This window comes from Scyliorhinus canicula, chromosome 17, assembly GCF_902713615.1.
Source record: "Scyliorhinus canicula chromosome 17, sScyCan1.1, whole genome shotgun sequence".
Taxonomy (NCBI): domain Eukaryota; kingdom Metazoa; phylum Chordata; class Chondrichthyes; order Carcharhiniformes; family Scyliorhinidae; genus Scyliorhinus; species Scyliorhinus canicula.
In genome coordinates, this window is record NC_052162.1 from 42,099,064 (window position 1) to 42,220,959 (window position 121,896).

The 121,896-nt window shown below is 50.1% G+C and overlaps 1 protein-coding gene and 1 pseudogene across 2 annotated transcripts; one reads left to right on the forward strand and one right to left on the reverse strand.

Moving 5' to 3' along the window:
• Positions 1-9,162: 9,162 nt before the first annotated feature.
• LOC119952078 lies at positions 9,163-9,633 on the reverse strand (annotated as a pseudogene).
• A 28,722-nt stretch (positions 9,634-38,355) lies between these two features.
• Positions 38,356-121,442, forward strand: fdx1b (ferredoxin 1b). Of its 2 annotated transcripts, none has more exons than XM_038776169.1 (4): positions 38,356-38,639; positions 66,050-66,174; positions 71,319-71,448; positions 121,096-121,442. In XM_038776169.1, the coding sequence occupies exons 1-4, from the start codon at positions 38,473-38,475 to the stop codon at positions 121,226-121,228; spliced, it is 555 nt and encodes a 184-aa protein (XP_038632097.1). In that variant the 5' UTR covers positions 38,356-38,472; the 3' UTR covers positions 121,229-121,442. The 2 variants fall into 2 exon arrangements, with proteins under 2 accessions (XP_038632097.1, XP_038632098.1); XM_038776170.1 differs by having other exon boundaries at positions 38,362-38,639; positions 121,117-121,442.
• The last annotated feature ends 454 nt before the right edge of the window (positions 121,443-121,896 follow it).

The window sequence follows — 121,896 nt, forward strand, 5'->3', positions numbered from 1 at the left end:
TGAGTGCCTTGAGGCTACGGGGGAGGGGGAGTTCCTTAAGGGGACGCATGCGGTCGGGGTCTGGGCCTAGGACCCCATTGTCCACGACGTAGCCGAGGCTGGCTAGCCGGGTTGTGTGGAACACGCATTTCTCTTTGTTGTACGTGAGGTTGAGGGCCCGGGCAGTCTGGAGGAACTTCCTCAGGTTTGCGTCGTGGTCCTGCTGGTCATGGCCGCAGATGGTGACGTTGCCCAAGTACGGGTATGTAGCCCGTAAGCCGTACTGGTCCACCATTTGATCCATCGCCCTCTGGAAAACGGAGACTCCGTTTGTAACACCAAAGGGGACCCTGAGGAAGTGAAACAGCCGACCGGCTGCTTCAAAAGCCGTGTAGGGGCGGTCCTCTGAGCGGATAGGGAGTTGATGATAGGCCGATTTTAGGTCAACCATGGAGAATACCCGATACTGGGCGATGTGAGTCACCATTTCAGCTATGTGGGGAAGTGGGTAAGCATTGAGTTGCGTAAAGCGGTTTATGGTCTGGCTATAATCCACTACCATTCGTTGCTTTTCCCTGGAGCGAACTACCAATACTTGAGCCCTCCAAGGGCTGCTGCTGGCCTCTATGACCCCCTCTTCTAGTAGCCACTGAACCTCTGACTTGATAAAAGTCATGTCTTGGGTACTGTACCGGCGACTCTTGGTGGCGACGGGCTTACATTCGGGAGTGAGGTTTGCGAAGAGGCGGGGTGGCGCAACTTTAAGTGTCGCCAGGCTGCATACCATGAGTGGGGGCAGGGGTCCGCCGAACTTCAGTGTCAGGCTCCGGTGGCTGCACTGAAAGTCCAGACCGAGCAGCAGGGGGGCGCAGAATTGAGGAAAGATGTCAAGTTTAAAATGGGAGTATTTAGCGCCTTGAATTGCGAGGTCAGCGACACAATACCCCGTGATTTGAACCAAGTGGGACCCTGAGGCGAGGGCGATAGTTTGGGAGGCGGGGTGGGTGTGCAGGGAGCAGCGCCTTACCGTGTCTGGATGGATAATGCTCTCGTGCTCCCGGAGTCGAATAGGCAGGGAGTGTCATGGCCGTTGATTCGCACCCGCATCATTGAGTTTCGCAGGTGTTTCGGCCGCGATTGATCGAGTGTGATCGCTCCTAGTTGAGGGCCGTCAGAGTCGAACTCACAAAATGTCCGCCCGGAGTCACAAGATAGCCGCCATGAGAGAAGAGGCGAGCGTTACCGTGAGCTGGAGATCCTTTGCCCCATCTTCTAGGAGCCGCTGCCGGATGTACGAGGACCTGATACCAGACACAAGGGCGTCAGGAATATGTAAGTTCCTGTGGTCTTCTGCCGTCACTGCTTTGTGGTCGCAGTTCCTTGCGAGCGCATTGAGTCTTTCCACGAACTCGTCCAGCGTTTCCCCGGAACGCTGGCTGCAGGTTGAGATTAAATGTCTGGCGTGTACCTCGTTAGTAGGTTTTATGAAGCGTTTCTTCAATATTTCGACCGCCGTATCATAGGTCGGAGCGTTTACGATCACGGCGGAGAGTCGGTGGCCCACCCGGCCATGTAGTAAGCGCAGCTTGCGAGTGCTGTCGACATCAGTCGCTGAGGAGTACAGATAGTCCTCGAAACACCGGAGCCAATATAAAAAAATTTCTGGGGCTTCCTGCAACCTGGCGTCCAGGTTGAGCTTCTCCGGTTTTAGAGCGCTGTCCATCCTGATGTGTCTGTAGATTAAATTGAGGCACCCTCAATTACGACGCGAGAACGAAGTCGGTAATCAAAAGGCTTTAATATACAGAGAACAGGACAGCATTCGAGAGAAGTGTGCTCGCCACATGGAGCCTTATCCTATATACCGTTTCCTGAGGGCGTAGCCAGAGGCGGAGACCCCCAAGGTTCCAAGCCTCTTAAAGGGGCATGGTATTAAAGGTCAGGTACCGTTTACGGCAGTTATTAATACCGTTCATCACAACAGGGCATTGCAATGAGCGAGCCGGCTGCCTCAATCTCAGCTGCAGATGCCAGGGCTGCACAAAGATATAGTGGTAGAGGAGGAAAATAGTATTGAATACACACGGATGACACGGGTGTACACTCATTGTATATGGTGTTCATATTTGTAAATAAATATTGAATTTAGATGTCTCATGGATTCCATTTTTCTAAGAGTTCCTTCAAGGTTTTGCGATTTGTTAAGACTCCAGAATGTTGGCCCCCAGTTGAGTCCCATGAGAGAGTTCTATTGATTCAGTGCTGCCACATTATCGCCAGAGTGAGTCGTCTATAATGGCTCATGCGCAAGATTAGGAAATGGCCTCCATTTGTCAATGAGCTGCCTGGCCAGTACACCTGTTAGCCACACTGTTGCCTTCGGGGGATGTGCTTCTCAAACTCATTGCATCTCCTGCAGCTGTGGTATTGATGGCAATTGTTTTTGGATGGCACGCTTACTCGTGGGCACTTAAATTAACTACGAGCGTCCCAAGGTTCAGTTTTGGGGTGAAACACTACGGGCGAAATTCTCCGCACCCGCGGAAAGTCGGCAAACGGTCGTAAAAATCGGGACCGTTTTACGACGGTCGCGAAGGCTTCATTTCCCGACCGATTCACTTCCTGGAAATGGGCTAGCAGCGCGGCCGCGTCAATTACGTGCGTGATGACGACGGAACGCGACGACGACACGAACCCGCCCATGTGACGCCGCCCGACGCCGTAAAAAGGCGCGGGCGACCACAGAATCTGTCGGGCAGGATGTCGGAGCCTAGGCGAGCTGCACCTCGCTTTATTGATGCAGACGTCGAGGCGCTGCTCGATGCCGTGGAGCAGAGGAGGGGCATCATCCGCCCGCGGAGAGGGCATCGCCAACCTGCCAGCACGGTACGCCAGGCCTGGCGTGACGTGGCTGCTGCCGTCAGTGCTGTGGGGCAGACCCCTCGCTCAGCAGAGCAGTGCCGAAAGAAGCTACATGACCTCACCAGGTCTGCCAGGGTAAGTGCCATGAGGGTGCCCCCTAGTCACAACCATCCCTCCCCCTTAACTGCCTGGGGGGGGGGGAGAGGGATTGGGGCAGAGTTATTTGAGGGTGGTTCACAAAGTTGTCACAGACCCAGCGCTCTGGCCCCGAGGAGAGATGCAATCATCTGATGACAACTTGCCCCCCCCCCCAAACTGTGCCAGTATCAGAACGGACTTCTGAGACCTACCGTTTTGTAATGATCTACCTATGTTTCCTCCCCCAACAGGCCAAGGCCGGTCATAACCACCGTGAGCGGCACAAGACTGGAGGGGGTTCGCCCAACATGCACCCCCTCAGCACCTTTGAACAGAGGGCACTGGACCTTGTTGGGGGGTCTGCCACCCGCGATATCGCGCAATGCGAGGTTGGCGGAACTGCAGCAAGTGAGACAACCCTCCCTGACAAACACCCTCCCCCCCCCCCCCATCCTCTGTCCCTTCACACACCCTGCCCACTGGGACACCTCCCCATCCTCTGTCCCTTCACACACCCTGCCCACTCGGACACCTCCCCCATCCTCTGTCCCTTCACACACCCTGCCCACTGGGACCGTCCAGCGGCCTGCCGAGCAAATCGAAATAACCCGTCTCATTCTCTTCCCTAGGACGTGATGCCGAACGACCAGGGCCGTCTGGCTGCAGACGGAGACACGAATCTGCCGCCACCTCACCCGGGGCCTCACAACAGAGGGTGCCCGATCAGCGGGCAGCCCTATCTGCCCCAACCCAATCTGCGGACCAGGACGCACAGAGGGTTCGAGGTCCACCACCACCACCAGAAATGGCCAGGGACAACCCTCCTGTCGCTGAGCGGCCCCACACCCTGGACGAGGACCTAACCATTGAGAGCGTCGGGCTTGCGGCACTGCTTTCTCCCACCACTTCCATCATCCCAGAGATACACACCCCGGCGGGCCTATTTAGTGATGAGTCTCCTGGGGCACAGTCTGGTTGTCACATCACAGATGAGCAGGTACAGCAGGTGGAGGTCGGAGCAACAGAGGGCCCGGACTCGCGGAGGCCAGACCAGGCCCAGGATGCAGCTGGCTCCCAGACGTTTTCGGAGTTCCTGGAGTTTCTCAACCCACCCGCACAGCCGATGCCTCAGGAAACCCAGGGAAACAATGACGGGATGAGGGCTTCCTTCCAGACTCTGCAGACGCTGTTAGAGGAGTCGATCCGCGTCCAAGAGCAGGGAGTGGTTCCGCTCATGGCAGAGACCCAGTCCGACACCGCACGGGTGGCATCCGCGGTGGAGGCAATGGGTCAGGTTATGCAAGACGTTGGGATTAATGTGCACGCGTCATCCTCGGCCCTGGACAGGGTTGCCCTCTCACAGGCAGCAATGTGCCAGAGCCAAACCGACATTGCCGGCGCCCTGCGGGCCATGGCCGAGTCTCAGCAGGTCATTGGCCAGTCGCAGCAGTCAGTCGCCGAGAGCATCAACCGCCTGACACATGTGCTGGATGGCGTCGTGCACAATCAGGTTGAGATCGCACAGTCCCTGGCGGGAATGTCTAACTCCCTGGACTCCGTCTCTGCAAACCTTCGGATCCTGGTGGATACCGTTGCAGGCCTCCAGGACTGGCAGCGCCAGGTGTCGGTGGTGCGACGGGGAACCTCCCCGCTCGCACCTCTGTCCCAAAGTGAGGCCCGGGGGCCACCGGGCTCCCCGAGGGAGGAGGAGGTTTCGGGGCCCGTCCCATTAACTCCATCACGGGACGTCCTGGAATTCTCGGCCTCCCCCCGTCCCATCCCTGGTGCATCGGGTGGGCAGCAGGCAGAGCAGGGTGGCACAATGTCACCCGAGACGCCCGCAGAGCAGCCTGGCCCATCAAGGCCGGGTCGCCCCAGGAAACGCTTGGCCAAGGAGAAACGAGTCGAGGGGGGCGATTCGCAGCAATCCTCCTCCACTCCTGCTGTATCATCTGGGGATTCACTTAGACGTAGTGGTAGGGCCCGTAAGGCAACTAAGATAGACACTGAGTAAGTTGGCACGGGTGAAGGGCACAGTTTAGTTGTAGGGGTAGGGCACCTGTAAATAATTGTTAATATTAAACACACTGTTCCACCTTACTTGTAATACCGTGTGATTGTTCCACAGCCACAGGAATCGTGATGGTGACCGAGTGTCGCTGGGGGTGGCGGGTGGTGAAACCTCGGTGCCGGGTGTGCAGTCCCTGCCCCTACCCCCCTCCCACAGCTAGCCCACGCGGGCACGTGATGGAGTGTCAGTGACGAACTCTGCGGCCACCAAGGTGGATGGTTCAGCTATTGCCATGGGTCAGACTCTCTCTAACGATTCTGAGCTCACAGCTCTTCGCAGAGCGGGCTGTCATCATTCCACATGGCACTGATCACACCCGCTGACACAGCCATCAATGTTGTGCCATTCCGTCTGGACCCAGTGATAAGCGTCATGTCGAAGTGGAGCAGTGTACACTGAGGGGGGGGGGGGGGGGGGGTTTGGTGGTGGCAGTTGTGTGGTGACCCTCTGCATGACTAGCGATGCAGGTGGTGGTTTGGTGTTCATCGGGGACGTCACATGCGATGCGTGAACCGTGCTGCCACCATGGCGTCGCGTGCCCGCCGTCCTTGCCGGGTCCGTCGTGCCGCCTCCTGGACATCACCAGCACCTGGGTCGTGTCTGCGTGCTGCGCCCGCCACTCCGCCAGCGTCCTCCTCCTCCTCCTCCTCCTCCTCCTCCTCCTCCTCCTCCTCCTCCTCTGTGCTGGGACCACTGCCACTAGCTTCTCCCTCCGCCTCCTGCAACAGGTCATCTCCCCTCTGCATCGCGATGTTGTGCAGCGCACAGCAGACCACTACAATGCGAGCGACCCTGTCGGCCTGGTACTGCAGGGCCCCTCCGGAGCGGTCCAGGCACCTGAATCTCATCTTCAGGAGGCCAAGGCAGCGCTCCACCACACCCCTGGTTGCTGCATGGGCCTCGTTGTATCGTGTTTCCGCATTGGTCTGAGGCCTCCGTATCGGCGTCATCAGCCAAGACCTCAGCGGATAACCCCTGTCACCTAGCAACCAGCCCCTCAGCCGGGGGGGACGTCCCTCAAACATCGCAGGTATGAACGACTGCGCCAGTATGTAGGAGTCATGCACACTCCCTGGGAACCTTGCACAGACGTTCATGAACCTCATGTGGGGGTCGCATACCACCTGGACATTAATGGAGTATGTCCCCCTCCTGTTTGTGAACACGTCCCTGTCCACAGCAGGCGGGCGCATGGGGACGTGAACACAGTCGATTGACCCCTGAACCCTCGGTATCCCGGCCACACTGGCAAATCCACGGGCTCGTGAGTCTTGACTTGCTCGGTCCTCGGGAAAGGTGATGTAGCGATCGGCGATGGCATAGAGGGCGTCGGTCACATCCCGGATGCACCTGTGCACCGATGACTGGGAGATCCCAGAGACGTCCCCGCTCGGAGACTGGAAGGAGCCGGTAGCATAGAAGTTCAGAGCGACCGTCACCTTGATGGCTACCGGGATCGCGTGTCCTCCCCCTGTTCCACGTGGGGCGAGGTGCGACAGGAGTTCGCAGATATGTATCACCGTCTGCCTACTCAGCCGGAGTCTTCTCCTGCAGGTGATGTCCGGCATTGTTAGGAAAGAGACCCGGACACGGTACACCCTCGGCTTTGGTCGTCGCCTCTGACGCCGTGGCTGCACCCTCACTCTCTCCTCTTCCTCTTCCTCCTCCTCCTCCTCCTCCCCCCCCCCATGCTGCTCGACGACTGGCAACTCCTCGGCCCTTCCCTCTGCTGCTGCAGCTGGCCCTGCAGCCACTGCGGGTTGTGGGTGTGGATGCTGCTGCATCTCCAAATCCAGTAGAGCTGCCCCAACCACTGCGCAGAACATAGCCGTTCTGTTCCCATGCATCGTGCTAACCTACAGAAGGGTGGTGGGGGGCGGAGAAACGGGACATGTTAGACGGACGTTAGTCGACACCTCGGCAGCCGCCAGCCATGGGATACCAGTGTGTCCCGGTGGCCTGGTCGCGCTGCTGACACGCGGTCAGCCTAACCCCTGGTCACTTCCTGCATCCAACGGCCAGTAAACTATGTCCTCCTCACGGGTGCGTCAGTGGCCTGTGGCCGGAAGCCACAGGGGAACCAGCGGCCGTGTCCTCGTCACCTGCACACCATGGCATGGTGGCAGACATTTTGTTACGGGGTTGGACGGCTCACTCTCTACCTAAACCCCCCCCCCCTCCGTCGCCCCCCACTGCCTCCCCCGTCTCCCCCACTGCCCCCTCCATCTCCCCCACTGCCTCCTCCGTCTCCCCCACTGCCCCCTCCGTCTCCCCCACTGCATCCCCCGTCTCCCCCACTGCCCCCTCCGTCTCCCCCACTGCCCCCTCCGTCCCCCCACCGCCCCCGTTCTGGACCCCCTCCCGTTCCCAGGGATGCCTTCCCCGTTGTGGCCAGACTCGAGCGGTGCGCTGAGCGGTGCGCTGAGCGGTGCGCAGAGTGGTGCCCTGACCTCCTCCAAGCAGTCGTCAGCCAGGCCGACTGGTTGACGAATTTAAAAAGCAGGTGTGTTTCACGACGTCCAAACAGGGCGCCATGACGTCGGGACTTCGGCCCATCCGGGCCGGTGAATAGCGGGGGGGCTCTCAGTGGCGATTCTGGTCGTGTCAGGGGCGGGAAGGAGGCGTTTGTCGGGAAACGCGACTCCGACAATTTGCGGGGTTCGGAGAATAGCGGGAGGGCGTCGGAACAGCGTCGCCGTAAAAATTTCCGACGCCCGCTATTCTCCGACCCGTCGTGAGTCCGGAGAATCTCGCCCTACATTTGGACACTGTAATTGTAAAAATTGAAACCCAGAGGGTGATGTGCTGGGCACTGTCAATGCTGAACGTCCTTCCTTAGTGATTTGTTAATTTCAGTGACCTTGCAGCTGAATGACGCAAGTAGAGACAAAACAGGCTTATTAGCCTTGACTGCAAGAGGGATTTGAGCACAGGATTTAAGAGGTGTGTGTACATCTGTTTGAAGCTGTTGCCAGACCTCACATGGAGATTTGTTGCGCCTGCCCGCCTTCATATCAATGGAGTCAGTAGTCCTTGGATAAAGGGACAGCACTCAAATCAAGTTGGAAATCATTGCACGACAGGTCTTTTAGTAACTTAGCAGAGAGAGAGAGATGTGAATGCATTGCCAGCTCTCTCAGGCCCTTTTGACAGTGCTAGAACTTTTTTTCAATTAAGTGGCAATTTAGTGTGGCCAACCAACCTACCTTGCACATCTTTGGGTTGTGGGAGTGAGACCCACGCAGACACGGGGAGAATGTGCAAACTCCACACGGATGTGTGCTGTATATCTTGAGGATTGTAATGCTCTCAGTGTGATGCACAGCCAGCTCTCTCAGGCCCTTTTGACAGTCCATGCAGAAAACATTTCCACTTTGGCTGATGTGTCCAAATTGACGGCTCACAGTCTCGCAATGCTAAGGCCATCTAGGAAAGAGATTTTTAAGGTTTTTGACAATTGCATCTCAGCAACTCATAGTCCAGTTGAGGCACGCTCAGTGAGGATACTACAAAGAAACCTGAAAACTTGACTGCATGATTAAGATGTCAATGGTTCCGTGCCGATGCTACTGTGAAAAGCCCCTAGTCGCCACATTCCGGCGCCTGTCCAGGGAGGCTGGCACGGGAATCGAACCGTGCTGCTGGCCTGCTTTGTCTGCTTTAAAAGCCAGTGATTTAGCCAAGTGAGCTAAACCTGATGATGTGCGTGAGGCGATCAGGGGGCAGTAGCAAGATCATATTTCATCGATCTGCATTGAGGATGATTAGGGAAAATGGGATGCTTCACGTTGCTGCTCCCTGTTGAGACATTCACCTGGTTATTCCTGAAGCAGTGATCTGTCCGGTCAGCAACCCTTTGGGAGCAGGTGTCAGGGTGACGGGAGCACATTCCTGGTTAAATATGCATTCCAGCTACTGATAAGCTGTCATGCGCACAGACTTTGTGAGGGCACGGGTGAAAGTACTCTTTTTTTTCAGTTCATTTATTGCATGGTTATTTGCTTCAACATTCACAACAAAAATGCAAGATGAACACATAATGTGAAATCAGTAAAACAAAATAAAACTGATGACAATTTGGAATGATTCAGCCAGACCCGAGCCATGTGGATTGATTTATTCATAGATCCAGTCCTGGGCACAGTTCTGGTATTCCACCACCTCACCAGGTTTGAACCAAAGGTTAATCTCCTTCTGTGCACTTGCTACAGAGGCACTTCAATGGATGATATTCCTGCCAGACTGAATACAGAAATCACCATGAATCATGCCAGGCTTGGAGTCAGCTGGATTGGTCTTACTAAGCAACACTCTACCAGTCTTTACAATGTTCAGACCGTCCCACACCATTGCGACAATGGGGCCAGAAGTCATACTCTTGATCAACTTGGGATAGAAAGGCTTCTCCGAAAGTTCACAGTAATGCTTTTCAAGCAGATCCACAGGAGCCTGAAGGAGCCTCACGGCAACCAGTTTGAAGTCTTTCTGTTCAAAGCGTTTGATGATTTCACCGACAATCCCTCTCTAGACACCATCTGCTTCACCACGATGAAGGCTTGTTCCTTGTTCCCAGACATTGTTTCTGTTTCTCTGGGTCTCTTGAAGCCGTGAAAAAAGCGAGTGAAAGTACTCTTGCACCCCTCCAGAGAGAGGGGTAGTCCCAGGTTATAGAGTTGTGAATTGTCTTAAACCAGGATAGTTGGTAGGATTTTGCAAACCCAGGCCAGATAGTGGGGGGTGAATGTAATGCCATTGGAATTGAGAGAATTCACACCTCTTTAGCCTGGGATTACCCCTCTCTCCGGATCTGTAAAGACTTAATTACCTGCAAATGCTCGCATTCAAAGCATTGTCTTGCATCTTTGACTTTGTCTATATATATGTTTCTGGAACATACCTCTTCATTCACCTAAGGAAGGAGCAGTGCTCCGAAAGCTAGTGATTTGAAGCAAACCTGTTGGACTTTAACCTGGTGTTGTAAGACTTCTTACTATGCCCACCCCAGTCCAACGCCGGCATCTCCACATCAGGTTCTTCAGTGACAATGTATTGCTAGGGCTATTAATTTAACTGTGATTAGTTCAATCAAATTATCAACCCAACATCAGGATAGATGGTGCCAACTGTTATTTCATTTATCTCAAAAAGAAAATGGGGCATTTTTGAGAGAAATTCTCTTTGAACAAAGAGGAGCTAGGGCCTCCCAGGCCACAAAGGGGAGAAAAACAAATAGTTGTGAAAATATATCGGCATATCACTCCTCCTGGAATTTGGTAGCGATCAGATTGTCGCAGGTAAGTCTGCCATATTGTACCCCTGCTATGGCCTCTTCATTTGACTTACCAACATCCTGGCCAGATCCATCGTCTCATCAGAAGGGAGACATTGCCCTCCATGTCTTCCTCAACTAAGGCATCCCCACTTTGCAGTGCTAGGCTGTACAGGCTGCAGCAGACAATGATGATTGTGGACACTGTTCGTGGTCAGTATTGGAGAGCCATGCCTGAGCAGTCCAAATATTGGAAACACATCTACGGAAGGCCTATAATCTGCTCAATAAGAGCCTGGTGAAGGCGTGTAAATTACTGTATCTTTCTTCCGGAGCATTCGATGGATGGTGAACTGGTGTCACCAGTCATGTCTTCTAGGTGTATCCTTTTTCCTGAGGAGCAAACCAATTGATCGCCTATGCTGCTCAAATATCTTTAGCACCTTTCATGAATAGTATCTGTGATATACCAATGGTTGGGCCATAATTGCACTTTGTCCTCTTTGGGAGCATCTGGACTTCTTTTTAATATATATTAATGAAGGAATTAAATCTGATATCTCCAAATTTGCAAATGACACAAAGCTGAGTGTGAGGGTGAGCTGTGAGGAGGATGCAGGGATGCTTCAGTGTGTTTTGAATAAGTTGAATGATCAGGCAAATGCATGCCAGGTGCAGTATGTTGTGGATAAATGTGACGTTATCCGCTTTGGAAGCAAAAACAGAAAGGCAGATTATTATCTGAATGGCTATAAATTGTGGGAGGGGAATGTGCAATGAGACCTAACTGCCCTCGTACACCAGCCACTGAAGGTAAGCATGCAGTAGGTGGTGTAGAAGGCAAATGGTATGTTGGCCTTGTTACGACATCCCTGGGCCAGTGTACAGTCATGACTGAAATTAACCTTTAATTCAAAATACTCAAGGTCTTTGGCTGCCCAATAACTACAGTCATCAGGTTTGTAAATGTAAACATAATTAACTTATTATTAACAGTAACTATAATTAAACAGGCAACAAATACAACTGGTTAACTACCATCTAATCTCTAAACTTCCGACCTTTAACTCTCCCCACCCTCTACGCACAGACAGACAAACACAGAGGGGAGAGAGGGGGCTCAAATAATTATCATAGAATTTACAGTGCAGAAGGAGGCCATTCGGCCCATCGAATCTGCACCGGCTCTTGGAAAGATCACCCTACCCAAGGTCAACACCTCCACCCTATCCCCATAACCCAGTAACCCCACCCAACACTAAGGGCAATTTTGGACACTAAGGGCAATTTATCATGGCCAATCCACCTAACCTTCACATTTTTGTGACTGTGGGAGGAAACCGGAGCACCCGGAGGAAACCCACGCACACACGGGGAGGATGTGCAGACTCCGCACAGACAGTGACCCAAGCCGGAATCGAACCTGGGCCCTGGAGCTGTGAAGCGATTGTGCTATCCACAATGCTACCGTGCTGCCCCTCAATGATTAAATGATTAAAGAAAAAGGATAAGAGTCTTTGTTTCAGATGGATGTCTTCCAGTTAGTTCCTTCTTCAGTCATGTTGCAACTCCGAATCAAGTGGGGCTGGAATTGACTGCACGCTGGTCCAAGGTGTCGTAACAAAGCCGACATACCATTTACCTTCTATGCCGCATGCTGCACCTGCATGCTCACCTTCATTAGATGGATGTTATGTTTTCTTACAGATTGCGAATGGTTTCTCATTGTAGACTCACAGTAATAGCAGGAATTCAGTATTCGAGAGAGAGATAGAGAGAGAGAGAGACAGCTTCTTTCAGGTCTAGAAACTTCTGCCTTCAGACAGTAGGCAGCAGAGCAGAAAGAGAGAAAACTGCTCCCACTTTGAGGGTCCAGCGTTTTCTCTCGGGTTCTCTCCAAAAAACCCAACTTGACAGCAACCAATTGCTGTTAGTTGCCAGGCAGAATGGATTGTCCCAGGTCAATCCATTAGCCACCAGCCAACCAATCTAAACAAACACCTGTACTCTCTTGGGTGCCATAAAGTCTTCTTCCGCCCATCATACAAAACTTTATAACGCAATGTACTATTTTGACATATTGAGTCCCTTACTTCCTCTCGACTTAATGGTATGTCGACTTAATGGGCTGGTTTAGCTCACTGGGCTAAATCGCTGGCTTTTAAAGCAGACCAAGCAGGCCAGCAGCACGGCTCGATTCCCGTACCAGCCTCCCCGGACAGGCGCCGGAATGTGGCGACTAGGGGCTTTTCACAGTAACTTCATTGAAGCCTACTCGTGACAATAAGCAATTTTCATTTTTTTTCATTTCATGTCGGCATTAACGATCCATGGATCAAAAACAATAAAGACAAAATAAAAGAAATAGGAACTAAGGGAATCAACAGGAAGAGCCCTTACAGCCTTCATAGCGAGAAGATTCAAGTAAGGTAGCAAGGATGTCTTGATGCAATTAGACAGGGCCTTGGTGAGACCACACCTGGAATATTGTGTGCAGTTTTGGTCTCCTTATCTGAGGAAGGATGATCTTACCATAGAAGGAATGTAGCAAGGTTTACCAGACTGATTCCAGGGATGGCAGGACTGTCGTCTGAGGAGAGATTGAGTCATTAGGATTTTATTAGCTGGAGTTCAAAAGAATGAGGGGGCATCTCATAGAAACCTAGAAAAGTCTAACAGGACTAGACAGGGCAAATGCAGGAAGTTGTTCCTGATGGTGGGGAAGTCCAGAACCAGGGGTGACAGTCTGATGATACAGGGTTGACCATTTAGGACAGATATGAGGAGAAATTTCTTCACCCAGACAGTGGTCGGCCTGGAGAATTTTTTACAATTGTTTGCCCTCAACTACTTTCAGTGGTATGTTTTCAAGGCGTCAGATGTGACTCTGGGGGCAAAAGGGATCAAAGGACATTGGGGCGAAGATGGGAACTGGTTATTGTATTGAATAGTCAGCCATAATGAATGGCAGAGTAGGCTCGAAGGGCCGAATGGCCTACTCTTTCTCCTACCTTTTATGTTTCTATGTTTGCTGCTCAGGCTCCTGCTCCTCCTGGACCCAAACCAATTGATGTCAGGCCCTCCTTCTCCTAATTCGTATTAGAACAATAACCAAGGCAGGTTTACCTGCAGCCTGCATTCTCCACCCCTATTTGTATCTGTGAATGAATAGCTTAATAGGGAAGTGGAAACAGCGTCTACTAACCTCAAAGTTATGGATGAAGTGACGCTCGCCAGGTGTGCACTAGTTATATACAATCGGGAAACTGAACATTCTAATTTCCCACTGGTGGGGAACTTAATTTGGAGGGGGTTCCAGTGAGGTGGCCTTCCTGACATGCTATTAAATGCAAATGAAGTTCCTGACATTGTTTGTCAGGAAGATCGACCTGCCTTTAACATCAGACCAAGGCATCCAGAAAAACATCCCTGATCTTCTGAGAGTAAACCTGGCAATCTTCAGTTGCCATTATGATGTGACCATCAATTCACAAGACACGTGGTTGTAAGTGAACAGTAGTTTTAATAGTCTTACAACTGAGCCTGCCTGCGACGAGATGAACTGGCAGCAAGCTCACAACTGCAGATCTTTATTCTTCCAGTTAGTGGGAGGAGCCATGGGTGGAACCATGGGCGGAGCCAAGGGTGGAGCCCAGTACAAACTCCTCATCTCCCCTTATGGGCAGAGCCGTGCAACTGCTCGTATACCAAGCTTACAAAGACACAACACATCCAATATAACACAGTGTGAATTACTAGGATTGTGATTCACCACACATTACGTGTAGTTTTCAGTATGGAAAAGAGTCTTCACTCCCTCCCAGAACCTGCTCTGCCTATCATGTCTGCCTATTAAAACCAAGTTTTGAAAATATTGTAACTGTGGGAAAGTCAAATAAATAATTAGTTGGGTTGTTGATGAAAAACAAGCTTGTATTGTTGTGAGTCAAGGTCAGATTATACAGTTCCAGCCTTTCAGGATCCAGACTGCAAATGTGCAGAGCCAGTAAGTTAGATACCAGTGTGAGTGCTGGTATGGAACACCATTCAGAAGTCACAATTCAAAACTAGTAAGCCAATAGGGGGCAGAGAGGAGGGCGGTACCAGAATGTGCAGGTAAAAAAAGCCCTTTGTGCACGTGGAGCTCTCTCTCTTCTTTATTCTCTTTCCATTGTTCTCTTTCTTATGCCCTGCTGAGCTTTTGTTTATTTTGTTTGTATTTTGAAAGTGTACTGACCAAATTTTGCAATAAACTCAATCTCAAACTACAACCGGACACCGTCACTTATTAGAAAATAAGAGATCCTACATTTTGGTGCTGCGAGCAAGGTCGCTAGAGTGAAAAGGAACTGGAGATCTGGACATCGGACCTAGATCGGACCCTGGAGGTAAGGACATCTCATTATTATAAAATATCCTCGGCCGTTGTTTAGTCTCGGTAACCTTCCTACGCGACTTCAAACTTCTCCGGTATGGTAGTCGGCTCAAGTCGCTAACAGACGTCTGGATTTTGGAGGTATACAGGATAGATATACCGGCCTGGCTGAAAAGCATCACAGCTTGAGTCTAAATAAAAATAATTGGTATTATGGCAGAGGAAAATGACAAATGGCTGCCTACCACAGCTAAAGGCGGGCAAGCCCCGCCGGAGGTTTCCATAGATGAGATCCTTCAGCAATTAAGAGTATATAGAGAAACAGTTTAACTTATCCAAAACCTGTACTGAGACAGAGGAAAAGCATGGTGCCTCCAAAGGACATTGGGCCTTGGAAGATATGAAAAGGATCTGAGGAAAAAAGACCCCTATGAAAGAAGAGGAATGAACCAAATATCCCTAGTCGTCATGGGCCAGGTTCGACAGCGGAACAAAATTGAGTCAATCACAACATGATTGCGCACTGACCACTGTGAAAGAACAGCTGAAGGCATTAAACCAATAGTTAAAAATGGAAAAACTTAAATTGGAAAAGTTGGAAGCTGAAGTAACAGAACTTAATCCAAGTAAAGGAACTTAAGTCCGAAATCAAAGAATTTAAGAAGCAATTGCACGAAGAAACAGAAACCAGAACCAGAAACACCACTGAAACATTCGGTGAAAAATACACCCCTCGGAAACCCCACGAGGAAATCGTGCCATTTATTCCCTTGCCGAGAAGAAATAGAGGCAAAACAGCGAAAAACGCAGTTATGCAAATGCGATCGAGAAACCAATTCTGAGCCCTCTAGCAACTCTAGTGGAGAAAGTAGTTCAGAGGAGGAACTCTCCTCGGCGGATCTCAATACTCTGAAGTAACAAACGGCTTAAGATTAAATCAAAAGAAACTACTAACGATGGTAGCAAGAAAACAATTTAAGCTAAATATGCCCAGTATTTTCACCATGTCCCAGCCGACCCAGAAAAAATTGATAAATGGCCTAAAGAATTGCCACATCCCAAGAAAGGGGGAATGAAAACATGGGAACAGTTAGAATCCTTAAAGGCCATAAAGGGCATTTATGATCTCCACCTGTGGGACAGGGTACAATACAGATCCTGACAGTAATGGTACCTGGGCGAGACGGGAAGAAATTAAATAAAGAGGTCCTAGTCATCCTTGGGGATGAGGAGCAGCAATTAGGGGCAGGATGGGCGGCAATCAAGCACTGGCTACAGGTTTTCAGTCCAGCAATAACAGACTGGGTAAAGATCACAGCTTGCCAGTAAGAAGGAGCAAGTGTCAGAGTATGACGAGTGATTCCGACCTGCCTGGTTGGAACACTTGGGAATGAAAAATGTGGGATCTGAAGATGTGGACGACAAAAAGCCAGGATTGGCAAAGATACTGAAGGTCACTCTGCCTGGATGGGAGGCCCAAGAAACAACTTTTGCCGTATTAATGGATCGGTGTAACCAATTAGACCGGGATATGGGAGCTAAACTCCAAACCTTGCAGACAGCATGAAAACCAAAGGATCCTAGCAATAACACCAAAGAAAAATGACCTGGAAAGTGCTATCACTGCAGAAAAGAAGGCCACTGGGCAAGGAGGCGCAAAGAAAAGAATGACACACAGACCAAGCACACCCTCTGGTGGCGACGACCTGGTGTAAAGATTCAAGCAGCTTACACTACAGCAACAGAAGGAGTTGCCAGAAGGAGTTGCTGGAGATTGCAACTCCCAGCACCTATCCTGGCACTGATTGAACAGCAAGGAGATGGATTGTATATCACTATGAGGGTGGAGGATCAAGATATAGACTGTCTCCTGGACACCGGGGCTGAATTAACATCCTTGCCTTATGATACAAAAACTCTTTACCTCTAGGTGACAAGATTCAAATTGCCCACTGAGCTGTAGGCCAGGTTTTGGTAATCAGAAGAACTTAACCTATATATACTCATTGGACTTGGCCCACACAAATTGACCAAACCAATCTGAGTAGGCTCAGTGGGACAAGCCCTTCTGGGCATGGACGTCCTGCCTCAGTTGAATTCCTCGTTTTTGAAGATGGCCAGGTAACATGGTCTGGAAGAAGCCTGAAGAAGGGGGAGTTGGAAGAACACCCAATATAGGCCAAAGATGTGAATGATTGTGGAACCGGCATCATTTACTGGGATTGCCCCACCGTACACCAAGTTGTACCCAATCAGCCCAACCTCCATTGCTGTCATCTTGCCAGTCATCCAACAACTAGAGGAGCAAAGTATGCTGGTAAAATCACATAGTTCCTCTAACAGCCCCATATGGCCAGAACGGAAACCAATGGGACTTGGTGTCTGACCGTCGATTACAAGAAGGCCAACCAGTGTATTGATCAAAGGGTCAATGGATTTGTTCCAACTGTGGTTCGTCTTTAATGTCCAACAGCAACAGTACACCTGGACAAGACTACCACAGGGTTTCACATCAGCCCTCCGGTATTTCACATGGCCTTACAAAACCACTGGAGAGAGTTACCGACCATGCATTCCACGGTTATCCAGTACGTAAATGACATTCCGTTGGAATTCAACACGGATGCACAGCACAAACAAGGCCTACGTACCATGCTGGACTACCTCCACCTGAGAGGACACAAAGCCAGCATTGCTAAAGCACAAATTGTCAAAGCAGAGATTGTGTACCTGGGACAAAAGATTTCGGAAGGAAAGAGAGAACTTACCCAGGATCGGACCGCAGCCATTCGGGCTGCCAAACAGCCCACTACAATCCAAGAACTCAGATCATTTTGGGTTTGTATAACTTTAACCGAAATTGGATCGACTCTTACACACAGCTGGCTCAGCCATTGAATGACCTTTTAAGGGGAAGCGAAAATCCAAAGAAGCCATTTCCCTCAAGGAAGAACTGAAGACCTTCTCAAATCTAAAAAGGACCTTGACTTCAGCACTGGCTCTAGGAATGCCTGACAATGGGAAGCCATTTACCTTGTTTGGCCATGAGAAAGAAGGATCCATGGCAGCAATATTGGCACAAGACATGGGGATCAGCAGAGACCCATTGGGTACTATTCGGGAAAACTGGGCTGTGAGGGCCACTACAGGTCTAGTCCTGGGCCAAAAGCTAACTGTGATGTGCCCCATGCCGTACACATTCTGCTGTCTATGAACAGAGTATTCCAGTGATCCCCAATTTCCACATTGTCCAGGCAAGCCAGGCGAACCCATCATCTTTGCTCCCTCTTGCTGAAAAGCAAGGGGGGGGAGAGAAGAGGGGCATGACTGTGTGGAAATCTTGAACGTAATGGAGGAATCAAACTTGGCGGCAGAGGAACCACTGCACAACCCAGACCTGATCCTATTTACAGACCTTTGTTGACAATGGCATGCGAAAAGCAGGATGGGCGGTCACAAGCCTACACAAGATTGTAGCAAAGGGTTGTTTGCCCTCTGGGACGTCAGCCCACCAGGCTGAGTTATGGGCCTTTGCAGAGGCATGCCGGATAGCAAAAGGACAGAGGGCTAACATCTATAGACACTCGAGGTACAGCTTTGGGGGTGCTCACGACTTTGGCTAGTTATGGCGGAGAAGAGGATTTCTCACCGCCGCCGGTACACCTGTCCAAAATGGGAAGGAGGTACGAGACTTACTAGAAGCCATACAACTGCCCCATGAAGTGTCCATTTTGAAGTGTAAGGCCCATATGAAGGGAAGCATAAGGAGCCGCCCTAGCCGACAAGGCTGCTAAAGAGGCCGCCTCACAATGCCCTTCTCCAGAGGAACCAACACAAACATACAGACTGGGAGCTATCAGTCCACAGACAATGCAAGGCAACGGCACTCAACAGGAAAAGTGGACATGGATTGAGGCAGGAAGGAAGCCATGTGATGAAGGCATCTGGGACAAGGATGTACCGACAAGCCAGTTGCGCCACAAGCATTGATGTCCTATTTAGCCCAACAGATTTATTCATGGGGGCACTTGGCCCCGCAACAAATGGCGGCACAAATCCAGGAAAGCTGGTGGGGTTTGGGATTCAAACAACACCACGCCCAGTTGGCAGCAGGCCGCTGTGTGGTTTGCCGCAAGAATAACCCCAAACCTATCACGGTAATGCTCCAACTGAGGTCCCCTACACCTGCCGGACCATTCCAGCATTTGTTGGTCGACTATATCTCCCTTCCTCCTTCTCATAGATACACTGACATTCCCGTGGTGGTCGACAAGTTCTCAAGGTGGTTGGAAGCCGTTCCAACTAGAAGGGCCACAGCCAAGGTCCTATGCAAGGATTACATTCCCCGATTGGGAGTCGTGACCTGCATTGACTCTGACCAGGCATCCCACTTTACAGGTGCTGTCTGCCAAGAAGTCTGTGGATTGCTAAATATTACCTGGGATTTACATTGTCCTCATCACCCACAATCGTCAGGGCAAGTGGAACGAATTAACTGAACTCTGAAACAATGACTTGCCAAACATCATAAGGAAATAATGCCTTGGCTCCAGGCACTACCAATTGTCCTGTGCAATATTAGGGGAAAATCCGAATAGAAGTACGGGTCTGAGTCCATTTGGAATCATAACAGGGAGACCCATGTCTCTGCCAGAAACCATTGATCTGTGAAAAGCCGATTGTCACTTGATGAGTGATGCCTAATTAGAATATTGTCAGAATCTAACAAATGCTCTTAGTTCTGCTTCTCAACAGGTATCGGCGGCCTGGGGTGACCCATCTCAAGGTGGAGACATCATCGTCCATGGAGTTTGGGTTTACGTGAAGAAAGCACATAAAGAAACTCTGGATGCGAAGTGGGAAGGAATCAAGTGCTACCGACTATGGTGTTCTTTGTGATTCTTATTATAGTGTTCACAAAGACCATAGAAGCTAAGTTCATAAACAAAGCTAACATTTATTTACACTACTTAAATTAAGCTCAACCACTTACTCCTAAAGTAAACAATAATCTAATCTACAATCTATGCTCAACTGCACTAGTCTCAACACTCTATCTAATACTGGACTGAAGTCTCTATCACTGCTCTCTCTAGCTCTCCTCTCCAGCTCTCTCCCAGAGATCTGTGAGGCACTGCTTTATATAGTCCTGCATCTTGCTCTATCTAGTGGTTAACTATGATATGACATTAACCTTTTGTCATCTGTACATTGCCTATAATGTCACACTGACTACCCGATCAGCTGTTAAAGTCCAGGGGAGGAAAGCTTGGATTCACGCATCTCACGTTAAACGAGCACACCGTGATTAAAACTCCTATCTTTTAAAAGAACAATTCTTATTTGCCAACAAGTTTAACCATATTGTTGTATCCCTTGTTTGCTTTTTCAATTTTTGAATTATTTGCTTTCCCTTGATCAGCCATACCAGCTATTCCGGGCCCAGATGTGTTCCCAAGGAACTAAACATTAACACCTTCTTATATGTATGCCAAAGGTGCCAACCTTTCCAGCTGTTGGGTATGTACTTACATTCCCTTAAGACCCATCCCCTTTAACGAGTCTGAAACAGCTAAATAGTATATCTTCCAGAACATCTCACGCTCATTATCCTCCCATGAGTGGGCGGCCTCACGTGTTGGCGGTAACTACCTGACCGACATAGCAGATAACATTGAAAATGGCACTCAGCGGGTTATTGTTTGACCGCTTTCTCAGGATGGTACCAGCCCACTTACAATCAAGGCCATGGCATCGAGTCAGAGAGGATCCAAAATGCCAAACTAGCAAATGGTTAAGGGGCCAAGAGGTAGGACACATCAATTGCATTCACATTTTAATTTGAGCAAAGTAGTGATATGTATTACATTACATGGGCAAACTATTATTCAGGGACAGTCAAAAGATGCCTCCCTATTGAATGAAATTAATGAAAATCGCTTATTATCACAAGTAGGCTTCAAATGAAGTTACTGTGAAAAGTCCCTAGTCACCACAATCCGGCGCCTGTTCAGGGAGGCTGGTACTATTGACAGGGCTTTACAATCTCACCAGCGGAGGCAACTTCCCAGAATGCTGGTATAATAATAATCTTTATTGTCACAAGTAGGCTTACATTAACAGTGCAATGATGTTACTGTGAAAATTCCCCAGTCACCACATTCCGGAGCCTGTTCGGGTACACAGAGGGAGAATTCAGAATGTCTAATTTACCTAACAAGCACGTCTTTCGGGACAAGTGGGTGGAAACCAGAGCACCCGGAGGAACCCCATGCAGACACGGGGAGAACGCACAGACTCTGCACAGACAGTGACACAAGCCACGAATTGGAGCTAGGACCCTGTTGCTGTGAAGCAACAGTGCTAACCACTGTGCTACCGTGCTGCCCACATATCCCGTATACCGTGGCAGTGGCCCGCTTCGCCTCTTATAATGGTACGTACTTAATTTGTGGCCACAGGGCCTATCCCTGGCTTCCACGCTCTTGGACAGGATCTTGTTATTTGGGATATATTATCCCCTTTATTCACCATTCTACCTCTCTCAATGGATCTCGGACAAGGTACGCTAAGATTCTTCCCCATCCTGATCCCTTTTTTATGGGACCGCTAAGCTGGCAAGGGAGTCCATTAATATGGCAGCTGTCCTGGAAAAGGTAGGCAATGATATCTCTGACGCCCTAGTTATAATAAATGCAGAAATGGTGGCTATTCGGACCATGGCCCTGCAGAACCGAATGGTTCTGGACCATGTTCTTGCTGAAAAGGGTGGAACTTGTCCTCTGATAGGAGTGGAGTGCTATACCCGCACAGCTCCAAGGAAATTACTAATTTGGCAGAGCACATCCAAAAGGAGATAAAATAAACTTCAAACAACCGCCACCTTGTGGAGTTGGGCAACTGGATGGTTGGGCTCTATGGGAACCTCTTTAGTTCAGGGCTTGATCTTATACCTCATTAGATGCATCCTCAGGGATGCCAACAAAAAATATCAGACTAAGCTAGAGTCACAAACTAATGTCATGGAATCTCGTCAGTTGTGGCAAGGCTTAAACAATATAATGGGCTACAAAACGAAGCCGAGTAGAATCTCCGGCAGCAGAGCACCCCTCCCAATGAACTCAATGCATAGTATGCTCGGTTCAAGCAGGAAACCATCAAACCGTTGTCAACTGCCCCAGCAGCCTCGGACACACCCATACCCACCATCACAGCTTCCAAAGTCAGATAGACCTTCTTGGAAATGAACCACCAGAAAGCGACGGGTCCTGTCTGGGTCCCTGGTCGTGCACTCAGATCCTGTGCGTATCAGCTTGCGGATGCATTCGTGGACATCTTCAACCTCTCCCTATTCCATTCCGAAGTCCCCACCTGCTTCAAGAAGACCACTATCATGCCAGTGCCAATGATCAACCAGGAAACATGCCTTGACGACTACCATCCGGTGGCCTTGACATCGATCATTGTGAAGTGCTTTGAGAGGTTGGTCATGACACACATCAACTCTATACTCCCAGAATGCCTTGATCCATTGCAATTTGCATACCACTGCAACTGTTCCACAGCAGGCACCATCTCCCTGACCCTATACTCATCCCTGGAGCATCTAGACAACAAAGACTTCTATGTCAGTATCCTATTCAGTGACTACAGCTCCGCCTTCAACACCATAATCCCAGCTAAGCTCATATCAAAACTCTAAAACCGAGGACTTGGCTCCTCTGCAACTGGATCCTTGACTTCCTGACCCATAGACTACAATCAGTAAGGACGAACAACAACTCCTTCATGATAGTCCTCAATACTGGGGCCCTGCTAGGCTGTGTACTTAGCCTTCTACTATATTCCCTATACACACATGACTGTATGGCAAAATTTGGCTCCAACTCCATCTACAAGTTTGCTGTGACACAACCATGAATCAGAGTACAGGAGGGAGATAGAGAACATAGTTGGGTGGTGTAATGATAATAATCTCTCCCTCAATGTCAGCAAAACCAAAATACTGATCCTTGACTTCAGGAACCAAAGTATATTACACACCCCTGCCTGCATCAGTGGTGCTGAGGTGGAGGTGAAAATGAAAATCATTTATTGTCACGAGTAGGCTTCAATCAAGTTACTGTGAAAAGCCCCTAGTTGCCACATTCCGGCGCCTGTCCGGGGAGGCTGGTACGGGAATCGAACTGTGCTGCTGGCCTGCTTGGTCTGCTTTAAAAGCCAGCGATTTAGCCCCTGGTTGACAGGTGGTTGACAGCTTCAAATTTCTTGGTGTACACATCACCAACAATCAATCCTGGTCCACCTATGTCGACGCTATGACCAAGGAAGCACAACAGCGCCAATACTTTCTCAGGAAACTAAGGAAATTCGACATGTCCACATTGACTCTTACCAATTTTTATAGATGCACCATAGAAAGCATCCTATCTGGTTTGGCAGCTGCTCGCCCCAAGACCTTAAGGAACTACAGAGAGTGGTGAACACAGCCCAGTCCATCACGTGAAACCACCTCCCATCCATTGACTCTGTCTACAGCTCCTGCTGCCTTGGGAAAGCAGGCAGCATAATCAAAGATCCCTCCCACCTGGCTTATTCACTCTTCCAACTTCTTCCATCGTGCAGCCGATACAAAAGTCTGAGAACACACACTAACAGATTCAGAAACAGCTTCATCTTCACCATTACCAGACTCCTAAATGGGCCTCTTAGAGATTGATCTCTTCACACATCTTCTCTACTGAGTAGTACTGCACTCTGTATGCTTCACCTGATGCCTTAGTCAATGTATTTACATTGTGTATGTATGCCCTATGTTTTTTTCATGTATGGAATGAACTGTCTTGGACTGTACACAGAACAATAATTTTCACCATACCTTGGTATATGTGACAATAAACAAATCCAATTATCATTCTTGTTGTGTATTGTGTTTTTATGCTTATTAAGTGTTGCTGTAAACAATTAACTGAAGCCCCTGCTAAGGTTATGCCTCTCAAGACTCCACGTCATCCCCTCTTGCTTCATAAATGTGCTTCCTATATTTGAAGCATTGTGACAGCTAATTGGCTTGCCTGTTCCAGTGTTGAAGGCTGTTCCTAAACAAAAGGACCATCCAAGGCAGCTGTGAATTTGTTCCTCTGCGATATTTTCCGCTTGCTTGCTTTTATGGATTCTTTTTTTAAAAATCTTTTAGAAGAATCAAAGGGGGATTTTGGGGAAATATTAAAACCAAGTTTTGAAAATATTGTAACTGTAGAAAAGTCAAATAAAGAATTAGTTGGGTTTTAGATGAAATACAAGTTTGTACTGTTGTGAGTCTGGCTGAGTGTGGCACTGATAAAAGTGAAATGTTATACCAGCCTTTCAGGTTCCAGACTGCAAATGTGCAGAGCCAGTAAGTTAGATACCAGCGTGCGTGATGGTGGGGAGCACCATTCCGAAGTCACAATTCAAAACTTGTAAGCTAATAGGCAGCAGAGGGAGGAGTGGTACCAGAATGTACAGATAAAAAGCTCTTGGGGCATGTGGTGCACTTCTTTGTTCTCTTTCCATTGTTCTCTTCCTTATGCCCTGCTGGGCTTTTATTTCTTTTGTCTGCATTTTGAAAGTGTACTAACCAAGTTTTGCAATAATCTCAATCTAAAGCTACCACTGGACCATGCCACTTATTAGAAAATAAGAGATACTACACATTATTTTTGGGGTAGCCGCCAACTTTGTCCTTTTTGAATTGTATAAATGAGACTGTAATAAGCCATTTTGTATGACAAAGTGAGAGACAATACCAGTACACAGCTCTTAGCTGAACCCACCATGAGCCACGTGTGAGAGCTGCGGTTCCCTGCCATCAGGGGTTACAGACCAAGACATCCAGAAAAAATATCCGCGATCCTCTGAGAATAAACCTGCCAATCTTCAGCTGTCATTACGTGCAGTTTCCCATAGGGGAAAGAGCCTTTACTCCCTCCCAGTATCTGCTCTACCTATCATGTCGACTTACCCGACTTCACAAGCCATCGCAGTTGCTGAAGCAAACCTCAAATGTTTCAATCCCTTCACTACAGAAAGAAGGCATTCAAACAACGGGCCCACAATGTTGGGTGGAATTTTGCAGTCCCGTCGCGGCCAGACGTCCATTGACATTGGAGGGCCAGGAAAACCCCACTGATGGGAGAGGCCTTAAAATACTGCCCGCTTTCTCACAGAGACTGAGCTCATTTTTGAATGTCTCCTTTTCTTGATCTGCATTTTAATCATTGTATCTGTATTTTAGTTAATAATTTACTCAGGTAATTTTCAGCATTAGTTAACCTTTATCTTGTTTAAGAATAAAGCTCGTCTGCCATGTTTATATTGAACCACTCAAGGGTGCTACATAAACACACGGGCAACAATTTTCCGGCAGTCCACGCCCGCGGGATTTGTGGCCCCAGTGACGGCGAACCCCCTCTGTGGGTTTCCCGTGGCAGGAGTGTATTCAACGGGTAACCTGGTTCACAACAACAGGACCAGAAGGTGCCGCCACCAGCCAATGACGGGTCGCTACAGACGACGTTAAATGTGAGGGCAGCCGCAGAAAATCCCGCCCACAAATTCTTAGTGCATGAGCTACTTTGAGGAAACAATTGGGACTGGGCTGTGTTTACGACTCTCTAAAGTTTCTTGCGGTCTGGGACCGAGCAGTTGCCATACCAGGTTGTGATGCAGCCAGATAGGATGCTTTCTATGGAGCATCTGTAAAAATTGATAAGAGTCAATGTGGACATGCCAAATTCCCTTCATTTCCTGAGGAAGTATAGGCGCTGTTGTGCGTTCTTGGTCATAGTGTTGACGTAGGTGGGCCAGTGTCGACATGGGTGGACCAAGACAGATTGTTGGTGATGTGCAATTTGAAGCTGTCAGCCATCTCCACCTCGGCACCATTGATACAGACAAGGACGTGTATGACACTTCATTTCCTGCAATCAATGACCAGCTCCTTAGTTTTGCTGACATTTAGGTGGAAATTGTTGTTGTTGCACCATGCCACTAGTTTTGCGATCTCCCTCCTGTACTCTGACTCTTGTTTGTATAGGGAGTATAGTAGGGAGCTAAGCACACAGCCTTGTGGGGCCCCGGTATTGAGGCCTATGGTGGAGGAGGTGTTATTCATCCTCACGGTCTATGGGTCAGGAAGTTAAGGATCCAATTTCAGAGGGAAGAGCCAAGTCCTAAGTTTTAGAGTTTTGATATGAGCTTGTCTGGGATTATGGTGTTGAAGGCGGAGCTGTCATTAATGAATAGGAGTCTGACATAGGAGTCCTGTTGTCGAGATGCTCCTGGGATGAGTGTAGGGCCAAATAGATAGCGTCTGCTGCGGACCGGTTGTGACGGTATGTGAATTGCAGTGGATCAAGGCATTCTGGGAGTATGGAGTTGATGTGTTTCATGACCAAGCTCTTGAAGCACTTCATAATGATATATGTCAAGGCAACCGGAAGGTAGTCGTTGAGGCACATTGCCTGGTTCTTCTTTGGCATCGGTATGATGCTGGTCCTCTTGAAGCAGGTGGGAACATCAGAACGGAGTATCTTGTGCACTGTTGCATCACAGCGCCAGAGTCCCAGGTTCGATTCCCAACTTGGGTCACTGCACATTCTCCCTGTATCTGCTTGAGTTTCCTCCGGGTGCTCCGGTTTCCTTCCACAAGTCCCAAAAGACGTGCTGTTCGGTAATTTGGACATTCAAACAGACGCTGGAATATGGTGACTAGGGGCTTTTTACAGTAACTTTATTGCAGTGTTAATGTAAGCCTACTTGTAACAATAAAGATTATTATTATTAATAATAAGCTTTTTATGTTGAATGTCATTTGGATATTCAAATATAAAACATCCATGTTGAGGTGGAGTGTCAGCTATGGTCTTATTGAATGGCAGAGCAAAGTATGGCCTACTCATTCTCCTACTTCCTATATTCTAAAATACATATGCCAAGCAATCAGGTAAATCCCTCACCCCGTTCACCATACCTCCACGTTGAGGAACTGTCTAGGATTTACTATCCAGCTTTGTACAGATATAACTTGCTGAACTGTCTTACATCGCTCAGTTCTAATTGAATTTAAGTTTGCTTAATTTTTAATTAGGATAGCTGCAAACTACTAAGTGAACGAAATAATTCTTGCTGTCTGCACCATCTAACAAGTCAGATGATTTATTCACCATGTCTATGGGCCCGTGCTATCCGAATTGCAACAGAGGCCACTGTCGAGCATGTTTAGCCAGGTGTTTCAGGGCACTTGGAGCACCGAGAAACACCATGCTACCTAGTGGGACTGCAATCTGGGGCCTCAGAGAGGACCATTCCGTCGAGCCGCACTGAGACCCGTTTCCTGCACTGTGGAGCTCCGCTCTCCGGTACTACTTAGTGCAGGAGGCAATTGGGACACCATTTTTAAATGACGTCCCGATCTCTTGACATCTCCTCCACCCCCGGAACCCCCCAAAGCCCAACTCACCTATAAGGGGGGTCACATGGGTAGGGAAGCCCTGGGCACGATTCCCAGTGCGGGAACAATGCAGACTGGGACCTTGGCAGGTGCCCAGCTGGCCAGGTAGCACTGTCAGTGTGCCAGACTGGGGCACTGCTGCCTCACGGCGTTGAAGACCCGGGTTCAATCACGGCCCCGGGTCACTGCCCGTGTGGAGTTTGCACATTCTCCCCGTGTTTGTGTGGGTCTCACCCCCACAACCCAAGATGTGCAGGCTAGGTGAATTGGCCATGCTAAATTGCCCCTTAATTGGAAAAAAAAATTGAGTACTCTAAATTTCTAAACAAAAACATTCAGGCCTGGACTGATAGTGGCAAGTAACATTGGTGCCTGATAATGACTATTGCCAACAAGAGAGAGTCTAACCAGCTTCCTTTTGCATTCAACAGGACTACAATTGCTGAGTCAACTCTCATCAGCATCCTGGGGTTTACCATTTACCTAGTCATTAATAAAATAAATAAAGAAACACCTAAATACTGCGGATACAAGAGCTGGTCCGGGTCTGGAAATTCTGCACCGAATAACTCACCTCCTGACTTCCCAAGCCTGTCTGCCATCTACATTGAACAAATCAGGAATGGAATGGAATGAACCCCACTTGCCTGGAGAAGTGCAGGGCCAACAACACTCCAAACTCTAGAGCATCCAGGACAAAGCAGCCTGCGTTATTAACATTCTATCCACAACCTTAAACATTCACCCCCTCCACCCATGGGGAAACATCTCTGCAGTGAGTAACATCTACAACAGCAGTAACTTTCCAAGGTTTCTTCAACTGGAATTTCAACACTTCCGACCTCCTCACTTAGGCAACAGACGCATGGGAACAACACCACCGGAAAGTTCCCCTCCAAGCCACTATCGTCGTTCCTTTATTGTCGCTGGTTCAAAATCCTGCAACTTGCTCCCCAACTATGGCCATTGCAACATTCCATATGGCTGGAAGATCCAGAAGGGAACAGATGGTTAAATTATGCTAAGGTACTGTGACAGGCAGGTCCTCATTTGTATCTGATCATCACTTATGGCGGAGCAGTCGTAAGGAGAAACAATAGAGCCTTTCTGAAGGTTCAGCAAACTTGGGCCCCCCGCGGCGATTCTCCGGCCAGCTATGGGCCGAAGTCCCGCCGCTGACATGCCTTTCCCGCCGGTGGGAATTAAAGCACATCTGGTGCCGGCAGGATTGGCGGCGCTGGCGGGCGCCGGGGTCCTGGGGGCCCCCACGGTGGCCTGGCCCGCGATCGGGGCCCACCGATCGGCGGGTGGGCCTGTGCCGTGGGGGCACTCTTTTTCTTCCGCCCCGCCATGGCCTTCACCATGGTGGGGGCAGAAGAGACCCCCTCACCTGCGCATGCGCCGTTATGATGTCAGCAGCCGCTGACGCACCGACGCATGCGTGGACTTCCGCCGGCCGGCGGGGCGCCAAAGGCCGTTCGTGCCGGCCGGCGGAGCGGGAACCACTCCAGCGCGGGCCTAGCCCCTAAAGGTGCGGAGAATTCTGCACCTTTGGGGAGGCCAGATGCCGGAGTGGTTCATGCCACTGCGTCCCGCCGGGTAGGGGAGAATCCCGGCCCTTGTGTTATGGCTCTACAAGAAGATATTGTGAGCACTCCTAAGACAGTCAAGAAAGAAACATTTCAGCATACAGAGCCACAACAAAGTTAAAATACACAAATTCAAGAAGAACATCAAGAAACATCAACAACGACAAATGAACATGAAACAAGCTCACAAGTTCAACCACCACTCAGAAGGTCAACAAGATAGAGAAACTGAATTTGTTATGGACTGTAAGTTAAATGCTATAAAGAATTATACATATATTGTAATGTAAAACAAAGTCATGAATGTAAATAGTTACATTTCCAAAGGAAAGGGGATGTAGACTATCATTTAATGATGCAAATGACCTCCGACCAGCAGATGGCAGTGTAAATCTACCGTGTGACTCTGTACCTCAAGGAGTTGGGAGTTAGTTGTGTTAGTGGATAGTCGTACTTGCAGTAGTTCTAGGATAACTTATTAGTATTTGTAGTTCGTAATATATTTGTGATAGTTATCTTTAGTACACATTTATTTTATAATAAAATACGTTAACTAGCCAAGAACTCGACGAACTATCGGCCAAGCACCAGAATATAACAGGGGTGGGGATTGGGCCGAGGTAGTGTGCTGTATCGGAGCAAAGGCAGGTGCAGACCCGATGGGCCGAATTGCCTGCTTCTGCACTGCAGGGATTCTATGATTCTATGAAAAGCCACAGGCATCAAGGCAAAACAGCTGGAAAAGTCCACAATACGGAGTTACATCATACTCATAGTTTCAAGGAAAAATAACAGGAATAAAAAACCCTGAGAGCGAAGGGGGAATCACTTATGACTTGTGATATCCATAATGCAATCAAACTTCCTTCCTGGCCCAGGACAGAGCAGACAACCATCATATACCCACAGACAATAAGGAGAGGACTGGGTATCATATGTCCATGAAATCTCCGGCCTCAGACCTCAAACCCAGGGTCTCTCACAGAAAATTGGGAGGGGGGCGTTGGGGAATGACTCAATCAGCTCAGCCACCTCCAACTCACCATGGCTGTTATATGGAACAGGACAACACAGGACCAGTGGTTGGAAGGCCACACCACCCCCAGTTCTAGAAGACAGGATCATTTGCCCAGCCTCCAGATCGAGATTCCCGAAACATGGCACCCAATTCTTGAACTCAGCAAGAAACGTCTCCAACGCCTTGACTTGGAAATTGACCTCAGCACCACACCCTTCCTGTTCCTCTTCTCTCTCTCCCAAATCTATCAGGTTGGAGGCGGGGCCATGCAACAGGAAGTCAACCATACAGAAGCAGGCTTCCACCAGAGTTAGTGCCTTCTCTACTGTAAGAACCTTTCATGCGCTGCTGTTGTCTCTATGAAAACACCCTGTAACTCGTGGAATTGGGCCTTGATGACCTGTACCTCAGGACCAGGATTTCCAGCCAGAACAGCATTTTCATTGACAGCCATTAACCGTCGATACACACTGCATAGTAGGGGCAGGAGTCTCCTCAAAATAAACTGTGTCATTCAAGGCACGGCCACACTCCAACTTCTTCCAGCCACCATGAACAATTGAGGATTTAAACATTCTAACTCGGCCCTATCTTGCAGTAAAAAAACACCAACAATTCTCAAAACACACTATAAACTAGGTAAACCAAGGAAAAACAAGAATAAAAGATGGATTAATAGAGAGCAGAGCTGGAGTTCGCGAAAACGCAGCCGCTCACACGCTCACATCATGTCATCCAGTTTAAACTGAAAAGCAAGTTCTTATAATGCTCAAAAAGCTCCATTAATCTTGATTTGAAATGCCAACTCAATCTTTTATCCAATCTTTATTGATTCCACCCCCCCCCCCCCCCCCCCCCTTGAGAATCAAGAAAGAATAGATATCCTTAAAACAAACACACACATACAAATCCGTGGCATCAGAGTCTAAATATTACCAGCAGCATTTTCTGTTTGGGAGGCTAAGAGCTGACGCTGGGACTGAATTGCGAGTGTTATGGTTGACAATAGCAGTCTGGGATCAACCAGAGCCCGTTAATGGGCTATCACCGGCACCGCATGGAACTATTGCAATTCCAATGCATGACGGCATCTGATTCACCAGGGTCGGGACCGGCACTCGAGAGCCTGACAAACTGCATCTCATCACTTCACTTCCCACACACACTCATTCCAGCCAACAAGGTGGCACTCCGAAGAGTGGTACCCTGTTTCGCTGATGCGGAGCTTGAGACCCTGCTGGATGCCGTGGAGGAAAAGTGGGGCACCTTGTTATCCAGGGTGAGAAGGTGGCTACCATCCGCGGACATCAACTGGACCTGTGCTCAGGTGGCAGAGGCCATGAGCGACGTGGGCCCCATGGCTAGGACTGGCAAGCAGTGTCGCAAGAAGTTGCACAAACTCCACAGGGCAGCCAGAGTGAGTAATCAGCCCTGCACTCCTAGCACCACCCCCGTCCCACAGCCCCATCACCCATGACCCCCTCGCTATTTGGTTCCCACCGGCGGACCTGTAGGCAGTGCTGGGCGTAGGTGGCAACCCCCAGCCAGGGTGAGCCACCACCGCAGAGAGAGCAAGCAGACCGGAGGGGGCCGGCTAGACCTGCGGCCCCTCACCGCTGCTGAGAGGAGGGTGTTCGACTATGTCAATGCACCCAGAGAGTAGGCAGTCGCCAAGCGGAGGTCGGCACCGGGAACGCAAGTGAGCCCCCGATGGATTTTGATGTCCCTATTACACTTGCGGCACCCCCCCACCCCATTCACCACCCCCTCACCCGCATTCTAACCAAGCATCTTGTCACCTGTCAACGAGGTGGGCCCATCTGGCATGCCCCGCCCTCGGCCTGAACCCCAACCCGAAGACTCATCCAGCAACGAGGTGTGACCTGCTGGCCCCAGCTGCAGCCCCGTGATACCCGGAGGACACATCTGGTGACAACACCAACTCCACGGTGCTGCTGTCACCAACAACCTCCACCATCACAGAGACACTCACCTCGGTTGGGCATGTTAGTGAAGAGGCTCCTGGGGCACTGTCTGGTGCGCACCACACACATGCTGCGGTACATCAGGTGGAGAAGGTAACCCCCAGGGGGGCGGATGGTGAAAGTGCGGCCCGACCCCAGTGACTAGCTGCCATCCAAATGGGTCTCGAACATCTGGAAATGGCGGTCCCATGAATTCACGAGCAGAGTCAGGGACTACATGAAGGGGTGTCCGCAACCATCCAGCGCTTAAAGATGCAGTTGGAGGAGTCCAACTTCTGCAGGGGCAGGAGGTGGTGCCGACCATGCATGCCATCCAGGCCAACACTGCACGGGTAGTATCTGCGGTGGAAGCCTTAGATGCAAATGTATCGGTTATGGGTCAGGGTGTCCATGTCCTCTGTACGGGTGGTGGCTGAAGCACAGGACAGGCCATCCCTGTCACAGACAGTCAACGACCAATGCCACCTGGACATTGCTGCGGCGCTCCAGAGCTTGGCCCTATCACTATGGGCCAAGGCTGCAGGCATCGACGTCGTTGGCCTGGCGCTGGTTGGCCTGAGCCAGTCACAAAGGGACCTGGCACGATCACTGAGTGATGAGGCCGAGTCCCAGAGGAACATGGCACAGTCCCTGCATTGAGTCCCTGGTCGGGACGAGAGTGGGTCTCCAGGACTGGCAATGCCAGGTGGCGGGGGAGCCCCCGGAGCTCACTCTGGCTACTCCCCCGCCATCCCCAGGAGTAGCCGGGGGCCATCGGGCACCCCATTGTGCGGCCTCCTGTGGCTGCCCTGGCCCCATGCCCTGCCCTTCTTGGCCCTCCTCTGCATCCTCTTCGTCACACGAGGCCTGGAATTTGGAGTGATCTGTACATCTGTACATACATCTGCACATACACCAGGGACTACAGACAGATGTAACAGCCACAGCATCACTAGAGGGCAGCATCAGAGACGGGTATAAAGGGTCCAGCCCAAGGGAGGATCCGCCTCTCTTTCAGAAGCACAGGGCTGGTGAGCAGCAGCAGACAGAGACAGCTCAGCATAGGCAGTTTACCTTAGTTTCACTGGTCTTACCTCTTGACTGTATTATATCTAGTTAAGCTCTGGAAACAGAACAAAACCATTGATTAAAGTATTTGTGTTAACTGGAAGTCTACAATCTTTATTCAGGCTTAGAGAATACCATAGAATTTGTCCTCAGCCTCCAGCACATTGACCCTCTGCTGCGCAATGTTGTGGAGGATGCAGCAGGCCACCTGTGATGTGGAGACTCTCCTAGCGCTGTACTGGAGGGCCCCTCCAGAGCAATCCAGGGGCCTGAACCATATCTTTAAAAAAATATTTTAATTTTGTTTTTAACATTTTTACATTTTACACATTGAACAAAACAATGCAAAACAACAAGAACAACAAATCCCCCTACTCAACAACCAACACCCCAATAACCCAAAGAATAGCTCCCCCATCCATACCCCCCACAATCCCCCCCCCCCCCCTCCCCCTAGCAGCTGATGGTAACAATATATTTTAAATGAAGAATAAACAGATTCCATCTCTTGTGGAACCCCTCAATTTCCCCCCTCAAGACAAACTTAAAGTTCTCCAAATAAGGAACACCATCAGGACCCCAAGCCATACTGAGGCACTGGACGGAGAGGCTGATTCCACCCCAACAGGACACACCTGTGAGTAATCAGCGAAACAAAGGCTAAAAATCTGCCCCCCTCCTGACTGCAGCTCCAACAAGTCCTGTAACCCTAATATGGCCCCCAGAGGACTGGGCTCCAAATCCAAGTGCGAGATCGCTGACATGGTGCAGAAAACCCCCCCAAATTTCTCCAACTTCAGGCAGGGCCAAAACGTACAGAACATGTTTGACCGGACCTCTCCCCAATCACTCACAAGTGTCCACCACCCCCTCAAACAACCGGCTCATCTTCGACCTCGTCAGGTGTGACCTGTGCACCCCTTTTAACTGTATTAACCCCAGCCTTACGCACGAGGTTGAGATATTCAGCCTCTGCAAAATTCACACCACACTCTGCCCAATGCCACCCCAGCTCCTCTCCCACTTAGCCTTAACCCCTTCCAACAATACCATATCCACTTCCAAAATCCTCCCATAAATCACCAATCAAGATGACCCCCTCCCGACCCCCCCCCCCCTTCCAACTCCACCACCAACAACACACCCTGCCAAGAAGGATGGTGTCACTGGAAACATTGGGAAAACTTTCCTTGCAAAGACCTACACTTGCATATACCTAAAGGCCTCCCCCAGTGGAATTCCAAACTTCTCTGTCAACACCACCAAACTCACAAACCGCTGAATCGCATCTTGAGCACAACCATGCTCGATCTTGCCCCTGGTCGCTGTATGGCATCTTGTAGCAGTTCTCCACGCCAGTCTGTGGCCTCCGGATAGGCATCATTAGCCACAACAGCAGCGGATAACCCCTGTTGAATAGGAGCCAACCCCTCACCTGGGGGTGCGCCTGGAAGCTGCGGGGAACTGTCAAGTATGCCAGGATGAAGGCGTTGTGTACACTGCCCTGGTATCGGGTGCAGACATGCATGATGTGCATCTCGTGGTCACACACCAACTGCACATTCATGGAGTGGAACCCCTTTCGATTCCTGAAGACCACCCCCTCATGTGCCATTGCTCATGGACCTGGGGCATCCTGGTGGTGGCAGTCTATGCTGAAGGTAATTTATAGTTCCGACTGGGCATACAGGGCCTCTGTTGCGGCACGGATACATCTGTGCATGAGGCCTGCGAGATCCCGGACCAGTCCCCACTCAGTGCCTGGAAGGACTCCGGGGTGTAAATTTTCAGGGCAACCTCCACCTAGATGGCCACCGGGTGTGGGTGCCCCCCCCCATCATCTGGCAGAGATGCCGCATGGTCCCACTGCTCAACCGGCGTCTTTGACGACATGCTCGGTCCGGCAGCCCTCGACATGCTTCCGATATACACGAGGTGTGATTATAGCTCCTCGGCCTGTTGAGCGGCCGGCTCTCCACCCTCATTGGCTGGCCCTGTTCCTCTGGGGCAGGCTCCGGTTCTGCAAGGCCCTTGCTCAGCAGCTCCTGCTCAAACAGCCTTGGTGCGTCCGCCAAGGCTGCAGTGGTCAGAATGATGGCAACCATATCCGGTTGGATACTGAAATCCATTGTCTGCAGGGGGTAAAGTGCGGACATGTTAGCATGGTGGGCACCCCTGTGCCCGATCAGGCCCAACGGGCTACACGGTGGCCCTGGCCTACATTGCAACCCCTGCCCCCGCACAAGTAGCATGCCCCACTCCCATCCCATCCCCAATCCCACTCCCAGACATTCCCACTGGCACTCTGCCCTGGCCCTGTCAGTGCCCAGCACCCGGGGGGGGGGGGGGGGGGGGGGGGGGGCCTCTGGCCCCAGCACCTGTCCATGCCAGCAAGGGTACCGGTGGCTGGTCTGACCATTCCAGCTGTACTCTCTGCAGCTCCTGTATGGCGCCCTCCTGTGGGGTCTACAATGGGTGTCCTCCTTGGATGGGCCGTGTGATGCCCCACCAGCAGGGTGGCAACCGGGTATGGGCTGGTCTCGCTCTACGCAACTACGGGCCATGGTGAGCGGACAGTCGGTGTGCAGTAAGAGGGCTGCCTTGCAGGCTGCGACAATGGACTCCTTGGTCCTGAGGAGTCCCTTGCTCACCCTCGCTGTTATCCCCTGGTAACCCCTCGCTATTCCTCACAATCCTAGCAGCCAGCAGCAGCACCGACAGCCCATGGTTGTGCCTTTGGGAACATGACCTACTTCCTCCCTCTCCCTTAGCAGCCACGGCGCCTGCTTTCCGATTTTATATACCACAAGTGAATCTCGCCGTCTGTAATTCCTTGAGAATCAGTGGAGGCCCAGAGAAAATGAGGGAGGGACTGTAAATGATATAGCAACGGCATTTACTGTACAATTTGCATGGCCACGCCAACGTGCGGCGTAGAATGCATTCACACCGCAGTCGAGGGGTCGGAGCATGGCAATCCGTTTGATACGCGTTTCTCAGCCCAATCGTGTTTCCCTGTTCCAGCGTTGGCCGAGAGAGAATCCCGTACCACATTTATACAATGCTTTTGACTTCACAGAACACTTCAGAATTCAGAAATTTATCATCAGCTAATTTAATACCGGTTGAATATGCTTTATCCGTAAATACGACAACTAAAGTCATCGGAAAACTGCAGGTTTTTTGAAACCCATTGACCTTTAGCGTGGAAACCTGTGACCCAAGTTGACATGACTTAAGCTGACCCAAACAATGTCAAATGCACCCAACCTTTATTTTTCAGTGGGGCTTCTTACTTTTCCGGCCATTTTATTTACTTTCTCCTACAGCTAGTCTCATGTTAAGCCACTGTAATGTATGTAGGCTTGGGTTTATATGCAAAATTCAAAATCCGAAATGATCTAAAATACAATTGGCCCCACAGATTTCGGATAATGGGGACGTGAACTGTAGTCACAATATTGAACATTGTAATGGTTCATGGAAGTTTTGCTTTTGCATTTCGCAATAGGATGCATTAGTTTCTGAGAAGCAATGAGACTGATGATGAATAGAAAATTAATGCCCCAGATTAAGAATTGGGAACCAACTAGAGTTCCCTGCCCCTGAATATTTTTCAGAGATTCCTAATTTTTTCCCCCTTAAATTTAAAGTAATTTTTATTCCAATTAAGGGGCAATTTAGCCTGGCCAATCCACTTAACCGGCACACCTTTCTGGTTGTGGGGGGTGAGACCCACGCAGACATGGGGAGTTTGTGCAAACTCCACGTGGACAGTGACCCGGGGCCGGGATCGAACCTGGGTCCTCGACACGGTGAGGCAGCAACGCTAACCACTGTGCCACCGTGCTGCTAGTGATTCCTATTTTAAAGTTCATCTATGGGATGTTGTGCTTGGTTGCGACACCCTCCATTTTCAAATAACTGGTTAATTTCTCCTATCTGGATTCACAGGAAAAATGTTCTTTGTATTTTGTATCATGTCGTTTGGCTGGTGCTCACACTCAGGGGAACTGCTGAAGTCATTTTCAGTAAAGAAAACTGAAATAAATGAAATAATTTTAAAAAATGAATGCAATATCCTTTGTTTTAGCTAGTCAGTATCAGACGTCAATGGAAGTACATCACTCTGCTTAATCTCCAAACCAGGTTAATAGAAAATCCGCACAGTCATAGTTTTTAATTGTGCAATAGTTTACAGACAATATTTCAATGTTGGAACACATTCCATTTATTCAAGTCCAGTTAGCTTCAGTGCAAGTTGTTAGCTGCCAATGTTGAAGATTCTTAATTAATTATCTAATAATAATAATCTTTATTAGTGTCGCAAGCAGGCTTACATTAACACTGCAATGAAGTTATTGTGAAAATCCCTGAGTCGTCACATTCCGACACCTGTTCGGGTTCACAGAGGGAGAATTCAGAATGTCCAATTCACCGAACAACTCTTTCGGGACTTGTGGGAGGAAACCGGAGCGCCTGGAGGAAACCCACGCAGACACGGGGAGAACGTGCAGACATCGCACAGACAGTGACCCAAGCCGGAATCAAACCCGGGACTCTGGTGCTGTTAAACAACGGTGTTAACCATTGTGCTACAGTATTTATAGGCAGAGGCATTACATTTGCAACTACTGACCATTTTCTCTTTTCAATCTGTCATAACCTGCAAGTATCTTATTGGGTGGGAACAATTTACTTCCCCGTGAACCTTGCAGAATATGAGCTCCCCCGTTAAGGAGGCAGGGACCTCATGTATAGCTGTTGTACATAAAGACCCAGTTGGGATCCACCATGTAATGTCTTTTAAATAACATTGTAATATTGTAGTTATTGTAAATAAACTAAGTTTCTTTGAACTAATCGGTGTGGTCTCCTTCGTGGCCTTATCAAACAATCTTAAGTGAAACTGTCCTATTTCTGAATAAACTTTCATATTTCATTAGGTGTTCAGTTTAATTTCACAGCCACTTGACAGGAGGAGCTGGAGTTGGCCTGATGCCTTGTGTTGTCTGGAAACCTGACCTTGAACGTTACTTTTGGACGATTTGGACTCTGGGATGAACGCTGAGCACTTGATTCACTGTTACTTAAGTTGAGGATTTCTTTTACCTCTGGAGACAGTGGAAAAAAATCCGAGCAGTGATTTAACTTTTGCTGGAACCTTTATGGCTTCCACACAAACAGTTTTTATTTAATTAAAGTAAAAAATCTCTAATGTTGGAATACAAACCTGTCAAAATCTGACAGAACAAGGATGTTTTGGTGCAGACCTTTATCAGAACTGAGGCATTTTCAGATAAAGGATGCCTATTTGAAACAGTAACCTGTCTATTTCCTTTTCAAATGCTGACAGAGTTGGTGTGCATGTCCAACATTTTCCGTTTCTGTTTCAGATTTACAGCATTCAGTATTTTTTTCTTCTTTCTACTCATTTGACTTTGGCAGCAGCACAGAATGACAACACGATAAGAACAAAACTATTTCAAATTGCAACAGTTTCTAACCTTGGGAAAAAATACAACTGTCCCAGCCCCCTTTTCACCATTATTATGTAAGTCTATCTGCAACCATAACCAGTCACAAGTGAAACGATCCACACCTGGCTAAGTACAGCAGCAGCAAACTCACCAGAAAATCGTCAGTATGGTGGTGGCTCGTGGTGCTTTCAAGCTACAATCCCTGTGTTGTTTGCTTCGTGGGAGAGCAGGGTATTTCAGAGCTTCGGCAGTTCAGAGAGTTGGAATTTGTCAGCCGGCTGCGAACCAACAGAAAAGACCCTTCAGTTTGTCAACTGTAGCCGAGGGCAACAGGTGAGGCAAAGTTCCAGTTACTTTTGCAAACAGACTCTACCGTGGAGCGACGGCCTCCAGCCGATGCTGTGCTCCTGCGCTGCAGGGGGCCCACTGGTTGACTGGAATTGTCCAGTTAGCCTCTGATCATTGGCCTGAATTAGCCACTTAATTATATAACCTTGCAGGCAGGTGACTGTTCCGTCCCCAGGAAAATGACTAGGGAATGGGATAATAATAATTGCTTATTGTCACAAGTAGGCTTCAATGAAGTTACTGTGAAAAACCCCTCGTCGCCACATTCCGGCGCCTGTTCAGGGAGGCCGGTACGGGAATTGAACCCACGCTGCTGGTGTTGTTCTGCATTACAAGCCAGCTGTTTAGCCCACTGTGCTAAACCAGCCCCGATGGCACCAGCGGATCAGCACACCAGCCTGCAGTGCAAAACTACGTGCCCACGCACCTTCGTTCCTGTGGTGAATGTAATCTATGAATGTATATATACTAATTCACACTGTTATTGTAAGCGCAGTGGCGCCATCCTACCACTAGGGGGAGTAGCGCTGGGAGCACTTAGGAACTTGTACTGGGCTCCACCCTTGGTTCCGCCCACGACTCCTCCCCCTAGTGCAGCTGTATAAGTATCCGTGTCCAGAGTCAGCCTGGGTCACTACGAGTTCATCGACAGGTAACAGGCTGGCTCTGAAGTAAGTCGATTAAAGCCTAGATTCACTTCGGAAACACGTGTCTGGTGAATTGATGGTTCCATCAATTTCACCCCCTGCAAAAAAATCAAGTCCGGGGGGGGGGGTGGTGGTCTAGTCTATAACGTCAGTCTGTCCGGCGGTCGGATTGTCCGCTGAGACCTGCGGAGCACCGGGGTTGCAGCCTCTTGCGGTGGCTGGACGGGTGTAGTGTGTTGGGGTACGATGGCGGACTCCAGGGAGGGTTGTATTCGAGCTTCATACTCTCCTGGTTCGACCGGGGACTGGGGGCGCTGGGGGCTGGCCGGCGCGGGTGCGCGGGACTGGTGGAGCGAGCCCGTGGGCTCGGGAGCGCAAGGGGACGGCAGCATTGGGTGTAGGGTAAGAGATCGTTCTGTGGGGGCAGAGAGGGCGCTGGATCCGGCGGGTGCCAGATCCCGGAGGGATACAGTGTCCTGACAGCCGTCAGGGAACTCGACGAAGGCGTACTGGGGGTTGCAGTGGAGCAGGCGCACCTTCTCAACAAGGGGGTCGGTTTTGTGCCCCCTGACGTGTTTCCTAAGGAGTACGGGGCCCGGCGTCCTCAGCCATACCGGAAGTGAGACCCCCGTGGTAGTGCCCCTGGAAAAAATGAAGAGCCTCTCGTGAGGGGTCTGGTTGGTCACCGTACACAAGAGGGACCTAATAGCGTGGAGCGCGTCTGGGAGGACTTCCTGCCACTGGGAGACTTGGAGCTTTCTAGACCGGAGGGTCAGTAGGACGGTCTTCCAGACCGTCGCGTTCCCCCTTTCCACCTGCCCGTTCCCCCTGGGGTTCATTCACCACAGTTCCCAACCCCACATTGGAGCAAAAGTTCTGCCCGGGGTCAGGTTGAGTAGTAAGCAGTAGTGTGGAGGTGGGCGTCATGTTTTGGGGGTGCAGGGTCTGCTTATCAACCATTCCCATTGGGCTGGGCAGTCCTCTTTTATTGTCATATACAGGTGAATGCAAAGGATCCCTGAGCACTATTTGAATGGGAGAAACCTACCCTGGCGCTGCTGTTAATATCCAATCCTTGAGCAATATCACCAAATGTCAGATTATGTGGTCATTAATTTACTTTGCTGCATGCAAATTGACATTTTGTCAATACTTCCGTTTAACAGTGACAATATGCCTCAAAGATAATTCATAGACTGTACCACATTTAATCATTCTGAGGATGTGCTAGAAGTGAAGTAAATGCAGGCTCTTTCTGCCTTGCTTATTTTTTTGTATCCCATGAGGTGGAGCCATTGATTAGTCAGGAGACTACCCGGCGGGGCGGGGGATCCCGGCGGGATGGAGTGGCGTGAACCACTCCGGCGTCGGGCCGCCCCAAAGGTGCAGATTTCTCCGCGCCTTTAGGGGCCAAGCCCTAACTTTGAGGGGCTAGGCCCACGCCGGAGTGGTTGGCGCCCCGCCGGCCGGCGGGAAAGGCCTTTGGCACCACGGCAGCCAGGGCCGAAGGGACTTCGCCGCTGACGTTATCCCCGCGCAAGCGCAGCATAGGGGGTCACATCCGCGCCCGCCATCGTGAAGGCTATGGCGAACGCGGAAGGAAAAGAGTGCCCCCACGGCACAGGCCCGACCGCCGATCGGTGGGCCCTGATCGAGGGCCAGGCCACTGTGGGGGCACCCCCCCGGGGCCAGATCACCCCGCGCCCCCCTCCCAGGACCCTGGAGCCCGCTCGCGCCGCTTGGTCCCACCGGTAAGGTAGGTGGTTTGATTCCTGCCGGCGGGACCAGCATGTCAGCAGCGGGACTTCGGCCCATCGCGGGCCGGAGAATCGCCGGGGGGGGGGGGGCGCCAACATGCGCGGCGCGATTCCCGCATCTGCCGAATCTCTGGTGCTGGAGACTTCGGGAGACGGCGGGGCGGGATTCACGCTGGCCCCCGCCGATTCTCCAACCCAGCGGGGGGTCAGAGAATCCCGCCCCAGGTCACCATTCCGCCCTAAATACATGACAGAGCTGGAGAAGAAACCCGAAGAGGTAGGGAGAGAACTTGGAACAAAGGGTCATACCAATTGTGAGTCTTCAGAGGGCACTTTGCCTACCTCAGCTTAACTGCGGAGGAATGACAGTGGCTTCTTTGCTTTACCAAAGAGCTGAGATCTCGTCATGTCACAGTTACAACCACAATTGGTCGCATCATTACAGGAAGGACGTGGAAGCTTTGGAACGGGTGCAGAGGAGATTTACCAGGATGTTGCCTGGTATGGAGGGAAAATCTTATGAGGAAAGGCTGATGGACTTGAGGTTGTTTTCGTTAGAGAGAAGAAGGTTAAGAGGTGACTTAATAGAGGCATACAAAATGATCAGAGGGTTAGATAGGGTGGACAGCGAGAGCCTTCTCCCGCGGATGGAGGTGGCTAGCACGAGGGGACATAGCCTTAAATTGAGGGGTAATAGATATAGGACAGAGGTCAGAGGTGGGTTTTTTACGCAAAGAGTGGTGAGGCCGTGGAATGCCCTACCTGCAACAGTAGTGAACTCTCCAACATTGAGGGCATTTAAAAGTTTATTGGATAAGCATATGGATGATAAGGACATAGTGTAGGTTAGATGGCCTTTAGTTTTTTTTCCATGTCGGTGCAACATCGAGGGCCGAAGGGCCTGTACTGCGCTGTATCGTTCTATGTTCTAATTGCAGCCTCAAGCCAAGGCATGGGCCGCACTGCCTGTGGCTGTCACGTTCACAGTTGCCCATAATCGTATACCTTGGCCTCCTTTTAGGCTGTAACAGGCAATGTTAGCAACTGTTTGCATTTCACCAAAGTATCAGGGACCACTGAGTCTCTCTATACCAGGGGAAACACTTGCACCTACATTCTTATTAGAAGATGAGAAAGGATGAAAGAGCACTAGCCTTTGCTTGCATTAGAGATTTTACCATTGTGTCAAGTGCCATTGACCACATACTTCCTGTAACCAGCCTGACAACTTTATCATTCGCTCAGCGTACAATTGGGTAGGCCTCTGTCCTAGCTTTTGTAGACATATGCCTAGTGACTTACCATGTACAAATTCTCCCTCTAACCTAATCTCTAAAGTCTGCTTGCTGAGTATTTGAACCTGTACCAGTGAGAGTTGGACCGAGTAATGAAACATTTTCCACTTCTTGCTACTGATATTGACATTCTCGGCAGCTGAAATAAAGCAGAGGGACAAAGGTTAGCAAGTTGTGTGTAGGAGAGCAGAGAGAAAGAAGCGAATGTTGAAAGAACTGCAATGTGTCATGCAGGACGTGTGGCGTGATGGAGGATTCAGAAGAGACAAAGAGGATTAAAGAAATTTTGCATGCTATCTTCTCCGGTATTGCCAGTGGTCACTTTACACTTTCTCATAACTGCATGATCCTCTCTCCAAGGGTGGGGGGAGAAGGGTATACAGACCGATGCTTTCACTGTAGTGGAAACTTGTTGGCTGCTGCTGTGTGCCACCTTTTCCAACAAGGAAGAATGATGTTTTACTGAGCATTCTGAGACGTGTCGGAGAAGGTTGACTGTGAAAGTAGCCAGTTAACAGTGCGCATATGGGCTGTGAGTTGTGTAATTTGCATCAAAGTCAGATCACGCTGCACATACTGAAATAGCGATATGGTCAAATAACAATTGTGATACTAATCAATCCTCCTGGAGATTGTGGCCCAGATTGTTGCTCCGGAGCTGGGTAACTTGAGTTGGCAAATCTCCTAGCTTGCTATGCCCACCTCAGGAGAGAGAACCCCACAAATGGGACGATTGTCACTCCAGATGAGGATATGGGTACAGGATGGAATTGGCCTGCGACCCCCAGATGCAAAGTGGAAACATGCTCATGGGCTGCCAAATGCTGAGCCGGGCTGTTTACAAGGCCTGCCTCAGTTCTTTGGGACTTTGTTCCAGTTGTGTTAAATATTAGACCTTGTAGCACTCCCCCCCCCACCCCCCCCCCCCCCCCCCCCACCCACTTGTCCTCAGCTCCCAATAACTCCCCAGGCATCAGCCATGCGAACTCAAATCTCCCCCCCCCCCCACCCCTCAATGGATCCTCCTATCCAACATGCCATCTTAATGCCAACTCTTGCCAACCCACTAAGTTTTGCTTTTACATCATTCATACCAGCCTATTTCGTATCCACCGTGTGCGGACCTCAGGAGCCATGTGGTGATGAAATAAAATAAAGTTATTAATATCTATTACAGCCTTTACTATAGATTTTAAAAAACCTTCCATTCATGAAAACTCATTTAAAACATTTAAATGTCCTCAAGTACTTAAATTTAAAATTAAATATTTGTATTCATAACTCAAAACCAACTAATCCTTTCATACCTTATTTGAGCTGTCAAACAAACTGTGAACATGCAACCCTCTAATGAGATATGATAGGCCGTGGAAAGCAGCCAAGCATTAATAATGACATAATGATAGCCTTCGGGTAATGTCAACATACATCTATGATAGCTGCTGGACCTGATTTTTTTCAAATGCTCACAAACAGCTATTTTTTTTAAGTAAAAGGCTAGGGATTTGAATAACTTGACAGTTTGACACTCTACTCTGGTCCAGATTTCCCCCACAGTAGACATACTCTGTCATGGTGAAAGTAGCAGAGGGCAGTCACAGAAGTGGAGGTGGGCATCGGGCAACCAAGTGAGCCCCCGTTGAATTGCAGCATCCCTATGGCATGCTGTGGCACGACACCTAACCCACCTCCCCACTTCATCCCCACACTACCCCCATATGACCCACACACCAACCCCACACCACCCCACCGCCCCCCACACCACCCACCACCCCAACCTGCGATGCAATCGCACGTCATGTCTTGTGTCTTGCAGGATCACCTGGCGATGAGGCAGGCCCCTCTGATATCCCACGACCCCACCCCAAGTAGATTCCAGTAATGAGGCAGCAGCGGATAGTGAAGAGAGCCCCCAAACGCCAGGCCCAGACATTCTGGAACACCAGTTCTGGATGACACCGATGTTCTGTCACAGCCTCTAACAACCTCCACCATCACAGAGACACTCACCTCGGTTGGACATGTAAATGAAGAGGCTCCTGGGGCACTATCTGGTGCGCACCACACACGTGCTGCGGTACATCAGGTGGAGATAGGAACCACTGATGGGGGAGATGGTCAAGAGGGTGGCCCAACCCCAGGGACTAGCTGCCATCCAGACAGGTCTCAGGCTTCTGGAAAGGGCAGCCCCATCAATAATGGAGATACAGTCACAGAGCCAGGGACTTCATGAGGGGCTGTCAGCAACCATCCAGTGCCTGTAGGTGCAGTTGGAGGAGTCCAACCACGTTCAGGGGCAGGAGGTGGTGTCGACAATGCGTGCTGCCCAGCCCAACACCGCACGGGTCGCATCTGCAGTGGTGGACTTCGGGCGAAGGTATTGACCATAGATCAGGATGTCTAAGGCTGGAGCAATCTGTACGAGAAGTGGCCGAGGCACAGGACATGGCTGCCTTGTCACAAGCAACTATGTACCAGGGCCACCTGGGCATTGCAGCAGCACCCCAAAGCTTGGTCCTGTCACAACGTGTTATGGTTGAGGGCATCAATGGCATTGCCTGGACGTTGGCTGACCTGAGCCAGTCCCATAGGCAGGTGGCATAGTCACTGAGTGATGTGGCACTGTACCAGAGGGACGTGGCGCAGTCACTGTACTCCATGGCCGCGAGCATGCAGGCCCTGGTCGAGATGAGAGCGGGCATTCAGGACTGGCAGCGCCAGATGGCAGGAGAACCCCAGGAGTTAGCTGCGGTCGCACCCCCATTCCACACAGAAGACTGGGGGCCATCGGGCCAAAGGGGCCCAGATGACCCCTGCTGGACCAAACCCGGAGTTACTGGCAACCCAAGGACCCCACCCCATAGGGAGACAGGTGTATATATCTATTCCTGCAATATTATTAAAGAATCAAGGTTAAAGTATCAAGGCTCTGTGGCTGGAAAATGAGCAATTAAGATGTTGTAAAAGTGAGACAGCGAGTGGTGGATGGAAAGTATTCCGCCTGGCATTCGGTGACCAGTGGTATCCTGTAGGCATCTGTTCTGGGGCCTCTGCTCTTTGTGGTTTTTATAAATAACTTGGATGAGGAAGTGGAAGGGCGGATTAGTCGGTTTGCCGATGACACGAAGATTGGGGGAGTTGTAGATAGTTTTGAGGGCTGTTGCAGGTTACACCATGACAATGACAGGATGCAGAGCTGGGCTGAGAAGTGGCAGATGGAGTTCAACCTAGATTAATGTGAAGTGATTCATTTTGGAAGGACGAATTTGAATGTTGAATACATGATAAAAGAGAGGGACCAGGATTATTCGAAAATGGGGCTATGTCCCCATGGCCGCCAGAAAATGGGCGCGAATCACTCCAGGCTTTTTTCAAAAAGTCTGGAGTGATTCTCCGGTGTTAAAAGGGATAGCAGGGCCCCAGCGTGTGCCACACAGCTCCTGCTGCCGATACGGGGCCCTGCATGCCTGCCGTCCGCGGGTCCGCGCATATGCGCGGCAGCTGGCTGCGGGTCTACGCATGCACGCGGCCGTCTTTGCGCCGGCCTTCGCGCTGATGTGTTGGGTATGCTAGGTCTGCGAGGACTGCGTTTACCATAGCAGTGAGAGAGACAGGCTTCCAACACTTGGAGAAATGCAACTCGATTTTATTGAACTACCATCTGTTAAACATACTTGAACTGTGGGTTGACACTATGCTGAGTTGACTGGAGACCTGAGGCTAACCTGACCAGACTATACTGCTACCACATGGTAGATGTTCATGTTGCTGCATGGGCTCTGGCTGTCTCAGAGGCTGCATCCCAAGAAAATGGAAAAACTAGTGCCCTCTGGCTTTATAGTGGCCGTGTCCTGTCTGGTGATTGGCTGCTGTGTTCTGTGTGTTAATTGGTCATCCTGTGTGTCAACCAATGTCTTTCTGTGTACCATCATATACTTGTGTGTATATTACGACACACGCAAGGTGGCAGAGCCACACAGCGGGCCAGCACGGAAGAAGATAGGCGGGCCTATCAGTCGTGGAGGCCCCCCTGGAGTCTGATCACCCTGCCACCCCACCAGAGCGACCAGCGCGGCCGCGGGTCTGAGCTCCCTCCGGGTAAAACCAGGTTGGAACCATGCCAACGGAACTCGTCGGGAACTCGGCCGGTCGATCGTGGAGAATTGGCGAAGGGGCATCTTTCAACGGCCCCTGACTGGCGCCGTGTCTACTGCGCGCGGCTGTCGGCGATTCTCTGGTCCGCGGAGAATCGCGTCCCGGCGCCGCGGGTCTGAGACCTCAATCTACGCCCCCGTGCCGAGTGCGATTTCAGCGCGGAGACTCGAAGAATCCCGGTCAGGATTCTTGGAAGTGTGGAGGAACAGAGGGATCTTGGGGTCCACCTCCACAGATCCCTCAAAGTTGCCACCCAGGTTGATAGGGTTGTTAAGAAGGCGTATGGAGTGTTGGCTTTCATTAACAGGGGGATTGAGTATAAGAGCCGTGAGGTTTTGCTGCAGCTTTATAAAACCCTGGTTAGACCACACTTGGAATATTGTGTCCCGTTCTGGTTGCCTCATTATAGGAAGGATGTGGATGATTTGGAGACGGTGCAGAAGAGATTTAACAGGATGCTGCCTGGACTGGAGGGCATGTCTTATGAAGAACATCATAGAATTTACCGTGCAGAAGGAGGCCATTCGGCCCATCGATTCTGCACCGGCTCTTGGAAAGAGCACCCCACCCAAGGTCAACAACTCCACCCTATCCCATAACCCAGTAACCCCACCCAACACTAAGGGCAATTTTGTACACTAAGTGCAATTTATCATGGCCAATCCACCTAACCTGCACATCTTTGGACTGTGGGAGGAAACCGGAGCACCCGGAGGAAACCCACGCACACACGGGGAGGATGTGCAGACTCCGCACAGACAGTGACCCACGTAGGAATCGAACCTGGGACCCTGGAGCTGTGAAGCGATTGTGCTATCCACAATGCTACCATGCTGCCAAAGGTTGAGGGAGCTCGGGCTTTTCTCACTGGAGAGAAGGTGACTTGATAGAGGTGTACAAGGTGATGAGAGGCATGGATAGACCAGATAGCCAGAGATTTTTCCCCAGGGTGAAAATGGCTGTCACGAGGGTACATAATTTTAAGGTAATTGGAGGAAGCTAAAGGGGAGATGTCAGAGGTCGATTCTTTACACAGAGAGTGGTGGATGCCAGCGGAGGTGGTGGAGTCAGAGTAATTAGGGACATTTAAGCGACTCTTGGAGAGTCACATAGACAGCAGTAAATTGAAGGGGTGTAGGTTAGGTTGATCTTAGATTAGGATAAATGGTCAGCACAACATCGTGGGCTGAAGGGCCTGGACTGACGCCTGTTCTATGAGATCATCATCCATTCCAAGCATGTATATTGTTTTCCTACATAGGGCTCATGGAATTTTGCTTTTAGAAAGAGGATTTTCTGCAGTTTACCTAATTGAGGGGTTGTGGTTAGCCTTCGTAAAATGGTCGTAACCCAATTAGTGGGACAGAGATTATGTAATTAATGGGAAGGGCGTGGTCTGTAGCAGGCAGTTTAGCTTTGAGTTTTGCTGGGAGCTTGAAGCTGAACAGGAGGTTTTGCCTAAAGCTGTCAGGTTGAGCAGTAGTCTCCTAAAGACAGCAAGACTTGCAGCTCCTGTCTGAAACGGTATCTCTCTCTCTTCAAGCAGTATTTCCAAGAAATCTCTATCCAGGGGGCAGCAAGTATCCCAGCGTTTGCTAGCTTTGAGCGGGATTCTCCATATGGGAGAATAGGTACTCCCGCCAGAGTTGAACTTCAACCGGTTTTCAATCCCCCTGAGCGTGCAAACCGGTAAGCAATTCCGTATTCCTTGCCATGCAAATTTATGCATGGTGTGGAATATGAGGGAATCCCGATGCTCAAGATGGCGGCCCGATATTGTAATCCAGCGGCCAGCAAACCCCTCCTGCACTGCAAAGCAGCCCTGAACCACACACCCACACCTCACAGCAGCCCCCCATCCCCGAATTGCCTGGATGTTTCCCTTCACCCTAATTATGCATTTATTTACATGCTCCCACTGTCGTGCAGCATAGACTTCGGGCAGGATTCTCCGACCCCGTGTCGAGGGCGGGGGGGGGGGGGGGGGGGGGGGGGGGGGTGCGTATCACGCGACGCCGTTCCAACGCCGGTCTGCCAATTCTCCGGTCACCAGAGAATTGGCGCCATTGGCACTGCTGCGGCCGGGGCCGCTCCACGCAGCCCCCCCCCTGGCAATTCTCCCCGCGCGATGGGCCGAGTGCCCGCCGAGTTAGGCCGAGTCCCGCCGGTGTTGTTCTTGTGTGGTCCTACCTGGAGGGACCCCAGCGTTTATGCTGCGGGGTGGGGGGGATGGCCTGTTGGGGGTGGAGGGGGATCCAACCACGGGGGGGGGGGGGCCTCCGATCTGCGATCAGGGCCTAGCGATTGGCGGGCGGGTTTATCCCAGTGGGGCCCTATGTTGCTCCGCGCCGGGCCCCTGTAGGTCTCCGCCATGTTGCGTCGGGGCTGGCGCGGAGACGGCAACCCACGTGCATGCGCGAACTTGCGCTGGCCGTGGCTGACGCCTGTATCGGCAGCTGGAGCAGCGTAAGGCTCTCCAGTGCCATGCTGGCCCCCTGTGGGGCGCAGGATCGCTGATCCTAGGGGCCAGATGACGCCATTGTAAAGCTCTCCGGCGTTTACGACGGCGTAACACTTAGCTCCAGGATCGGAGAATCCCGCCCCTCACTCCCGCCGCCAGTAGGCGCCCAGCGTCGATCCCGATGTCTATCCCAACTTTGCCCCGCGCCGGATTCTCCGGCACATCGGGGAACATGATCTGGGAACCCTGGTACGGAGAATCCCACCCTTTATTTATAAGTGACTTTTGAACTGTAGTAGGCTTTGCTTAATTCGAGACAGAGGAGTTATCCATTAGAAGTTAAAGTGTTTTCTTTTATTGCTGAGAATGTTTAACTGTTAATCATAATCTATTTACTGTGATCTTAATGTGTTTAATCCTGTGTTAAGAAAAAAGTTTGTTTTATTGTACAACATCCCGATTTGTCAATGGATTCACACCTGGAACAAAGTATATTTTCCTCAGTTTTCCAAATTAAAAAAGTGTTTGGGGTTCTTGTCCAGTATGCTATCAGATGTTGGCATCTGGTCCGGGACCTTCACACAACCCATAGCCCCCAAACTCTCCGTTGTTCTGTCTCTGGCATTTTGTGCACCAGCTTCTCCCACTCTCTCTCTCTCTCCCCCCCCCCCCCTCCCAACTCCAGTATTTGGGCCCTGCCTTCAGCCACCTGGGCCTCATGCTTTGGAGTTCCATTTCTAAATTCCTCTATTCCCACACCACCCTCTTCTCCTTTAAACCCCAGCCCTTAGGCCAAGCTTTGTCTTCCCTTCAATATTTACTTCCTTGTGGCGGTATCCATTTTGTCTCATTATGCCCCCATGAAGCACAAGTGCCATTAGTGAGCATACATACAGCACTCCTACCATCTCTACCCGTTCCAATACAGAGGGGAGGAGCTCTGGGCAGCACTGAGGAGCCGGGTCCTAGTGCCTATTCCTTCCACCGCCATCACTATTCCCCATTTTAAAATGCATTCTGTGGCTATTGTGCCCATAAGTACAATTGGAATCCAGAATGGAAAAGAGAAGGTAACTTGAATGTCAAATAGAAACGTTCCCAGATGCTTATTTTAGGAATAATGCAGTGTTTATGTGTGTCATAGAACTAATAGTTTTTTTTTCCTAAAGATTTTGTTTGAGCTACATGACTAGCAATCTTATTGTGGCAATCCAAGAAATCTGTAACTCTCGTGATTTGTAAAACAAAGTACCAGGTGTGAAAAATATAATTTTCAGCTTTTCTTACTTTTAGCTTCCAGTTTAATTAATTGGTATTTTTCTCTTTGATATAATGGATCAGAAATTGCATGGAGTGCAATTCACAGTCAGATTACCTCTCATTCCTTGTTACCGACACTGAAATGCAGCTTCGCATTTCTCACTCCGAAAAGGGTCGGGTGAGAATAGTGTCGTTCAGTGGGTTGTCATGGCCCCACAGTTGAGTACAGAAGAGTAGGCAGAAAGGTAGCCACTTCTCCTTTTTTTATGGCACTAGTTACCATAAAGTATGTAAGTTTAAAGTTTCAGCCACTTTAAGAAGCAAGAGTGATGGTAAGTGGGTAGGATTGGGTGGGGTGTCGGCTGGTGGGGTGCCACGTGGTCAGTAAAGGAGAGGGTGTGGTCAGTGGGGAGACTGATCAGTGGGCTAATAGGGTGTCAGTGGGGGAGCTAACACATGGTCAATAGAGGGGTGATCCATTGGGAGGGTTGGGTGCTGGGGTGGTCAGATGGTAAGTGGGGAGAGGTAGTTAGAGGGGTGGAGGATAGATGGGGGTCAGGGGTAGTTGGGGTTCAGGAGAGTAGTTGGTGACTGGCATGTAGTTGGGGGGGGGGGGGTCAGGAGGTAGTTGGGGATAGGGGATTTTATGGGGTTGGAAGTATAGTCAGGGTGTGAGGATGGTTGGGAGGATAGTCAGGGGAAGGGGGTGTAATCGGGGTATCACTACCCAGGATTTAGAAATGGTTTAATTCTACAGTTTCCTGGATAACTATTCCTGTAAGACAGTCATAAACATACAAAGTCTGTGATTTAAATCAAAGTATCGGATGGTTCCCAGTTCAGAATAATTGCTCAAAGGAAGTTTGAACTTCCCTGGCAATTGCCATGCAACACTAATATAATCCTTATATGGGGACTTCCAAATGGGGCTAGTGGCGAACGAGTGGGTGGGGGTTAGGGGGGAAGGAGCACATCATTTGGGTAGCTCCAGGTTACAAAAGCATAGTTATCAGAAGTTATGGGGTTTAATGCTTCAACTCAACAACAGAAAAAAACCATATGCATTGGAGGCTCCAGCATCCCTGCTTCTATAATCTGCACTGTCAATTATCTGTCAGAGTTTTCAGGGAACTCGTGGGTTAATTCAATGCAATGCAACTGAGTGTTTTTCACTGATTATTTTCAGCCTCTGGTAGAAATTACTGCCTACAAATGTTTGATGCTTAGCTTTGGGTCCAGGGTCATAGAATCATATCATAGAATCCCGACAGTGCAGAAGGAGGCCATTCAGCCCATTGAGCCTGCACTGACCGTCTGAAAGAGCATTCCACCCAGGTCCACCCCCCCATTCACCCCATCCTATGCCCGTCACCTAACCTGCATATCCCTGGAAAATAGGGGGCAATTTAACATTTCCAATCCACCTAAACCACACATCATTATATTGCGGGAGGAAACAGGAGCACCCAGAGGAAACCCACGCAGACAAGGGGAGAACGTGCAAACTCCATATAGTCACCCCAAGGCTGGAATTGAACCGGGTCCCTGGCACTGTGAGGCAGCAGTGCTAACCACTGTGCCACCGGGCCGCCCCAATGCAAGCGACATTTAATTTTCAAGAGTATTTTTTAAAAGAGAAATTTCTGGTATCTAAACTGACCAACCAGAACTTCCTACCTCTCGGGTGATTTTTACTTATCCATCAAATTCTCTGACATCTGGGAAGTACTACACCAATAATGACTTTGTTTTATCTATAAACCCAACAGGAGCCAAAACTGCTCCTGAATTAATAGTGGGCTATTATCCATTTTTGTTAAACAAATACATGAGTGACAGAACTAAAGACGTGTATTCATGCATTTCTCTTGCCCATGAACATGATTTGGCAATTGCATTTGCATTCCAGGACAAGTCATACAAATTGTGCACTTACAGGGTGCAATTTAAATTGTCATCTAAGCACTGTACTTTTATTTAAGGAATTGCAGAGGTAAAGAAAGCTTTCTATTTTGATCTATTTAACTACACTTGTGAGTATCGTGAAGATAGGATCAATTAAAGTCTTCTAACTTGACATAAATACTGATGAATAAATATTTTGCAAGCTTTCATAGTTAAGAGAAAGTAAATAAAGACAATTTACACCAATGAAATATACTATCATGCCCCTTAGAAATGACTTTGCGTACATTGGACTTCTTTTTTTTTTAAATAATTTTTATTGAGAAATTTTGATTTTATACAACATTGACGCACCTTAGTAAAATACCGAAAATAACAATAATATTAACAATCATATACATTCGCCCCATCCCCATGAACAACCCAGCATTTTAACAACAACGCAAATTAACACACTATAAAGTTACAGAATAAACACTACAATAATGCACCCCCCCCCCCCCGGGTTGCTGCTGCTATTGACCCAGTTACCTATCTCTGAGCCAGGAAGTCCAGAAAAGGCTGCCATCGTTTATAGAACCCTTGTATTGATCCTCTCAGGGCAAATTTGACCTTTTCCAATTTTATAAATCCCGCCATGTCACTGATCCAGGTCTCCACACTTGGGGGCCTTGCATCCTTCCATTGTAACAGAATCCTTCGACGGGCTACTAGGGACGCAAAGGCCAGGACACCGGCCTCTTTCGCCTCCTGCACTCCCGGCTCTACCGCAACTCCAAAAATCGTGAGTCCCCACCCTGGTTTGACCCTGGATCCAACCACCCTCGACACCGTCCCCGCCACCCCCTTCCAGAATTCTTCCAGTGCTGGGCATGCCCAGAACATATGGGCGTGGTTCGCCGGACTCCCCGAACATCTGGTGCACCTGTCCGCACCCCCGAAGAACCTACTCATCCTAGTCCCGGACATGTGGGCCCGGTGCAGCATCTTAAATTGGATTAGACTAAGCCTCGCACATGAGGAGGAAGAGTTGACTCTCTCCAAGGCATCCGCCCAAGTCCAGTCCTCTATCTGCTCCCCGAGTTCCTCCTCCCATTTTACATTGGACTTCTTTGAAGTACATTGACTGACACTCTGTAGCCAAATGTGGTTGTCACTGCACCAACATGACTCTGTTATGATTTAGCAGCAGAAACGGTATGAATGACCAATTCGTCTGTTTATTTGGTGATGTTGCCATGCTGGTGGTGACATATTGACCAGGATATCAGAAGAGTTCTCTGCCCTTCTACAATGATATTTTTAATGTCCACTTGAAAAACCAGGACAGGCAAATTGGACTTTGATTTCATTCAAAACTTGGCAACCCTGACATGGAAACATCCCTTACTCAGGTTAGTCTGGATGATTTTCTCGAGTTCTATCTGCCAACACTCACTTTCTAGACTCACATATGAACAATGGTCACAGGGCAGTGTCATAATATACACCAGTATATCATAGTGCAGACACATACTGATGGACATACACTAGGACCAATCAACATGCACAAACACCGCAGCCAATCACCAGTTAGAACACACGCACTATAAAGGCAGAGGGCACCACTTTTCCCACTCATTCTGGATGCTGCCTCTCAGAAGCACAAGAGCTCATCAAGTATAATACAGACTCACACCACGTGCTGAGAGATTCAACTGGTTCGAACAGGCACAGGTCTCTAGTTAAACTAGCATCGTTTAAACCCACAGTTATAGTTTGTCTATTATTTTGGAACAAAAAATGAAAATCGCTTATTGTCACGAGTAGGCTTCAATGAAGTTACTGTAAAAAGCCCCTAGTCACCACATTCCGGCGCCTGTTCGGGGAGGCTGTTACGGGAATTGAACCGTGCTGCTGGCTTGCCTTGGTCTTCTTTCAAAGCCAGCGATTTAGCCCAGTGAGCTAAACTCAGCTAAACGCACACCCTGACTATACTCAGTGAGCTTTATAAGAGTTAATAAAATAGTGTTGAACCTTCTTCAGTGTTGGTGGCATCTATCTGCTTCACAAGTCCACAGTGCCCAACACTTCAGGCAGCACAGTGGCGCAGTGGTTGGCACTGCTGCCTCATGGCACCGAGGACCCGGATTCAATCCCGGCCCCAGGATACTGTCCCTGTGGAGTTCGCATATTCTCCCTGTGTCTGCGTGGGTCTGTCCCCACTACAGGTTAAGTGGATTAGCCATGCGAAATTGCCCCTTAGTTGGAAAAAAATAATTGGGTACTCTAAATTTATTTTAATAATGAACAATGGTCACTTTGGTACTAGGGGGGCCCAGTGTCCAGCATTCATTAAATTATACTGTAGTGAAGCAACAGTAACTTCAGGAGGAGAGGAATCTAACACAAAAAGTGCTGTATAAATCAGTCATTATTAAATATGTCTTAAATAATAGTTTCTTCAAGTTAATCAATCTGATGTTGATTTATACATGAAGGACATGATGATCCTGGCACAATCCCTCAACTATGTACTTACAGGCCAAATTTGACATCAATCACCAATATATCTTCCAGATAACCTTGCAGATATTGAACACATTGCTTTAACATCTGTGGGTCATGGTTTTGATATTTAAACTTATCAGGGCACAAGGACAAACTTCAAAATGTAACATTAACTTCACCATGAGAAAGGTTACATGGTATTCTTAGTGATGTGTACTTGCAGTAGGGGGATGTATGGCTGTACCGGTAAGCCCCTGCCGGCTAGCTCTGTCCACAGGGAGCTTGTGTATAAATATGCGTGTGAGTCACTCAGACCCTAGTCTACAGTTGCAGATGGAGGAACAGCATCGCACAGCAATAAAGCCTCTATTGTACTACTCTCTTGTCTTTGAGTATGATTGTTAGCGCTACAATTTATTGCTGTGTGATTTTCCGTTCACCATGGACATCAGAATCAAGCCTGACCGTCTGCAGCTGGATCCGCAGTCGCCTCACGCCAGAGAAGACTTTGTTCACTGGCTGGCAGTCTTCGAGGCCTACATCTCTTCAGCGGACCCTCCCCCGACAGAGGCTCAGAAAAAGCAACTCCTGTACTCCAGAATTAGCTCCAGTGTCTTTCCGCTAATTCGAGATGCGACTGACTACACCACAGCTATGGAACTGCTCAAGGAGAACTATGCACAGTCGACGAACACCCTGTTTGCGAGGCATCAACTCTCTACTCGTGTCCAGCATCCGGGTGAGTAGATTGAGAACTTCTGAAGGGCCCTTATACCTCTGGTACGAGACTGCGACTGCCAGGCCCTCACAGCCATGGAACACTCTGACTTACTCATGCGCGATGCCTTTGTTACAGGAATTGCATTGGACACCATCTGGCAACGACTGCTGGAAGGGGCCGCCTCCGGCCTTGCGGCCGCAAAGGCCCTGGCGCTTTCCATGACGGCCGCCTCCCATAGTGCGTGATCTTACTCCGCTAGCCACTCGGCCCACCTGTCCTACCCCTCGTGGACCCCGCAAACAGCCCCCCAGGCCCACCCAACCTACCCCTCGTGGACCCCGCAAACAGCCCCCCCAGCAGCCTCCCCCGCGCTCTACGCCTGCGCTGCTCACCGCATCACACTCCCTGGGGGTCCCCACTGTTACTTCTGCGGTCAGCAGAAGCACCCCCTCCAGCGCTGCCCAGCCCGCACCGCGACCTGCAAAGCTTGTGGCAAGAAAGGCCACTTTGCAGCAGTGTGTCAGTCCCGGGCGGTTTCCGCTATCGCGCCCCCGGTCCCCTCGCCTCAGCCGCTCGCTCAATGGGCCCCGCCGTCCGCTTCCCCCGACCCCACGTGCGATCAGTGGGTGCCGCCACCTCTCGCCGCCCCGCCACTTGCGCTCCATGGGCGCCACCATCTTCATCCACCACTGCCATGTGCGTTCCATGGGCGCCGCCATTTTGTCCCGACCCCACAACGTGCACTCCATGAGCGCCGCCATTTTATCCACAGGTACTCCAGATGCCGCCATTTTGTCCTCTCCCCGGGATGGGGCCACGGGACACGGGTCGCTACCGCTCCTCGCCGGACTCATTTGACTCGACCGCCGATCGCCTGCTACTCACCTCTGTCATGCTCGACCAGTCGCGTCCTCGCAACCTGGCACCCTCTTCCACATCGGTGCTGGTCAACAGCCGCATGACCTCCTGCCTCATCGACTCCGGGAGCACCGAGAGCTTCGTCCACCCGGACACGGTAAGGCGCTATTCCCTTGTGGCCCATCCCGCCAACCGGCATATCTCTCTCGCCTCCGGGTCCCATCTGTCCCGATCCGGGGTTTCTGCCTGGTTAAACTTACTGTACAGGGCATGGAATTCGACCGTTTCCGTCTGTACATTCTCCCCAACCTCTGCACGTCACTCTTACTAGGCCTGGATTTCCAGTGCAATCTCCAGAGCCTCACCCTCAAATTCGGCGGACCCCTACCTCCCCTCACCATTTTGCGGTCTCGCGACCCTCAAGGTCGAGCCTCCCTCACTCTTTGCCAATCTGACCGCAGACTGCAAGCCCGTCGCCACCAGGAGCAGACGGTACCGCACCCAGGACAAGGCCTTCATCAGGCCCGAAGTCCAGCGGCTGCTTCGGGAGGGTATCATCGAGGCCAGCAACAGCCCTTGGAGAGCCCAGGTGGTAGTGGTTAAGACCGGGGAGAAGCACAGGATGGTCATGGACTACAGCCAGACCATCAACTGGTACACGCAGCCCGACGCGTACCCCCTCCCCCGTATTTCTGATATGGTCAATCAGATTGCACAGTACCGGGTCTTCTCTACTATTGACCTGAAATCCGCCTACCACCAGCTCCACATCCGTAAATCGGACCGTCCCTACACTGCCTTCGAGGCAGACGGTTGTACGTACCAATTTCGTAGGGTTCCCTTCGGCGTCACAAATAGAGTCTCGGTATTTCAACGAGAAATGGACCGAATGATTGACCGGCACGGACTGCAGGCCACCTTCCCGTACCTCGACAATGTCACCATCTGCGGCCATGACCAGCAGGACAATGATGCCAACCTTTCTAAATTCCTCCACACCGCATAGCTCCTTAATCTCACGTACAACAAGGAGAAGTGCGTGTTCCGCACAGACCGCTTAGCCATCCTTGGCTACGTAGTCCAAAACGGACTACTGGGGCCCGACCCCGACCGCATGCGCCCCGTCATGGAGCTCCCCCTCCCCCACTGCCCCAAGGCCCTCAAACGCTGCCTTGGGTTCTTTTCTTATTACGCCCAGTGGGTCCCACAATACGCGGACAAGGCCCGCCCACTTATCCAGTCCACACATTTTCCCCTCTCGGCCGAGGCACAACAGGCCTTCGCCCGTATTAGAGCAGACATAGCCAGGGCCGGGATGCACGCAGTAGACGAGACACTGCCTTTCCAAGTAGAAAGCGATGCTTCAGATGTCGCACTTGCCGCCGCGCTGAATCAGGCAGGCAGACCCGTGGCATTCTTTTCACACACCCTCCACGCCTCCGAAATTCGGCATTCCTCTGTTGAAAAGGAGGCCCAGGAAATCGTTGAAGCGGTGCGGCACTGGAGGCATTACCAGGCCGGCAGGAGATTCACTCTCCTCACTGACCATCGGTCGGTAGCCTTCATGTTCAACAACACGCAGAGGGGCAAGATCAAGAATGACAAAATCTTGCGGTGGAGAAACGAGCTCTCCACCTTCAACTACGAGATGTTGTATTGCCCCGGCAAGCTCAACGAGCCGCCAGACGCCCTCTCCCGAGGTACATGTGCCAGCGCACAAGTGAACCAGCTCCGTGCCTTGCATGAGAGCCTTTGCCATCCGGGGGTCACTCGCTTGTACCATCTGGTCAAAGCCCGCAATCTGCCCTACTCCGTCGAGGAAGTACGGACAGTCACCAGAGACTGCCAGATCTGTGCCGAGTGCAAGCCGCACTTCTACCAGCCAGATTGCGCGCGCCTGGTGAAAGCATCCCGACCCTTTGAACGCCTCAGCGTGGACTTCAAAAGGCCCCTCCCCTCCACCGACCGCAACACCTACATCCTTAGTGTGGTCGATGAATTTTCTAGGTTCCCCTTCGCCATGCCATGCCCGGATACGACGTCTGCCACCGTCATCAAGGCCCTGGATTCCATTTTCGCCCTGTTCGTTTTCCCCGACTACATCCACAGTGACAGGGGATCCTCGTTCATGAGCGATGAGGTGCGTCATTTCCTGCTCAGCAGAGGTATCGCCTCCAGCAGGACGACCAGCTACAACCCCCGGGGAAACGGGCAGGTAGAGAGGGAGAACGGGACGGTATGGAGGGCCGTCCAGCTGGCCCTACGGTCCAGGAACCTCCCAGCCGCTCGCTGGCAGCAGGTCCTCCCTGACGCGCTCCATTCCATTCGGTCGCTACTGTGCACCGCAACTAATAGTTCACCCCATGAACGTGTTTTTGCCTTCCCTAGGAAGTCTACATCCGGGGTGTTGCTCCCGACGTGGCTCACGACTCTGGGCCCAGTCCTTCTCCGTAGGCATGTCCGGCACCACAAGGCGGAACCCCTGGGGGACAAAGTACGCCTTCTCCACGCCAACTCTCAGTATGCCTATGTGGAATTCCCCGACGGCCGCCAGGACACAGTCTCGCTCCAGGACCTGGCTCCCTCAGGTGCCGATCCCATGTCCATGCCCCCTTTTCCCCCCGCGCCACCCTCCTTTTCCCCGGCGCCCCCTATTCGTCCCCACCAGGTCCATCCCTCGTCCCCCTGCCCACACTGGAGGACACGGAAGATTTTGGCTCGCTCTCGGAGTCATCCCGCCAGCAGCCAGCACCAACACCGCCAGCACCTGCACCAACGTCGCCACCACAGCTATGCCGATCACAGCGGAACATTCGACCGCCGGTTCGGCTCAACCTGTGACCTGCTGACCAGCTGGACTCTTGGTTTTCTTTGTTTGGACCCTCTTGTAAATAGCTCATCCTTTCTTTTATAGTTACACCTCACCCCCGCCGGACTCATTTTTTTTACAGGGGGTGAATGTGGTGATATAACCACTGTAGATATGCATACTTGCAGTAGGGGGATGTATGGCTGTACCTGTAATACAGGTTCCTCCGGTAAGCCCCTGCCGGCTAGCTCCGCCCACAGGGAGCTTGTGTATAAATATGCGTGTGAGTCACTCAGACTCTAGTCTACAGTTGCAGATGGAGGAACAGCATCGCACAGCAATAAAGCCTCTATTGTACTACTCTCTCGTCTTTGAGTATAATTGTTAGCGCTACCTTCCTCTCACTGTCCTTGTTTTCTAGTGATGTGCAACACTTGACGCTATCTGAATTACACTCATCAGTAATCCCCGGTGGGTCTGCATGCTGTTCAATTTAACCACACAAACTGGAAGATTCCAAGTTAATTTCCCAATCTGTGTCTAGGTGGCTGGTCTCATACGAGGGATAAGTATAGCATTGCTATGTCAAAAATGTATAATTTGCATTAGTTTATTTCCCTTCATCATGGTAAAAATTAGTTAAGAACCAGATTCACCTACTGCAAATGGGCCAACTTCTTTTGATAGGATAGCTCTAGACTATAGAACTTCAGGTCGTTTTTCACAGGGCCGGGCGTAATGGGTGAATTTAAATTAGCTGAATTTAAATACCCGGACGTCGGATTCACTGGGCACACAGGACTCAACGGCCATGCCAGGGTCCCATTTAGTACCGGCTCACAGAACCTTGGATCAGGCATAATGGCACCTCATGGGGGGTCCCGCACGCCACTGGAGACCCCCAGATGGTTGAGGACAGGGTAGAGTGGTACCCAGGAACGCCCCCTGGCACTTGGGCTCCTTGCAACTGCCATGGGCACTTCCAGGGTTCCAGGCTTTCAATGCTAGGGTTTGGGCTCGGGGTGGGGAGTTGAGGGGGGTTTCCAGGGACCTCGACAAGGTTGGCGTGGTGGTGGTGGGGTTGGGGGGGGGGGGGGGGGTGGGGGGGGGGGGGGGGGGGGTGGGCAGAACGCAGGGCAGGGCCTGAAAGGGGGGGGGGGGTGGAAGATCGGGGCTGCTGATCAAAATGGCACCCCAATCTGCGAACAGCCTTTCCTGCAGCCGCTGGGAATCACCCCGCCAAACATGCCCGATAGTTGACTTTGTTTTATGTCTGCTGAATCGAGCCCTCAGTCTAACCATGCATCTAAAAGCACTGGATTTAAAGTCAAACACCTTGTGGATTTTGTTTATTTTCATGTATTTAACCTTTGGAGACATACTTGTGCCTGAATTTGTAGGATGGAGGGTGCTTTACTGCGAGATTTGGCGCGCATATCCCCACTGATTCCAAAAGGCCCGCTGCCATTTTACGCTCTAATGGGCATTGATTGACAGCAGGCGAGAATTCCATCCACCCTTGGATCTCCAGCCGATCCAGGCACAGTTCTGCAGTTCCCAAAGAGGAACTGCAGCATCATGTCCGCGACTAAGCGTTGGGGCATGGAGGCCAGGTAAGTGCCAGGGGTCCCAGGGAGGGGAGGGGATTGCTGGGAGAGACCCTGAGGCAGTTGATTGGAGTATTGATGGGTAGGCCAGGGTGAGAGGGAGGTCCCCAGGATACAGACAAGTCAAGTGAGTGGGCAGAAAACCAGGCAGGTAGAATATAACATAGGAAAATTAGGTTACGCACTTTGTTAGGAAGAATAAAGGAGCTGAATGATATTTAAATGGAGAAAGACTGCAGAAATCTGCAGCACATAGGGATTTGGAGGTCCTCGTGCATAAATCACAAAAAGCTAGCATGCAAGTTCAGCATGTAATTGGAAAGGCAACTGGAATGTTGGTTTTTATTTCAAAGGGAATGGAGTATAAAAATTGGGAAGCCCTGCTAAATCTATACAAGGCACTAGTTAGACCATGCCTGGAATACTGTGCAGTAAGAAGTCTTACAACACCAGGTTAAAGTCCAACAGGTTTGTTTCAAACACGAGCTTTCGGAGCACGGCTCCTTCTTCAGGTGGCTCGCAGAATACTGTGAACAGTTTTAATCCCCTTATCTAAGGAACGTTGTACTGTCACTGGAGACAGTCCAGTGAAGGTTGACTAGGTTGATCCCAGGTATGCAGGGATTTTCTTATGAGGAATGGTTGAGGAGGTTGGGCCTGTACTCATTGGAGTTTAAAAGAATGTGGGGCAGCCTTAGGATTATCAGAGGGCAGACAGGGTAGATGATGAGAGGTTTCCTCTTGTTTTCCCTTGTGGAAAAGTCTAGGGCCAGAGGGTATTATTCCAGAGTAAGGGGTCACCCATCTAAGACAGAGATCAGGAGGAATTTCTTCTCTCAGAGGGTAGTGAATCTGTGGAATTCTTTACCACAGAGGCCTGTAGAGGCTGGGTCAAGGGTTATTGGGGAAAGGCGGAAAAGTGGAGTTGAGGATTATCATATCAGATCAGTCATGATCTCAATGTCTTAATTTTTTCCCCTTTTTCCATTTAAGGGGCAATTTAGCGTGGTTATCATTATCATAGAATTTACAGTTCAGAAGGAGGCCATTCGGCCCATGGAGTCTGCACCGGCACTTGGAAAGAGCACCCTACCCAAGGTCAAGACCTCCACCCTATCCCATAACCCAGTAACCCCACCCAACACTAAGGGCAATTTTGTACACTAAGGACAATTTATCACGGCCAATCCACCTAACCTGCACATCTTTGGACTGCGGGAGGAAACCGGAGCACCCGGAGGAAACCCACGCACACACGGGGAGGATGTGCAGACTCTGCACAGACAGTGACCCAAGTAGGAATCGAACCTGGGACCCTGGAGCTGTGAAGCAATTGTGCTATCCACAATGCTACCGTGCTGCCCTGTCCCCTGCCCTGTAGGTGGTCTGTCCACCTAACTTGCACATTGGGTTGTGGGGGTGAGACCCACGCAGACACAGGGAGACACAGGGTTTTCATAACGGTGGCTGCAAGTGGCCGTGAACATGTTAAAAAACATTTGGTGCATTGTGCATGCGTGCACAATGATCGTGTGCGCATGCACAATGCGGCCAATTTTTTTTAACATGTTCACAGAATGCGCATGCCGCCGATAATCCGGCACGCATTCGCAGTGCGGGTGCTTTTTTAAAAACGGTTGCAACTTTTTGGTTTACAAGTTCTGTCGTGGTTTTTATTCATTTATTCATTTATTTTATTCATTTAATTTTTATTTTTTTCATTTATTTTATTCATTTTTTTTTACAAGTTCGAGGGGTGGGAAACCCACGCACACACGGGGAGAACATGCAGACTCCGCATAGACAGTGACCCAGCGGGGAATCAAACCTGGGACCCTGGCGCTGTGAACCCACAGTGCTAGTCACTTGTGCTACTGTGCTGCCCTTAAATGATAAAATAGCCTGTTGACCAACCATTGTGGGCTGCACTCAGAGAAAACAGCCCCTGGAATCGTTTGGAACAAAGACATTGGGTGCGATTCTCCGCTCCCCACGCCGGGTGGGAGAATCGCGGGAGGGCCGGGCGACTCACGACACGCCGCCCTGGCACACCCGCGATTCTCCCACTCCCCGCTCGGAGAATCGCCGCTCGCCGTTTTTCACGGCGGCCCGCGATTCTCCGGCCCGGATGGGCCGAGCGGCCTGTCGTTCCCGACCTGTTCACGCCGGCGGCAACCACACATGGTCGCTGCCGTCGTGAACATGGTGCCAAAGGTTCGTTTGTGGCTTGTGGGGGGCGGAGAGGGGAGTGAGAACCACGGCTGTGCTCGGGAGTGGACTAGCCCGCGATCGGTGCCCACTGATCGTCGGGCCGGCGTCTCTAAGAGACGCACTCTTTCCCCTCCGCCGCCCCGCAAGATCAAGCCGCCACGTCTTGCGGGGCAGCGGAGGGGAGGACAGTAACTGCGCATGCGCGGGTTGGAGCCGGCCAACCTGTGCATGCGCTGTTGACGTCACTTAGGTGCCGCCGTCGCGACATTCTCGGCGCGCCGCCTTGACGCAAGCGTCTTTGCCCGGCAGCCGAGATTTACGGAACGCCGCTCCTAGCCCCCTGGGAGGGGGGGGGGGGGGGGTGAATAGGGCGCGAGGAGCGGCCTCCGAGGCCGTCATGAAACTCGGCCGAGTTAATGACGGCCTTCCCGATGCCGCGCGGGAGCAGAGAATTCCGGCCGTTAAGTAAATTTCTTAAATGTGGAAGCGAGAAGTGCCACTCTCGACTCCTTAGGGATCATGGGCTGTTGTTGGCCACAGTCCCGCTCGCTGCCTTGTCCTGCCGATTTCGGCCATTAGCCCCCACTCCCCCCCCCCCCCCCCCACTTCTCCCGCCAAGCAGCAATCCCCGCCCCAACCTGATCTGTATCTCTCGGGCCAGATTTGTGGCCTGGTCGCTAATCTACTCGCCCTATCTATCTCTTCTGACACGGTGACACAGTGGCTAGCACTGTTGCCTCACAGCGCCAGGAACCCGGGTACAATTCCAGCCTTGGATGACTGTGTGGAGTTTGCACTTTCTCCCCATGTCTGCGTGGATTTCCTCCGGGTGCTCCAATTTCCTCCCACAGTCTAAAGATGTGCGGGTTAGGTGGTTTGACCATGCTAAATTGCCCCTTAGTGTCGGTTAGGTTAGGGAGTTATTGGAATAGGGTGGGGGAGTGGGATTGGGTGGAGTCCTCTTTCAGGGGGTCAATGCAGAGACGATGGGCTGAATGGCCTCCTTCTGCACTGTAGCGATTCTATGATTCCACATCTGACCCTCGATCTATCTCCTCCTGGCCTCCAAGTTCTTCCTTTTCCCAGGCACCAATCCCCTTGACCTGACCCTTATTTACCTGAGGAGTGCTGTAACATTCATAGTGCATCGTTGACTTGATGTTAGTGAGTTATTCAGCCTAATATCAGGGATGCCTTGGAACTTGCCATTTAGACCGAAAGATTGTACAAGAGCTACAGAAAAATAAAACCAAGGAGGGGTCGGTAACTCCGGTTGGCAAGAAGATAAGGGTGTGATGCAGAATGATACTAATATTAGTTTAGGGAGACCTTCCTCCTCACCTTGCCCCTGGCTCGCAGAATGGTGCCACTCAAACTATATATAAACAGTTGTCTCTCACTAATTGGAGAGAGATGCTTTTTTGTAGACTATAGGTTTTGGGCAGGATTTTCCGACCCCACCACCGGGTTGGAGAATCCCTGGGTGGTGGCGCGTATCCCGACCCGACATCGGCTGCCATAGTCTCCGGCGCTGGTTTTCGAGCTGGGCGGGGTTCACGCCACGCCGGTCAGGGGGCTGTTGGCAGCGGCCCCCCAGGCAATTTCCCGGGGCCCGACGGGCCGAGCAGCCGTCGGTTTCTGGCCAGTCCCGCTGGCGTGGATTAGACATGGTCTCACAAGGCGGGACCTGGCAGCTAGGTCGGCTGGGGCTGTCCTCGAGTGGGGGGGGGGGTGCGGGGGGATCCGACACCGAGGGGGGGGCCCTCCACGGTGGCCTGGCCTGTGATCAGGGCCTACCGATCTGCGGGCAAGCCTGTGCTGTGGGGGAATTTCTTCCTTCCGCGCCGGCCCCTGTTGGGCTCTGCCATGGCCGGCGCAGAGAAGACATCCCCTGCTCATGCGCCAGAATACACCGGCGGTTACTCCCATGCGCGGGATCACGCCGGCCCTTTGGCGCATGCACGGACTCACTCAGTCCTTTCAGCGCCGGGGTGGTTCGCGCCGTTTTTGACGCTGGCGTCCAGCCACCACGCCGATTTCGGTGAATCCCACTCATTATCTTACTGGAAGAATACGCTTGATGGAACAAATGTGATTTTCTCATTCCATACTGTGTCACGTTCCCTGTAATTATAGAATTTAAATTAATTGTTGAGCATGTGGTGAATGTAGGAATTTCAGATATCTAATATTGTAATTATTTAGTGAAGTAAGGGTTAAAAGCCAGGGTTGGAGTATGTTTGATTGCTGAAGTAATGTTTTAAAAGAATCTTGGTTTAAAAGACAACAAAGGTTTTAGGACCCAAGGGTGCAATTAATCATCGTAAAAACCTCAAGCTATTGCAATTTTGTTTTGATTAAGGGGATTCCCTGGGGAGTTAATTAGTTTTCAGCTTGGTGAGATGATATCATTGCTGGGTGGAGCTAAGCAATCAGGCTTTTTGAGAAAGCATTTTCAGTTCAGTTCTGATCTGGCTGAAGCTGTGTGCAGAGTGGAACAGTTCTGCTCTCACTGTAAGTTAGTTAAAATAAATTAACAGTGTTTAAAGCAGTGCAGACTTGTCTGAGGACAAAGGGGGCTGAAACAAGTCAATTTAAACAACTTTTAGACATTCTGACAGGAGTCAGATCATTTCTGTAAAGCAGTATCAAAAGATCTCTCCTCAAAGAATAACTGTAAAGTAAGTATTTCTCTGTGCCATTGGCATTTAAGATGGATTGAGACAGAAGATGGTTGTTTTCTTGTTGTTTAAGTGGGAATAAAGATATCAATTAAGGGTAGTGTATTAATTGTATTGAGTAGTACTGTTTAAGGGGCAATTATAAGCTATTTTTGGGTGTGATATTAAAGATTTTAATGCTGTGTTAATAATTTTATTTTAGTTGGGAAATAATTTCTTACGTGGAAGTCAGTCCAACATGTCCATTTCTTCGTCTGCGATCTCATCCAAACTTTCAAAAATATCCTCATCAAAGATTACGTGGCATGTTGAACAAGGCAAGGTTCCTTCACAGGCACCTGTAGTCTATTTCTTTGTGTAATCACTCCTGAGGGGAAGTATCCTATCGTCACAGTCTTACAAAATTAAAATAAGATATTGGGGCTTCTGTCCATTATCCTGGCCACTGTTGGAGTCTGGTCAGGGATCATCATAAGTACAACATTTAGTAATAGATTAATTGGAGATTTAACTATTTTCTCGTATAATTCTCCAACAGGTCAGATGAAAAAATGATAGTGCACTTCATCAACCGAGATAATGAAAAATTAACAGCAGTGGCAAAGGAGGGTGAAAGTCTGCTTGACGTTGTGATTAACCATAACTTAGATATTGATGGATTTGGTGAGTGTTCAAAATACAGAATGTCAATCTCATTCTATCTCAGAGAGTCAATGAGCGAAGTTATGTATGTAGTTTTCAAAGCAGTACTTCATACAGTTACCCCTTTGCTTTGTTGGCATTTATTTCGGTCAAGGTATGGTACCTTAACTTAATTGCTATTGTATGGTACTTTGACTTAATTGCTATTCTTAACATAGAACATAGAACAGTACAGCACAGAACAGGCCCTACAGCCCTCGATGTTGTGCCGAACTTTGTCCAAAACCAATATCAAGCTATCCCACTCCCTGTCATTCTGGCGTGCTCCATGTGCCTATCCAATAACCGCTTAAAAGTTCCTAAAGTGTCCGACTCCACTATCACAGCAGGCAGTCCATTCCACACCCTAACCACTCTCTGGATAAAGAACCTACCTCGGACATCCCTCCTATATCTCCCCCCCTGAACCTTGTAGTTATGCCCCCTTGTAACAGCTACATCCACCCAAGGAAATAGTCTCTGAACGTCCACTCTATCTATCCCCCTCATCATCTTATAAACCTCTATAAAGTCGCCTCTCATCCTCCTCCGCTCCCAAGAGAAAAGCCCCAGCTCCCTCAACCTTTCCTCATAAGACCTATCCTCCAAACCAGGCAGCATCCTGGTAAATCTCCTTTGCATGCTTCCACATCCTTCCTACAGTGAGGTGACCAGAACTGCACACAATACTCCAAATGTGGTCTCACCAGGGTCATGTACAGTTGCAGCGTAACCCCACGGCTCTTAAACTCAAGCACCCTGTTAATAAACGCTAACACACTATAGGCCTCCTTCACAGCTCTATCTACTTGAGTGGCAATCTTCAGAGATCTGCAGACATGAACCCCAAGATCTCTCTGTTCCTCCACATTCCTCAGAACCCTGCTGTTGACCCTGTAATCCGCATTCACATTTTTCGAACCAAAATGAATCACCTAGCACTTATCAGGGTTAAACTCCATCTGCCATTTTTTGGCCCAGCACTGCATCCTATCAATGTCTCTTTGCAGCCTACAACAGCCCTCCATCTCATCCACTACTCCACCAATCTTGGTGTCATCAGCAAATTTATTGATCCACCCTTCAGCCCCCTCCTCCAAGTCATTGATAAAAATCACAAATAGCAGAGGACCCAGCACTGATCCCTGTGGTACACCGCTGGTAACTGGTCTCCAGTGTGAACATTTTCCATCTACCACCACCCTCTGTCTTCTATGTGATAGCCAGTTACTTATCCAATTGGCCAAATTTCCCTCTATCCCACAGCTTCTTACTTTCTTCATGAGCCGACCATGGGGAACCTTATCAAACGCCTGACTAAAATCCATGTATATGACATCAACTGCTCTACCTTCATCTATACATTTAGTTACCTTCTCAAAGAATTCAATCAAATTTGTGAGGCAAGACTTACCCTTCATGAATTTGTGTTGACTATCCCGGATTAAGCTGCATCTTTCCAAATGGTCATAAAACCTATCCTTCAGGACCTTTTCCATTAACTTACCGACCACCGAAGTAAGACTAACTGGCCTGTAATTACCAGGGTCATTCCTATTCCCTTTCCTGAACAGAGGAACAACATTCGCCACTCTCCAGTCCTCTGGCTCTATCCCCGTGGACAGTAAGGACCCAAAGATCAAAGGCAAAGGCTCTGCAATCTCATCCCTTGCCTCCCAAAGAATCCTTGGATATATCCCATCTGGCCCAAGGGACTTGTCGACCCTAAGGTTTTTCAAAATTGCAAATACATCCTTCATCAGAACATCTACCTCCTCCAGCCTACCCGCCTGTATCACACTCTCATCCTCAAAAACATGGCCCCTCTCCTTGGTGAACACTGAAGAAAAGTATTAATTCAACACCTCTCCTATCTCTTCTGACTCCATGCACAAGTTCCAACTACTGTCCTTGCCCGGCCCTAACCTCACCCTGGTCATTGTTTTATTTCTCAGATAAGAGTAAAAAGCTTTGGGGTTTTCCTTGATCCGACCTGCCAATGACTTCTCATGCCCCCTCCTAGCTCTCCTAAGCCCTTTTTTTAAGCTCATTCCTTGCTACCTTGTAACCCTCATGAGACCCAACTGAACCTTGTTTTCTCATCTTTACATACGCTTCCTTTTTCCTCTTGACAAGACATTCAAATGCTTTTGTGAACCATGGTTCCCTCACATGACCATTTCCTCCCTGCCTGACAGGGACATACCTATCAAGGGCACACAGTATTTGTTCCTTGAACAAGCTCCACTTTTCATTTGTGCCTTTCCCTTACAGTTTCTGTTCCCATCTTATGCTCCCTAATTCTTGCCTAATCACATCATAATTACCCCTCCCCCAATTATAAACCTTGCCCTGCCGCATGGCCCGATCCCCTTCCATTGCAATAGTGAAAGACACCGAATTGTGGTCACTATCTCCAAAGTGCTCTCCCACAAACAAATCTAACACTTGGCCCGGTTCATTACCCAGTACCAAATCCAATGTGGCCCCACCTCTTGTCAGCCTATCCACATATTGTGTCAGGAAACCCTCCTGCACACACTGTACAAAATCTGCCCCATCCAAACTGTTCGACCTATAGAGGTTCCAATCAATATTTGGAAAGTTAAAGTCACCCATGACAACTACCCTGAGACCTCCACACCTATCCATAATCTGTTTTGCAATTTCTTCCTCCACATCTCTATTACTATTTGGAGGCCTATAGAAAACTCCTAACAACGTGACCGCTCCTTTCCTATTTCTAACTTCAGCCCATATTACCTCAGGAGGCAGATCCCCCTCGAACTGCCTTTCTGCAGCCGTTAAACTATCCTTGATTAACAATGCTACTCCTCCACATCTTTTACCACCTTCCCTACTGTTACTGAATCATCTATACCCCGGAATTTCCAACAACCATTCCTGTCCCTGTTCTAACCATGTCTCCGCAATGCCCACAACATCGTAGTCCCAGATACCAATCCACGCTCCAAGTTCACCGACCTTATTCCGCATGCTCCTTGCATTGAAGTAGACACACTTCAACCCACTTTCCTGTCTACTGGTACACTCCTGCGACCTTGATACCCTCCTCAGTACTCACTACTCTCAACACTGGCTTCTGGACTACAGCTCGTTTTCCCACCCCCCTGACAAATTCGTTTAAACCCCCCCGAAGAGCCGTAGCAAATTCCCCTCCCAGGATATTGGTGCCCCTCTGGTTCACGTGCAAACCATCTTGTCTGTACAGGTCCCACCTTCCCCAGAATGTGCTCCAATTATCCACGCAACTGAAACCCTCCCTCCTACACCATCCCTACAGCCACATGTTTATCTGCACTCCCTCCCTGTTCCTCAGCTCGCTAGCACATGGCACCGGCAACAAACCAGAGATGGCCACATGGTTTGTCCTGGCTCTCAGCTTCCACCCTAGCACCCTACATTCCTGTTTTAAATCCCCATCCCTTCTCTTATCTTTGTCGTTGGTAGGGATGTGTGCCACGACTTGTGACTGTTCCCCCTCCCCCTTAAGGATTCTGAAAACACGGTCCGAGACGTCACGGACCCTGGCACCCTTGAGGCAACATACCATCCGTGAGTCTCTTTCGCTACCACAGAACCGTCTATCTGTCCCTCTAACTATCGAGTCCCCAATAACTATTGCTCTCTTCCTTCCCTTCTGAGCCACAGAGACAGACTCAGTGCTGGAGATCCGTTCACCATGGCTTATCCCTGGTAGGTCATCCCCCTAAACAGTATCCAAAACGGTATACTTGTTACTGGGGGGAACGACCACAGAGGATCCCTGCACTGACTGCTTCCTCCCTGCCCCTCCCACCGTCACCCTATCTTGATTCTTCGGAGTAACTACATCCCTGAAGCTACTATCTATGACCACCTCTGCCTCCCGAATGATCTGTAGTTCATCCAGCTCCAGTTCCCTAACGGGGTTTCTGAGGAGCTGGAGATGGGTGCACTTCCCACAGGTGAAATCAGCAGGGACCCTGACAGCGTCCCTCACCTCAAACATTCTGCAGGAGGAACATTGCACTACCTTCACTGCCATCCCCCCTACATAACTTACAGATAAAAACAAGAAAAAGAAAGAAAGAAAGAGCTTACCTGATATTCCATCAACCCCTTAGGTTAGAGGAGGTGGAAGGGTGGGGGACACTACAAGTGTAGTGTCTCGGGTTTAGGAACTGCCCAACTTAAATACAGGTAAAAATAAAAACACTTAACCAGCAACCACCGCGCCCCGCACGATAACAGCAATCAGCTGCTATGGGCCTGCGCAAAGAATTTAAATCTTTACTACTTACCCAGCAGTGACTCTGTCCTCACTCAGACCGGATTCAGCTGGAAACCCCCAACAGTAAGTTTAAAAAAAAATTTACTCCCCTTCTCAGCAAGCACACATTCAGCAACCACTGCGACCCGCACGATAACAGCAATCTTCCCGCTTGAGCTGCAGTACTGAATCTGACCAGACACTCTACCATGATGCACATCAAAAAGAAAAGTATAAATTAAATTAATGAGATATTTCAGCCCACCCAGGTCACTTGCCAAAACAGTCCATTGAACAATGTAACCACTCGCCCTAGAATACCATTTCAGTGGTTAATCATTCAGAGTTTAAAAACTTTGTTCATCTTCCCTTTCCACCCCCTCCCCACAGTGACAGAGGAACACCTTCTTGTTTTAGTGATCCAACAACCATCCTCAACAGAGATTTGAGCTATCAAGCTTCCTACTATTTGGGACAGCTTCTCATTGGATAAACCTGGATACAATTCAAGCAACAGCTTCAAAGGAAACATGTCAAAAAATTCAAATATCTGAATTACAGCAGTTAAACAGCACACATTGCCCTCCAGACAGTAACCAGGGTTTACCTTCTGGTCCCTATTCAGTGTCTCAAAGTATCTTCATGTAGATGTCAAGTGAGGCAGGATCAGGCTTGACCAGAACGTTCTCCATGCTCAAATAACCTGCTGCCCTTCATTGTTCAGGCATATAGAGGAATAAAGGCCAACTTGATGAGGTACAGGAGGGTTGTGGAACTATACCTTAGCAAGGTCAGAGTCTTCAGAAGAGAAGGTAAGAAAGCAAAGGAAGTCTAACTTTTGCCATTACTGCAGGTGCCTGTGAAGGAACCCTGGCTTGTTCAACGTGCCATGTCATCTTTGACAAGGATATATTTGGAAGTTTGGATGAGATCGCAGATGAAGAAATGGACATGTTGGAGTTAGCCTTTGGACTAACTTCCACGTAAGAAATTATTTCCCAACTAAGAATGCCTTCCAGTAATTGTGTATATTGTGGTCAAATTACTTTCAACAACACATTTTTAAAGTACAGTCTTCCCTCAACACCAAAAGTGCGGAAGGACAGATTCATAAGATTGGTTAGCTGCCTAGTAAATTATCCAAATAATTCTCCTTCATGTGTGAGCCTGGAGAATGAGTGTCAGTACATTATTCAACCATGGAGAGGTATAGCTCTGTCCTCAACTGATATGCAGCTATTTTTACAGTAGGTTTCACCTAGTTTCTTAACTGTCTAATTGTAGCCAAAGAATCACATCAGTGACGTCTATTCCCATTCCCCTTGGACCCCTTCTAGAACATAGAACATAAAACAGTACAGCACAGTACAGGCCCTTCAGCCCACTATGTTGTGCTGACCATTTATCCTAATTTAAGATCAACCTAACCTATACCCCTTCAATTTACTGCTGTCCATGTGCCTGTCCAAGAGTCGCTTAAATGTCCCTAATGACTCTGACTCCACCACCTCTGCTGGCAATGCATTCCACACACCCACCTCTTTCGGTGTAAAGAACCTACCTCTGACATCTCCCCTATACCTTCCTCCAATCACCTTAAAATTATGTCCCCTCATGACAGTCATTTCCACCCTGGGGAAAAGTCTCTGGCTATCCACTCTATCCATGCCTCTCATCACCTTGTACACCTCTATCAAGTCACCTCTCTGCCTTCTTCGCTCCAGTGAAAAAAGCCCTAGCTCCCTCTACCTTTCTTCATAAGACATGCCCTCCAGTCCAAGCAGCATCCTGGTAAATCTCCTCTGTACCCTCTCCAAAGCATCCACATCCTTCCTATAATGAGGCGATCAGAACTGGACACAATATTCCAAGTGTGGTCTAACTAGAGTTTTATAAAGCTGCAGCAAAACTTTGCAGCTCTTAAACTCAATCCCCTATTAATGAAAGCCAACACACCACACGCCTTCTTAACAGCCCTATCAACCTGGGTGGCAACTTTGAGGGATCTATGTATGTCAACCCCAAGATCCCTCTGTTCCTCCACACTTCCAAGAATCCTGCCTTTAACCCTGTATGCAGTATTCAAATTCGACCTTCCAAAATGAATCACTTCACATTTATCAAGGTTGAACTCCATCTGCCACTTCTCAGCCCAGCTCTGCATCCTGTCAATGTCCTGTTGTAACCTGCAACACCCCTCAACACTATCTACAACTCCACCAACCTTTGTGTCATCGGCAAACTTACTAACCCACCCTTCCACTTCCTCATCCAAGTCATTTATAAAAACCACAAAGAGCAGAGGTCCCAGAACAGATCCTTGCGGGACATCACTGGTCACCTAACTCCAGGCGGAATACTTTCCATCCACTACCACTCGCTGTCTTCTTTCGGCCAGCCAATTCTGTATCCAGGGAGCCAAATTTCCCTGTATCCCATGCTTCCTAACTTTCTGAATGAGACTACCATGGGGAACCTTATCAAATGCCTTACTGAAATCCATATACACCACATCCACTGCCCGACCTTCATCAATGTGTCTCGTCACATCCTCAAAGAATTCAATGAGGCTTGTGAGGCGTGACCTGCCCCTCACAAAGCCATGCTGACTATCTGTAATCAAACTATGTTTTTCTAAATAATCAGAAATCCTATCTCTCAGAATCCTTTCCAATATTTTGCTCACCACAGACGTAAGACTGATGGGTCTGTAATTCCCAGTGATTTCCCTATTCCCTTTCTTGAATAGGGGAACAACATTCACCTCCCTCCAATCATCTGGTACTACTCCAGTGGAGAGTGAGGACGCAAAGATCATCGCCAACAGCGCAGCAATCTCCTCCCTCGCTTCCCGTAGTAACCTTGGGTATATCCCGTCAGGCCCAGGGGACTTATCTATCCTGATGCTTTTCAAAATTTCCAGCACATCCTCCTTCTTAATATCAACCTGTTCGAGTCTATTAACCTGGTTCACACTGTTCTCATGGGCAACAAGGTCCCTCTCTCTAATGAATACAGTAGCAAAGTATTCATTTGGGGCCTCCCCCATCTCTTCAGACTCTAGGCACAAGTTCCCTCCACTATCTCTGATCGGCCCTACTCTCACTCTGTTCATCCTCTTATTTCTCACAGAAATATGCTCTTAGGGCAGCAGGGTAGCATGGTGGTTAGCATAAATGCTTCACAGCTCCAGGGTCCCAGGTTCGATTCCCGGCTGGGTCACTGTCTGTGTGGAGTCTGCACGTCCTCCCCCTGTGTGCGTGGGTTTCCTCCGGGTGCTCCGGTTTCCTCCCACAGTCCAAAGATGTGCGGGTTAGGTGGATTGGCCATGCTAAAATTGCCCGTAGTGTCCTAATAAAGTAAGGTTAAGGGGGAGGTTGTTGGGTTACGGGTATAGGTGGATACGTGGGTTTGAGTAGGGTGATCATGGCTCGGCACAACATTGAGGGCTGAAGGGCCTGTTCTGTGCTGTACTGTTCTATGTTCTATGTTCTAAGTGTAGAACGCCTTGGGGTTTTCCCTAATCCTTCCCGCCAGGGCTTTTGCACGCCCCCTTCTAGCTCTCCTCAGTCCATTTTTTAGTTCTTTCCTGGCAACCTTGTAACCCTCCAGAGCTGAGTCAGATTCTTGCTTCCTCAACCTTACATAAGCCTCCTTCTTCCTCTTGACGAGAAGTTCCACTTCGCTTGTCATCCGAGGCTCCTTCACCTTACCATTCCTTCCTCATCTCAGTGGGACAAAACAATTCTATTGCTTATCTACATGTTGCTCCTTGGTAACATCATTCTAAAGCACAGCATTTGTTTCCAGAAGTTGATGACACCTGTGGTGATATGCATCACTGTACATACACAAGGGGTTAATGTAAATACACGTAGACTGGATAGACACTAGAGGGAGCACCAGAGACATGACACACAGACATTCAACCAATGGGTCCGGAAGATAGGACACGACCAATGGGCATTCACGATACATACAGAGGTGACACTACCACAGGAGGGCATTACACCAACCCATATAAAAGGACACAGCACACATGATCTTCCTCTTTCCAGTGGAGACTCTTAGTGAGTACACAGGGTTGATTTGAAACACATCACACCCACCACGTGGATTGTAGCAGACTGGTTCATCAGTCTGAGTATCTATAGCAGGATTAACAGGAGAGTCGAATCCCTGTAGGAGAATCATTAACAGTCTGTGCGGAGTCTGCACGTCCTCCCCGTGTGTGCGTGGGTTTCCTCCGGGTGCTCCGGTTTCCTCTCACAGTCCAAAGATGTGCGGGTTAGGTGGATTGGCCAGGCTAAATTGCCCGTAGTGTCCTAAAAAGTAAGGTTGGGGGGGGTTGTTGGGTTACTGGTATAGGGTGGATACGTGGGTTTGAGTAGGGTGATCATTGCTCGGCACAACATCGAGGGCCGAAGGGCCTGTTCTGTGCTGTACTGTTCTATGTTCTATGTTCTAGTTCAATAAACGTGTTAAAGCTATCTCCAAGTCTGAACCTTCCTTTGTCAGAGTGCACATCTGGGAAGCAGCTTATGCCACGTCAAGAGCATAACAAAACATGGTACCCACAGAGTGGCCTGCTAAATCCATATAATTACAACTCAGCAAACAGTGACAACCAGCAACAGCAGCCAGGCAAGATGATGTTCGGGATTCCGGTTCCACAGCAGCTCAGGTACCAAGGCAATCTCAGTGAAAACTGGCGTTGGTTCAGGCAGAAATTCGAGATCTACCTGGTAGCGTCCAACCTAGATGGCATGGCGGATGCAAAGAAAATAAAGCTTCTACTTACCATCGTGGGTCCAGAAGCAGCTGAAATCTTCCAGACCTTCAAATACTCAAAGAGGCAAAACAAGAGCGACTTCCAGGCAGTCCTGGGCAAATTCCAAGAATTCTGCGAGGAACATACAGGAAAAACAGTAAAAGAGGCACCAAAACTCACCACAAGGCGAAGGTAGGCTTTCCATTGAAGAAATCGGCAGTTTTGATTGGTGGCCATCTTGGAAAAGGTGCCGCACATGCGCAGTTGCGCGAAGAGCGCACAGAACGGGAAGGTCCGTGTGCGCATGCGCGAGATGTCGCGCATGCGCAATTGTGAAAAAGTCCCCAAGTAAAGGCACAGTGATATGCACATGCACAATCGCTTCCTACGCACTACATCACACGCTTCGTGACATCAGAGGCCCTGGACCACGCCCATTTGATGGGGAAATGTCCCAAAACACAAAAAAAAATTTAAAGCCATAAAACCCGATTCTTTCACCTGGAACGGCAGCACAATACCTGAAATTTGACCAGTAGCTGAAAGTAACCTCCGCAGAACCCTGCAACAAGCAGTTAGCACCACCCAAAGAGATGGTACAGTCCTTGAAGACTATGACTCAGACCTTGAATTCTTCTTTGGACATCGCGAGCCCAATGCCAGCTCCGACACAAAACATGAAGATATGGTCCTAGAAGACAACGACTCAGACGAAAATTTCACCTTGGGAGGTGGCTACCCCAGCACCAAATCCGAACCGCAACTAGACGTGTTGTACATTGAAGACCCCGACGACGAGTTCTTCAGATTGGGGAATCTTCAGCCCAGCATATATGACATCCCGACTCGTGAATGCAGGATTATACTGCGGCCTGATGCCAAGAGACAGAGAGTGGTACAAGCCCACAGAGAGCGGCCTGCTGCCACACAGGGAGTGGTCCACGCACCACAAAGAGTCCCCGACTCCACACAGAGAGTGGTCCATGCACCGCGAAGGGTCCCAGCCTCCACGCAGAAAGCGATGAAAGACTCCACAGTGAGACAACTGCACGTCTCCACACAGAAAGTGACTCCAGTGACACAAGCCTCCGCAGCGAGCTCGTGGACAGACTCCATGATAGAAGCAATGCAAGACTCCAGAGCACAGTCCTTGCATGAACAAGAAGTGACTCGAGTGACACAAGCCTCCACAGCGAGCTTGTGGACAACCTCCACGATAGAAGCAACGCAAGACTCCAAAGCGCAGTCCTTGCATGAACAAGACCATGAGGGTCTAGCAACCTCCTCTGAACACCAGCAGCAGATGATGCAAGTCTGCCACACTCAAGTGAACAACAGAAAGACTATGACAGTCTGCCATGCTCAATTGCACAGCAAGAAAACTATGACAGTCTACCACGCTCCAGTGAACAAGAAGAAGACTCTGACAGTCTACCCAGCTCAAGTGAACAACAAGAAGACACTGAGGCTCTACCCACTGTATGTGCGACAAGTGACGATGACTTCCCACTTCCCATACAAGATGTGCAACGTGACAGACCTCAGCTAGTATGTACAGAGGCACTCGACAATCACAGTGAGACTACTGGTGACTCCGGTGACACCAAACGGTTACTTCAAACCTCATTCGCTCGAGCCTCTCCACAAGCAAATGCATTCCTGAATGTTTTGACTCCGGACGTGGAGCATCAAGAAAGCTCAGAAGATGCCAGTGAACCTGAAATGACTCCGGACGGGGCGAGAGAAATCAAAGCTGATTCAGGTGAACCAGAAAGGGCTCCAGATGGGGAGCATCGGCAAGCCAAAGATGATTCAAGTGAAACAGACCAGACTCAAGATGGGGAGAATCAACAAGCCAAAGCTGAATCAAGTAAGCCGGATATGACTCCAGACGGGGAGCGCCGCAAACTCAGTGACGGCACGCTCAAGAAAACAGCAGATGCCACAAAGCACGCTGACACGAGTAACTGTGTGAAGGACTTGTATTATCCACAGAGTGTGGTACTTGAGCGCAGCAAACACAACAACAACATCAAAGACAATAACAAGAAGCGTTCCAAAGGCAACAACATCGACAGCAAGCATGACAAAAACAACAACAATGGGACTACAACTAGTACAACATGGTACAACTCTGCAACTGCGGGACACTGTTACTGCTCAGCTCAGTACAATGACATACCATGGCAGATGACACAGATTGCATACATCACTACCACAAGGATCGGAAGAAAAAAAGTCTCCACATCAGACAATGAAGTGATTTGACCACTTTTTGGTTCCTTACGCACAGGGGCACTGATGGTGTTCACAAAGACATGCCACCATCAACATCACCAACCAAACAAGAAAGACACTCGACCATAATAATTAATGAATTTTGGACTCATTCATATGATTTGGCCTTATTGTTTAATGATCACTGTTATCATGACACGTAAATAGCATGACTTATCTACCTGTTTTTGTTCAATTTTCTTTAACACTCTACAGAAAATATGTAACACAAAAAAAGGGGGGGGTGGTGATATGCATCACTGTAAATACACAAGGGGTTAATGTAAATACACGTAGGTTAGGTAGACACTAGAGGGAGCACCAGAGACATGACAGACAGACATTCAACCAATAGGTCATTAAGATAGAACACGACCAATGGGCATTCACGATACATACAGAGGTGACACTACCACAGGAGGGCATTACACCAACCCATATAAAAAGACACAGCACACATGATCTTCCTCTTTCCAGTGGAGACTCTTAGTGAGTACACAGGGTTGATTTGAAACACATCACACCCACCATGTGGATTGTAGCAGGCTGGTTCGTCAGTCTCAGTAGCTATAGCAGGATTAACAGGAGAGTCGAATCCAAGTAGGAGAATAGTTAACAGTTCAATAAACGTGTTAAAGCTATCTCCAAGTCTGAACCTTCCTTTGTCAGAGTGCACATCAAGGAAGCAGCTTATGCTACGTCAACAGCATAACAAAACAACACCGTTTCTTATAAATTCATAAGATATAGGCACAGAATTAGGACATTTGGTCCATCGAGTCTGCTTCATCATTCGATCATGGCTGATCTCATCCCAGCCTTAACTCCAACGTTGTGCCTGTTTTCCATAACCCTTCAACCCATTGCAAATAAAAAAATCTGTCTAACTCCTCCTTAAATTTACTCACTGTCCCAGCATCCACTGCGCTCTGGGATAGTGAGTTCCACAGATTCACAACACTCTGGGAGAAGAAATTTCTCCTCAACTCCATTTTAAATTTGTTACCTTTTATCCTAAGGTTATGACCTCTCATTCTAGAATGCCCCACAAGAGGAAGCATCTGCTCCACATCTACTTTATCCATACCTTTTATAATCTTGTATACTTAAATTTGATCTCCCCTCATTCTTCTAAACTTTAGAGAGTATATTTCTACCTCACCATCAGCTCTCTCACCTCTTGACTATCTCTAAATTATCAGATTGTTTATCGGATATCCAATACTGGATGAGCAGAAATTTCTCCCAGTTATGTAGCGTGAAGACTGAAGCCATTGTTCCCTAATCATTGATTCCAATCCTCTCCCCGGCAACAGACATAGAATCTTAGAATTTACAGTGCTGAAGGAGGCCATTCGGTCCATCGAGTCTGCAACGGCTCTTGGAAAGAGCACACAAGCCCACACCTCCACCTGATCCCCGTAACCCAGTAATCCCACCTAACGTTTACGGACATCAGGGGCAATTTACCATGGCCAATCCACTTAACCTGCACATCTTTGGAATGTGGAAGGAAACCGGAGGACCCGGAGGAAACCCACACAGACACAGGGACAACGTGCAGACTCCGCACTGAACATAGAACATAGAACATACAGTGCAGAAGGAGGCCATTCGGCCCATCGAGTCTGCACCGACCCACTTAAGCCCTCACTTCCACCCCATCCCCATAACCCAATAACTCCTCCTAACCCTTTGGACACTAAGGGCAATTTAGCATGGCCAATCCACCTAACCTGCACATCTTTGGACTGTGGAAGGAAACCGGAGCACCCGGAGGAAACCCACGCAGACACGGGGAGAACGTGCATCTCCGCACAGACAGTGAACCAGCAGGGAATCGAACCTGGGACCCTGGCGCAGTGAAGCCACAGTGCTAGTCACTTGTGCTACCGTGCTGCCCCACAGACAGTGACCCAAGCTGGGAATCGAACCTGGGACCCTGGAGCAGTGAAGCAATGGTGCTACCCACTGTGCTACCATGCTGCCCCAAAGTCGGAAGCTGAACAAGAATGTTCAGAAACACGTTACCACATTTGACCCCGCGATAAGCTTCCAAACCCCATATCCGGCCCAGTGAAAATGACTGACTATTTTCACCCAGCTCCACCACTGCCCCAGCTCTTCTATTGCTGAAACCTTCATCCATGCCTGTGTTGCCTCTGAATGTGATTATTCCACATTCTCCTCACCAGACTCCCATATTCTACTCTCCGTAACTCTGCTGCACGTGTCCTAATTCCCACTAAGTTCTCTTTCCCCCCCAAACACCCCTGTGCTTGCGGATCTACACGGGTTCCTGGTTAAACAATTTTCAAATTTTCATCCTTGCTTTCAAATCCCTCCATCCTTTACCTCCCCAGCCCTACAGTAATAATAATAATGTGCGTTAGATTTTAATTGTTTGACACACTGGCAGCTGAGTAGTGCTTGCAGGGCCTAGAAGTTTTTAAGCAGCAGATTTAGAAGATAGATAGAACAGTACAGCACAGAACAGGCCCTTCGGCCCTCGATGTTGTGCCGAGCAATGATCACCCTACTCAAGTCAACCTATCCACGTAACCCAACAACCCCCCCCCCCCCCCCCCCCCCCGCCCCCCCATTAACCTTATTTTTTAGGACACTAAGGGCAATTTAGCATAGCCAATCAACCTAACCCGCACATCTTTGGCCTGTGGGAGGAAACCGGAGCACCCGGAGGAAACCCACGCACACACGGGGAGGACGTGCAGACTCCGCACAGACAGTGATCCAGCCGTTCGTGGCTTTTTAATTCAGTCACTGCAGCACGGTAGCACGAGTGGATAGCACTGTGGCTTCACAGCACCAGGATCCCAGGTTCGATTCCCCGCTAGGTCACTGTCTGTACGGAGTCTGCACGTTCTCCCCGTGTCTGCGTGGGTTTCCTCTGGGTGCTCTGGTTTCCTCCCACAGTCCAAAGACGTGCAGGTTAGGTGGACTGGCCATGATAATTTGCCCTTAGTGACCAAAAAGGTTAGGAGGGGGTATTGGGTTATGGGGATAGGGTGGAAGTGAGGGCTTAAGTGGGTCAGTGCAGACTCGATGACCTCCTTCTGTACTGTATGTTCTATGTTCAATGAAACTGCGCTATTATCTGAACTCTAGCTTTATCCAGCAATTGGCGTGAACAGGAATGGTGATGATGGCTCTGAGTCTATTTCAGCTGAAGTCTTTAAAGGGTCAATGTTAGTATGAAAGTTGAAGGGTTATCCAGGTGTTTGAACAAAACAAAAAATTACAGCAATGGTCACACAATGTCACAAGGCAGCACTGACATCTCTGAAGGTGGCCCTATAAGGAGCTGCAGGGAAACTGTCCCTATAAGGAACTGCCGGGAAACTGTCTTCCCTGCAATGGGAGGAAGAAAACAAGAAACTACGTCTGGAAATTGCCGGGAACGTTAGCAGCAGTAGTGCAGTACCAGATTCCAGGATACAGTGCTGGAAGAGGTTTAGAGCACGATTCTATGGAATGATTTCTAAGTGTGGTAGGGAATGGGAACTGAAGTGAGCATCCCAGCGCTCGGCCCGAGGAGGCTGGCAATGCAATACCACGTTAAGTGGTCCACTTAACAAGGCCTCATGGGCTTCACGCCCTAAATGAAGGCTGGCCAGCTGATTCTCTGGGACTACGCTCGCCAGTTCCCCACTAACAAGGTTGAGAAGCACTTCAACAGCACTTGCAAAGCCAATCCCACTCAGCTCACAATCATGGCACCATGACGACCGGCGCCAAGGTTTGAGGTCGAGGCCTGGGGGGATCTCCTGTTCCCCCGAGGGTGAGCCACAGGGCAGTCAGGGCCGCCTGGAATGAAGTGGCAGCAGCTGTCAGCTTGGGAAGCATGACCAGGAGGCCTGGCCTCCAGTGCTGCAAGAAGGTCAACGACCGACAGGCTTCAGAAGTGAGTTTGCAGCACTTTCCGCCCCTGCGCGACCACGTGTCGCGTCTTTTCGTCCGACGTCACTTCGTCCAACGACACTTCGTCCACGTCTTTTGGTCCAACGTCTTTTTGTCCGCCCGTCTTTTGGTCCAACGTCACTTCGTCCAATTATCCAATTACAAATTAACTCCGTATAAAACCATTTAATTGATAAAATGCAAGTACAATACAGCAAGTGAATTTAATTGCTAAAATTCAAGTAATTGATAAAATGCAAGTAAAATGCAAGTTGAAAAATGCAGTTAAAAAGTTAAAAAATCTAAAAATGCAGTTAAAAAATCTAAAAGTTTACTAATTACTTAAAATTCCCGAAATTACTTAAAATTGATGTAAATTGTAAATTCCCGAAATTCCCTAAAAGTTAGATTTCCAGAACTGTACCCGAGAGAGAATAATGGGGAGAGGACAAGATGATTTGATATTCTACAATTCCGACAGACAGGGAGTCTAATTGGATTTAGACAATGAGTGCAGTTCTGAAAGAAGCAGGTTTAAACTCGATTTTCGTCGCGTGATTAAAACCTCTGGTTGGCAGTGGGTTCTGACATTACAGGTCTGAAATGATCAAATATTCCATCAGATACAATGGCTCTCATCACGCTGGAGCATACATGGGTGAATATCCTGCAGCTTATTTTAATAATGTCTGGAGATCAAGCAGCACAAATGCAGAACTCAACCTCAAGAGGCGAAATAGGTGGAGAGGATCCTTGAGCAGTAACATTGAAAAACTAAATTAAACTATTTGTAATTGGATAATTGGACGAAGTGACGTTGGACCAAAAGACGGGCGGACAAAAAGACGTTGGACCAAAAGACGTGGACGAAGTGTCGTTGGACGAAATGACGTCGGACAAAAAGACATAGCACCGCGCGACCAATCCCCCCCAACCCTCCATTTGCTCCCCAACCCACCCTTCACCCCCTCCCTTCAACTCCCTCCCTTTTCCCCACCACTCGCTTCAACCCCCCTTCACACCACCCTCAACCCCCACCCCCACCAATGTGAACTGCACGTATGACTGACCTTTCCCTCTCTGTCTCCTCTGGAGAAGCTGTCCCACAATCATCAGGAGAGGGCCCAGACTGCCAGAGTGGTCCTGGGCATAAGAATCCTCACGACCTTTGAGGAACGGGCCATGGCGGTTATGGGGGTGGCCGAGGGCAGAGCGGTCACCAATACAGATGTCGGCGCACGCTGCAGAGGTGAGGATCTACTGGGCCCCACCCAGAGGAACTGTCAAAAGTGAGTTGTTAATGCCATATACACTTACCCATCCCTCCATTCACCACATGTCCATTCTCCCACAGGTCCTCCAGCCGACGGCGCCAGCCCATCCAGGGTGGCATCCTCCCCTGCCTCCCATGAGATCACCTCGGAGGAGAGCGCCGAGGATGCCACAATCGATGCGTCACAGCTGTCATCCCCATCCTCCACCAGGGCACGCACCTCAGTGGGCAAAGTTAGTGACAAGCGTCTGGGCACAATCTGGTGAGCACCACACAGTCGCTGATGCACATCAGGTGGAGGCAGGAACCCACAGGCAAGACAGCAGTCAGAGGTCTGCTGGTACCCAATACTCAGCTGGACCCCAGCCAAATGCTGAGCCTCTGGAACATACTATCCCGGAGCTGATGGTGACGTTAGGGTGCGGTCGGGACATTTAGAGGGAGATGTCAGCGACACTCCAGCAAGTCAATAGCCGATTGGAGGAGTCCCAGAGGCTACGGGTGCAGGAGATGACGCCGGCAATACGTAGCACTGGAGCCAACACTGCTAGGGTGGTGACCACAGTGGACAGCCTGGTGCAGGACGTCAGCACCATCAGTGAAGGTGTCCAAGGCATGGCACAGTCAGTGATGGCCATGGCTGATGGTCTCGGCAGAATGTCCAACTCACTGGGGACGTGACCCAGTGCCAGGCTGACCTTGGTGAGGCGCTGCGGGACATGTTCCCATTGTCATGTGAGAGTGCCTTTAAGAAATGGGTGTTTATAAATGGGTGTGTATATAAATATCTGTAGTGAGAGTACCTTTAAGAAATGGGTGTTTACTACTGCGGTGATGTCAGAGAGTGGGTGGAGCTGAGTCAGCTTTTTACTTTCATTTTTGAGCAGGCTGCAGGGTGTGTTTTAGTTTTGTTTTCAATGTTGGAGCTGAAGCCAGACCAAGCAGATGTACTGCTGTTCTCTCTGCCATCAAAATACTATCTCTTGATCATTTGGTGAATTCAGAATTATAAATGTTCTCAGTCGCGAATGTAAACCTAATGTGCTTCTGGTAAAAGGTGTTTTAAGTCATATGGATGTTAAAAGGGAAGCTTAAAGGATTACTTAGTGTTGTATTCTTTGGGGGTTGTATTTGAAGTATGGTTGCTAAGATGTTCACTGTATGTTTTAAAATGGTTAACTTGAGTTCATAGAATAAACATTGTCTTGCTTTACAAAAATACTTTTCTATTTTTGCTGTACCACACCTGTAGAGTGGGCCATGTGCTCCTCATACCACAATCTATTAAAAGTTGTGGGTCAGGGGAACTCCATGATACACTTTGGGGTTCTCTAAACCCTGGCCCATAACAAATTGGGGGCTTGAGGGGGATAAAAGTCTATCTATTGGATTGGCTTAGTGAACTTAAAGGCAGTGAGGGGTGCGCATATTGTGGTTGCTTTTCAGGTGTGGTATTTTAAGTTAAGTGGGGAGTGTGTTGTGGACAATGGCTCTTTCAGAGGCTCTGAAGTTTTTGGGGGTGGAGACGGTCACACGCAGTACCTTACGGACAGAGACTAATAACAGACTGTTAGATTTGGCAAAGACATTGCAGTTAACATTACCTGACAAAATGCGAAAAGATGAGGTAATTATGGCGGTGGCTAAGCATTTAAAGTTGCCTGAGATACAATTTGACTCATTGGAAATGGCAAAAATTCAGTTGCAAATTAAACAAATAGAATATGAGAAAGAATTAAAGCAGCTTGAATACGAAAGAGAGAGAGAGGAAAAAGAAAAAGAGAGAGAAAGAGATAGAGAGGAAAAAGAAAGAGAGAGAGGAAAAAGAAAAGGAGAGAGAAGAAAGGAGAAAAGAAAGAATAGCCCTAGCAGAACAAAACAAAAGAGAAAGGGAGATATAGATCAGGGAAAAAGATAAAGAGAGAGAGATTGAATGTCAGAAAATGGCCATGAAACATGACAGTCAGTTAAAATTGGCAGACGTAATGGGAAACGTGCAGTTGGATGATAGTGATGAGGATAGTGAGAAAGAGCGTCAAAGTCGAAGGCTTAATGGGAATCTATTTAAATACGTCCAAGCATTGCCAAGGTTTGACGAGAAGGAAGTGGAAGCCTTTTTCATTTCATTTGAGAAGGTAGCTAAACAAATGAAATGGCCACAGGATATGTGGGTATTACTGATTCAAACAAAGCTGGTAGGTAGGGCGAGTGAAGTGTTTGCATCTCTACCGGAGGAGGTATCTGGGACATATGAGGAGGTGAAAAAATCCATCTTTGGTGTATATGAACTAATGCCTGAAGCTTACAGACAAAGGTTTAGAAATTTAAGGAAAGAATTTGGTCAAACATACATGGAGTTTTAAAGGGTCGAACAGAGTAATTTTGATAGGTGGATAAGGGCTTTGAACATAGACCAAACGTATGAAGCTCTCGGAGACATTATACTTTTGGAAGAGTTTAAAACTTCAATTCCTCGTGTAGTGAGAACTCATGTGGAAGAGCAGAGGGTTAAAACTGTTAGATTAGCAGCAGAAATGGCAGATGGTTATGAATTAGTTCATAAATCAAAGATTGGTTTCCGACATTAGTTTCAGCCTGTGAGGAACAGAAACTGGGAACATGAGAAATACTCAAGTGGTAAAGGTAAAGGTGACCTGATGGGAGATAATAAGGAGAGTGTACCTCCGATTAAAAAAGAAATCCAGGAGGTTGGAAAAGAAATGAAAAGTTGCAAATGTTTTCACTGTAATAAACTAGGCCACGTAAAGTCAAAGTGCTGGTGGTTGAAGAAAAGCACTGGGAAAGCTGATGTGGTAAAACAGGATAAGAGAGGATTGTTAAAGTGGTAAAGGAAAGACCAAATGAAGCAAAGGTGGAAAAGATTGTACAGCCTGATCAAGAGGTGATTGATAAGAGGGTGCCAGATCTCTTTAAAGAATTTACTTGTGTGGGTAAAGTTTACTCATGTGTATCAGGAGGAGCAGGTAAAGAAGTCACAATTTTGAGAGATAGAGGAGTTAATCAATCTTTAATGGTTAGAGATGAGAAGTTATGTAGTTTGGGAAGAATGTTGCCAGAAAATGTGGTAATATGTGGAATTCAGGGTGAGAGGAGTAGTGTTCAATAACAGAAGGTAAGATTGGAAAGTCCAGTGAAGAGTGGTGAAGTGATAGTAGAATTAATTCAGAAACTATCTTGTCCAGGAATACAGTTTATCTTGGGTAATGATATAGCTGGATCGCAGGTGGGAGTGATGCCTACTGTGGCTGATAAGCCAGTGGAAAATCAGACAACTGAAGTGTTGAAGGACAAATATCCTGGGATTTTTCCAGATTGTGTAGTAACAAGGTTGCAAAGTCACAGGTTAAGACAAGAGGAGAAATCAAAGAGTGAAGATGAAGTTGAAGTGCAATTATCAGAAACAGTTTTTGATCGGATGGTTGAAAAAGAACAAGAACAGGTAGAGTATGAGGCGGATATTTTAAGTTCAGGAAAGTTGGCGGAGTTACAACAAAAAGATGTAGAAATAAAACGGATGTATCAGAAAGCATACACGGAAGAGGAATCTGCATATACCAGAGTGTTATTACCGTAAAAGTGATGTCTTGGTGAGCAAATGGAGACCTTTACATATGCAGGCAGATGAAAAGTGGGCAGAAGTTCATCAAGTAGTATTGCCAGTAGGGTACAGAATGGAGGTGTTGCAAGTTGCACATAAGGTACCAGTGGGAGGTCATTTGGGAATAAGGAAAACTCAAGCTAAAATCCAGAAACATTTTTATTGGCCTGGACTACATAAAGATGTAGTTAAATTTTGTCAATCATGTGACATGTCAAGTGATAAGGAAACCTCAAGCAGTGATAAAAACAGCGCCCTTAATACCCATTCCAGTATTTGAGGAACCTTTTACAACGGCCCTAATTGATTGTAGGACCGCTTCCTAAAACGAAAAGTGGGAATCAATATCTTTTGACGATAATGGATGTGTCTACTAGGTTTCCAGAGGCCATTCCAGTATGTAATATTACAGCTAAAAAGATTGTGGAGGAGTTACTTAAATTCTTTGCTAGATATGGACTACCCAGAGAAATACAATCGGACCAAGGGTCAAATGTTGCCTCAAGGTTATTCAAAGAAGTTATGGATAGCTTAGGAATAAAACAATTTAAATCAACTGCGTACCATCCAAAATCACAGGGAGAGTTAGAAAGGTGACATCAGACATTAAAGACAATGTTGAGAGCTTATTGTCACAATTATCCAGAGGATTGGGATAAAGGAATTCCATTCGCACTGTTTGCGATTAGGGTTGCACCTAATGAGTCAATCAAATTTAGTCTTTTTGAACTAATTTTTGGTCATGAGGTAAGAGGACCACTTAAATTGATTAAGGAAAATTGGTGAGTGAGAAATTGGAACTTACATTATGGATTATGTGTCAAATTTTAGGGAACGATTAAATAGAGCAGGTGAATTGGCTAGACAGTATTTAAAAGTTGCACAAAATCTGATGAAACGGGTAGCAGACAAGAAATCCAAAGTTCGTAGTTTTGCCAGTGGAAATAAAGTTTTAGTTTTGTTACCAGTGGTAGGTGAATCTTTAAAAGCAAGGTTTTGTGGACCTTATCAGATTGAAAGGAAATTAAGTGAGGTGAATTATGTGGTAAAAACACCAGATAGAAGGAAGACTTACGAGTGTGTCATGTGAATATGCTTTTTTTTTAAACGAAAAAGCACATTTATTGTGTGCATTTCTTAAAGGATAGTGAAAAGGTGAAAAATGAAATCATCTTGAAGTTGATGGTTTTGTTTTGAAGGGAGGCGTCTTGTGAGAGTACCTTTAAAAAATGGGTGCTTATAACTGGGTGTGTATATAAATATCTGTAGTGAGAGTACCTTTAAGAAATGGGTGTTTACTACTGCAGTGATGTCAGAGAGTGGGTGGAGCTGAGTCAGCTTTTTACTTTCATTTTTGAGCAGGCTGCAGGGTGTGTTTTAGTTTAGTTTCCAGTGTTCGAGCTGAAGCCAGACCAAGCAGGTGTACTGCTGTTCTCTCTGCCATCAAAATACTATCTCTTGATCATTTGGTGAATTCAGAATTGTAAATTTTCTCAGCAGTGAATGTAACCCTAATGTGCTTCTGGTAAAAAGGTGTTTTAAGTGTTACGGATGTTAAAAGGAAAGCTTAAAGGATTACTTAGTGTTGTATTCTTTGGGGTATTTGAAGTATGGTTGCTAAGATGTTCACTGTATGTTTTAAAAAGGTTAACTTGCGTTCATGGAATAAACATTGTTTTGCTTTAAAAAAATACTTTTCCATTTCTGCTGTACCACACCTGTAGAGTGGGCCCTGTGCTCCCCATACCATAATCTATTAAAAGTTGTGGGTCAGGGGAACTCCATGATACACTTTAGGGTTCTCTAAACCCTGGCCCATAACACCATCTCAGGTGGGAATGGCCGAGGCACTGCAGAGTATGACCCCGTCATTGAGGAGCATCGCAGAGGGCGTCAATTCCATGGTGTGGACAATGGGGAGTTGCAAGCGCTGGCAGGGCCAGATGATGCGGGGCAACCAGGGCTCAATCCAGCTGCCCCTCCATCCTGAGGTGAACTCACGGGCCTTGTGCACACCGAGCGGAGAAGGGTGGGCAGAGTGGCAACCCGGACCCATCCTATGGACTGCCGATGGTGGCCACCAGCCCCTCCAAGTTCCACCCCTCTGAAGAGGCAGCGTGCCAGAGCCAGCACCGGGGACAGGGCTTAACAGCTGTGTATGTGTCGCCATCTAGTGCGCCGGGGCCTTCCGTCCCCAGAACCCCAAGAGGACGCCCGCCAGGGGCATCGAGGGCCACAGAATGAGGTAAGCAGCTGGCAGCCTCCGCCTCTGAATAGCATCCTGGGAAGGCCAAGCACGTCGAGGGTGTAGGTTGAGGGTAAGAAGTGGTGTGCATTGGGGGAAGGGTGAGGAGGTGTTTGGGAGGAGGATGGGGATGTGGGGTGGCACCATCGGGGTACAGGGTAGTGGGCAGTGGTTTACACTTGTACAGTTGCCCTCACTAGGGCTTAAGAGGTGATACCTGGAATTTCTCCATGCTGTGGAGGGATCCCAATTTCACCTAGAGGGCCGGGCCAGTTGCGTCGTAAATAGTTTGGCTTCCAGTGCGGTTCTCGTTTTTGGCCTCTCCCATTATTCACCAGCCTCACTGGGCTCTTGCTCGTGCCCTTAGTAACCTAATTAGGCGAGGAAAGGTGAATGGCATGGCATATTAAGTAACCCCAACCCTCTTACTTTGCTTTCCCAATCCTACTCCTACACACTGTTCCTCTTACAAACTTAACTTTCAGGTGCTCCATTCCCTTTGTTCTAGATTCCTCCTCATATTTCAATCTGACCACCTACCACTGACACTTGCCTTAATGCAATGTGACACCTCGTCATAAATGTCCATCCATTCACCCAACATCTTCCATTACTCTCACTGAGAGTCTTGTTCTCTCTCTACTTGCAGTATGAGGACAAGTGCTGGAATCTGTTATTAGGGACATGGTAATAGGGCACTTCGAGAATCATAATATGATTAGGCAAAGTCAGCATGGATCTATGAAAGGGAAACGTTATTTGATAAATCTGTTGGAGATTTTTGAGGTTGTAACCAGCAAGGTCGAAAAGGGGGAAACCGGTTTATCTAACAGACCAAATCTTCCAGTCTGTGGATCTTTGGAGACCGGAGCTACGACTGAGATGTGTGTCAGGACACTTTGGAAACTCTGATGTGAGGGCCTATGCGGCAATTGCCCAGGAAATTTCAACTCCCTGGGAACCTCCATGAATTGCTCTGATTCTGAGTAGAATTGGAGACTTGGGACTGTTCATAGAATTTACATAGAACATAGAACATAGAACAGTACAGCACAGAACAGGCCCTTCGGCCCTCGATGTTGTGCCGAGCAATGATCACCCTACTTTAAACCCACGTAACCCGTATACCCGTAACCCAACAATCCCCCCATTAACCTTACACTACGGGCAATTTAGCATGGCCAATCCACCTAACCCGCACATCTTTGGACTGTGGGAGGAAACCGGAGCACCCGGAGGAAACCCACGCACACACGGGGAGGACGTGCAGACTCCACACAGACAGTGACCCAGCCGGGAATCGGACCTGGGACCCTGGAGCTGTGAAGCATTGATGCTAACCACCATGCTACCGTGAGGCCCCCAAATTACAATGCAGAAGAAGGCCATTCGCCCATTGAATCTGCCCTTGGAAAGAGCACCCTACTTATCTCACGTCTCCACCCGAACCCCGTATCCCACAAACCCACTTAATCTACAAAGGGGCAATTTAGCATGGCCAATCCACCTAACCTGCATATCTTTGGACTGTGGGAGGAAACCGGAGCACCCGGAGGAAACCCACGCAGACATGGGGAAAAAGTGCAAACTCCACACAGACAGTCACCCTAGGCTGAAATTGAACCTGGGACCCTGGAGCTGTGAGGCAGCAATGCTAACTACTGTGTCACCATGCTGCCCTGTTCTGTGGGACTTAATCTGGGTAGTTACCCAGGAAATGTTAAAATAGGTTAAAACCTTATCTAACACCTGTGTAACTGCAGAACTGACAGCCCCAGTCATTACCTGAGCCCTTGACTACAGTTCGAAACCCGACCTCCCCAGGAAAGGCTGTTCTGACCTGACCCGACTACCTCCCTCCGCCAATTACCCCCTAACCACCCGACTACCCTACCAACCAAACACGATTACCCCCCTCCAATCCAAATTAACTACTCCTCTGATCAAACTACCCACCTTGACCAACTGACTTACCCCAAACCCTACCCAACTATCTCCTTGACCCAACTAAACCCCCTGAGCACTTGACTATTACCTCAACTTGACCATTTGATCTGCTGACTACCTCTGACCCTACTATGCCCCAGTAGCCCCACAACCCTGACTACCACTGAATATTCCCCTCCGACCAGACATAACAACCCCTAACATACTTATCACCTCACCCACCTACTACCTCACCCGCCAACCTAATTCACACACCCATCCATTTACCCACCTCATCCCCTATCCACTTTACCCACTTATCCACCTTACCAACTTACCGGCCTAACTCACCAATGACCTCACCTCATATGACCTCACCAACCGTACCCACGTACCTACCTCACCAATGTACCGGCTCACCTACCTACCTACCACCTACCCAACTCACCCACCTATTTATCCCCTCGCCCACTTACCCACCACATCCTCCTACCGAGTGCACTCAATTACCACCTCATCCACCTTCCCAATTATCCATTTAATCTCTATCACACCATCCCATAAACCACCTTCCCAAATATTGAGTTACCCACCTATCCACTTTACTAACTTATCATCCTCAGCCACTTCACCCACCTACCCATCTATCCCCGACCCCCTTGCCCACCTTCCCTATCCACTTACCCATTGATCCACTCACCTATTCAAACTGGGCCTTTAAATTTACCACACAGCAGCAAGTGCCATAAAAAGGGGGGCTTGTTCTGTCCTGCCCTGACTCTACTCCGCTCCAATGGACTTCCCTAAGGAATGCTGTGCTGCATATTTCTGTGAAAGTCGGGCGTGGGAGGTGCCTGTAGAAATGCGCAACAGGATTGGGAGGTTTCGAGTGAAGCGGAATTCCAATGATCAGTACAGCTGCTTGGAAGATCCAGGCCAATATACCTCAATTTTCAAAACGCATTCAATAAGGTGCAACACAAGAGATTCCACAAAATTAAGGTCCATGGGGTTGGGAAAATTTATCAGCAAGGATTGGGGAATTGTCAACGGACAAAAAACAAAGCTGAATTTAATGTTGGTGGAGGGGGTCCCTCCGAGGAGCCCAAGTGCACCGTGAGGGGGCAAGCCTCACTTTGTAGGTCAGTGGTACCTGGGGCTGCATCATGTCAGCGGCAGGCAATTAATTATCACTATTAATCCAATTAAGGACCATCGCCCACCCCTCCCAGGAGCTGCCAGCCAGTCAGAGGACTGGCAGTTCAGCAGCCTCGGCAGCACCACTGGGAGTTTTGGCCGCTGCTGGGACTGCAACTGGAGGTGGAAGGTGGAGCAATAGACGTGCCCTAACAACCACATGTGTGGGTCTGGAGGTGCCTGAGCCAGACAGACCGACCTGGTGTAAGGTGCTGGCATAATGGCATGGCAACGAGAAGACAATGCGCATTGTTTTATAGGATTCAACACCTCCAACCTATCTCCAGAGGGTAGGTAAAATCAAGCCCAGTGAGTGCAAATAAATGTATTGTTTTCAGGTTGACAGCTTATAACCAGCAGCGTACAGCAAGGATCAACATTTTGGTCTCAGATATTTAAAATCCAGATCAATAATTTGGATGCGGGAACTAAGTGCAATGTCTCGAACTTTGCTGATCATCCAAAACTAGGTGGAGAGTAAGCTCTGAAGAGGATACAAAAAGGCTACAAAGGAATATAGACAGGCTAAATGAGCGGTAAAGAGCATGGTAGATTGAATATAATATGGGAAATGTGTAGTTATCCAATTTGGAAGGCAAAATAGAAAAGCAGAATATTTTTAAAAGGTGAGCAATGAGGAACATTTAGTATTCAAAGGGATTTGGATGTCAATGCATAGGAATCTCAGAAGATTAAAATTCAGCTATAGCAAGCTCTATGTCTCCTTCCCTAATGAAGGATGCGATTGGAGGGTGTACACCAAAGGTTCAGTAGACAGACTCCTGGGAGGAGGTGATGTACCATCAATTCGACTCAAGACACATTTAGGATCTGAACTGTGGCTTTAATCAGCTAGTTGTTAGCCCGGTGGACGACTACAGAGAATGGCCGGCCGCCGAGAACTCTGGGTACTTATACCCCGCCTCGGAGGCGGGTCCTACTTGCCTCTCGACCAATTGGAGAGCAGTCACATGACTAGTCCCAACCAATCGGACGAGAGGCGCATGACCAGCCAGAGCCAATGGGAAGCCAGTGCTCTGCACCAATGGCAGTGCTCATATCCATACCACCGCATTCACCCCTTGTGGAGAAAGAAGGCAGGGGAGGGGATGTAAGTGGGAGAGAGAGAGAGGGGGGTCCGAGGACTGGTGGTATGAGCAGCGAAAATCGATAAAGGTGGGCTGCCCACTGGCTCGTGGCAAAACAATACTACTACTACTAATAACAGAGTAACACAAAAGGTCCAAAAAAAAGGTCCCATGGCCGCACCAGATGGACACGATCAGCCTGTCGGGTGCCCGTGGTGTTCTGGAGGACCGTCGCAGTGGAGCCGGTGACGTCGGGCTGATGGTCGTCCTTGCCTCCGAGAGTGTCGGTCGTAGATGTGTCTCCATACCCCGGGCCGGTGGTGGAGACGCTGTAATCGGGGAAGGGGAGGTATATGCGCTGGGTCGTGGAGGGAATTTGGGTTGGGTGGGGGTGTTGATGGAAGAGGAGAGGGCCGCACGCTGGCGGGTGCCAGGTCCCGAAGCGAGACCGTATCCTGCCGACCGTCGGGATACTCCACGTACACATACTGCGGGTTGGCGTGGAGTAACTGGACTCGCTCAACCAACGGGTCGGACTTGTGCACCCGCACATGCTTCCGGAGCAAGCTGGGCCCGGGAGTGGCCAGCCAGGTCGGGAGAGGGGATCCTGAGCACGACTTCCTGGGGAAAACAAGAAGACATTCATGAGGTGTTTGATTAGTGGTAGTACAGAGGAGAGACCGGATTGAATGAAGGGCGTCGGGGATGACCTCTTGCCAACGGGGATAGGGAGATCTCTGGACCGTAGGGCCAGCAGGATGATCTTCCAAATGGTGCCATTCTCCCGCTCGATCTGACCATTACCCCGGGGGTTATAACTGGTCGTCCTGCTAGAGGCTATGCCCCTGCTGAGCAGGAATTGACGCAGTTCGTCGCTCATAAATGAGGACCCCCGATCGCTGTGAATGTACGCGGGGTAGCCGAACAGTGAGAAGATGGATAGGAGGGCCTTTATGACCGTTGTTGTGGTCATGTCGGGACAGGGAATGGCGAAAGGGAATCGAGAGTATTCGTCGATACCACTCAAGAAATAAGTGTTACGGTTGTTGGAGGGGAGGGGACCCTTGAAGTCTATACTGAGACGTTCAAAGGGGCGGGATGCCTTGATTAGATGCGCTCGTTCGGGGCGCAGACGTGGCAGTCCCTAGTGACACGCGTCCTGACTTCCTTGACGGAGTAGGGCAGGTTGCGGGTCTTAATAAAATGGTAAAAACAAGTGACCCCTTGATGGCAGAGGTCCGTGTGGAGGGAGCAAAGGCGGTCAATCTGCGCACTGGCGCAGGTACCGCGGAATAGGGCATCGGAAGGCTCGTTGAGCTTCCCAGGAAGATACAAGATATCGTAGTTGTACGTGGACAACTTGATCCGCCACCACAAAATCTTGTTGTTCTTGATCTTGCCCATCTGTGCATTGTCGAACATGAAGGCTACTGACCGTTGGTCTGTGAGGAGGGTAAACCTCCTGCCGGCCAGATAGTGCCTCCAGTATCGCACAGCTTCGACTATGGCCTGTGCCTCCTTTTCCACCGAGGAATGGCGGATTTCGGAAGCGTGGAGGGTTCGTGAAAAGAAGGCCACGAGCGTGCCCGCTTGGTTCAGGGTGGCCGGCAGAGCTACGTCAGACGCATCGCTCTCGACCTGGAATGGGAGGGACTCGTCGATAGCACGCATCGTGGCTTTTGCGATATCCGCTTTGATGCGGCTAAAGGCCTGGCGGGCCTCCATTGACGGGGGAAAGGACGTGGACTGGATGAGGGGGCGGGCTTTGTCGGCGTAGTTGGGAACCCACTGGGCGTAGTATGAGAAGAAGCCCAGGCAGCGTTTGAGGGATTTGAGGGAGTTGGGGAAGGGAAGTTCCATCAGGGGGCGCATGCGTTCGGGATCGGGGCCTATCACTCCGTTACGCACTACGTAGCCAAGGATGGCTAGGCGGTCGGTGCTAAACACGCACTTATCCTTATTGTAAGTTAAATTAAGGAGTTTTGCGGTTCGGAGGAATTTTTGGAGGTTGATGCCATGGTCCTGCTGGTCGTGGCTGCAGATGGTGACGTTATCGAGATACGGGAAGGTAGCCTGTAAACTGTGCTTGTCGACCATTCAGTCCATCTCCCGTTGGAAGACCGAGACTCCATTTGTGACACCGAATGGAACCCTGAGGAAGTGCTAGAGGCGCCCATCTGCCTCAAACGCGGTGTACGTTTGGTCACTCGCGCGAATGGGGAGCTGGTGGTAGGCAGACTTAAGGTCCACCGTGGAAAAGACTTTATACTTCGCGATCCTGTTAACGAAGTCGGAAATACGGGGGAGAGGATACGCGTCCAGCTGCGTAAACCTGTTGATGTTCTGACTGTAATCGATGACCATCCGGTTTTTCTCCCCAGTCCGAACTACCAGCACTTGGGCTCGCCAGGGACTGTTGCTGGCCTCAATAACTCCTTCCTTAAGGAGCCTCTGGACCTTGGACCCGATGAAGGTCCGGTCCTGGGCACTGTATCGTCTGCTCCGAGTGGCGACAGGTTTACAATCTGGGTGAGATTAGCAAACAAGTAAGGGGGGTCCACTTTGAGGGACGCGAGGCTGCAAACAGTAAGAGGAGGATTAGGGCCGCCGAATTGAAAAGTCAAGCTCTGCAGGTTGCACTGGAAGTCCAGGCCCAAGAGTGCCGGAGTGCATAGATGGGGGAAAATGAGGAGTTTGAAATTTTTGAAAACCCTCCCCTGGACTGTGAGGTCCGCTATGCAGCACCCGGTGATTTGAACGGAATGCGAACCTGAGGCCAATTCAATTTTATGTTTAACTAGGTGGATGGGGAGCGCGCAGCGTCTTACCGTGTCGGGGTGGACGAAACTTTCCGTGCTCCCGGAGTCCAGCAGGCACCTTGTTTTGTGTCCGTTGAGTTGAACCATTGTTTTAGTCTTGGCGAGCGTGCGTGGTCGCGACTGGTCGAGCTTGATGGAAGCCAGTCGTGGTGAGAGTTCCAGATCCTCTTCGGTGGCAGAGTAGTCGGTTGCAGGGCCTTCCGAGTTGGCCCAAGATGGCGGCGCCCAGGACCTGCACGTGGGGCCGGGGCCCAAGGTGGCGGCGCCCATGGCCCGCACATAGCGTCCGGGACCCAAGATGGCGGCGCCCGTGGGAGCCTCGTGGCGGCTGGGGTCAGTGTCAGCGGCGTCCGCGGGCCGGTCAGGGCAGCTGGGGGCGCGGGTCGGGAGGACCGTGGGGCCGTTGCGGGGGCCGGGTGGAGGGCCGGAGAGGTTGGTGCACGGCGTGGGGCCCTGGGGGGGGCCCGGGGTGGGGGGGGGGGGTGATCCGCGGTCGCTGCGTGTAACAGCAGCGACCGACTTGGTCTGGCAGACCACCGCGTAGTGGCCCTTCTTCCCGCAGCTCTTGCACAGAGCGGAGTGGGCCAGGCAGCGCGGGCGGGGGTGGTTCGAGAGGCCACAGAAATAGCAACGGGGCCCCGCTAGTTTGTCGGAGAGACCCACGGCGCAGGCTTGGGGGGGGGTCGGGATCCACGGAGGACGGGGGTGGCGCGTGCCTTGAAGTCCAGGGGGTTGCTGCGCGGCCGGGGGCGTATGCGCGGGCGTTCAGGTCAGCAACCTCCAGGGAGGTTGCCAGAGTCCGTGCCTCAGCTAGGCTGAGGGCGTTCTTCTCTAACAATCGTTGGCGGATAGAAGGAGACTGCATACCAGCAACGTAAGCGTCTGTGATTAGAAGTTCCATGTGCTCCGTCGCTGAAAGTTAGAGACATGCGCACGTTCTCCCTAGAGCTGCGAGGGCCTGGTAAAACTCGTCGAGAGTCTCACCAGGGAACTGTTGTCTGGTCGTCAGGAGATGCCGTGCGTATACTTCGTTGACCGGCCGGAGACAGTGTCCTTTGAGAATCTCCATGGCCGCATCAAAGTCGCCTTCGTCTTCGATCATTCGTAGACCGATGTACCCACGCATGAGTGGAGGATGTGGAGTTTCTGCTCCTTGGTGGGCTTGTCGGCTGCAGTCGTCAGGTAGCTATTAAAACACGCCTGCCAGTGTTTAAAAATTGCAGACGCATTTGCAGCATGCGGGCTGGTGCGGAGGCAGTCAGGCTTGATGCAAAGCTCCATTCCAAAATTCTAGCTCATTAAATTGATGCACCATCAATTCGACTCAAGACACATTTAGGATCGGAACTGTGGCTTTAATCAGCTAGTTGTTAGCCCGGTGGTTGACTACCGAGAATGGCCGACTGCCGAGAGCTCTGGGTCCTTATACCCTGCCTCAGAGGTGGGGCCTACTTGCCTCTCGACCAATTGGGAGAGCAGTCACATGACTAGTACCAACCAATCGGACGAGAAGCACATGACCAGCCAGAGCCAATGGGAAGCCAGTGCTCTGCATCAATGGCAGTGCTCATATCCATACCACCACAGGAGGGCATTGTTCTAAATTTTACCAATTAAATAGGCTTGGCCTGTAGTCTCTGGAATTTGGAAGAATGAAGTGTGGTTTCATTGACACAAATAATGTTCTTAAGGGATTTAAGAGGGTGGATTCTGGGAGGATGTTTTCCTTGTCCAGGGAATTAGGAAACTGTAGTTGCACAATGGAGGTGTTCTGTTAGATTTTTAAATTGCTGCTTAATTTTCCCTTGTGATGAAAATAATATTTTGCACCATTTCCTGTATTGCCCATTTTTGCCTTTCCTTCCACCTGTGATGAATGGTAAGTTAAGAGTTAAAGACAGGCAATGTGTGTCTTTAACAGGGTGCTCGGTTGTTTATAGGACTGCTTTCTGTCAGGAGTTTGAGGGTGGGGAGGAGTGCTATCCAGTGGGGTTCGAATGTGGCTGTCAGACTGGTTCACTCGTTTAGTGCAACTGAACCATGTCAGGATTACCCCACCCCAAACATCCCAGACAGCCCTTAACTGAGACTCTCACCATATCGAATCCCTCCTCTCCTGCTCCTCAAGTTGCTCCTCTTCCTTCTCTTCCTCCTCCGGTGATGACATGGTGCAGTCTGGAGTTCTAGACATTGTTGCCCATTGTCACGACATTATCATTCTTGACACCTGGCTGGTTCATGCTGAAGGACACCCCTGCAGGTCTGTTGGGCACCTAAAGCACATCTTTAGCATCCAGATTACTTGCTCTATCACAGCCCTGACTGTCAAGCTGCTTTGATACCTCTCCTGGCCATCATTATCTGGGGTTATAATGGGTGTTGTTAGCCATGTCTTCCATTGGTCAGCCCTTATTGCTAAGGAGTCATCCACTAACTTTGCTTCAATGGGGGAAAGTGTTCAAAGAGTTGACTGACGCAGGACAACGCATTGTGACAGCTCTCTTCCACAAACATGCATGATTGTTTTGTGATTGCACACAAGGCACTGAATTTAACAGCCCTCAGTGGATGGGTTGAGAGGAGGGAAGATCCTGAAAACGGTGAGGGAAGGCAGGGATGGTATGCCCAGTGCCTTCCCACCAGCCATTTTACCCACAGCAGGGAAGGTGGAGGATGGCTCTCCCATCTGAAAGCTGATTGTGCCACTGAAGTGACCAATTGAGAGCCTCTTCCCACCACCGTTGCCATTTTACCAATGAAGGGTGGGCCCTCCGCCGTGTGGGAAGGTTGCCTCTTGAACCCTGGTTGTCCCTTTGTGAGCTTAGAAGGATTCTCCTAATTGGGCACTCGAAGGCCCACAGAAGGACCCCTCCGCAGCAATGGCTACCCCTGTGGCAGCAACCCCTGTGCCGGCGCCGCCATATTGTTCCCCAGAGACCATGTGCGATTCATAGGCGCCCACCCCCCCGGCCATGTGCGACCCGTGGGCACTGCCATCTTGGCTGGAGTCTTAAGACCCCGATTCGGATGACTGCACACCGCCCGAGGAATTCCATCCGCTTCTGCCACGACTCACCTCGGTGACTCTGGACTAGTCTCAGCCCCGATCTCGTTCGACCGCTACAACGACTGTACTCATCAACGGATCATCGATTATAGTCAGACCATCAACAGGTATAAGCAGCTCGACGCGTACCCTCTCCCCCGCATATCTGATTTGGTCAATCAGATTGCACAATACTAGGTCTTTTCCATGGTGGACCTCAGATCCGCCTACCACCAGCTCCCCATTCACCCGGACGACCGCAAGTACACTGCATTTGAAGGAGATGGGCTCTACCACTTCCTTAGGGTTCCCTTCGGTGTCACAAATAGGGGGCGAGATTCTCTGCAAATGCGGAGAGACGTAAAGGCTGCCGTGAAACTGGCCGTGTTTCACGGCAGCCTTCACGCCCGTTCCCGGGACCCGATTCTCCCCCCCCCCCATCGGGGCCAGGAGCGGGACCCCGGGAATCACGGCGTCGCGGCCTTAACGACCGTCATTAAGGCCGCGCGCCAAGATGACGCGCGGCCGGCTCCAACCCGCGCATGCGCGGGTGACGTCATCACGCCACTGACGGAACCCACGCATGCGCAGTTCCGCATTTCTCCACCGCCGCCCGACAAGATGTGGCGGCTTGATCTTGTCGGCCGGCGGAGGGGAAATAGTGCGTCCAACGCAGGCCCGACGATCGGTGGGCACCGATCGCGGGCCTGTCCCCTCCCGAGCATAACGGTGGTGTTCCCACCCCAAACGGGCCTCTTGATGCCCCAAACGGGCATCCAGCGCCCGTTTGTACGACGGCAGTGAGCAGGTGTGTTTGCTGCCGTGAAAAAACGGGTGTAAAGGCCCGGCCGCTCGGCCCATCGGCCGCGGAGAATCGCCGCTCGCCGTAAAAAAAGGCGAGCGACGATTTGTGACGTGGGTCGGGCGAGGTGGGGGGGGGAGAATAGCGGGAGGGCGTGAAAAATGTCGGGAGGCCCTCCCGCTATTCTCCCAACCGGCATGGGGGGCGGAGAATCGCGCCCAGGGTCTCGGTTTTCCAACGGGAGATGGACCGAATGGTTGACCGGTTCGGTTTGTGGGCCACGTACCTCGACAACGTCACCATCTGCGGCCACGACCAGCAGGACCACGACACCAACCTCCGCAAATTTCTCGATACTGCCAGACTCCTTAACCTGACCTATAACAAGGAGAAATGCGTATTCAGCACCGATCGTCTAGCCATCCTCGGCTACATAGTGCACAATTGAGTCATAGGCCCCGACCCCAAATGCATGCGCACCCTCATGGAGTTCCCCCTCCCACACTGCTCCAAGGCCCTGAAACGTTGCCTTTTTTCATATTACGCCCAGTGGGTCCCCAATTATGCGGACAAGGCCCGCCCACTAATCCAATCCACGGTTTTTCCGCCTGTCGGCAGCGGTCCCCCAGGCCTTCAGTCGAATAAAGGCAGACATCGCAAAGGCCATGATGCACGTAATTGATGAATCCCTTCCCTTCCAAGTCGAGAGCGACGCATCCGCGTAGCTCTGGCGGCCACACTCAACCAAGCAGGCAGGCCCGTGGCCTTCTCACGCACCCTCCATGCCTCCGAAATCCGCCATTCCTCCATTGAAAAGGAGGCCCAACCAAGCCATAGTAGAAGCTGTGCGGCATTGGAGGCATTACCTGGCCGGCAGGAGATTCACTGACCAACGGTCGGTAGCTTTCATGTTCGATAATGCACAGCGGGGCACGATAAAGAACGATAAGATCTTACGGTGGAGGATCGAGCTCTCCACCTACAACTACGAGATCTTGTATCGTCCTGGGAAGCTAAACGAGCCTCCTGATGCCCTATCCCATGCCACCGCACAAGTGGACCGACACTGGACCCTCCACGATGACCTCTGCCACCCAGGGGTCACTCGTTTCTTCCATTTTATCAAAACCCGCAACCTGCCGAACTCCATCGAGGAGGTCAGGACCGTCACCAGGAACTGCCAAATCTGCGCGGAGTGCAAGCCGGACTTCTACCGGCCAAAGAAAGCGCACCTGGTGAAGGCTTCCCGCCTTGGTCTGGCAGACCACCGCGTAGTGGCCCTTCTTCCCGCAGCTCTTGCACAGAGCGGAGCGGGCTGGGCAGCACGGGTGAGGGTGCTTTGAGAGGCCACAGAAACAGCAACGGGGCCTCGCTAGTTTGTCGGAGAGACCCGCGGCGCAGGGTGGGGGGGGGGGTCGGGATCCACAGAGGACGGGGGTGGCGCGTGCCTTGAAGTCCAGGGGGTTGCTGCGCGGCCGGGGGCGTATGCGCGGGCGTTCAGGTCAGCAACCTTCAGGGAGGTTGCCAGAGTCCGTGCCTCAGCTAGGCTGAGGGCGTTCTTCTCTAACAATTGTTGGCGGATAGAAGGAGACTGCACGCCAGCAACGTAAGCGTCTCTGATTAGAAGTTCCATGTGCTCCGTCGCTGAAACTTGGAGACATGCGCACGTTCTCCCAGGCGAGGGCCTGGTAAAACTAGTCGAGGGACTCACCAGGGAACTGTTGTCTGGTCGTCAGGAGATGCTGTGCGTATACTTCGTTGACCGGCCGGAGACAGTGTCCTTTGAGAATCTCCATGGCCGCATCAAAGTCGCCTTCGTCTTCGATCATTCGTAGACCGATGTGCCCACGCATGAGTGGAGGATGTGGAGTTTCTGCTCCTTGGTGGGCTTGTCGGCTGCAGTCGTCAGGTAGCTATTAAAACACGCCTGCCAGTGTTTAAAAATTGCAGACGCATTTGCAGCATGCGGGCTGGTGCGGAGTCAGTCAGGCTTGATGCAAAGCTCCATTCCAAAATTCTAGCTGATTAAATTGATGCACCATCAATTCGACTCAAGACACATTTAGGATCTGAACTGTGGCTTTAATCAGCTAGTTGTTAGCCCGGTGGTCGACTACCGAGAATGGCCGACCGCCGAGAGCTCTGGGTACTTATACCCCGCCTTGGAGGCGGGTCCTACTTGCCTCTCGACCGATTGGAGAGCAGTCACATGACTAGTACCAACCAATCGGACGAGAAGCACATGACCAGCCAGAGCCAATGGGAAGCCAGTGCTCTGCATCAATGGCAGTGTTCATATCCATACCACCACAGGAGGGCATTGTTCTAAATGTTACCAATTAAATAGGCTTGGCCTGTAGTCTCTGGAATTTGGAAGAATGAAGTGTGGTCTCATTGACACATATAATATTCTTAAGGGATTTAAGAGGGTGGATTCTGGGAGGATGTTTTCCTTGTCCAGGGAATTAGGGAACTGTAGTTGCACAATGGAGGTGTTCTGTTAGATTTTTAAATTGCTGCTTAATTTTCCCTTGTGATGAAAATAATATTTTGCACCATTTCCTGTATTGCCCATTTTTGCCTTTCCTTCCACCTGTGATGAATGGTAAGTTAAGAGTTAAAGACAGGCAATGTGTGTCTTTAACAGGGTGCTCGGTTGTTTATAGGACTGCTTTCTGTCAGGAGTTTGAGGGTGGGGAGGAGTGCTATCCAGTGGGGTTCGAATGTGGCTGTCAGACTGGTTCACTCGTTTAGTGCAACTGAACCATGTCAGGATTACCCACCCCAAACATCCCAGACAGCCCTTAACTGAGACTCTCACCATATCGAGTCCCTCCTCTCCTGCTCTTCAAGTTGCTCCTCTTCCTTCTCTTCCTCCTCCGGTGATGACATGGTGCAGTCTGGAGTTCCAGACATTGTTGCCCATTGTCACAACATTATCATTCTTGACACCTGGCTGGTTCATGCTGAAGGACACCCCTGCAGGTCTGTTGGGCACCTAAAGCACATCTTTAGCATCCAGATTACTTGCTCTATCACAGCCCTGACTGTCAAGCGGCTTTGATACCTCTCCTGGCCATCATTATCTGGGGTTATAATGGGTGTTGTTAGCCATGTCTTCCATTGGTCAGCCCTTATTGCTAAGGAGTCATGCACTAACTTTGCTTCAATGGGGGAAAGTGCTCAAAGAGTTGACTGACGCAGGACAACGCATCGTGACAGCTCTCTTCCACAAACATGCATGATTGTTTTGTGATTGCACACAAGGCACTGAATTTAACAGCCCTCAGTGGATGGGTTGAGAGGAGGGAAGATCCTGAAAACGGTGAGGGAAGGCAGGGATGGTATGCCCAGTGCCTTCCCACCAGCCATTTTACCCACAGCAGGGAAGGTGGAGGATGGCTCTCCCATCTGAAAGCTGATTGTGCCACTGAAGTGACCAATTGAGAGCCTCTTCCCACCACCGTTGCCATTTTACCAATGAAGGGTGGGCCCTCCGTCGTGTGGGAAGGTTGCCTCTTGAACCCTGGTTGTCCCTCTGTGAGCTTAGAAGGATTCTCCTAATTGGGCACTCGAAGGCCCACAGAAGGACCCCTCCGCAGCAATGGCTACCCCTGTGGCAGCAACCCCTGTGCCGGCGCCGCCATATTGTTCCCCAGAGACCATGTGCGATTCATAGGCGCCCACCCCCCCGGCCATGTGCGACCCGTGGGCACTGCCATCTTGGCTGGAGTCTTAAGACCCCGATTCGGATGACTGCACACCGCCCGAGGAATTCCATCCGCTTCTGCCACGACTCACCTCGGTGACTCTGGACTAGTCTCAGCCCCAATCTCGTTCGACCGCTACAACGACTGTACTCATCAACGGATCATCGATTATAGTCAGACCATCAACAGGTATAAGCAGCTCGACGCGTACCCTCTCCCCCACATATCTGATTTGGTCAATCAGATTGCACAATACTAGGTCTTTTCCATGGTGGACCTCAGATCCGCCTACCACCAGCTCCCCATTCACCCGGACGACCGCAAGTACACTGCATTTGAAGGAGATGGGCTCTACCACTTCCTTAGGGTTCCCTTCGGTGTCACAAATAGGGGGCGAGATTCTCTGCAAATGCGGAGAGACGTAAAGGCTGCCGTGAAACTGGCCGTGTTTCACGGCAGCCTTCACGCCCGTTCCCGGGACCCGATTCTCCCCCCCCCCCATCGGGGCCAGGAGCGGGACCCCGGGAATCACGGCGTCGCGGCCTTAACGACCGTCATTAAGGCCGCGCGCCAAAGATGACGCGCGGCCGGCTCCAACCCGCGCATGCGCGGGTGACGTCATCACGCCACTGACGGAACCCACGCATGCGCAGTTCCGCATTTCTCCACCGCCGCCCGACAAGATGTGGCGGCTTGATCTTGTCGGCCGGCGGAGGGGAAATAGTGCGTCCAAGCAGGCCCGACGATCGGTGGGCACCGATCGCGGGCCTGTCCCCTCCCGAGCATAACGGTGGTGTTCCCACCCCAAACGGGCCTCTTGATGCCCCAAACGGGCATCCAGCGCCCGTTTGTACGACGGCAGCGAGCAGGTGTGTTTGCTGCCGTGAAAAAAACGGGTGTAAAGGCCCGGCCGCTCGGCCCATCGGCCGCGGAGAATCGCCGCTCGCCGTAAAAAAAGGCGAGCGACGATTTGTGACGTGGGTCGGGCGAGGTGGGGGGGGAGAATAGCGGGAGGGCGTGAAAAATGTCGGGAGGCCCTCCCGCTATTCTCCCAACCGGCATGGGGGGCGGAGAATCGCGCCCAGGGTCTCGGTTTTTCCAACGGGAGATGGACCGAATGGTTGACCGGTTCGGTTTTGTGGGCCACGTACCTCGACAACGTCACCATCTGCGGCCACGACCAGCAGGACCACGACACCAACCTCCGCAAATTTCTCCATACTGCCAGACTCCTTAACCTGACCTATAACAAGGAAAAATGCGTATTCAGCACCGATCGTCTAGCCATCCTCAGCTACATAGTGCACAATTGAATCATAGGCCCCGACCCCAAATGCATGCGCACCCTCATGGAGTTCCCCCTCCCACACTGCTCCAAGGCCCTGAAACTTTGCCTTTTTTCATATTACGCCCAGTGGGTCCCCAATTATGCGGACAAGGCCCGCCCACTAATCCAATCCACGGTTTTTCCGCCTGTCGGCAGCGGTCCCCCAGGCCTTCAGTCGAATAAAGGCAGACATCGCAAAGGCCATGATGCACGTAATCGATGAATCCCTTCCCTTCCAAGTCGAGAGCGACGCATCCACGTAGCTCTGGCGGCCACACTCAACCAAGCAGGCAGGCCCGTGGCCTTCTCACGCACCCTCCATGCCTCCGAAATCCGCCATTCCTCCATTGAAAAGGAGGCCCAACCAAGCCATAGTAGAAGCTGTGCGGCATTGGAGGCATTACCTGGCCGGCAGGAGATTCACTGACCAACGGTCGGTAGCTTTCATGTTCGATAATGCACAGCGGGGCAAGATAAAGAACGATAAGATCTTACGGTGGAGGATCGAGCTCTCCACCTACAACTACGAGATCTTGTATCGTCCTGGGAAGCTAAACGAGCCTCCTGATGCCCTATCCCGTGCCACCGCACAAGTGGACCGACACTGGACCCTCCACGATGACCTCTGCCACCCAGGGGTCACTCGTTTCTTCCATTTTATCAAAACCCGCAACCTGCCGAACTCCATCGAGGAGGTCAGGACCGTCACCAGGAACTGCCAAATCTGCGCGGAGTGCAAGCCGGACTTCTACCGGCCAAAGAAAGCGCACCTGGTGCAGGCTTCCCGCCTTGGTCTGGCAGACCACCGCGTAGTGGCCCTTCTTCCCGCAGCTCTTGCACAGAGCGGAGCGGGCTGGGCAGCACGGGTGAGGGTGCTTTGAGAGGCCACAGAAATAGCAACGGGGCCTCGCTAGTTTGTCGGAGAGACCCGCGGCGCAGGGTGGGGGGGGGGGGTCGGGATCCACGGAGGACGGGGGTGGCACGTGCCTTGAAGTCCAGGGGGTTGCTGCGCGGCCGGGGGCGTATGCGCGGGCGTTCAGGTCAGCAACCTTCAGGGAGGTTGCCAGAGTCCGTGCCTCAGCTAGGCTGAGGGCGTTCTTCTCTAACAATTGTTGGCGGATAGAAGGAGACTGCATACCAGCAACGTAAGCGTCTGTGATTAGAAGTTCCATGTGCTCCGTCGCTGAAACTTGGAGACATGCGCACGTTCTCCCTAGAGCTGCGAGGGCCTGGTAAAACTAGTCGAGGGACTCACCAGGGAACTGTTGTCTGGTCGTCAGGAGATGCTGTGCGTATACTTCGTTGACCGGCCGGAGACAGTGTCCTTTGAGAATCTCCATGGCCGCATCAAAGTCGCCTTCGTCTTCGATCATTCGTAGACCGATGTGCCCACGCATGAGTGGAGGATGTGGAGTTTCTGCTCCTTGGTGGGCTTGTCGGCTGCAGTCGTCAGGTAGCTATTAAAACACGCCTGCCAGTGTTTAGAAATTGCAGACGCATTTGCAGCATGCGGGCTGGTGCGGAGTCAGTCAGGCTTGATGCAAAGCTCCATTCCAAAATTCTAGCTGATTAAATTGATGCACCATCAATTCGACTCAAGACACATTTAGGATCTGAACTGTGGCTTTAATCAGCTAGTTGTTAGCCCGGTGGTCGACTACCGAGAATGGCCGACCGCCGAGAGCTCTGGGTACTTATACCCCGCCTTGGAGGCGGGTCCTACTTGCCTCTCGACCGATTGGAGAGCAGTCACATGACTAGTACCAACCAATCGAACGAGAAGCACATGACCAGCCAGAGCCAATGGGAAGCCAGTGCTCTGCATCAATGGCAGTGTTCATATCCATACCACCACAGGAGGGCATTGTTCTAAATGTTACCAATTAAATAGGCTTGGCCTGTAGTCTCTGGAATTGGAAGAATGAAGTGTGGTCTCATTGACACATATAATATTCTTAAGGGATTTAAGAGGGTGGATTCTGGGAGGATGTTTTCCTTGTCCAGGGAATTAGGGAACTGTAGTTGCACAATGGAGGTGTTCTGTTAGATTTTTAAATTGCTGCTTAATTTTCCCTTGTGATGAAAATAATATTTTGCACCATTTCCTGTATTGCCCATTTTTGCCTTTCCTTCCACCTGTGATGAATGGTAAGTTAAGAGTTAAAGACAGGCAATGTGGTCTTTAACAGGGTGCTCGGTTGTTTATAGGACTGCTTTCTGTCAGGAGTTTGAGGGTGGGGAGGAGTGCTATCCAGTGGGGTTCGAATGTGGCTGTCAGACTGGTTCACTCGTTTAGTGCAACTGAACCATGTCAGGATTACCCCACCCCAAACATCCCAGACAGCCCTTAACTGAGACTCTCACCATATCGAGTCCCTCCTCTCCTGCTCTTCAAGTTGCTCCTCTTCCTTCTCTTCCTCCTCCGGTGATGACATGGTGCAGTCTGGAGTTCCAGACATTGTTGCCCATTGTCACAACATTATCATTCTTGACACCTGGCTGGTTCATGCTGAAGGACACCCCTGCAGGTCTGTTGGGCACCTAAAGCACATCTTTAGCATCCAGATTACTTGCTCTATCACAGCCCTGACTGTCAAGCGGCTTTGATACCTCTCCTGGCCATCATTATCTGGGGTTATAATGGGTGTTGTTAGCCATGTCTTCCATTGGTCAGCCCTTATTGCTAAGGAGTCATGCACTAACTTTGCTTCAATGGGGGAAAGTGCTCAAAGAGTTGACTGACGCAGGACAACGCATCGTGACAGCTCTCTCCACAAACATGCATGATGTTTTGTGATTGCACACAAGGCACTGAATTTAACAGCCCTCAGTGGATGGGTTGAGAGGAGGGAAGATCCTGAAAACGGTGAGGAAGGCAGGGATGGTATGCCCAGTGCCTTCCCACCAGCCATTTTACCCACAGCAGGGAAGGTGGAGGATGGCTCTCCCATCTGAAAGCTGATTGTGCCACTGAAGTGACCAATTGAGAGCCTCTTCCCACCACCGTTGCCATTTTACCAATGAAGGGTGGGCCCCTCCGTCGTGTGGGAAGGTTGCCTCTTGAACCCTGGTTGTCCCTTTGTGAGCTTAGAAGGATTCTCCTAATTGGGCACTCGAAGGCCCACAGAAGGACCCCTCCGCAGCAATGGCTACCCCTGTGGCAGCAACCCCTGTGCCGGCGCCGCCATATTGTTCCCAGAGACCATGTGCGATTCATAGGCGCCCACCCCCCCGGCCATGTGCGACCCGTGGGAACTGCCATCTTGGCTGGAGTCTTAAGACCCCGATTCGGATGACTGCACACCGCCCGAGGAATTCCATCCGCTTCTGCCACGACTCCACTCGGTGACTCTGGACTAGTCTCAGCCCCGATCTCGTTCGACCGCTACAACGACTGTACTCATCAACGGATCATCGATTATAGTCAGACCATCAACAGGTATAAGCAGCTCGACGCGTACCCTCTCCCCCACATATCTGATTTGGTCAATCAGATTGCACAATACTAGGTCTTTTCCATGGTGGACCTCAGATCCGCCTACCACCAGCTCCCCATTCACCCGGACGACCGCAAGTACACTGCATTTGAAGGAGATGGGCTCTACCACTTCCTTAGGGTTCCCTTCGGTGTCACAAATAGGGGGCGAGATTCTCTGCAAATGCGGAGAGACGTAAAGGCTGCCGTGAAACTGGCCGTGTTTCACGGCAGCCTTCACGCCCGTTCCCGGGACCCGATTCTCCCCCCCCCCCCATCGGGGCCAGGGGCGGGACCCCGGGAATCACGGCGTCGCGGCCTTAACGACCGTCATTAAGGCCGCGCGCCAAGATGACGCGCGGCCGGCTCCAACCCGCGCATGCGCGGGTGACGTCATCACGCCACTGACGGAACCCACGCATGCGCAGTTCCGCATTTCTCCACCGCCGCCCGACAAGATGTGGCGGCTTGATCTTGTCGGCCGGCGGAGGGGAAATAGTGCGTCCAAGCAGGCCCGACGATCGGTGGGCACCGATCGCGGGCCTGTCCCCTCCCGAGCATAACGGTGGTGTTCCCACCCCAAACGGGCCTCTTGATGCCCCAAACGGGCATCCAGCGCCCGTTTGTACGACGGCAGCGAGCAGGTGTGTTTGCTGCCGTGAAAAAACGGGTGTAAGGCCCGGCCGCTCGGCCCATCGGCCGCGGAGAATCGCCGCTCGCCGTAAAAAAAGGCGAGCGACGATTTGTGACGTGGGTCGGGCGAGGTGGGGGGGGAGAATAGCGGGAGGGCGTGAAAAATGTCGGGAGGCCCTCCCGCTATTCTCCCAACCGGCATGGGGGGCGGAGAATCGCGCCCAGGGTCTCGGTTTTCCAACGGGAGATGGACCGAATGGTTGACCGGTTCGGTTTGTGGGCCACGTACCTCGACAACGTCACCATCTGCGGCCACGACCAGCAGGACCACGACACCAACCTCCGCAAATTTCTCCATACTGCCAGACTCCTTAACCTGACCTATAACAAGGAGAAATGCGTATTCAGCACCGATCGTCTAGCCATCCTCGGCTACATAGTGCACAATTGAATCATAGGCCCCGACGCCAAATGCATGCGCACCCTCATGGAGTTCCCCCTCACCACACTGCTCCAAGGCCCTGAAACGTTGCCTTTTTTCATATTACGCCCAGTGGGTCCCCAATTATGCGGACAAGGCCCGCCCACTAATCCAATCCACGGTTTTTCCGCCTGTCGGCAGCGGTCCCCCAGGCCTTCAGTCGAATAAAGGCAGACATCGCAAAGGCCATGATGCACGTAATCGATGAATCCCTTCCCTTCCAAGTCGAGAGCGACGCATCCGCGTAGCTCTGGCGGCCACACTCAACCAAGCAGGCAGGCCCGTGGCCTTCTCACGCACCCTCCATGCCTCCGAAATCCGCCATTCCTCCATTGAAAAGGAGGCCCAACCAAGCCATAGTAGAAGCTGTGCGGCATTGGAGGCATTACCTGGACAGCAGGAGATTCACTGACCAACGGTCGGTAGCTTTCATGTTCGATAATGCACAGTGGGGCAAGATAAAGAACGATAAGATCTTACGGTGGAGGATCGAGCTCTCCACCTACAACTACGAGATCTTGTATCGTCCTGGGAAGCTAAACGAGTCTCCTGATGCCCTATCCCATGCCACCGCACAAGTGGACCGACACTGGACCCTCCACGATGACCTCTGCCACCTCTACAACGACGAGTCTGAATACAGGAGGGAGATAGAGAACCTAGTGGAGTGGTGCAATGACAACAATCTCTCCCTTAATGCCAGCAAAACTAAAGAGCTGGTCATCGACTTCAGGAAGCATAGTACTGTACACACCCCTGTCAGCATCAACGGAGCTGAGGTAGAGATGGTGAGCAGCTTCAAATTCCTAGGGGTGCACATCACCAAAAATCTATCCTGGTCCACTCATGTCGACGCTATCACCAAGAAAGCACAACAGCGCCTTTACTTCCTCAGGAAACTAAGGAAATTGGCATGTCCACATTAACCCTTACCAACTTTTACAGATGCACTATAGAGAGCATCCTCTCGGGCTGCATCACAGCCTGGTATGGCAACTGCTCGGCCCAGGACCGCAAGGAACTTCAGAGAGTCGTGAATACCGCCCAGTCCATCACACGAACCTGCCTCCCATCCATCGATTCCATCTACACCTCCCGCTGCCGGGGGAAAGCAGGCAGCATAATCAAGGATCCCTCCCACCCGGCTTACTCACTTTTCCAACTTCTTCCATCGGGCAGGAGATTCAGAAGTCTGAGAACACGGACGAACAGACTCAAAAACAGCTTCTTCCCCACTGTCACCAGACTCCTAAACGACCCTTTTATGGACTGTCCTCATTAATACTACACCCTGTCTGCTTCATCCGATGCCAATGCTTATGTAGTTACATTGTATATATTGTGTAGCCCTATTATGTATTCTCATGTACTTTCTTGAATTCTGTTCAATTCCCTTTCTTCCAATGTACTGAATGATCTGTTGAGCTGCTTGCAGAAAAATACTTTTCACTGTACCTCGGTACACGTGACAATAAACAAATCCAATCCAATCCAATCCAATCCAGGGGTCACTTGTTTCTTCCATTTTATCAAAACCCGCAACCTGCCGAACTCCATCGAGGAGGTCAGGACCGTCACCAGGAACTGCCAAATCTGCGCGGAGTGCAAGCCGGACTTCTACCGGCCAAAGAAAGCGCACCTGGTGAAGGCTTCCCGCCCCTTTGACCGCCTCAGCATGGACTTCAAAGGGCCCCTTCCCTCCACCGACCGCAACACGTACTTCCTGAACGTGATTGACGAGTACTGTGATTCCCGGCTGGGTCACTGTCTGTGTGGAGTCTGCACGTCCTCCCCCCGTGTGCGTGGGTTTCCTCCGGGTGCTCCGGTTTCCTCCCACAGTCCAAAGATGTGCGGGTTAGGTGGATTGGTCACGCTAAATTGCCCGTAGTGTCCTAATAAAAGTAAGGTTAAGGGGGGGTTGTTGGGTTACGGGTATAGGGTGGATATGTGGGTTTGTGTAGGGTGATCATGGCTCGGCACAACATTGAGGGCCGAAGGGCCTGTTCTGTGCTGTACTATGTTCTATGTTCTATGTTCTACTCCCGGTTCCCGTTCGCCATCCCCTGTCCTGACATGACTGCTGCCACTGTCATTTAAGCCATGCACAGCCATTAAAGCCCTCCACAGCATCTTGACCCGGTTCAGTTTCCCTGCCTACGTTCACAACGATAGTGGGTCTACCTTCACGAGCGACGAACTGCATCAATTCCTGCTCAGCAAGGGCATTGCCTCAAGCAGGACGACCAGTTACAACCCCTGGGGAAACGGGCAGGTGGAGAGGGAGAACGGAACGGTCAGGAAGACCGTCCTACTGTCCCTACGGTCCAGGAATCTCCCAGTCTCCCGCTGGCAGGAGGTCCTTCCCGATGCACTCCACTCCATTCAATCACTATTGTGTACCACGACCAATGAAACACCTCATGAGCGTCTCCATGTCTTCCCTAGGAAGTCCTCCTCGGGGACCTCGCTCCCAACCTGGCTAGCAGCTCCTGGACCCATTCTGCTCCACAAACACGTGCGGGCGCACAGGTAGGACCTGCTGGTCGAGAGGGTACACCTCCTTCATGCTAACCCTCAGTACGCCTATGTGGCATACCCCGACAGTCGGCAGGATACGGTCTCCCTCCGGGACCTGCCGCCCGCTGGATATTCACCCACACCCCCCCTCACTAACCCCACCCACCCTCCCACCGGCGCACCCCACAGCTGCCCCCTTCCCAGGGAGATTGGTCCTTCCACTGGCCCCATCCAGGGGTGATGAAGCTGAAGAAGTCACGCTCCCGGAGTTACGGATGCCCAAGCCGGTGCCTGCATCACCGCCGAAACTGCGACGATCACAGAGGACGACCAGGGCCCCCGATCGAATAATACCTTCATTATGACATGTACCTGTAAATAAATACCTGTAAATAATTTGTGTGACATGTAAAAGGAAAAATACTGTACCACCGACGGGTTCCGCCATAACCTCCACCACTATATAACGCGAGACCACCACCCCCGCCGGACTCTTTTTTTAACAGGGGATGAATGTGGTAGTCGGTATTAGGAGTATTACGGTACCTAGGTTGGAGATACCTGATGCTGTAAGATCATTGGTGTGGGAGGTACCTGAGACAGTAAGATCATTGGTGAAGCCTGCCTGCTAGTTCCTTCCAGTAAGGCGGAGTATAAGAGTCTGTGTTTCCCTAGCTGCTGCATTCTGTACCTGCGCTGCTGGGGGAAACATCTAGTCCAATAAAGCCTTCAATTGTCCTACAATCTCGCTTCGGGAGTTATTGATCGTGCATCACTGGCAAATTAGTTAGAGATCAGTTATTAGGAGGCATAGAAAATGTTGTACTCTGAAAACAGCTCCTAAAACAGAAGGACCTGACTTCACAGTTTGCTTTAGAAATGTGCATTTTAACCGAGAGCTAGACGGGGAACAGCTGCTTCTGTGCAAATCTACATCAGAACAGTGGGGTGGTAGTGGGGTCCTTTCAGGAATAAATGTAGGAGCAACAAGTCCAGAGAATCCTGGATATCGAGGAATATTCAGGACTGGATAGGAAGGAAAAGAGAGGCTTTGAACAGATACAAAGGAGAAAATCTACAGAGGCCCCCGTGGAATAAAGAAAGTACAGGGGGAACTCAATAAACAATTAGGAGAGTAAAGAGGGGGCATGAAAAAGAACTGGCGGGTATGATTAGCGAAAATCCCAAAATGCTCCATAAGTATATCGGGGGAAGAGAATTGCCAGGGAAAGAGTAGGACCCATTAGGCCAGTAGGGGTCGTGACGCATGGGTGGGTGATGTGAAATGGGTTGCCAAAAGGTCTAAAAACTGATCCCTGAGGATCACATGACCTTGTTTCCCATTTTCTCCCTGGCTACAGTGCAGTGTGTGGCCACATGAGGCTGATGTAGAGGCCGGTGCCGTGGACTTTCTGCCTCCCTGGGTCACTAATTTGTCGTCACCGCTCCCGATACAGTCTCCAGCAGCCACTCCCGTTTCTGCAGCAGCTGATCAGCCAGGTTAGTCAGCAGCTGCACCTACAACCGAAGAGTTTAAAAGAAAAAAAATCAATCATCTTTAAATGTATTTCCTGCAGATACTCCTCCTGCACAGAGTTAGTTTCCAGCAGTGCTTCGTGCTCTTTTTTTTCCAGGCCTGCATCTCCCACCCAAAATCAAGTGAATGCTGATTGGAATAGGTTTCCACAAGTACCCCAGTCAGTAACTCGTAGCTGGAGCACTGCCATATACAGGATTTCACAGATTATTCTTGTGTAGCCTGTGGGGATCGTGTTGTGTGTGAATAACAGGTTTGATGTATCTTTTAAATGGGGAGCCGCTTTCCACTCACTTTCTGAGATCAGTCGCTCTCTCAGTGAGACTGACTTTGCGATCAGTAGTGAGTTTCCTTCCTTCCCCAAATCCAGGCTTGTTTCCAAGAAATTCCCAATTTCCCCTTCAAACACCTCAAGACTCTGCGATCAAAAATCTCGCTCACTGATCTGTGTAGAGATTTTTATTACAAGTTACTTAAATCTCTAAATAACAATAAAAAATAGAAAATATATTTGTATTTACATTTTTTTACATTTAAGAATACAGAAGTGATAATACAGAACAATGAATGTGATGTTTGAAGAAGGAACTATGGCTAATCTATTGTGAACGTGGCGTGGGTCGTGAGAGGCGGCCATTGTGTAAAAATGGATCGCTGGGAAAATAGTTTGAAAAACACTGCTTTAGGCATTAGGGACCAAGGGGATAATCTGTGTGTCAAGCTGGATGGCATTGGTAGGGTATTAAATGAGTACTTCACATGTTTTTTCCATGTCGGTGCAACATCGAGGGCCGAAGGGCCTGTACTGCGCTGTATCGTTCTATGTTCTATGTTCTATGTGTCTTCACTTTGGAGGAGGAGGATGTGGCTGCAGAATCCAGATCGAGGGAATGTGAGGTTCTTGAGCAGTTTGACATGGGGAGTGATGAGGGACTGGAGGTTTTGGTAGGTTTAAAAGTGGACAAATCCCCAGGTCCAGGCTGCTGTGGGAGGTAAGGGAGGAGATTTCAGGGGCGCTGACTCAAATCTTTAATTCCTCTCTGGCCACAGGAGGTACCAGAGGACTGGAGGACAGCTAACGTGGTTCCACTTTTCCAGAAGGGTGGTAGAGATAAACCAGGGAGTTGCAGACCATTGAGTCTCACATCGGTGATAGGGAAACTATTGGAGAAAATCCTGAAGGACAGAACCGATCTCCACTTGGAGAGGCAAGGTTTGAGGAGGGACAGTCAGCATGGCTTTGGCAGAGGGAGGTCCATGCTGAACAAATTTGATTGATTTTTTTGAGGATTGACCAGGTGTGTAGATGAAGGCAGTGCAGTTGATGTAGTTATGGATTTCAGCAAAGTCTTTGACAAGGTCCCACATGAGAGACTGGTAAAGAAGGTGACATAGGATCTAGGGTAATGTGGCAAGTTGGATCCATAAAGGGCTTAGTGATAGGAGACAGAGGATGATGGTAATGAGCTGGTTGTGTGACTGGAGGTCAGTATCCAGTGGCGTACCACAGGGATCAGTGCTATGTGCCTTAGTGTTTGTGACATAAATAAACATAGAAGAAAATGTGGGGTAGATGAGAAGTAAATTTGCAGATGACACGAAAGTTGGCCGGGTGTTTGACAGTGAAGAAGAAGGTCTTAGGTTACAGGAAGATATAGATGGGTTGGTCAGATGGACAGATCAGGAGCAGATGGAATTTAACCCTGAAAAGTGTGAGGTGATGCACTTTGGACTGAATAACACGACAAGGGAGTACTCAATGAATGGCGGACATTAGGATACTCAGAGGGATCTTGGGGTGCTTTTCCACAGATCCCTGAAGGCGGAAGGGCAGGTTTATAGAATAGTTAAGCAGGCATACGAACACTTGCCTTTATCAGTCATGGCATAGATTATAAGAGCAAGGAGGTTATGTTATAGCCATAGAGGACTTTCGTTAGGCCACAGCTGGAGTACTATGTTCAGTTCTGATCACTGTACTATGGGATGGAAGTGATTGCACTAGAGAGGGTGCAGAAAATATTCACCAGGATGTTGCCCAGGATGGAGCATTTTAGCTATGAAGAGCGGCTGGATAACCTTAGGTTGTTTGCTTTGGATCAGAGAAGGCTGAGAAGGGACCTGATCGAGGTGTATAAGATTATAAGGGGTATGGACAAGGTTGATAGAAAGCAGCTGTTCCCCTTAGTTGAAGGGTCAGGAGCAAGAGGGCATAATTTTAAGGTGAAAGGCAGGAGATTTAGAGAGGATTTGAGGAAATGTTTTTTATCCAGAGGGTGATGGGAATCTTGAATGCACTGCCTGGGAGGGTAATTGAGGCAGGAAACCTCACAATCTTTAAAACGTACTTGAATGCCGTAACACTCAAGGCTATGGGCACATGCTGGAAAATGGGATTAGTGTGGAGCAGTTTTATTTTTATTGGTGCAGGCTTGACAGCCCGAAGGGCCTCTTTCTGTGCTGTCTGATTCTGTAATTCATCCTCCGATGGCTCGAACTAGACTATTTTCCAAGTACAGTTAGCAGTTCGGTAACTGTGAATCTCAAGAGTCACTTTGTCACACAGACTGTTGTACATTTCTATAAATGTATTATTCTGTTTGCACATACTTAGTTGTTTCCCGGGATTCCCGCATACTGTTTCATTTCACACCGCCAGAGGCCCAAGCCAAATGGAAAGGGTGTAGACTGGGTCATCATGTGACTAAATGATGCGTGGAGGTCACAGTGGTGGTGCTTGGCTGAATTACCCAGGACCTCAGGCAGAGCAGGTGTGTTAACGAGGGTTTATATATTTAGTTAATAAATCTCCTGTTTGTTGAAAGTCCGTTGTGCCGTCGTTGATTTAACGGACCACACAGCATGATGTCCCAGCCTACAATCAAGATTGGACGTGGACCCGCTCTTTGCACCATTAATTGTCTGCTTTGCCACCGAGTGGCTGCTCATTGGCCATCTGATATTCTGAAACAGCGGGTATGGAAGGAAGCTGACCACTCACTTTCTGTTCTATTTCCCTCACCCCACTGGAAAGTCCAAAAGCCACCCCCCCCCCCCCCCCCCACAACCCCCCCCCCCCCCCCCCCCCCCCCCCTGTGTTGGATGTACTGTCTCCTGAAAATTGCACTGCTGTGCTCATCAAATCCCCACCCCCTCTCCTGTGGAGTAGTTGGAGGACTCCAACCGCGTGGAGGAGGTGGTGCCGGTCATGTGTGCCACCCAGGCCAATATCACACGGGTGGCATATGCGCTGGAGGCATTGGGGAAGGGGAGCTGGCGAGGGTTTTGGCTATGGATCAGCATGTCCAAGGCCAGGGGCACTCTGTGCAGGCGTTTGCCTGAAGCCCAGATCACGGTTACCAACTCACAGGCAATCATGTGCCAGAGCCATATGGAAATTGCAGCGGCGCTCCTGAGAGTGGCCCAGTCACAGCAGGCCATGGCTGAGAGCATCGGTGGCATTGCCCAGGTGCTGACGGACGTGGCGCAGGCACAGAGGGGGTGGCGCAGTTGCAGAGGGAAATGGCGCAATCACTGGCTGATGTGACACAGGCCCAGAAGGTGATGGCACAGTCAATGGGTGATGTGGCGCAGTCCCAGACTGCGATGGTCCACTCCCTACGCTCCATGGCTACGAGCATGCAGGACCTGGCCGAGACAAGAGCAGGCTTCCAGGACTGGCAGCGCCAGTGGTAGGGGAGCTGCAGGTGTCAGCTAGACTTGCACTCCCGTCCTATGGAATAGCCTGGGGGCCGTCGGACACCCTGTGGGAGGAGGAGGTTGATGTGTTGGGTATGCTGGGTCTGCGAGGACTGCGTTTACCATAGCAGTGAGAGAGACAGGCTACCAACACTTGTAGAATTACAACTCTATTTTATTGAACTATGAGCTGTTAAACATACTTGAACTGTGGGTTGACACTATGCTGAGTTGACTGGAGACCTGAGGCTAACCTGACCAGACTATACTGCCAGCACATGGTAGATGTTCGTGTTGCTGATCACGGGCTCTGTCTGTTTGAGGCAGCATCCCAAGAGAGCGGGAAAACTAGTGCCCTCTGGCTTTACAGTGTCCTGTCTGGTGATTGGCTGCTGTGTTCTGTGTGTTGATTGGTCATTCAGTGCGTCAGTCAGTGTCTGTCTATGCACCATCATATACTTGTGTGTATATCATGACAGAGATGAGAACGGCTGCAGCAGCGACCGGGGGGGGGGGGGGGGGGAAGGAGGGAGAGGAGGGGAGGGGGGAGAGGAGGGGAGGGGGAGGGGGGAGAGGAGGGGAGGGGGGGTTTGTTGCGGGGGAAGGGAGAAATGTGTATATGTGTTTATTGAATATGCCGGGTGCTTATCTATTTCTTCTGTTTGTAGTTACTGCGGGGGGGGGGGGGGGGGGGGGGGGGGGGGGTTGGGGGTTATTGTGTTTTTTCTTTTTGTTGTTGTTAATACGGTTTTCTTGTTGTTATTTTATGTTTTTGAAAATATTAATAAAAATTATTTTTTAAAAAAATGACAGAGGTGAGAGGGCCCGTGCCTGTGACTCGCCAAGGAACACCGCAGCACCTCGGTCTACCGGGGCACCCCCCCCCCCCCCCCCCCCCCCCCCCCACACTCCTGTCCCTAGTATATCTGATGGGCAGAAAAGGGCAGCACCACATGGGATACAGTGTCTGTGCTCCTGGCCAGTAAACCCCCCCCCCCCCCCCCCCCCCCCCAACCTCCAGTCGGTGAACCTGGAGGTGATCAGAGTGTCCCGTGGGCGTTGGCCCTAGCGCACACGTAATGAGGCCTCCCGTGCCTGCCTGGGCCCCATGTTCTGCCCACCCTCGCCCTACTCTGCTTCCTCCTGGCCTCACAAGGCCTGGCCTTCATCCTCCTCCTCCAGCTCCTCGCCCCTCTGAACCATTACACCAAGGGCTTCTGCCGGGCACCGAGTGCGGACCTGTCCACCATCTTACAGAGCTTGGTGCCCAGGTGCATGTTGTGCGATGTTGTGCATAATGCAGCAGGGCGCCACAATGTGGGAACCCTCTCAGCATCATACAGGAGGGCCTCTCCAGAGTGGTCCAGGCACCTGAACTGCATATTCAGGATGCCAAAGTACCGCTTGGTGACTCCCCTGGTCGCTACATGAGCGGTGATGTAGCGGGTCTCCGTGTCGGTTTGTGGCCTCCGGATAGGCGTCATCAGCCACAAAGGTAGTGGATAGCCCCCACCGCCCATTACCAGTCGCCCCAGCTGAGAACCCATCTCGAACACGTCATGAATCATCGTATGTGCCAGAATGACGGCACACTGCCCAGGTATCAGGGGCAGACATGCATGCTGTGATTCTGATGGTCACATATTAGCTGCACATTCATAGAGTGGAACTCCTTTTGGTTTGTGTAGAGTGGCCTGTCATCTGCAGACGCTCGTAGGGTGACACGCATCCCGGCAATCACCCCCTGGATCCGGGGCATGTCGGTATGGTGGCGTACTCTGCTGCTCGGGCATCCTGGCGGGCTCGGTCCACATTGAAATGGATACATTGTGCCCACTGGGAATTTAGGGCCTCCATGATGGCACGGATGCACCTGGGCACCGAGTTCTGTAAGATCGTGGACAGGTCCGCACTTGGCGCCTGGCAGAAGCCCTTGGCGTAATGGTTCAGAGTGACTGTCACTTTGACAGCCACCGGGAGCGGGTATCCTTCCCCATTCCCCCGCGGTGCCAGGTGCACCATGATCTGGCAGACATGTCGCACTGTCACCCTGCTCAGCTAGAATCTTCGACGGTATGCCCGGTATGGCAGGTCCTCAAATGCCTTGCACTGCCGTGACACACAAGGCCACATGCAGCACCTCCTATGCATCTCCTCCTCCTCGGCCTGTTGGGCAGCCAGCTCTCTATCCTGGGCGGCTGCCTCCTGTTCTTCTAGGGCACGCTCTGCTGCTCCGCTGCTACACATTTCTCCTCGAGCAGTCAGCTCGTACGGCGCAGGGCATGCCCCAGGGCTCTGGCAACTAGCCACCATTGCTGGTTGAATTCCAATATCCATTGTCTGCAGGGGGTGAAAGGTCAACATGTTAGAACGGCTAATTGGTGGCCCAGGTTGGCACAGTTGGCTGTTACCCTGCATGCTCCCCCCACCACCCCATCCCTGCACCCCAGCCCCATTGGTGCCCGGTGCCTGTCCCTACTGCCAGGGGTACCATCAGCTGATGCTGCACTTGCCAGGGGTATGCTACGCAGCCCCTGTCGGTGCCACCTTAGGGTGGGCCATCTGATGCCCTGCAGGCGGATGGTGGCCACCTGGACAGTGGGGGGTCTGGCGGAGTGTGGGGGCATCCATATGGCTGGTGTCACGCTGCAGAACCAGGGGCCAAAGTGGGTGGTCAATGGAGTGCAGGCTGTGACAATGGACGTCCGTGCCTGGACACTGCCCCAATTCCGTGGGGCATCACCCCAATCACACGGCCCGTTCCCTCATCACCCCCACCCCCGGCCCTGGCAGCCACCCCCCCTGACCTCAGCCAGCCTGGCCAGTATCCGGCCCGGCAGCCCATGGTCATGCCTCCCTGCGTCCTTTCTCCTCTCTCTCTCCCTCATCAGCCATGCTGCCAGTTTCAGAATTTTTAGAAGCACAAGTGAATCGCGCTGTCAGGAACTAGGCCCATCGGACGCGGAGAATCGTGGAGGCCCCGGTGCATACCGGGCCGGGCCCGATAATGATATGCAAACGGTGTTTACTGTACGTGTGTTCCAGAACGCATTGGCGCGACTGTCAAGGCGACAGAGAATTGCGATTTGGCGTGAAATTGGCACCCACTGCGAGTTCGGTATCGGAACTGATTTTCCACCCAATCGCATTTCCCGATTTTGTCGTCGGCCGACGGAGAATCCCACCCAAGACTTTCCATATGGAAGCAAACTGTGGCCTGAATCTTCCAATCCTGGCGGCCCTGTCAAAGGTGCATTGATTTTTGACGAGGCAATCCCAGCAGCGGACTGGCCTAGAGAATCCCGTCCTGTCACTAATTTAGAAAATGCCCTTACAGTCAAGCAGCAAAATGCCAGTATTTAGTCCGTGACGAGATCCATTTCGCCCGTGTGCATTACAAAGACCACAGCCTTTATTGAACTGAACCTTTACTGTCGCAATATGCAGTTATTGTGAGGAGATGTCTAAACGTAAACTGACACCTTATAATGCATATTTTTGTTTTGTTTGATGAGAACCCTAATCAGTTCCCCACATCTCCTTACCTACTGAAGGCCATTGGTTCCATGGCATCGATGTCTGCCAATATTTTGCTCAATTGTCAATGATTCACATGAAACCTGACTGTGAAGGTCAACAGGCTGTTCCACTGTTAGGGCATTACAACCAGGCCAACATGTGCCTTCACCTGCTGCACAGTATCAAAGTGTAGCTGCCAATCGATGGCAGTGAACAGAATTATGTGGAAACATCAATATACCAAACACTGTCCCTCACACTTGAGTTTGTCAGAGTTTTATTGTTGTCAGCAATGTGCATTTTTTTAACCAATTCAGAAATGTTGGTCTGACTAAGAAAGATTGGACGAGGATCTGAAAACATTGCTAAATATGTAGATAGTTGATAATATGTAGACAATATCAGAAAGTTGCAGATCAAACCCAACCAAAATGGTTATTTTGTAATTCATTTAGTCAAGTCAACTTTTATCTCAAATGAGATGTAGCATTCAGCAACTTAGCTCAGAGATCGTTGCCTCGAAATTATTTCTGCTTTGAGATCAATCTTTGCAATTTTGCTTCAGATAAATATTCCCAACCCAGAGGACAACTGTCCCAAAAGTAAATTCGATTCTGCCTAATTTATCAAATCCAAAACTGGACAAGGGGAAGGTGGAATTATCACGTTTTGGGACCTTTGCTTGTGATAAAACTTTATGAACCCCATTAACCTCCATTGGAAAAAACATGTTTAAAAAATGCTCTCACAGCATTAATATTTTTCATTCCAGGTCTCGTCTGGGCTGCCAGATTTGTCTAAAGAAGTCTTTGGATGGAATAACTGTGAAGGTACCAAAAGACGTGATCAATGTCAGAAAATCAGTCGATGCAAAGGGACAGTGATGTGGCACATTTTGCAATGCCAACCTACCCCGGCAACAACTCTCAAACACGTCATTGAAGAGACAAAACTACACCATATTAAGAAACTTTAACTAGGTTTCAGTAAAGTCCAACAAGGCATTGCCAACGAAGATGTCACTGATGGATGGGACTTGTAATGGATAAACATTAAACTGATTAGATAAAGACTTTATAACAAAGTACATTTCTGGTATGAAAAGTGCCTGTTGGTGTTGGAGATTATTATATATAATTTTTAAAGCTTGTGCTTCGGAAGTGATTTGGGGAGTGAAATGCTATCCTTTTCTTCACCCAGTGACACTCCCAGGTCAAGTCACACAGCTCAGGTTAGATAAAGAGTAAAATTTCTGCCATAAATTCGGAGGAATAATGTCTAACACAGCAATGTTACTATTTTCCCTAAGAACGGTGTTTGCTTTGCAGGAAGTCTGTGCAAAAGATTCAAACTGGGGCTCTTTCAATTTGATAGACAATAATGCTGAATGCTATTCACTTAATCTGATGCCAAATCTGTAAATATGCGATTGTGAAAGGCATTTAAAAAAATTAGAACAGCTAATGTACAAATGAGTTGGCAAAATGATCAGGAATCAGATATTGCCTTTCATTGAATATGCTTGAACCTTGATGCAATGGCATGGGTTACA

Coding starts and splice junctions, on each gene's coding strand:
- fdx1b (XM_038776169.1), top strand. CDS start 38,473: ATGGTGGTGGCTCGTGGTGCTTTCAAGCTACAATCCCTGTGTTGTTTG. Junction 66,175..71,318: donor CTTAGATATTGATGGATTTG/GTGAGTGTTCAA, acceptor CCATTACTGCAG/GTGCCTGTGAAGGAACCCTG. Junction 71,449..121,095: donor GCCTTTGGACTAACTTCCAC/GTAAGAAATTAT, acceptor ATGCTCTCACAG/CATTAATATTTTTCATTCCA.